Raw genomic sequence first — 114,185 nt, forward strand, 5'->3', positions numbered from 1 at the left:
CCCACTCTTTCAAATTCTGGTTTGTCGTAGACTCAATTTTACGGGCCACTGCAGGAATACTGGCCGGTCTGACTGTGTGTGTATTGCTAACCAATTATCCAAAATGATCCCCACTTCTGTTTTCTCAATATATTCTGACATACTTGGTTCTTTTTGTCAGCTTCTAAGCTTGATATATCACTCCTCCATGGTGATGCTCTGTATTGTAGACCCTATAGAAGCAAGCCACTGCAGCAACACCACAAAAACAAAAAAGTTGTACTTTGAATATACATTATTGCTTTATTGTATATATAAACGTTAAATGGACATGGTATTTCTTTACAAAAATAGTTGCACTATGAATGGTGATACATATATGACATGGACTTAACATTCTGTGGACACATTTTTCTGTATACACGATGCTCCCTAGACATTTTTCTCTGTATGCACGATGTTCCCTGGACACATGTCTATGCATACATGATGTTCCCTGAACATTTTTCTATGTATACACGAGGTTCTCAGGACATTTTTCTCTGTATGCACGATGTTCCCTGGACACATGTCTATGCATACATGATGTTCCCTGGACATTTTTCTATGTATACACGATGTTCTCAGGACATTTTTCTCTGTATGCACGATGTACCCTGGACACATTTCTATGCACACACGATGTTCCCTGGACATTTTTCTATGTATACACTATGTTCTCAGAAAATTTTTCTCTATGCATACACGATGTTCCCTGGACATTTTTGTATGTATACACGATGTTCTCAGGACATTTTTCTCTGTATGCACAATGTTCCCTGGACAAATTTCTATGCATACTTTATGTTTTCTAGACACATTTTTCTGTATACACGATGTTCCCTAGACATTTTTCTTTGTATGCACGATGTTCCCTGGACACATTTCTATGCATACATGATGTTCCCAGGACATTTTTCTATGTATACACGATGTTCTCTGGACATTTTTCTCAGTATGCAGGATGTTCCGAGAGAACATTTTTATGTATACGTGAAGTTCCCTGGACATTTTTCTATGTATACACGATTTTCCCTGGACATATTTCTTTAAATGATTATCCCTGGACACAAAATATATCGGAAAGATGTGGATGTGAAAATAGCTACAAACAATACACCATGCTTTTTGTAACTGAGAACATCTTTCATGTGTAATATCATAAGAACAAAACAAAAAGAAGTCATTAATATAAGAATTTGCATCTCCCAAAGACAGGACAAAGGTCTATTTTTCTTATAACTGTTAAAGCATGTGTTTGTTTAGGATATAAGCTCATGTTTAAAACTGTTTGTGCTGAATAATAAGGTGTTTCCTAATAAGGGTATATGATCATGTTTAAAAGGGCTTTAAATCTCTTTACAAGCCTTGATCAGTGCTTGAATTTCAAGAAAAGTGGTTGAATATTTCTATTTCCATTATTCTAAAGATTGTGAAGATTGGGCTTCACAAATGTTACTATAAGGCCTAAATTCTGGAGTATGTCAAGCATTCAACTTACAGGTACATATTGTTCGAAACTAGGTACCTGTGAAGAGAATGTCACGCATAGCAGAGTTACCTCCCTTGTCCGCCTCTTCCATTTGAAAGAAAATAATGGATTGCATCAAATTTTAAAAGGGCAATTATACTAAGTTGAGATACTTAATTTAAATAATATTTCTCATTTACAAGTTGTGGGAAAAAAATGACACTTTACACAAGAAAGTGGAAGACAAATATACTGATGGAAAGAATAAAGGGATCACATACAAGAGCAGATTTTCAGTGACATGACAGAGTAAGTGAGTGAGTATGGTTTTACGCCACTTTTAGCAATATTCCTGCAATATGGTGGGGAACACCAGAATGGGCTTCATACAATGTACCCATGTGGGGAATCGAACCCAGGTCTTCAGCGTGATGAGCAAAACGCTTTAACCACTAGGCTACCCGACCGCCCCTCATGACTGAGATGTACTGGACGATAACTGGCTGTCTTGGCAATGTGACCAACCACTAACATGTCATTGTGCGTGTTTTGCTTTAACAAGATGGATATATTCTGAGTTCAGCAGTGAATGTCTACAGCCATATTGCCAGCTGTTGAGTTATCTGTAGCCATGCTGGTATGTATGTCACCCGTCAGCCCCTGGCAAGGCTTCACCTAGGCTCGTGACACATAGCGATCTTAGTGCTAAGATGAACAGAACTCACACAAACTTACAATAGCTGTAGCGCTGAGATCACTTTGTGCATGGGCATGCACGTTTTCTTATTAAGCGATGTTAATGCTGAGATAAACAAACTCCCATACTTTAACGTAGCGCTAAGATCATTTTGTGCAGTGGCACCAGGACATCGTTCCACAAAGCGATCTTCCCACTATGACTATCATAGCCAGTGTTAAAGTATGGGAGTTACGGTCACCTTAGCGCTAAGATGGCTTTGTGGAACAGGGCCCAGGGCCTCATACACCACAAGGGGATCTTAGTGAGTCAAGTATTATAAGTATGAATTACAATGATAGAGGCACTAAGATCAGCACAAACATCAAGGACTAAGCTGCACAGTTGATCATTAAATACCGTAGTAATCCTAATATGTTATCTATCTGTTTGGGAAAGTTAGAGTCAGTGTATTCATAGTTTTACACATTACCATAAAAAACTCATTGATTTCCATGTCAGACATAATTTGCTGGGCATAAAACAGCTGCATATTATGAGGTATGGCTTACATCTAAGGTGCTGCGATTCACTTTGAGTTGCGTCCCTTGGACACGCCAGAAACCTATGATTGTGGATTCGAATCCCGGTTCACCCCGATTATGTTTCTAGGTTTGTCAGCACCATACCCGTGCTCGTGGGTTTCACCGAAGTGGTAAACATCTGAGACCTGCATCACAGGGTTTTCCTCCCACATTAAGCTGACACGCCGTGATATAACTGGAATACTGTTAAAAGCAGCGTTAAACCCAACTCATTCCCTTCACGTTAGGTCAATCTATGTCCATGTACAACAAAGGGTTGTTGTATATCTGTGCCGAAAATATTGAAGTTACAAACAAAATAGTCTCAAATACTTGTTCATATGTTTAGATTTGTTTTTCAAATCATGACATACAGAGGTGTAAGGCTGTAAACAGATTACGAAAACATACACATAAACAGAAAATGAGGTAAATGATACTTTCCATAAAACATATCACAACTCAATGAAGCATGAATGATGTGTCATTGGCTATAGGTATAACGGTGATACGTGACCATGATTATGATGAATACCTTACATATACTGGTATTATTACATGTGTATCATGTATATCATCTATTTCTACAGGGATATATCAGGCATCACTGTTTAAGTAGTTGTATGAAGTAGTATCTTGGACTAAAATATTATGTTTTGTATTCATAGCTTACCAGAAAAGGACCATAACATCTGGTAAAATAACATTAAAAAAACAAATCTGTTACAAACATCTAACATAATTTTCATATCAATGTTGATAATAAACTTTTAAAAGAAATATGAATACTCTAATGATTTGCTCTTATGATTGATATTCTTTTGAAGATTCATTTCTTTTTGTTGTATATTTGAAATTATTCAAAACAATACCAAAAGTTTGAGAAAAAAGCTATTGTCCATGATACTACATTCTTTCCGCATTTAATATCCATGTTGCCCTTGTTCTCATATTAACTGCTCTTATGTCTATGTACAGAATACAGTATATATCTTTGATAAAAATAATAACATATATATACATACATGATATATATGCATGTTTGGGAATATATTTTTCTGACAACTTGTGTCTATATAATTTGGTTATGCAACAACAGAAGCCAAAATATGTTGAAAATATGTACAAATTAAATATTTTTACAGTTGATGTTGATCCAAAACAAACAGATGCTTCTATAGAAAACTATACATCATGAACGATTTTGAAATTACAATTTCAGTAAATATTTCTCTAAAAATTCAGAAGCTTGTATAACTTTATAGCGCATACCAATTTAACATTGAAGTAGAAATTCTTCTAATATTGATGACTTCATGCATTGTGAACAACAAAACTATATTGTTTCTATAGTAACAAACATTGTAATTAACAAAATGCTGCCTTTTCCATATTAATTGAAAAACATCAACTGAGGTAAAAAGTCGTCATTCCCTCCAAAACACCTCCTAACTGTAAACACGACTGACGTGAACCTAACCCAATTGTAATAGAGTTAAAAATTTATTTCTTTTAAGGCAAGACTTTATTTTTAAATTGGTTTACGGATTTACTGTGTAAAAATAAAATTGGAAAAAAATATATCAGACAAACACTTTGTAAAAAATTACAAATGCAAACTTCCATGTTCATGATGAAAGATGTGCATATGATAGGTGGAACTTTAAAGGATAAAACAATAATCTCAATCATATTTAAATCAGATCTTAGTTTTCGCTACTACTAAACGAGCGTTAGTGAGCACTAAGATCTGATTTTCATGAGATTGCAATAATCTGAAAAGAAGTTTTAATTTTGTTCCCACCTACCAACAAGATTTTGTCAAATATAATCTGTAAACCAAATATAAAAAAGTCGAGCCTGAAAACTCCATTTACTGACTACGCTGCATATTTAGTATTTATCAGTTGCATATTAACTCGATTATTGCACACTTATATACTAGATCCAAAGGAAAATAAATGGATTATTTACAAATACATATTTGCATAATATTTATCAAAATTATTACATGAGACTTGTTTAATTATATGCATGTTTAAATTCAATACCTTTAAACCAGCTTTTAAATAAAACAAATGTGTTTCATACACATAATAAATTTAGCAAAATTATCCTGTACATCACTTTCTTATTCTCATGAATAAACCTCAGTCTGGATATAAATAGATAATATATCAAATATATAACAAACAAACTATTATATCAACAAAACATCCACACACCTCTCGTCAAATCAGTTCTTCAAAATGTGGTCTTCTCATTGAAGCGCACATAAAATATCCTTTCTTGACCACAGCCATGTCCACATAGGCAAACAGTGGTCACACAAAATCACATCTCATTTCGGACCAATACATGAAAATTAGCAGCTGAATTCCAGGATATCAAATCCATGAAAACATTTCATGATCTTTGTACATATAATAATAACTCAATCTGTTCCACCCAATAACAATCAACTAGCTGAGTATTGAATATAGATATGGAAGGTAATCTCATTGCCATATTGCTTTATAGTGCACCATACCCAGTGCTCAGGAACATGAGATACTACTGGCCATCTCTTCGTGGATTACAAATATAAATTATCATAGTACTAGGGCTGGTAGGGGTAACTCGGGTCCCCGGGTCGGGTTGGTACTGAGTAGGACCCGGGTACCCACAATACTACCCAGACCCGTTGTTAGTCACGTGATATATTGTTTAATGACAAAAATTATCTAGAACTCTATAGTTACACCACAAGTCACTAATGTTTGCATTTCTTTCTGACTATACACCCATTCTTTCCGACTTTTCATATGGTTGAATAAAGATATAACTTAAGTCAACTTCAGTGTATGCATGACCAGATTGTTTAATACATGTATCGAAAAACATTTTGCCAGGGCTATGGTAAAAAAATTCTCAATCAGACATTTTGTACCTATCTCTTGAGACCTACAGTGGGTACCCGGGTAGGGTCGGGTAATAGTGGGGTGGGTACCCGAGTAGTAAATTTGGACTCGTCCCAACCCTACATTGTACATTGTCCAGGTGTTACTGATAAAGATTACTGGTTATTGAATGAAGGCCCCTTAGACTGGACACACAGTGCATTGGAACTGCATAATGGAGACATCATGAGAATCTGTTGAGTATACTTCTTGAGTCAACCGAGTCAAGTGATTTCTGCAACTTCAAGGATGTTATGGTTGATCTATAATTTTGCATAATGACCTATAATTGCGTCAGTTTTACTTGTTAAGATGCACATTCAGAATGGCCAGTGAATTCCTGCTTCAAATCAACTGCAACAACGTGACGTCATTATGTTGGTTTAATTTGAAAGAATTACTAGATTCTTGTTGCCATGGTTACCTTGGAACATGTTCATGAAGATTCTCACAACATTCACACAGACAATCTCAAACCATTTTCACAGACAATCTGACACCATTCACACAGACAATCTGACACCATTCACACAGACAATCTCACAACATTCACCCAGATAATCAACAAATAATCACATATACAATCACGCAACAGTCAATCTCAAAGACATCTTCCTAATGATTCTCACAAACTACCCTGGTACATGAGAATCTTAACCAAAACAGTATATCAACGCGGGTGAAGTTAAACCTTACAATCTTACAGTGAATTGGATCCAATTATTATTGCCATGTGGAAAGACATCATCATGATCAGTTCTTTAGATCACCCACCATCTTCTTAGTGACACAGTTGGGGCCATCTGCCTCTATAAGCCATCTAGTGGGTCTAATGACCCAGCCTTGGTCGTCTCATTCCAAAATAAGCTTGGGCCATCTCCTGTAAATGAGCTAGCTTGGGTCATCTCATTCCAGAATAAACTTGGGCCATCTCCTGTAAATGAGCTAACTTGGGTCGTCTCATTCCAGAATAAGCTTGGGCCATCTCCTGTAAATGAGCTAACTTGGGTCGTCTCATTCCAGAATAAGCTTGGGCCATCTCCTGTAAATGAGCTAGCTTGGGTCATCTCATTCCAGAATAAACTTGGGCCATCTCCTGTAAATGAGCTAACTTGGGTCATCTCATTCTAGAATAAACTTGGGCCATCTCCTGTAAATGAGCTAACTTGGGTCGTCTCATTCCAGAATAAGCTTGGGCCATCTCCTGCTATTGGCCTAGGTGGGTCACTGCTTGTCACTACAGTATCACATAAGTCAGGCCTGTTTTTAAAGGGCCTTTATGCATGTTTATCCACTACACAGAGCCTTGCAACAATGTAATGACTCCACCTTAGCAGTGAAACCATCTGATTCCAACTAGCCAGCCATTCCCAGCCTATTCAACATCACATACTGCTAGAGGTCTTGAAGTTGTATATATTTCCACCCCTGGAATCCTGAAAGTGATGGAAGCCAAATCTGGCAATGAAGTCCTCCAATACCTGATTCCACCTCACTACACACCATAGGACTACACACTGCATGCACAGCCCTGGGTATCATTCTGTTGTTGATTCATCTCACCAACATATTCTATTGAATACCATACCCTGAGCACAACACTCCCTTTAATGGCCACTGGGTATCTTTGGCTTACTGAATCTGTCTACACGGAGGTCCACTCTCCTGGCTTCAACACTCGACATCCTCATCCTCGTTGGCCTCCATGGACAGTTTTATGCTGTAACTCCCCTTCTTGTCTGACGATATATTACTTCCGAAATTTTTCTCCAAAGATGGCAGACCATCAATATTGTTGTTCTTTAACACTGTTCGTTCTGTGGAACTAAACTGAAGACTCTGCCCATTGGCTGTTTCTGGTGGAGAAGCACTCCTGCTGGTCACAGGCGACAGGGCATCAGACATGTCCGACAAATTGGCCAGATTCTCCCGAGGTGAGTTAGATCCTATGACATCCGATTTGATACTAATGGATCCTTCACTGGGCACGTTCTGTCCCGTCCAGTCACTTGCAGAGGCATTGTGGGGAATATCGGTAAATGAGCCAGAGCGCACAAGTCTCTTACCCGACCAGTCCAATGATTCTATTCTTTCACTTGAGGTACTGTTTTGATTATCCCTGAGCAAGGATCCCTTATCGTCTTTCTTATCAGAAAGTCTTAGGTCATAAGACATAGTTCTGGCTATATTGCTTTTGTTAAGATCGACAGCTCTGGGCAAACCGGTCATAATATCATCTCTTATTTCATATGCTATTCCCTTTGGTGAGGTAGGGCGATGCTTTTCAGGAATTTCAAAAGGCTGAATGTCATTATCATTCCTCCAGTTGAGAGCTGATGTTCCGGGAGGCTGGGCATTCATGGAAATAATTTGCTCCAACATTTGCTCGTCTAGCTCTGGAGGTTTCTTTTGATTATCTTTATTCTTCTTATCCACAGACACATCCAATTTGGGAGCTGAAAAATTTGCTGATGACTCTGCAGCCACAATTTCTTCATGAATAATTCTTGGTGGGGGAGCTGATGAATCTCTTTTAGCTACAGAAGCCTCGATAAAGTCTTCAACCACTGGGTCTCCCTCTGGAGACTTAGGTCGAGCTGTTCTCATGCTCAGACCAAGTGTCCCAAAGTCATCTACAGGAGATGGAGGTCTTTGTGGACTAGAGTCCTCCATTTCCTTTGCAGTAAACTCAATATTGTCACTACCAATATGAATCTCCCTCTTTGCAGTTTCTGGTACGATTTCCTCTTCCGCGACCTCCTCTCTGTCGTCCCAGGTTCTCGGGGCGCTCTCAACACTCTTGACTGCTGAGGACACTATCATGTCCTCCAGGACGACATTCTCCATCTTCACAGGAGACTTGACATCAAAGGAGAACTCTGGTTGGATGAGGGAATCAGATGACATGGTACTGTTAGGGCTAGTGCTGCTGGACGGGCGCTTCCTGCGCTGAGGCTTTGTGGGAGTTTTCGGTGTGGTGTTCAGCTCTGTTGACACTTCGGCTGACACCTCGGGGATCTTCCCATTACCGACCGCCTCTGTTCCAGTTGCCTCGGGATCCTTCAGGTCAAGCATCTGATCCATGAGACTGGCAAATTCCAGAGCAGCAGAACTGTTGATGTTCCGCTCACCAACAGAACGTTGCACAGATGACTCTGATTTGGCTGACTGCTCAGCAAAAACAGGTTCTTCTTTTTCTTGTGTAAAATCTGAATTGGGAAAATCTTGATTAAAGTCTTCATTACTGCAAATACTAAACATTAAATGAACATCACAGCTAGGATCATAATCTTAAGATTCAAATAAAATATAGTTGTATTGTCCTAATAAGGCCAGACCGGTTCATTGACCTATTTCATAAACATAACCAAAGTTTCTTTAAAATAAAGCACACAAAAATCCTGTGCTTTAAAAAATTAGACTTTGTGTTTAGTTTAAATTTTTATATTTTTATTATTTTTACTCAAATCAACCAAGATCAATTCTTAAAACATTTTCTTCTTTCTGCTTATTGACATTATGAAACAGAAAATACATTCAACTAGAATTGGTGTCAGACCTTTTTGCTTTTACATATTTTGTCTGAACTTGATCCTAAAAAACTGTAACACTAGTTACTGAAACAAAATAACAATTACCATATTTTCTTGATATATAGTTTTTAAATACTGAATCACGTAGAGAGGTGTGAGCATTATACTGGGTGTGCACTATACTCAAGAAAATATCGTGATAATTAATTGTTTGAGCATGGTATGAACATCTTGAACAGCTTAACCATTAATGCCATTGTAACAGATGGGTTCCTCAAAGGAACAGAAGAGCAATGGACACCCTTACCAAAGTTTGGAATGCCAATATCCGGGAAGTCCAGCCCTGACCTCTTCTGACCTTCAGCCTCTGTGTGGACTGTAACATCTGACAGTGTTGTGTTCATCTGACCATTCGGCGTTGTGAAGTCCACTACCCTCTCCTGTCTGGGTTTGTTATCTGGCGACTGACCATTTGCCACCTCATTCAGAGCCTCACTCTGAAGTTCTTGAAGTTTCTTTGCTCTTGCAGAATCTTTTCTGGTTTCCGGTTTCATTTCACTCAATGTTCGTTTGGGTTTGAAAAGTGGTTCTTTGCCAATGCGTTGAAGAGCATCAAGAGATTGACTTCGATAGAGGGGGTGACTCAAGTTCTCGTTGGAATCGGACAGGCGGCGGTCATTGACCGTTGCCTTCTCCTTCTGAAGAGTGACCTTGACCGGGTATGGGGATGCATAGCTCAGGATAGTCAGAGCATCTTCATAGACCATGCTATCAAATGAGATCGTGACACTCTTGATACGGTCCCCTGTGGAAAGAGTTACAAAGAAATGAGTTGGATAGTATGATTGTACACCTTAACGTCAATATCTTCAGTTTGAGTAAATGCTTCACACCATCATTTGGCAAACTAGAATCTTAAAAATACTTGTGAGTAAACAGAACACCTACCAACTTTGACCTTGCCTGACTCTATCGCCGGCCCTCTGTTGTGGACATGGCTGACGAAGATGCCATCACGCATGTTACCGGAGATGTTGAAGCCAAGGCCGATGAAGTCCTGACTCTGAAGCCACACGCTGATCACCTCAGGGTCCTGCAGCATGAATTCAACTTTACAACATGGAACCAGATTCATAAATGATTCAACAAATACAGTATCTCTCTTTCTTTCCCAAATGTTTGTTTTTTAATGCAACACTCAGCAATATTCCAGCTATGTGATGATGGTCTGTAAATATTTGAGTCTGCACCAGACAATCTAGTGATTGACATCATGAGCATCGATCTACACACAATTGGGATATGATGACATGCATCGACCAAGTCAGCGAGCCCGACCACCTGATCCCGTTAGTCGCCTCTTACAACAAGCATAGTCGTTCGTTATGGCAAGCGTGGGTTGCTGAAGACCTATTCTACCCCGGATCTTCCCCAATTGAGATATGTAGGATGATGTTTTTTCAAGATATTTAAGATAAGAAAATGATTTGAGTTATTGAAAAGGTTTGGTGAGAAACCTCCTTGAACAATATTCCAGCTCCCTTACAGCATGTCAGGTTATGGCGGGAAGAAAGGCTGAAGTGAATGAGGTCATGGAGGCTCACCACTTTGTTCAAACCCTTATGCATGGGTATGGTGCTGACAAACCATGATCCATGATCAGAGCGAATCCTGGGATTCAAACCGTAACCAGGGGATTCTTGCACAGAAACTAGAGGCACTTGGACCACTGAACCACCGTTGCTCCACTGATTTGAGCTGATTTTTTCCTTCTGATACTTTGGAGAGAAATTATAGTGAGTGAGAATGGTTTTACGCCGCTTTAAGCAATATTCGTGCACTATCACGGCAGGGGACAGAAATGGGCTTCACACATTGTACCAATGTCGGGAATCGAACCCAGGTCTTCGGAGTGACGAGCGAACGTTTTAACCACTAGACTACCCGACCGCCCCGGAGAGAAATGATTATTCTGAAGAACAAATATGTAGTTGTTGTGATCTTATATAAGACTTTCTAACTGGATTTTGCCATTTTCTCTAAAAGTATGACCAAGTGTGTATTGATTTATATCCCTACCAAAGATTTGAGTTTGGATGATGATGTCATGAATGAAATGAAGTAAACTGGAACTTGTATAACGTCATGTTATATATTGCCAGCCTGCATATAATCTAGGTCAAACAAACCAGTGGTTGACAGCATGAACAACAATCCCTGTTGTCAGGGTACACTGACAGAGCATGGGTCACTGTGCACCAATGTTGTCTCAGAATATCAATACCAAAATAATATCTGAATTGAAACAGATCATATAAAAAAAATGTGTTGAGGTGAACATGAATACTTATAAAGAAGAACTAATAATTTTGAACTCTAAATGCACAAATGACTGATTTAAAAGCTTATCGCATGGTTACATAAATAGAATCAAAACTGTACAACCAATAGTATAATCTCTCAAAAATGTATTAGTTATTTATTATTGCCTAACATAAACTTGAGATTAACAAGTAATTAGAAGTTGTGACCATATCAGTATCTGACAGAAACAACATAAAATATGAAGCCATCTTTCACATTGCAATGATATACATACTTAACTTAAAACATTTTTTCAATGCGAAAAACAATGTTTGAAACTAAAATTAGATTCTTGGTAGGGTGCTTACTGTCCAAGTGAAACACTCAAATAATGCTTGTGATAGTTGTTGTGAGAATGCATTTGTGCTCAATAAACAATGTATTCTTGACAACTAACTATTTTCAGCATAATTAAATATGTCTTAAAAATAACCTAGAGTTCTGATAGTGGTGAGATAAAATTATTACAACTAGAACACTAAGAATACTATTAGTCTGAAAGCATTCTATAATGGAGCTCTCTAATACAAAAAACATCTATACCACGATCATTCCTTGGGAAAAATTGCATTCTGGGAAGATCAAAGGGCATAGAATTTTTGTTTTTTTATTTCCCCTCGGTTGAAGTAACCTTAAAGAAATGATAAAGCAGACTGTCAGCAAATTGTCTGAACAATTTGACTGACACATTTAAAGCAGTGTGAAAACCACTACAATTGAGAATCCATGCTTACAAGTGCACTGAAGCAGGCAAATGGCTTAAACAAGTTTAATCCTCTCAAGTATTTGCTCTGAAAATTGCCCCATCTTTGGCGATATTCTCCCTTAGAATGTATGCAAACTTGACACAAGTGTATTTTAACAATGAATGTTTTCTTTGTAACCCAAGACTCCATACTATCATTTGCATTCCCTAGCTGACTACCTGTCAAGCTCAGCCATTACAAGTGTACCCAGGTGTTAGGAGACTATCATATTTTACAGTAATGTGTTTGATAACATTATCTGGACAACAAATGACACTATTAGGTAATTTCTATGGCTGTTTGGCCCCACATTTCTCATACTTCTTTCATAGTATATGGTTCATTATTCATTCCATAAATGTGACATTTTCTCAATGGCATCAGCAACACTCTCTGTCCTCGTCAAGGGTGGTAGAGAATAAACTTGCTGTTGTGGAAAACACTGAATAAACTTGCTGTTGTGGAAAACACTGTCGTTGAGGTGAAATTGGGTTTACTGTCGCGTTTAAGATTATTGCACTCATATAATGACGTGGATTCATGTGTGTGTGTGTGGCTGCTGGTACTAGTCCAGACTTTTACCAGTTTTATAATGCTAGCCCACGGAGATGCCATGCCACAGTTTAACAAGAATACCCACTCACAGTATACTGAGCCGACCAGTCCTTGTTTTATTGCCTATTGCCAAGCAGCAGGCAGGGTTACAACAAGTACCATCTTTTAATATCTTTTGGAATGATGTGGCCAGGATCAACCAGCAATCTTGGGCAGACACTGTATCTACTAGACCAAAGAGGATGTCGTAAAACACTATCACACTACTAGAAGCACATTAGCAAATAAGCAAACTGTCATTTATTCTGATGTTCTTCTGTTAGTTTTTAGGGACTAAACTACAAGTAGCAGAGAAGAGAGCGGCAACATACCTGCGACCTACAATTGGCTCCCTGGACAAAGAACAGCGTTATGATTGGTACACGTCTGAGTGAGTGAGTGAGTATGGTTTTACGCTGCTTTTAGCAATATTCCAGCAATATCACGGCGGGGGACACCAGAAATGGGCTTCACACATTATACCATTGTCGGGAATCGAACCCGGGTCTTCGGCGTGACGAGCGAACGCTTTAACCACTAGGCTACCCGACCGTCCCCGTACACGTCTTGGGATTGTAAGTTTTGGTTTTGTTTCTTATTTTAAGCCACATTCAGCTACATCACAACAGTCTGGGGCAGACAAACCAGAGGTCGATATAATGAACATCTTCGGGGAATGACGACACGCAATCAACCAAGTCAGAGTCTGACCATCTGATCCATGATCTCCCCTCTGACAACGTGTAGTAGAGCACTGGGGACATATTCTGACCTGGTTACTTCCTTGGTTAACCACTGCTTTGAAGAGTACCGTATTCGACGTAATAAATGCCCAGGGCCATCTCAAAATTAGAAATAGGGGGCTTTTATTGGAATATTATTTAAGTGAAAAAAGATAAAGATAGTTGAAAGATAAATTTCGTGGTTTATGCTGACAGCCTAAAATGTTTATGTACGACAGATATAATTTTCCAGAATTAATTTTCCCATAATTAAGTGTGCATATAAGACACGAGTGCGTATTATACGCGAATAAATAAGTCTTGTGTACATTGATCAATCGGAAGGGGTGCTAATTGGGATAGTTCACTGGCCAATATATTAGCAAATATCGCAGTGGGCGCTTATTAGAGCGGGGCGCTTATTACGTCGAATACGGTACTCCTGTTTTTTTATAGCATTTCACCTTAATGTGGGTTTGAAAGCCTGAAGTGATGCTGGGATTACAAGGACTTTCTAATCAGACAATCATCACTGAACACCATAACTGATTTCTGTTTCTCAAAAGCAACTAAAACAACAAGTTCTGAATGTAGATAAATAGGTCTGCATCATTTTACTGTTGTGACATCAAGAAAGTACCATCGAAGGAATATTTGTGTTCTGTTCAAGTTTTCCTATGTACAGATTTTTCTAATCGTGGTGATAAAGAAATGAAGCCAAATCATTTTAGAAAGCTGACATCTGATTGGCTCAAGAACCATTGATCCTTCTTTTTGATTGGGTGATTTAAGTTTGCTCAGTGTATGCCTGAGGTGACCTCCTACGAAGATGTCCTCAGATCTTCATGCAGAGTGTTAATGTATAAGAGTAAAATATCCGATTTTAATGCGATTGGTATATCAGCTTAAAGATAGTTATCAAGTCATACTAAAAGCCTAGAAGCCCTGAAGCTGCACATGGCCTAGATATGTCACAGTGGAATGTTGATTAGAAGTACCTCACAAAACAAACAAGTAATTGAGCAAACTTTGGATAGTGTCCTGTATTCCTGTAACACCAACACCCTAATCGTTTGTGGTATAGGCATTTGATGGCTACTGTTAAACCAGTGTTTGTAGCGAGTGGTGTTTCTGACATTACAGTTAGCCGTGGTCTAACTTGAGCCAGAATTAAGGTTTGCAGTAAGCACTGGAAGCAGAAAAGATCCACTGATATGTGTGAGTGAGTGAGTGAGTTAGGTTTAACATCGCTTTGAACAGTATTACAGTAATATCACAGCATGAAATTGGAGGACAGTGATGCCGATCATTACATTCACCACTTTGGTGAAACACATGAGCACGATAAGGTGCAGAAAAACCAAGAACCATTGAAGGGCGAATGTGGGATTCAAACCCATGATTAGCAGACTCTGGAAGTACTAAGGGACATAACTCTGCAATTTCAGCAAATTTGATGATTGTGTCTCTTTGACATCTTTTGTCATATCTAACTTACACGATTTACCAAAATTAATGTATGGTGATACTTATCATATTGTGAAGAAAATATTGTGATCATTCCGGACAGTAACCATGGTGATGACATAAATGATTAGGACACATTTATAATGAGCAAATTTGGCACACAAAAAAGAGATTTATAGACAAAGGAATATACAGAAGTATCTGGCTGCTATTGAAATAAATTGAGTGTGAGTGAGTGAGGGAGTCAGGTTTGACGCCACTCTAGCAATTATTCCAACATCATCAAAATGAGGACAATAGAAATGGGCTTCACACATTGTACCCATGTTGAGAATCATCGGGACGAGACAATACTTCAACCACACAGCTTACCCACTTCCTTGAATAGGGGCAAAAAAAACCTGACTAATGCAAGTAGATGGTATTTATACATCTGGAGTAAGTGAGTGAGTATGTTTTACGCTGCTTTTAGCAATAATTCAGCAATATCAAGGCAAGGGACACCAGATATGGGTTTCATACATTTTACCCATGTGGGGAATCGAACCCGAGTCGGCGTGACGAGCGAACGCTTTAACCACTTGACTAACCCCCCCCCCTCCCCCCCCTTTACATCTGGAAATATCCATATTACCGAGGTGTTTTAAACATTAATGTGACAACAGTAATTGTGTGAGGTATATTAATGAAAGAAACAGATTTCAAGTGAAAGGCTGTGAAAAAATGTTAATGTATTTGAACAATGAAACCATCTTCATTCAACAAAACTGTATATAAATTAAAAGTGACTATTCTGTCATGCATTTACATCCATCCACTATAGACACTTACAAGATCTATTCCTTCATAAGCCATCTATAAGTAATAATATATTATTACTATTATCATTTTCATATTAAAATTAACTTTAAGTATGAAAAGTTAAGATGACAGTCCAGTGAAAGCGACCATTTGATATTCTGAGGGAGTGGGGGAGCCTGGAATATTTTATGGAGACTGGATATTTTATTAGCTACAGATACAAAACAAGATATTTTTTTAGTTAAAACTATGACCGAAAATATTTTTTAAAAAAACCCTGGCCCCCCAGAATATCAAATGGTCGTTTCTTTATAAAGTACTTACACAATATTTATGTTATTCTGATACTCAAATTCGTAAACAAACAAAACAGAAATGTTTAAAGAGGATTTAAAGCTGAAGCACTCAAGCAAACAAACAGCCTAATAAGAATTTTATAAATGCGTAAAATAAAAATGTCTCACGTTTCCTGAAACAGGGCTTTGTGTATTTTTTAACTGCTTACTCTGTAGAGTAATTTTGAAATAAATTAAAAAGCCATCAGTTTAAAAAGCAAAGTTATGTTTTTGACGCTTCATTTCAAAAGTTTATTCTTTTTTGATATGACAAGAGGCATTGATGTTATTATCTTTACAAACAATCTTAATAAAGCTTAACAAAAATATTTTAATAAAAGCATTTTGTCAATAAAACACATTAGATGGTTTTTCCCCATAATTATTTTTTATGTTGCAAAATGTAGTGTATTTAGGCTTGCCAAGACCTTTACTGTCTCATCCTAACTTGAAAAATGATCGTATGAATATGATAATATCAAGACAATGTGACGTGTATAGAATAAATTAGAAAGAGAATGACAATTTTGAAATCAGAAAAGGGAACTTGAAGATGACATGTACACACACTGGCAAGAGAAGTGGTATGCTACTAGGAACCAACGCTTACCATGCTATTGAGGTAATTGTCATCCAAGGAGCCACAGGACCCATGGCGCTGGAGAATCTCGGGGAGATCAGACTGGGGTAGGGACGTCCATGTTTTTCGTTTGTCATCTTTGGAGACTGGAGACTGGAATTAAAAACATGACGGGGTGATTTGCTGTTTCACTTGACTGGGGGGGACATGGTCCCAGTTAAAGCTCACAGACCATCAAATCAGATTAAATTATGCAATGTTGGAGAGGGTAGAAGGTGACCCATCTTCCTGGGGCAAGAGTTTTAACTGACTATAAAAGTCCAGTTTCCACCCTTGCCGAACTAGGCTGGTATTATGGAGTTACATTTTGGCTGGACTAACGAGTTTATGCATAGTCCAATCAAAATCGCGCAACGAAATCGAAATCCGGTTCGTAAACAGTCACGCAGATTTCGATCAATTGCAGGATTTGCAAAGCATGTGCACCGCCAATTCGTTGTCAGCAGATATTTTCCAAATCTTTTCCTGTTTTTAATCAAGGTGCTTACGTGATTTGATGCATTTCGCGATGTAAGGCCCGTTTTATCACAATATAGATCTTGATTATTGATCAGATCGTCTTGACAGGGCGCAACCATTTTGGGTGAAGCACAGGAGAGGCTTGAAAGGGACATAACTGGTAATAGCCACTGGTGGTGCTACGATCGAACCCAGTAATTCCAGCCTAGTTCGGCAAGGGTGGAAACTGGACTTATAAAGTCAGTTAACTCTCTTGCCTTGGGAAGATGATGGTGACCATGTTTGGAAATCTTGATTCCTGAGAGTTTCAAGGGTTTTGGTCCTGCCCTACTGTGAAATACATGTTACATGTGGAGTCTCCTTCGGCACTGTACGAAATGTGCCTCTGTTCACCCAGCAGTGAATGGGTACCCGGTAGGATGAGCTGGTGGCTGTTAAAATTCTAGAGCCTCATAAGGTAGCTTGGGTTGCATACTGCCCAGTAAGCTGAGAATGAAATTCCAGTGTACACTGACCAATTGACCAAGCATTGAGCATTATTTATGGTGTGGATTTCACACATAATAAATATGCTAGTTGCTTTAACATTATTAAGGTTGTATCAAGGTAAATTATCGTTGTCCATCACATTTTTCAAATGTGTCAGTTGGTTGAATAATAATTCTACTTTATTTTTTATTTGCCACATCCTCCAATCCAAAGTCATAACCCAAAGAGCCCTCTTGGCTGGCCCATAGAATGGAATGCATAAAAACGTAACTATCCAAATACAATAATATAATTTGACCCAGAAACAATGGTAAAAATATTAATCAAATGAGCTCTCCAAGAATATATTACATGAATCATCACACATGGTAAGAGAAAAATTGAAATATACTACTCAAAAGAAGATGAAGAACACCCAATTCTTTCAGATTAACTATAATAATATGAAAGAATCGGGTGTTCTTTAACTTATTTTGAGTAGTATATACCTATTTACCAGGGTTACCAACAGAGTTAACACTGGTTGCCAAATTCAAGGAATGTTATACAAGTTAAAAGCCTTTTCAAAACAGATTGAAATAAATGGCCTTTCCAATGCTGGAGTGCCAAATTGAAGGCCTTTTCAAGCCTGTGCGATCTTTGTTAACCAAAGCCCCTAGACACAGACAAGGTGTTGAATTGTATATTCCCTCCCCAGGTTTCGAATCAGCGTGTATGTTCGGGGGAATGACCACATTCTTCCCATCAGGTAGTAAACCCTGGTCCTCCCCTGTGATTGTGTTGTGTCGTACCTCGTGTTTACAGTTTACCAACTATGTCAGAAATTTAAGTGAGATCTCATCCCATCATGACCTAGGAGATGTTTACATCCCAACACCATATATCTTGAGCCTTATTAGCTCCATTGTGTTTTAAATGTCTCCTGAAGTCTTGCATTTGTTTAATGTTTTGCCATGAATATATTAACCACAGGAATGGGGACATTTTTTTCTGGGTCAACTCTTGTCGCCCAGCATATCAAATAAAAATACTGGAATATAGGTAAATGTTCCATTTCTGTATTCACTGAACAAGGCTTTAAAATACCTAGATTATCAACTATTTTCTCCAATCACTATTATCAAGTTAACATTTTTCTATTATATCAGATACTATTTATAGACTGGAGTTTTGCTGGGATTGAAATGCTGTGACAGGTGATTGATGATCTGTTAAGAAACTGAGTTTTTTCTGAGTAACCTAGATATGTGCAACATCTGACGCTGGATTTAGTGGGTCACATTTTTCTCAACACGGAATATGTCAAGGAGACGAAATAATTGAGAACACTTTATTGTATCAATATGTCTATGTGTGTGTGTGTGTGTGTGTGTGTGTGTGTGTGTGTGTGTGTGTGTGTGTGTGTGTGTGTTAAGAGGGTATGTGTCACCAACATGTCCTACTGTAACATGATCCTTCCCAAATAACCCTTAACTGCCCTCACACCCCAATAGATTCATCTCATGACAACAACGTCTCTTTGAACAATTCTTTTTTCACGGTGCTCCACACACTCTACTTCTATAATGACCCATCCTGAGGCTGTCAGATCTTCTGTTGACCCCCCTCTGCCACCAACTCTCAAGCCCATCCCTATAATAAATGACGGGCCATGACCAATGTTTCATCTACAATTACAGCTCCAGAAACCTGTTTGACCAGGCTTGTCTGAGACTCCACTGTTCAAAGGCAAATTCAATTTCGGCTGCAGCATTTTATGAAGTGATCTTTTGAACAAGCCCAGCACTCTTCACAGCAAAATACTCATATCAAAGTATGAGATTACACAGTTAAACTTTAAACAGTGAAAACCCCCAGCAAATGCCCTTAATTACAAATGACATTTCTGGGAATAAAATACTCAATAACACCTATACCTTTGTTTACCTCCTAAATACCCAATGCTAGACATACATATCCAACACTGAAGCCATTGGTTGAAAGCCTCACTGCATTAACAATATTTCATATTTACAACAGTATTGTTGTATTTGTTGGATCATCGATTTTTACAGCCAATGTTTGAAATATGAGAAGGGAAAATAGAGACGTCAACCCCTCAATCTTGGCACCTTTTCAAACTCTAGAAGTGCACAAATGTTTTTGGGCTTTACTTGGAACTCAGGGAGAATTTTTTAACAAAGTCTGCATATCAAGGACCAGGGAGAGTTAATGCATTAGCTACGACTGATTTATTTGGCAAATACAAATGTCAAATTGATCATCATTCATTTGTTGTTCTTCAAACATTGATGTATCGCTTATCGCTATGTGATGTCACATTGAAAAAGTAGTGCATTTTAAAATATTTTTTTGTCCATTTTGCATGAAAATAGGGTTTGCAAATCTGTGATCCAATAAGCAAGAAATAATGGCCTACAAAAACTGTGGATACCATTTTCACGCTGGATAATGTCGTAACTAGCCCATCATGTGTCCCAGCTATACCAACCTCCACTGGTACACACAGGGATACAACACCTATACACTTACCAATGTTGACACCTGATAATTTGCGTGGCCTCAGTAGTTGTATATTGTCAGATACATTAATACTAGAAGACCCTGATGGGGTGATCATTAGTAAGTTAATAAAAATGTTTATTAAAATCTATTCAAATGGGTTTTGAAATCGTATTTAGTTAGTTATGTACAATATTCTTTATTGTGATTTTGTATTTTTTTTCATGGAATTTGTGTTCCACCAACTAACTTTGACCAATTAATATTTCCCAATTAATCAATATTAATTAGTTGATGGTGTATTGCAACCACAAGTCTATTTTTGGTCCCTTGTTGTTTGTTCAACTTTTACGATAAACAGTAAATTTTTATTATTATCCAAGCATTTTTTCCATGTAAAGTTTCTTTAAGCTTTAATGATAAAAGTCAGACTGATCTTACGCTCCCAACAGTGTTTCTGAGCAACATTACGCCAGTCAGTACCACCCATGTGGACCCTCCCAGGACAATGATGCCATTATCCTCTGACCACACAAGTTGATTGCAATAGCTTAGCGTTGATGTTTGTCTACTCAGCATAGATTTGGGGGATTTAGTCAGATTATATTAATCCTTAATCTAAACTTTTATGTGACTTGGGATTAGGTACTTACTGATATGATTCCATATGATCTATTGATAGAGATGGAAGAAACTGATCACTGAGGCTTACGATACAATCTCATCCTTAAATCCCTTAATGTAAACATGGGAGTACTGGCATCCCATTCTGTGGCTGAGTGTGGCTTTATAACAACTAGGCTATAACCCATCCTTCATAGAGAGGCTTTAAAACCACTAGGCTATATCCCATCCTTCAGAGAGAGGCTTTATAACCACTAGGCTATATCCCATTCTTCAGAGAGAGGCTTTATAACCACTAGGCTATATCCTATCCTTCAGAAAGAGGCTTTATAACCACTAGGCTATATCCCATTCTTCAGAGAGAGGCTTTATAACCACTAGGCTATATCCTATCCTTCAGAAAGAGGCTTTATAACCACTAGGCTATATTCCATCCTTCAGAGAGGCTTTATAACCACTAGGCTATATTCTATCCTTCAGAGAGAGGCTTTATAACCACTAGGCTATATCCCATTCTTCAGAGAGAGGCTTTATAACCACTAGGCTATATCCTATCCTTCAGAAAGAGGCTTTATAACCACTAGGCTATATTCCATCCTTCAGAGAGGCTTTATAACCACTAGGCTATAACCCATACTTCACAGAAAGGCTTTAAAACCACTAGGCTATATCCCATCCTTCATAGAGAGGCTTTAAAACCACTAGGCTATATCCTATCCTTCAGAAAGAGGCTTTATAACCACTAGGCTATATTCCATCCTTCAGAGAGGCTTTATAACCACTAGGCTATAACCCATACTTCACAGAAAGGCTTTAAAACCACTAGGCTATATCCCATCCTTCAGAGAGAGGCTTTAAAACCACTAGGCTATATCCTATTCTTCAGAGAAAGGCTTTATAACCACTAGGCTATATTCTATCCTTCAGAGAGGCTTTATAACCACTAGGCTATATCCCATCCTTCAGAGAGAGGCTTTAAAACCACTAGGCTATATCCCATCCTTCGGAGAGAGGCTTTATAACCACCAGGCTATATCCCATCCTTCAGAGAGAGGCTTCATAACCACTAGGCTATATCCCATCCTTCAGAGAGAGGCTTTATAACCACTAGGCTATATCCCATCCTTCAGAGAGAGGCTTCATAACCACTAGGCTATATCCCATCCTTCAGAGAGAGAGAGAGGCTTTATACCCCCTAGACTATATCCCTCCCTTTTCCTGAATGTGGATAGATAATGACAAGGCTAGATCCAAACCTTCTCCTGGTTGAGGCTTTATAACCACCAGGCTAGATCCCCTCCTACTCCTGGTTGAGGCTTTATAACCACCGGGCTAGATCCCCTCCTACTCCTGGTTGAGGCTTTATAACCACCAGGCTAGATCCCCTCCTACTCCTGGTTGAGGCTTTATAACCACCGGGCTAGATACCTTCCTACTCCTGGTTGAGGCTTTATAACCACCAGGCTAGATCCCCTCCTACTCCTGGTTGAGGCTTTATAACCACCAGGCTAGATCCCCTCCTACTCCTGGTTGAGGCTTTATAACCACCAGGCTAGATCCCCTCCTACTCCTGGTTGAGGCTTTATAACCACCGGGCTAGATCCCCTCCTACTCCTGGTTGAAGCTTTATAACCACCAGGCTAGATCCCCTCCTACTCCTGGTTGAGGCTTTATAACCACCAGGCTAGATCCCCTCCTACTCCTGGTTGAGGCTTTATAACCACCAGGCTAGATCCCCTCCTACTCCTGAATTCCCCAAGAGGCACACATTTACTGGGGATATTGTTTCTTATCCTGAATTTCCAAATTCTCTCTATCCTTTTCCTGACTTCTAGGAGTACACATATGGTAGTTGTGCGTCATCATCAGCTGCCCTTTTGACCTGGCAATTCTCACCCAAATCCCCATAACAAGACAACATATTCTTCTCCTGAATCTCTACAAGCACACAACAGTAAATAACAGCACTTACCTTCTTTCTATCGGTGTTTGGGACATACTCCCCGCACTGGACATAGCCGGCGAATCCTGGAAAAAGTTATCACCAGGTTTATTCATGGATGAACTCCACAATACATTAAAACAGTTTGCACATAAACAGTGGTAATTTGAAACAATGGAAAATTTGAAGGACAGACCACAAAGAAATATAGAATATACAAGAAAGTACTAATAATATTAACAAAAAATCAACAAATAATTGACAAAAATAGTTTCTAAATATTGTTTAAGAAAACCTTGCTATATATGACCACATTAATGTTTTATTTCACATTAGGTTCCAATGTCTTTTGGTACTACTTGACATACCACTACTTTCTGCAAGAATATATGTCAAATGTGTCTCATTCTTTTATTTATCTAACTTAACCTACATAGGCCATCTGTACTGTAACAAAGGCAAAAACAAATAACAGGCTACAAACACTAAACGCAATTAATATGTTTTCCTATTCAGAAATACCTCTTAACTAGTTGCCCACCAGCATTACAAACTATTGATACTAATGGATGGCTGTTTGCACAACTACTTCTGGGTTGTCAATGAGATTAGAAAATAAACAGAACACAAGTACTTGAATTTTCTCTTACCAAGATTAACACGAGTCGATCTCAATTGATCAATGCGGCCTCTTACAGTTAAATATGACTAACACTCAATCTCGGTTCAGCTTTCAGCAGCCTTGAGAAATGAAGAAGAGGGTTCTTTTCAAAGAGGACTCTTCAAATTAAATAAAATTAGCTTTCACTTTTAATAACTATATTTGAATTTTTGTTTGTCTTTTGTATGTTTTCACTCTAAAGAATAAATGATATTTTGCCATAATTAGCAACTTCTGTTAAACATGTCTAATCTCGCTGTTGAGTTATCCTTGTGGTTACAGTATTGGCTCGTCACACTGATGTCCTGGGTTCGATTCTCATGGATGGGGACAGTGTGAAAAGTCTATTTCTAATGTCACTTGAACAGTATTCCAGTTATATCACAGCCTGTCAGCTTAATGTGGGAAGAGAGCCTGAAGTCATGCAGGTCTCAGATGTTTGGTCAAATGACTGAGTGAATGAGTACGGTTTTTGGCCATTTTCCAGCAATATCTCGGTGGGACACCAGAAATAGGCTTCACACATTTGGGAATCAAATATGGGTCTACGGCATGACAGGCAAACGCTTTAACCACTGGGCTAGTTCACCGCCTCTGGTCAAATGAATACCCCCTAGCTATGAGTCTGTGCAATGAGCATTTGTGAGTGAGGGAGTATGGTTTTCACTGCTTTTAGCTATATTCCAGAAATATCACGGCGGGGGACACCAGAAATGAGCTTCACACATTATACCCATGTCGGAAATCGAACCCGGCTCTTCAGCGTGACGAGTGAATGCTTTAACCACTTGGCTACCCGACCGACCCAATAACCATTAAGACTTCAACTTTGAGTTAGTGGGTAAGCATGAAGACATCCTTAGAGAATACCTATAGGTAAGGTTATCAGAAATTATTTATTACACTTTCATCCAAAAATGTCTTTCTTAAACAAACTGTTCGAGGTATCTGTGTACACTAACTGTCAACAGATGCGTACACTAACTGTCAACAGATGTGTACACTGTCAACAGATGCCTACACTAATTGTCTACAGATGCGTACACTGTCAACAGACTTGTACACTAACTGTCAACAGATGCGTACACTAACCGTCAACACGAAGCCTGAATGTTTAGTAGACACTATGTATGGTGTATTTCATCAAGTAAAGAGAGAAGAGATCACACAAAGATGCTTCCTTCATCTGTTGGTACTGGAGGACAATAAAACCATGTGAAGCAGGTGTTTTGTAGCGAGGCAGGTGGGATGACAATCCAATAATTACCTTATTTTGACCTGTTATGTGGTCTACCATTCAAACCATTGAGTATACAACTCATTCAATATGCCCCTGATTATATATGCTGGAACTGAGGATGTACTAGTGTCATGAGAAATATAACATGTGTTGGATAGGGTTCAAATCAGATTTCCTTTTATGGCTCAATTATGTCTACCCATAGTCTGAACAACAGTGGTGAATGCCTCCTGTAGGGTAGAGACTAGTCATTAGGATGAACCAGTAGCCTTAAACAACATTCATGAATACTCTTCTCTATGATATCCCATGTGAAGACAAGATGCTGTTGCTCCTGAGAAACTCAGGCTGACTGTTGGTATTGTCAAGTGACTTAGTTCGGGAGCAGGATGGGACCCTTGTGTTGGTATTGTCAAGTGACTTAGTACAGGAGCAGGATGGGACCCTTGTGTTGGTATTGTCAAGTGACTTAGTACAGGAGCAGGATGGGACCCACTGGTGTTGGTATTGTCAAGTGACTTAGTACAGGAGCAGGATGGGACCCTTGTGTTGGTATTGTCAAGTGACTGAGTTCAGGAGCAGGATGAGACGGACCCTTGTGTTGGTATTGTCAAGTCACTGAGTTCAGGAGCAGGATGGGACCCTTGTGTTGGTATTGTCAAGTGACTTAGTTCAGGAGCAGGATGGGACCCTTGTGTTGGTATTGTCAAGTGACTTAGTACAGGAGCAGGATGGGACCCTTGTGTTGGTATTGTCAAGTGACTTAGTACAGGAGCAGGATGGGACCCTTGTGTTGGTATTGTCAAGTGACTTAGTACAGGAGCAGGATGGGACCCACTGGTGTTGGTATTGTCAAGTGACTTAGTACAGGAGCAGGATGGGACCCTTGTGTTAGTATTGTCAAGTGACTTAGTTCGGGAGCAGGATGGTACCCTGGTGTTGGTATTGTCAAGTGACTTAGTACAGGAGCAGGATGGTACCCTGGTGTTGGTATTGTCAAGTGACTTAGTACAGGAGCAGGATGGGACCCTTGTGCTGGTATTGTCAAGTCACTTAGTACAGGAGCAAGATGGTACACTGGTGTTGGTATTGTCAAGTGACTTAGTTCGGGAGCAGGATGGTACCCTGGTGTTGGTATTGTCAAGTCACTTAGTTCAGGAGCAGGATGGGACCCACTGGTGTGGGTTAGGGTGTCCATGAGGGTGTTGGTGTGGGTTTGGGTTAGGGTGTGCATGAGGGTGTTGGTGTGGGTTAGGGTGTGCATGAGGGTGTTGGTGTGGGTGTGGATGAGGGTGTTGGTGTGGGTGTGGGTGTGGGTTAGGGTGTGCATGAGGGTGTTGGTGTGGGTGTGCGTTAGGGTGTGCATGAGGGTGTTGGTGTGGGTGTGGGTTAGGGTGTGCATGAGGGTGTTGGTGTGGGTGTGCATTAGGGTGTGCATTAGGGTGTTGGTGTGGGTGTGGGTTAGGGTGTGCATGAGGGTGTTGGTGTGGGTGTGGGTTAGGGTGTGCATGAGGGTGTTGGTGTGGGTGTGGGTTAGGGTGTGCATGAGAGTGTTGGTGTGGGTGTGGGTTAGGGTGTGCATGAGGGTGTTGGTGTGGGTGTGGGTGTGGGTGTGGGTTAGGGTGTGCATGAGGGTGTTGGTGTGGGTGTGCGTTAGGGTGTGCATGAGGGTGTTGGTGTGGGTGTGGGTTAGGGTGTGCATGAGGGTGTTGGTGTGGGTGTGGGTTAGGGTGTGCATGAGGGTGTTGGTGTGGGTGTGGGTTAGGGTGTGCATGAGGGTGTTGGTGTGGGTGTGCATTAGGGTGTGCATTAGGGTGTTGGTGTGGGTGTGGGTTAGGGTGTGCATGAGGGTGTTGGTGTGGGTGTGGGTTAGGGTGTGCATGAGGGTGTTGGTGTGGGTGTGGGTTAGGGTGTGCATGAGGGTGTTGGTGTGGGTGTGGGTTAGGGTGTGCATGAGGGTGTTGGTGTGGGTGTGGGTGTTGGTGTTGGTGTGGGTGTGGGTTAGGGTGTGCATTAGGGTGTTGGTGTGGGTGTGGGTTAGGGTGTGCATTAGGGTGTTGGTGTGGGTGTGGGTTAGGGTGTGCATGAGGGTGTTGGTGTGGGTGTGGGTTAGGGTGTGCATTAGGGTGTTGGTGTGGGTGTTGGTGTTGGTGTTGGTGTTGGTGTGGGTTAGGGTTGTGGGTTAGGGTTAGGGTATGGGGGTGGGTTATCCGTTGTTTAATGTATGTGCAAAAATGTCAAAGGAGGTCTAGTTTTCCCCCAGGCATGTTCTGACGCCTCACATACTCCATTAGATTCAATTAACAGACGTTCACTGAAGTAACACATTCATGTTTTCTGAAAGCAAGGACAACTGTTGCATGCCAGGTGTCTTGTAATTTTGCCAAAATGGCCAGCATTTTAAGTGGATTCCTGACATACCCGCCGACAATTGGAGCATGGAACATAGGTTCCTTCACTGACGGCAAGAATCGAGACAGATCTCATACACTAACATTCAGATAATCAAAAGGCTTTTGTCATGTTTTTCTCACCTAACCTGCCGTTTGTGTCTTTCCTATATTTATTCACTTTATAACCCATGATTTCAAAACCAAGGCTAGATTAGTTAGTGTTCTTGCTTTTACATGCCTACTTTCTGATTTTGAAAATAAAAGAAACATAAGATATTGTTAAATGCTTCATATAGCAGAAATATGTCTCTTGTACAACATACTGTTTTAGCCTACACTAATTTTGCAAAACAAAATAAACATAAAATTAAATAAATAATTAAATGCTGCATTTAACGGCAAAATGTCTCTCATAAAACATACCGTATATGGTAATCTATATCAAAATGTTATGTGCGGTAGATAAGCTGGAGCCCCAACCTAAAACTATGTCTCCTCATGATCTGTCATCGGAAATAAAAATATCAACAAATCCATATTGAATTACGCAAGTTTAACTTGTTGTTACACCATTGGTAATAAATAAGAAATACAATTGATATAATAAATCATCATCAGTGGTGTTTAATTGCAAAAGATTTCATTGACAAAGTTTGTTATAGCGTTGTTCATTCACCTGAAGCGATACGATGTAGTTTTTTTAACCAGAAAAAGAGTTTGATGAAAGTGTAACCAATACATAAGCCAACCCCTTTCAGCAGAATCTTTTTTCAAGTCCTCAAAATTCAGCTTATCTACGGTTAAATACGGTACTGTTTTTAGCCTACTCTTATTTTGTAAAATATATAATTAAACATATTTATATTTTTTCTTTCATCTCCTACCTCTTAGTTCACAAAAAAACTTTGAAAATCATGAACATAAATTTGTGTGATCAAAAAGTCAGTTGTACTTGTCCACCACTCCTGATTTAAATACCTTAATGTAAAGTGCACGAGACAAGCTTACGTAAGACTTTATCCTAAGCTACGGCTTGAGGCAGGGTTTACATTCAGAAAGAATATTGTTTACCTTGATCGGTCATGATTAAATTGGTTACTTAAGCACTCACTTCAACTCATGTGGTATAAACTGTTATCCAACAGTACAGGAACGGTTAGTCAACGACCATGTAGCCATGAGGTACCAGTGAAAGAGTTTTATCAGGGCTCATACACTATTACCCTGAACAAATTTACATGTGTTACTGGCATACAAATATTTTTTTACCACTTTTTTTTCTTCAAAACTGCACCAGGCCTGGGACACTCAAACTAAAATTCCATGGCTGTTCCAGGATTCCAGGACCCAATTAAGAGCTGTTTTATAGCAGAGATGCCAATCCGAAATTGAGGCAGTTAGAAATATTTGGGATAATTTAGGCCTAGAATAGTGCAGTTAATTCTCAAAAGATATTCGTAATCACCATTTGCATGATTGACAGCATAGGACATAACTGCACAAGAGAAGAACTGCTTTCATTGGAAAAGCATTGTTATCTAAAACTGTCTTTCTCAAAGACAGGTTTCCAAGCTTGTATTGCTATCTAACAACATTAAAAAAAATGGTAAGTTGGTTGAGGTGAGATGAGGTGAAATGGGGTTTAACGTCACGTCCAAGATTATTGCACTTATATAGCGACATGTGTGTGTGTGTGTGTGTGTGTGCGTGGCTGCTTGTACTAGTCCGGACAGATACCGATTGTTAGTACTCGCACACTGAGATACCATGCCGCAGTTTAACATGAATACCCCATTCAGACACAGTATACTGACTCCGAGCCGACCAGTCCTTGTTTTAGCCCCTTAATGCCTAGCGCCAGACAGGGTAACAACAAGTACCATCTTTTAACGTCTTTTGGTATGACGTGGCCGGGGATCGAACCCCAGACCTTCCGCTCTCCACGGATGCGGTGGGTAAGTTGGTGGAGGCAAGAGTTTGATGCAAAGAGCTTCAGGGAGTAACTACAGCACACAAAACTGATGTTACCTCAGTAACCATGGTAACCAGTATTACTGGCCATGTTTGTAATGTTTGACCAAAATTACAAGTATGTATTGGTGGAATTTGCAAAATATCATAATGATTCCACCATATCATAACGGTCCGCATCCGTGTGTCACCATTTTGAACAGCATTCCGGTTATATCACAGAGTGTCAGCTAAATGTGGGAGTTCAGCAGGTCATACCTGAATGTTTCAAAGTTTTGTGAAACCAACGACCACTGGTATGCATGGTATTGAGGGGCCAGTGACCCTAATCTGGGCTGATCTGGGATTTAAAGTCACATCTAGCGGACTAAGGGATGATTATCACGATGGTAGCAGCACATTTGTCATAACTCCTGTATATTTAGACGATTGTGGCACTGTAGCAAGTCTGTTTGTCAAACTGATCTACAGATTCTGCATATCCCATAAATGAGAAGTGGGAAAAAATAAAACCTGACAATAAGTTATTAATTTATATATTCAACTAAAACAAAATTACACCACAAAGCTATCTCAGTGCTACAACTATTATAAACCTATGTTAAAGTATGGAAGTTACAATCATCTTAGTGCAACAACTATTATAGACCTATGTTAAAGTATGGAGGTTACGATCATCTTAGTGCTACAACTATTATAGACCTATGTTAAAGTATGGAAGTTACGATCATCTTAGTGCTACAACTATTATAGACCTATGTTAAAGTATGGAAGTTACGATCATCTTAGTGCTACAACTATTATAGACCTATGTTAAAGTATGGCAGTTACGATCATCTTAGTGCTACAACTATTATAGACCTATGTTAAAGTATGGAAGTTACGATCATCTTAGTGCTACAACTATTGTAAACCTATGTTAAAGTATGGAGGTGACGATCATCTTAGTGCTACAACTATTATAAACCTATGTTAAAGTATGGAGGTTACGATCATCTTAGTGCTACAACTATACAAACCTATGTTAAAGTATGGGAGTTACAATTATCTTAGTGCTACAACTATTATAAACCTATGGTAAAGTATGGAAGTTACAATCATCTTAGTGCTACATCTGCTTTGTGAAACGTGGCCCAGGGTTGTACATGACGTGTAATTCTGCATATTTGACTCACAAATTTTAAACTGAAATTTTCAAGAAAATGATTGTAAACCAAAAATACAATATTACCATATTCGACGTAAGCGCCAATGGCGATATTTGCTAATATATTGGCATGTGAACAATCCTAATTAGCACCCTTTTCGATTGATCAATGTACACAAGACTTATGTATTCGCGTATAATACACTTATGTGTTATATGCACACTGAATTATGGGCAATTTAATTCTGGACAAATATATCTCTCGTACATAAACATTTCAGGCTTTCAGCATAATACACGAAATTTATCTTTTAACACTTCTTTCACTAAAATAACATTCTAATAAGAGCCCCCCTAATTCTAATTTTGAGAGCGCCCTGGGCGCTTATTACGTCGAATACGGTATGTCTGTCCTTAGATTGTTTTGCGAAACAGAACTCTTCAAGTCGTGATGTCCGATGCATCTAATTGATGGAACCCCCATCATGCCCCAGATGAAACTTATCACACTTACTCATTAAACATTGATCAATGATTAATTAAATTAGCGTTTGTGATTAATAATCAATACAACCATGTTACACTCTTGATAAATATCATGACTCCCTTGTAAAGGCTGTTATTAAGTAGCGATCTTGGATAGAGTTGGCCATTTGTAAGATTAGGAATGTAACATGTCCACATGATGTTGATAGGAAAGTCATCATTTGTACTCTCTACTCTGTAGGCTACCATTATCTGTAGTCAACCACTTTCTGTAGGCAACCACACTCTGTGGGCAACCATACTCAGTAGGCAACCACACTCTGTAGGCAACCACACTCTGTAGGCAACCATACTCTGTAGGCAACCACATTCAGTAGGCAACCATACTCTGTAGGCTACCATTATCTGTAGTCAACCACTTTCTGTAGGCAACCACACTCTGTAGGCAACCACACTCTGTAGGCAACCACACTCTGTAGGCAACCACACTCTGTAGGCAACCATACTCTGTAGGCAACCACACTCAGGATAGTGTGTATACACATTACATAAATTGAGATAAATGACCAACTAATTGTGGACTAATTGCGGTTCAGATTAATTCCAAGTTAATTTGACTTGTGTTTATACCTTCCAAACACTGCTACGTCTTTAGACAAACATATCAATACTTAACTTTCATTATGAAATGAAAAGATCAGAAAGAGATATTTTGCATGATACATGTAGATATGTTATGAATATCTAATTTTCCAATAACAAGAAAATCTGATCATTGAGAAAATCAGATAGCGTTCGTGAAATTATTAATTAATATTGATAAATCAATATAGCTTATGTATAAAACCATGTATACTTTGCCAGTATATACCAGTATATACCACATGATCCTTACACAGCGGGTCTGGGTTCATTGCCCACACATGAGAGACTATAATGATGACATTGTCATTTACAATCAAACATGGCCGCCATCCCTACTGTCCACACCACTGATTCTGATAAGGTCAGACCTTACTTGACAAACAGCGTGTTGAAATTCGGCAAGTCTTTACCCATGAATCACTATGAGGATATCTGTTCAAGGTCAATACACAGTTTCTCGTCATGGTGTGGCGACAGTGAAAAATAAGAAAAGAAAATGAGATATGGAAAACAACAATAAGAGCATTTGAGAGCATTTGAGGGCATTTGAGACCTGGTTGGCTACAGCTGCATTTGGGAGCTAATCCCTTTGGTGTTTTGGTTGAACGAAGCATCCATCATGCAGTTCTTTGCTTGTTTTATACATTCCTTGTTTAAAACAGACAACAATGTCTTTACATTCTATTACTCATATGTGAAGAATGTGGCGGAACAATAATGCCATCTCGCTTGCTATATTTATGTTCAGGATATGGTTGTGTTTAAGTACTATAAATCATTTCATATTGTCTGCTTGAAAATCTTTCAGCTCACATGTTGGTATATCCTTTTAAGAATATCTTAATGCAAAGGGAAGACAAATAAATTGTTTTTGTATAAGTGTTATTGCATGAAGACTGAGTTCGGGAACTAAAATGTTCAGTTGACAGATCAAGGGACGTCAATTAAGGCATTAGACATTAGAAAGGATGAGTTTAGCATGGATGGTGCGGGAGAGAGATGTTGATACATAGTAGAAGTATAGGGTAGTGTGTGTAGCAGAGAGAGTGGTGCGGAGTGTGTGTGTGTTGTATGTGTGTGTGTATGTGTGTGTGTGTGTGTATGTGTGTGTGTGTGTGTGTTGTATGTGTGCGTGTATGTGTGTGTGTGTTGGGAGGGGGTGTGTGTGAGTCTAGGTGGCAGTAGAAGTATAGGGTAGTGTGTGTAGCGGAGAGAGAGGTACGGAGTGTGTGTGTGTTGTATGTGTGCGCATATGTGTGCGTGTGTGTGTGTGTGTGTGTTGGGATGGGGGGGTGTGAGTCTAGGTGGCAGTGGCAGTATAGGGTAGTGTGTGAGGCAGAGAGAGAGGTACGGAGTGTGTGTGTGTTGTATGTGTGCGCATATGTGTGCGTGTGTGTGTGTGTTGGGAGGGGGGGGGGTGTGAGTCTAGGTGGCAGTGGCAGTATAGGGTAGTGTGTGTAGCAGAGAGAGTGGTACGGAGTGTGTGTGTGTGTTGTATGTGTGCGTGTGTGGGGGGTGGGGGGATGCGTCTAGTTGGTAGTGGCAGTATAGGGTAGTGTGTGAGGCAGAGAGAGTGGTACGGAGTGTGTGTGTGTGTTGTATGTGTGCGTGTGTGGGGGGTGGGGGGATGAGTCTAGTTGGTAGTGGCAGTATAGGGTAGTGTGTGAGGCAGAGAGAGAGGTACGGAGTGTGTGTGTGTTGTATGTGTGCGCATATGTGTGCGTGTGTGTGTGTGTGTGCGTGTGTTGGGGGGGGGTGGGGGGTGGGGTTGGGGTTAGTGGAAGTATAAGGTAGTGTGTGTATCAGAGAGGAAGGGTAGGGTTGAGGCTAGGTGGCAGTGGAAGTATCTAGATCTAGGGAAGATAAAGGGTAGATGGTGTGTGTAGCAGAAAGAGTGGCTCAGTGGGTGGGTGGGGGAGGGTGGCATGGTGTGTGTGTGGGTGGGGGAGGGTGGCATGGTGTGCGTGTGGGTGGGGGAGGGTGGCATGGTGTGTGTGTGGGTGGGTGGGGGTGCAGTTTGGGGTAGATGTGTGTATAGGAGAGGGTGGCATGGTGTATAACGGGTATGTGAGTGTGAGTACGCAGCAGTGAAAGTTGAGGGTAGATGATGTTTGTAGTAGAGTAGGAGTAGGGGGCGTTGTAGTCAAAGCCGCAGTAGTTGATAGGGCGTGAGATGGGTTGGGGTACGAGGGTGTGCAGGGGAGGGCTTTGACACAAGGGGGTAGCAGAAGGACAGAATTTAATCAGGGTACAGTGAAACTGTTTTGGCGTGGGATTGCAGTAAGGAGGGATATTGTATCAGGCTTAGACTATGCACAATTCAAGGTTCACCTCTAATTTCAACACACACATCATACATGCTAAACAATTCTGACAACCAAGAGTAGCATAAAATTAAGACAAGCCAAGCATGACAACAAGAGTCTTCTCAAATGCTTCACCACACTTGATCATGTCTGTTCACAGTCTATTAAACAGCGATTGTGTTTCCCAGATAAGTCAGTAACCTTAAGGGCTGAATTCCAATAATTTATCGATGGCTGGTTCTCCGCCATGCATCAGGCATCAGGCACAAGTGCAAGCCCCGACACACTGGCCCAGCCCATCTCTGTAACATTTGCTGTTCCAGCTTCACCTTAATGGGCCAGCGAGTCCATAAAATACTGGAATATGGGTCAGGTCGTGTCTGTGTCCATATGTTGGTTCTAGTGATGGAATGTATAGATTTACACTGTGACACGGTGGAAGGGATCGAATCCACACTGTTGCACTTGTATGCCGTTGTCACATTCTTAATATCGGAGGTCGAATCGGGTCATTGATTTTGTTGTTCAGGTTTTAGAATTTCAATTTCATGGCCGCTGTGCCATGAAGATAAGATTAAAAAATACACGTAATTGTTGATTTCATGACAGGATGATATTTTCAAATTATCTGGTAAATTTAAGTCTGTTGGTTTGATTTTCCTAAAACGAATAAAAGCCAATCCAAATGAAGTATTTTGTATTTTGTTTCGTTTTCAAAAACATTAGTGTAAGCAATCTACAAAGCAAGAACAAACATGACCTCGTTTCCATTACTTGTTAATGAGTGGGTGAGATGGGTTTAATGCCGCTTTTAACATTATTCCACTCATATCGCGGGGTGTCAGCTTAATGTGGGAGTAAAGGCTGAAGTGATGCAGGTCTCAGACGTTTACCACTTCGATGAAACCTACGAGCACAGGTATAGTGCTGACAAACCTAGAAACATAATCGGGGCGAATCATGATTCGAACCAACAATCATAGATTTCTGGCGTACCCAACTCTGCATCGCGAATCGCAGCGCCTAGACGTCTGGGCCACCTGTGCCCCCTACTTGTTAATGAGGATATAAGATATATTTCATAAATATAATATACAAGGATGTACACTGTATTTTGTTTCCATTAGCAGATGATGTTTAACGGAACATTGTTCAGTGTATTCTAGCAAAGACGTATACGTTTTTGATTTTAGCAATATGCTCCCTAAAATAGGTCCCCAGTATCCCAACTCCTCGTAAGTTTCGACAAAGATGGAGAATGGGTGATTTCAAAGTGTAGTGAATTTGGTTCAAACAGTATTTCAGTTATAGCACTCACTGCATGTCAACATGATGTGGGAGGAGCTTGTGTCTGCGCGAACATCTGACAACCTGCACGAAAATCTGACAACCGCTCTTTAGGAGGTCACACTGAAGTCCAGTGAAGTGTTTAATTAGCCAATCAAGGCAAAGCATTCAGACCAGGATATCAGATTTCTGTATTTTGAAAATTGAACTTAAATGACCAGTTCCAAATGCAAATAATAAAGTGTGTGATCATATCGTTGTGGATATTTTATCCACCCTGTTATTTCTGAGCACCATTGCGTCTACAACCAAAGGGAATACCATGTAGAAGTCATTGGCCTAAAGACTGCTTTACCAAATGAACATAAAGGGTGATATTTCAGCCTTGTTGCGGAGACTGATACACTGAAGGTAGACAAGAAAACTATTTACTTCTCAAAGTTTCAAGATAATACCAATCAATAGTCACATTCATGTATTACTAAAAGGGTGCGTACTGTTTCTTTAACATTCAGCTTGTTCTAAGAATCAATTCTTGATAAAAAATGTCATTGATTTTAAGAATGACTATGGGTGATCAATAAAACGTGTTATAACCTGTATAATATTTTCCCTCCAAAGACGTAGGTGCTTGGCCAGCTTACATCATGTACACATACAGTGGATTGGACTCAAGGAAACAAAGGGTGTCTAAATATTTATACCAGGGACTAATTCAAACTTTATGTTCTGTTATATGGTGAAGTGAAATGGGGTTTAGCATTGCGTCCAAGATTATTGCACTTATGTAGTGACGTGCATGTACGTGTTTGTGTGTGTGGCTGCTTGCACTAGTCCGGACTAATGGTGATCTTTTAGTGCTAGCCCACTGAGATACCATGCTGCAGTTAAACATAAATACCCCACTCAGACACGGTATACTGACTCCGAGCCGACTAGTCCTTGTTTTAACCCTTAATCCCGAGCGCCAGACAGGGTAATAACAAGTACCATCTCTTAACGTTGGTATGACACGACCAAGGATCGAACCCAGACCTTCCACTCTCCGGGCACGTGCTGTAACACGAGACCACAGAGCCAGTCCTCTGTTACATGGAAATACAGACATTTCTTTTGTTCTAGGAAAGACCACTTGTTCTACAGATCTGTCTGGCAGTTTTTAGTCTCTTTCTCTCACAAGGGTGTTCTACAGATCTGTCTGGCAGTTTTTAGTCTCTTTCTCTCACAAGGGTGTTCTACAGATCTGTCTGGCAGTTTTTAGTCTCTTTCTCTCACAAGGGTGTTCTACAGATCTGTCTGGCAGTTTTTAGTCTCTTTCTCTCATAAGGGTGTTCTACAGATCTGTCTGGCAGTTTTTAGTCTCTTTCTCTCATAAGGGTTTTCTACAGATCTGTCTGGCAGTTTTTAGTCTCTTTCTCTCATAAGGGTGTTCTACAGATCTGTCTGGCAGTTTTTAGTCTCTTTCTCTCATAAGGGTGTTCTACAGATCTGTCTGGCAGTTTTTAGTCTCTTTCTCTCATAAGGGTGTTCTACAGATCTGTCTGGCAGTTTTTAGTCTCTTTCTCTCACAAGGGTGTTCTACAGATCTGTCTGGCAGTTTTTAGTCTCTTTCTCTCATAAGGGTGTTCTACAGATCTGTCTGGCAGTTTTTAGTCTCTTTCTCTCATAAGGGTGTTCTACAGATCTGTCTGGCAGTTTTTAGTCTCTTTCTCTCATAAGGGTGTTCTACAGATCTGTCTGGCAGTTTTTAGTCTCTTTCTCTCACAAGGGTGTTCTACAGATCCGTCTGACAGTTTTTAGTCTCTTTCTCTCATAAGGGTGTTCTACAGATCTGTCTGGCAGTTTTTAGTCTCTTTCTCTCATAAGGGTGTTCTACAGATCTGTCTGGCAGTTTTTAGTCTCTTTCTCTCACCAGGGTGTTCTACAGATCTGTCTGACAGTTTTTAGTCTCTTTCTCTCATAAGGGTGTTCTACAGATCTGTCTGGCAGTTTTTAGTCTCTTTCTCTCATAAGGGTGTTCTACAGATCTGTCTGACAGTTTTTAGTCTCTTTCTCTCAGAAGGGTGTTCTACAGATCCGTCTGACAGTTTTTAGTCTCTTTCTCTCATAAGGGTGTTCTACAGATCTGTCTGACAGTTTTTAGTCTCTTTCTCTCATAAGGGTGTTCTACAGATCTGTCTGACAGTTTTTAGTCTCTTTCTCTCATAAGGGTGTTCTACAGATCTGTCTGGCAGTTTTTAGTCTCTGTCTCTCACAAGGGTGTTCTACAGATCCATCTTGCAGTTTATCAGAAGGATACGATTTCGGTATGGACTTGACACATGTTGAGCTTCATTTCAAGTAATGATAAACAAAAGTAAACATGGGAGTCTGTGAGCATGCAAAGTGTTAGAAGATTTCCCCAATATCACAAAAGGTGTTGCATAGTTTAAACAGCGAGTGTTTGTGTTGAGACACTGAATGGGAAGAAGTTAATCTTGTTGCACACAGGCCTCACATCTCTCCCAAAACGACAACAAAATGAGTCCTAAGATCACTTAAATACAAGCGTCTAAACAAGACTAGTCAAGTCCTGATAGGAACACTGTGCTAACTCACACTCTTAAGAAAGTCGGAGACAACAGAATATAATGTTTACTCTTGTTATAATGAAATGAAGATTAGCATGAGTCAGTTCCATGCTCAAATCTGATGCTATTTGTATGACAACATCCCCCAACAGCCAGTCACATTTATTCCCGACCTGCACACTCAGAATACCCTTATCAAATGTTGACTTGCATATAGTGTCCAGTAACCTTTTATATAAATTTTACAGTTACAATGACAATTTTGCTATGTTTGTGTACTTTTATTTATTTACATATTCATTTTGACAGGGGAAGTATGTCAGAGGTAGAAAATTAAACTAAAGGATTTGAAAAATGATATTTCACTATTTAAGTCTAAGACCCAGTAAATCAACTCATCAGTAGCATAATGAAGCTGGGCTGCTTTGTATAAATGTCGCTGAAATCAGGGGTCCGGAAAATTGAAAATCCCAATCGGACATTTGCATTTAGGCCACGCCCCCTTCAAATAGTGTATTTTCATATAACTTTTCACACACATTAAAAGTTGTTACGTATAGTGTTCCCTCGTTATTGCGCGCTTCAGTTATAGCGTGCGGTAAAGCATGGCTCCCAAAATTTACTTCTTAAAATGCTGATCATCTAAATATCTGAATATGTTTCTTATTCTTATTTCGGAGGAAAAGATTTTGCTTTTAGAAGCCACATTTTGTCCTACCGTGAATTCAACTTGCAGTATAAATATTTTAGTTTTATGTATCATTAACTTATCACTTAATGTTGACTATACATATAATATCAGAGGTTATCCATTCAAAACAGATTGACTGAAATTTATTTTAAGTGAAAAATACTAACTGTATATATAAACAGTAAACTTATTAAAAACGCAGTAAAAACAGTAAAAATACATATTAAGTTTCATAAATGTAACATCATTTTTTAAAGCAAAATGCTTTCTGCTGAGTTTGAACAAACAAATGCCACTAATTGCTTCCCATGGTTACAGCTTGCGTGCACAATGACACAAGGAATTGATTATTGTTTACATACATTTCATCGATTACTTACCCGCCTCAGCAGCTGATATATCGGGTTGGTTGTCGTTGAACGCTGGGTTAACGTGACCGTCATGCTCGGGGGAAGTTCGGTCCTCTGATAATCCACTAGAATTTACTTTCCGCGTTTTCTTTGGTCCGGATTTAAAAACTGGAAGAGAAAGGAAAACATTAATATTTGTGTTTTTTTCTTTAAAAAAATACCCTGTTTGCACTTTGATTCAGAATATGCATACAGCAGACAGTTACTCAAGGCTCTTTATTCATTCAAGAACAAACAATTTGATATCGCAAATTGGGGAGGATGGGAGTGGGGGTGGTGTGTGTCATTTATTGATGAATACATTGTACTCTATCAGTGAGGTCTCCGCGGCACATATTCTCCTCCCACCCAGACCTAGGTTGGATCGAGTAACAAAGGACAACAGTATACATAGTTCAATCCTTGATGGTATCTTAATATCCCATAAACCATTCAATACTTGCTTAAAAGTGTAACACAATATATACCGTATTTGACGTAATAAGCACCCAGGGCACTCTCAAAATTAGAAATAAGGGGCTCTTATTAGATATTACTTTAGTGGAAAAATCAGAGTTAAAAGGGAGAATTTTGTAGTTTGTGCTGACGGCCTGAACTGTTTATATATGATAGATATATTTTTCACGAATTTAATTGCCCATCATTAAGGGTGCATGTAACACACGAGTGCATATTATACACGAATAAATAAGTCTTGTATACATTGATCAATCGGAAGGGGTGCTAATTGGGATTATTCACTTGCCAATATATTAGCAAATATCGCCGTGGGCGCTTATTAGAGCAGGGCGCTTATTACATTGAATACGGTATTGCAACATGCCTTCATTATGATGGACCGAGCCCAGTGTCAACATCATATAACCCATCCCAGACATCTGTAGTTTTAAATGACATAAAAAGAACCATATATTTAAAATGATGGCACACAAAACAACCACTCTTAAATATTATTTATCTCTTGTTAATGTTTTTTGTAAAGATTCAAACATTATGTTTCAAAAATGTTTCTTCATGGCATACAACACTTTCAGCGAAACAAGATCCGTACATCGCATAAGATAAAAGTTTATTTAGGATATATGTTTGTCTAATGAGAGAGCAAAGGGTGGAACTCAACTTTCAATAGTATTAAATAATATTGCACTATGTCAAATAAATGCAGTGTACTTAGCACATAAAAACGTTAAAATAAATTCTATTATCATCAGTACATGTGTTGCATGATAAATATTCAATATAACAGTACTGTACACTGTTACTGCATTAGCTTTATCGGTTAGGACATTTCTGTCAGAGAATTGGAATACATTGAATGCATCACTCGTTGAAAGATTGTATGTAATATATATCTTTCAGCACCAGTATTCGGAGTAAAAACCGAAATGAATCTGGGGTTATTAACCTGTCTGAATACAAATACTTTCATTCTCAGTATTAAGATAAACAATGTTGGTTTCATATTTCACACATGTGTTCATATATGCATCTGTTGTTTCAGCAACTGCCTCTGTAGTTTTACTGTTGTTGGCTCACAGATGGGGCAGGATACGATCACCTTTTCGCGAACACCTGGTATCATCACTAATTGATAGTGATTCATAAACACATGTCTATGACAATAAGCTGGAATCGTACAATGGACCTTTTTTATCCAATTTTTTTCTGATCGTAAAAATGCTTTTGACACTTTTATTTAGCAACGTTGAGTGGTCTTGCCAATCATGGATATATCTTACATAACATACAGATTGGGTCACTCAAAGTGATGAAAGTAAGATCTTAACATCCCCCATGTGATGGAGCTAATAGACAAAAGCCAGCTGTTTAAAGACACTACACAAGTTCTTTATCTCTGTATCTGGTATGGAAATAAAGTACTAAGGCCAAACCAGTTCGTTCCTGTTTCTACAAATACTTATTCCCCAAATACCTAGAGGAGAGATATTTTAAGGACTAGATTCATTTTTACAATTGTCCCCATTACCAAACATTCTGGTTTATGAAAAAATACCAACCTCTTCGGGTTTCATTTTTTAGGGGTAAAATGTAATCGCTTGCAAGCTGTAGAGAAAACATTGTCTGAATGTCAATTTTAAGGGTTACTGAACATGACTATTCCCATTACAGAGTCTTGTTTTTCAAACTGGCATAAAAGTGACAAACAGGCCAAATTTCTCTGGCCATGTAATGACCATCCTTAAATACTATACACGGCACAAAGTCATGGACAATACACAATTTTAACTTAAAATGTTTATCTTTTCGTCCATTCAGTCTTCTCAGAAACAGACCTGGCTGTCTGATAGAGGCTTAACAAAGTACATTTTTGTCAAGACATTTTTGGGGTTAGGTTTAACATCGACAATCCAAACATACAATCATGTCACTCTTACTTGACCTTGAAACTTTCCTTAAAAGACAAAAACAGTCAAGGATGAACCAACAAGGTGTTACGTCATGCTTCGTGGTGATTCCAACATTTTAGACGAAATCACTGCAGGCATGTTACCACGGCGACATGAGTGTCTGACACCAGGCGGATGACTAGATGCATGCAGGGGGAGATTATCCCCTTTGTAAATACACAGAATCCCCATGACCTCACATGACCTCTGCATTGAAGTCGGGGTCAGTTATGTACCAGTGACCTGGGGCAGTGATGACTTTAAAGCAAGATGGTGGACGATGAGATCAACAGAGGTATGTGATGTGATGTAGTTGTCAGGGATAATATGATGTTGCCACAGATATTTAATTCCTGGTGGCAATTACTGAAAGAAAAAATTCAAACACTATTCTTTTTTCATATAGGATCTTTACTTCAAAATTCCATATTAGTCTTGTAGCTCATGTAAGCTTGTGTTATTTCCTACTGGGTGTAATATGTCATTAGGAAAATAGTTTAAATATGACACAGACATTTCTTTTTGAAACAATATTAAATGGATTAGTAACTATATTCTCCCAACTGCCTGTTGCTGATGATAGCAAGAGAACAATATTCTTCCCCAAGCTGCATCCATCACACTATTTATTCACCGAGCACCATCAATAAAACTATTCATTTTCTCTATTAACACATAAAAACTGATGTTTCAATTATTCAATTTTTTCCTCCACTGCCAACAAACTATTCATTCTGGGCATATTGCTGAACAAACTATTAATTTAAAATATCTCTTTCAAAGCGTCAAAAAACAAAACTCAAAACTCAAAATAGAAATAGGTAATTGTTTCTATAAAAACATTTATCTAAAGTGAACTAAAAGTTATACTTACACTTAGGGTCATCATATAGGCAGAGATATCTGGTGTAAGTAATATTATACAATACATAAGTAAAACTGAAACAGAATTGCCAACTAATAGATAGTGAGTGAGTGAGTTGTGTTTAACGCCGCTTTTAACAGTATTCCAGTTATATCACGGCGTGTCAGCTTAATGTGAGAGGAAAGCCTGAAGTGATGCAGGTCTCAGACGTTTACCACTTTGTTGAAACCCACGAGCACGGGTATGGTGCTGACAAACCTAGAAACATAATCGGGGCGAACTGGGATTTGAACCCATAATCATAGGTTTCTGGCGTGCCCAAGGGACGCAACTCTGCACAGCGAATCGCGGCGCCTTGGACGACTGGGCCACCCGTGCCCCCACTAATAGATAGACTGTCATACGTTGGATTCACATTCTGACATCCTCATCTGTATCTTTTATAAATACCTGGACAGCTTGTTTTACAATTCCATGTCAGTACATACTAGATCATCCCTTCAGGCAGAAGGGATTACTATTTGCTTGATTTATAACATGGCACCTAGTATAATATGTTGTAGGTGCAATAGTATCTTCAGGCCACATGCTCGTCTCCTGACAACAGATTAACAGTGATATATAGCCTTATAAAACTAAATTATGACCTTAAAGGTTAGCTTAGGTAAGACTTGTGGACAGAATGTAAGATAAGATGGGGAATAATGTTAAATGTTCTAAAAGTGGCGGAATGGTGTTAGGGTGCTAGTACAGTCCTGCTTGATCTATGCTGAAACGTCACCTTTACAGTATTAAAGAAGTTATCCATAAATTGTGTCTACTTTGTCATCTGTCAACTTGTAAGTAATGCCTATCAAACAATTTGTGCTTGTACCAGTATCACTGATGGGGATAAACAATGACTTCTGATGACTTCCTAATAATTAACTAAAGTATCAGTTTATTACAAAAATTCTGACATAAATATCATGACACAAATCATGAGTTGGTTCATATATAGACATGTAGACCTACAATTATATACCAAATATAAAGTAAATGATATTATTTCTGTTATTTTACGGCATGTCAGTTAAGTATAGGAGGAAAGCTTGAGGCTGGTCTTACAGGGCTACCACTGTGGGGAAGGTGTGGTTAAAGTGCTGAAAAAACAGGATCATTATTGGAGTGAATCTGGGTTTTTTATAATTCAATTAATTATTTTGTTCTGACAGACTGCTCCCTCTCAAGATGAGCATGGAGATAAGAAATACATAAAGTAATATAATAAAATTTTAAATGAATAGTTTGTTCAGAAATATGCCCAGAATGAATAGTTTGATCAGAAATATGCCCAGAATGAATAGTTTGTTCAGAAATATGCCCAGAATGAATAGTTTGTTGGCTGTGGTGAAAAAATTGAATAGTTTGAAACATCGATTTTTTTGTGTTAATAGTAAGTGAGTGAGTATGGTTTTACGCCGCTTTTAGCAATATTCCAGCAATATCACGGCGGGGGACACCAGAAATGGGCTTCACACATTGTACCCATGTCGGGAATCGAACCCGGGTCTTCAGCGTGACGAGCGACTGCTTTAACCACTTGGCTACCAGACCGCCCCGTGTTAATAGTGAAAATGAATAGTTTGTTTGATGGTGCTCGGTGAACAAATAGTGTGATGGATGCAGCTTGGGGAAGAAATTTCTGTTCTTATAGTTCTATTTTCATATAGTTGCTACATTATCTTGTAAAACCTGTCTACCTGTGCCTTATTCATCACACCAAATGGAACAGCAATTAATTGGTTTCATATGAAGATGCAAGGACGGCTTATATCAATTATTGACAAAATCTTGCTAGCCTTGAGAGACTTTGAACCATGCATGCAACGATTCACATCCCTCTCCATCAATTATACATTCTGGCTGCAAGTGTAATCAACTAGAGGATGCACACAGTCATACCGGTACCTGCCCATCTTGGGTGGTACGCTGTTTATACTTTCTTATCGATCTTTCACTTTCATCACACGTCTTGTGTTTTCATGTAAGGTAATCTTGTGTTTTACAGCAAAATGTCCGGAAATCTTCTTGGAAAGGCTTCTGTTTTGAGACTTGATATGATCAGCACTGTCTAGGACATAATTAATGCTCAGTGCATATACTGATGTTTTGGACAATGTCTGGGAGAGAAGTGCTTGATTATCAGGTATCGGGTATAGGGGCTACTGATTACTGTCAGTATAGGGATAATTGATTACTATCAGTATAGGGGCTACTGATTACTGTCAGTATAGGGATAATTGATTACTATCAGTATAGGGGTAATTGATTACTATCAGTAAAGGAATAATTGATTACTATCAGTATAGGGGTAATTGATTACTATCAGTATAGGGGTAATTGATTACTATCAGTATAGGGGTAACTAATTATCATCAGTATAGGGTAACTGATAATCATCAATATAGAGATAATCGATTTTTATCAATATAGGGGTAATTGATTACTATCCGTATAGGGATAATTGATTACTATCAGTATAGGGATAATTGATCATCATCAGTATAGGAGTAACTGATTATCTTCCGTATATGGGTAACTGATTATCATCGATTTCGGGGTAATTGAGTATCTTTAAGTTAAGGAGTGTCACAATACAAGATTTTGAGAGATTTGCATTTGTGGTGTATATAGTGAGGTAGGTTTGATAGTCAAATAGGGTTTGATAGTCAAATAGGGTTTGAATCAGAAATTCGATTTGTATGATAACATGTGAGTTTCACACAAATCATAATTACGTCAAAACCAAGATTTAAAATGTGCCCCAAAGATGGAGTAAAGTCTATCTGTAGTCTGAAGTTTGTAAGTCTGACATGAATGTTTTGAAAGTGACAGCTTTGATAAAGTATTTTAGTTTCTAATCAATACATGTAGAACCTTGGCAGGCTCGCTGACTTGGTTGAAGCATGTCATCGTATCCCAATTGCGTTGATCGAGGCACATAATGTCAATCACTGGATTGTCTGATCCAGACTCGATTATTTAAAGACCACCGTCATATAGCTGGAATATTGCTGAGTGCGGTGTAAAACAACAAACCAACAACCAACCAATCCTGTCCCCATCTTAAACTTAAAGCATGCATCTTCTGTAATCTGTTACATAATTTACAACCTCTGAAATAGACAACATGGCCATTCCATCGGTTGATTGTCTGTCTATTAAGTCATCACTCTGTATCAGACCCTTGCAGGATCAATTAATTTCTTTCCAACCACACTGAGTTGACTATCCAGTTGTCAGTCAATCACTTTCTACCATTGTCAATTTACACCAGCAACATTCACAATGTGTCGGATGTTTGCACCGTTACTCAATATGACATCTACACATGCTTGTTACACCATCAATTAGGCTGAACAGTCAATAACCACATGGGATATACTGTATATTACACACCATGACATAACAGCAAAAGCACAATGCGCACAACTGACATGACATCCATCGCATGACATAACAGCGCAACTAACCTACATTTCATGTCAAATGAGAAGGAAATACATTGCGTGGCGATGCCATGTGGTGTACCGTGATACAGAGGTCTGCGTGTCTCTGAGTATCACAAGCAAGGACATATTTCATGTATTTAATCTGTTCATAGATTGTCATCTCTCTATTGTGCACTAGATTATTTATTACCTGTGTTTAGTCAGATTCTCTTCTGAAGGGAAAAAAACATTTGGCCAGAACTGGTAAATTCATTTCAGTTTGATTGTTGTTTAAAAAATTAACACCATTTAAAAAGCAATCAATCAATATACGATCAATCATGAATGAGAATAGCAAATTTGTTAATTCAGCGCAAGCTTTCTTGGTATCCTGCATGTTATTGATAATAAATCGCAAACATACTAAGATGATATTTCACCATACTCTGCCACACAAGGAAACATTGCAATAACAACGTCACTTGGAAACATTGCAACAACATCACTTGAAACATTGCAACAAGAACATCACTTGCAAACATTGCAACAATGTCCCTTGAAACATTGCAACAACAACGTCACTTGCAAACATTGCAAAATCAATGTCACTTGGAAACATTGCAACATCAATGTCACTTGGAAACATTGCAACAACAATGTCACTTGGAAAAATTGCAACATCAATGTCACTTGGAAAAATTGCAACAACAATGTCACTTTGAAACATTGCAACAACAACATCACTTGCAAACATTGCAACATCAATGTCACTTTGAAACATTGCAACAACAATGTCACTTAGAAACATTGCAACAACGTCACTTGCAAACATTGCAACATCAATGTCACTTGGAAGCATTGCAACATCAATGTCACTTGGAAAAATTGCAACAACAATGTCACTTGGAAAAATTGCAACATCAATGTCACTTTGAAACATTGCAACAAGAACATCACTTGCAAACATTGCAACATCACTTGGAAACATTGCAACATCAATGTCACTTGGAAACATTGCAACAACAATGTCACTTAGAAACATTGCAACAACATCACTTGGAAGCATTGCAACATCAATGTCACTTGGAAACATTGCAACAACAACATAATGTAAAGCCATGTCTGTTATCATGTATTTGTGCTTGTATTCATGTCACACAATTTCAATATCCCCAAAATTCAGTTTAAGAAGGGACAAATATATTTGGAAATAATCTATCATTGATTTTGCAGTTTATTTCTTGGTCAGAAACTGAAACCAATTGATTATCTGTACAAAGGCATACCCGAATGTTGTGTAATATATTCAAATAATTCTTCTTAAAATCAGATACAAAACACAATCTGTGAAAGATAACTGTAAACATTCTCCTCTCAACGCAAGTAACAGTTCCTCTCTTGTTGTACGCTTTTGTACATCTACAGCTGATCTGTTGGTTTGTACTGTGCGGCAAGCGACGACGTTTCGTTGAATGCTTCCTCTGTGTGGACTTGCTAGGCTTCAACAAGTACGTGGAATGCATACATAATCCCTGACGAAACGAGCATAAAGCGAACAAGATTCCCTGATCACAGTCTGTAAGCCACAACAGACATACAGCCTCACACCGTTCATAGAGGCACAGATTGGTATCACGGCCACCCTCATGCCTAAGACATGCTGCATACTGTAATGGGAGTTTGGGCTCTGTTGATCCAGTGTTAAAAGTGCAAAGTGTTTTAAACCAAATGTTAACTACTTATATGTGAAACATATGTTATTTTTATAAGCACAACAGTAGCACATCCTGATACAGAAACTTTTAGCCAAGATGCTAAATATGGGGACAAAAATTATTAATATGTTGAATTCCATCTATTTTTAAAAAATATTAAACTTAAGGGTGATTGATATGAGTGTTTAGCCACTTATAGACTTTTATGGCATGACCACATGCAGATATTTGATTCTTGATGTTTAATTTTAGGGAAATAAACAGTGAATATATTGTCTCATCTAATATGAACTTTGCAAAAATGATAAAGATAATACAACAGATTTCTATAGCATAATCTCAAAGAGGTGTTTTTGTAGCCTTGATGTTTTTATATGGAAGATGGGATGAGGTGATGTGTTATCAAAAAATTAAAAAATATATTATTTCATGAAAATGCTTGTTAAATGTTTAACATTTATGATTTGGCTATAGCATAAACTCATACATGTTTTTTGTCCTCGATTATTGTTTCACATAATATTTAGGAATATTAACTATGAAAAGGATAATTAAAATGAGTGTTTTTGCACTTCTAACAGACTTCTTGAACATAATATCAGGTAATATTTGTATGTGATGTTTATTATGGAGGAGTAAAGAACTGACATATGTCGTGTTGTCTACCATTAGTGAGTGAGTGAGTTGGGTTTTAACGCCGCTTTTAACAGTATTCCAGTTATATCATGGCGCGTCAGCTTAATGTGGGAGGAAAGCCTCAAGTGATGCAGGTCTCAGACGTTTACCGCTATGGTGAAACCCGGGTATGGCACGGGTATGGTGCTGACAAACCTAGAAACATAATCGGGGCGAACCCGGATTCGAACCCACAATCATAGGTTTCTGGCGTGCACAAGGGACGCAACTCTGCACAGCGAATCGCGGAGCCTTAGATGACTGGGCCACCCGTGCCCCCTTGTCTACCTTTAAGTTTAAGGAAAATTGAACACGGATGGATGATTAAAGTAACTTATTGTACATGTCGTCCGTTTGGACATAAACTCTGGATGTCCTAGAGGAGTGGCCAAACAGAGACAGGGGGATCTGTGAAAAAGTATTAGCCTTGGTTTTGCCTTGTATTTCATGTCCTTTGCTAAAAAACATATAAAAAGTTTGAAATAAGAAAATCAGCATTGTTCTACTGGCAATAATAGCATAGGGTCATTAAACAAGAAATGTAATAAAACAAGGGAAAAAGTGAGTGTGGCTCACTAATACTCCAGACCCGCCTAGTTTGTCAGTAGTTTCAAATTAAATAGCTAGGATAGGGTTAGGGTTTGAAAAATTCATAAAAAAATGGAAAATTAATAAAAACATTTTCTTTCTTTTGACTGAACCCTCCATATGACACAGATCATATGTACTAAGTTTGAGATGAATTCACTGAATATTTTAAGAGAAATCGCGCGGAAAAAGTTTTCAGACGGACGTTAGGGTTTGAAAAATTCATAAAAAAATGGAAAATTGATAAAAACATTTTTTTCTTTTGACTGCACCCCTCCATATGAAACAGATTATATGTACCAAGTTTGAGATGAATCCACTGAATAGTTTAAGAGAAATCGCGGGGACAAAGTTTTCAGACGGACAGACGGAGGGACAGACGGATGGACGGACGGACAAACGGACGGAACCTTGGTATAACTATAGGTTGGGGGTATAAAAATAGCCAGGTGTAGAATGATCTTCACCCATTCATGAAAAACATGGTAAGAAACTTAATCATTTTTAAAACCAAATATTTAATCACAAATTGTAAATACTTAACCAACAATGACATGTCCACCTTACATGGTGAACAAAAACGATGTTATCTTTAAGCAAATTGATATCACAATCCAACTGCATGTGCGAACATATCAAACCACACACATTTGAAAAGTTAACCCTTAAACTTGTCAAGCTGGATTTGCTCTGTGAAGGAGATTCCATGTTTGCTTGGTATATGAATGGCAGGACTCTACATTCCGCAACAATAAATAGTCTGTCTCTCTATCATACACTGAACTGAAAAGACTGAAGCACCCCTCCCTCCCCCATATTACCGTATTTACCCTCATTTCTACCCTCCATAGATCACTAGCTAGTACCATATTTACCCTTATTTGTACCCTCCATAGATCACTAGCTGTTACCATATTTACCCTCATTTGTACCCTCCATAGATCACTAGCTGGTACCATATTTACCCTCATATGTACCCTCCATAGATCACTAGCTGGTACCATATTTACCCTTATTTCTACCCTCCATAGATCACTAGCTGGTACCATATTTACCCTTATTTGTACCCTCCATAGATCACTAGCTGGTACCATATTTACCCTCATTTGTACCCTCCATAGATCACTAGCTGGTACCATATTTACCCTCATTTGTACCCTCCATAGATCACTAGCTGGTACCATATTTACCCTCATTTGTACCTCCATAGATCACCAGCTGGTACAATATTTACCCTCATTTGTACCCTCCATAGATCACAAGCTGGTACCATATTTACCCTCATTTGTACCCTCCATAGATCACTAGCTGGTACCATATTTACCCTCATTTGTACCCTCCATAGATCACTAGCTGTTACCATATTTACCCTCATTTGTACCCTCCATAGATCACTAGCTAGTACCATATTTACCCTCATTTGTACCCTCCATAGATCACTAGCTGGTACCATATTTACCCTTATTTGTATCTCCATAGATCACTAGCTAGTACCATATTTACCCTTATTTCTCTCCTCCATAGATCACTAGCTAGTACCATATTTACCCTTATTTCTCTCCTCCATAGATCACTAGCTAGTACCATATTTACCCTTATTTCTCTCCTCCATAGATCACTAGCTGGTACCATATTTACCCATCAGCAGTTGATATTGTATTAACTGTCAGTTACACGTTTACCATGAATTAGAGGACATACAGTCACCACTGCTATCTAAATCACCAGCATTCCTGTTTGTTCTACATATCTACCTACATCGGAGCTCACCACCTCAAGCATGCTTACTGCCTGTCACAAAGCCTCTTGCTGGGTGATAAGGCAAATGAATGGATCACCACTTCAGTTCCACAGGTGAACCAAATACCCTAAACACCAGGCCCACATTCTCCCACTCTGTTGAATTCAACTGTCCCATTGTCAGCGTTGTGTTTTCAGTGAGTGAGTGAGTGAGTGAGTGAGTGGGGTTTTACACTACTTTCAGCAAACAGGGGAGTTAACATCCTCACACTAACACAAATATAGACACGGAAGAGTGAGTGAGTTGCATTTAACACCACTTGTAACAGTATTACAGTTATATCACGGCGTGACAGCTTAATGTGGGAGGAAAACCCAAAGTGATGCACTTCGGTGAAACCCATGAGCACGGGTATGGTGCTGACAAACCTAGAAACATAATCGGGGCACACCGGGATTCGAACCCACAATCACACTGTGGGGAGGCATTGGTTTTTTTGTTTGAGACAGAATCTTTTCTCACTCAGCACTTTAAAACATATACGATGTACTCATTTGGTGAATCTAATATTTTTCAGAATCTCCAACATGTCGAGGAAACGATTTTTTCTCTCATAAAACCAATTATGCTTTTGCAACATTTGGGGGGTTTGGGTTTTCAAACATTCCCAGACACCCAAGCCCCAGAATATCAATGATCAGGGTGCCGTTTTACAAAGCGATCTTAGCGCTAATGTGATGGTAACTCCCATACCATAACATAGATTTACGACAGTCGTAGTGCTAAGGTTGTCTTGTGCAATGGCACCCAGCCCCATAAACATGTGACATAAGGTAGGTTCATCAGGAATGCCTGGGACCGGTTTACTTCTGTGACATGTCTGTGTCATCTACCAACATGGAGTGTGACTTGATGGCGTTGGTATGTCGACGTCCTTGGTCTGATCAAGTTGTGTAGGTTAAAACAGGTCGAAGGACACAAGTGCTGTTAAGGCACATATGCATATTCAACTTCCAGTAAACACTAGAGGAAAGTTCATGATTTTCTTGTTCTACAGTATAATAACATCAATATAACTTTTTGGAAGAGAAGATAATCCTCACTAAAAATAGTAAGAAAACCTAATGGCCTAATCAGTGATGCTGTGTAGAAACAAAAACATCCTTTGTAATGTGAAAATAAGACTGAGCAGCCATGTTGAAATGTGCAAAGACTAAGGGCCATGTTGAAATGTGCAAAGACTAAGGGCCAAGTTGAAGTGTGCAAAGACTAAGGGCCAAGTTGAAGTGTGCAAAGACTAAGGGCCAAGTTGAAGTGTGCAAAGACTAAGGGCCATGTTGAAGTGTGCAAAGACTAAGGGCCATGTTGAAGTGTGCAAAGACTAAGGGCCATGTTGAAGTGTGCAAAGACTAAGGGCCATGTTGAAGTGTGCAAAGACTAAGGGCCAAGTTGAAATGTGCAAAGACTAAGGGCCAAGTTGAAATGTGCAAAGACTAAGGGCCATGTTGAAATGTGCAAAGACTAAGGGCCAAGTTGAAATGTGCAAAGACTAAGGACCATGTTGAAATGTGAAAAGACTGAGGGCCATGTTGAAATGTGCAAAGACTAAGGGCCAAGTTGAAGTGTGCAAAGACTAAGGGCCAAGTTGAAGTGTGCAAAGACTAAGGGTCAAGTTGAAATGTGCAAAGACTAAGGGCAAAGTTGAAATGTGCAAAGACTAAGGGCCATGTTGAAGTGTGCAAAGACTAAGGGCCATGTTGAAATGTGCAAAGACTAAGGGCCATGTTGAAATGTGCAAAGACTAAGGGCCATGTTGAAGTGTGCAAAGACTAAGGGCCATGTTGAAATGTGCAAAGACTAAGGGCCATGTTGAAGTGTGCAAAGACTAAGGGCCAAGTTGAAATGTGCAAAGAATAAGGGCCATGTTGAAATGTCTGAAGAATGAGTAGTCATATTGAAATGTGCAAAAATTGAGCAGCAACATTGAAATGTCTGAAGACTGAATGGCCAAGTTGAAATGTCCGAAGACTGAATAGTCATGTTGAAATGTCTGAAGATTGAGCAGCCATGTTGAGATGTCTCAAGACTGAGCACCTATTTTGAAATGTCTGAAGATAAAGCAAAAATGTTGAAATGTCTTAAAACTGAGCAACCATGTTGAAATGTCCGAAGACTGAGCAGCCATGTTGAAATGTCCGAACTATTGATATAGATCGGACCAGGTAACACACCACAGGCAGGGTACAATCATTTTTAGGCCACCAGACCCGGGTATAGCTCCACTGTCAACAGTCCAGATTCCAAGCATACCTCCACGCTCATCTTTATAGGGCGAGTCAGCCCTCGCAGTGAGGAAGCCCAAACACAACACCTCTTGAACCAATAACATTAAACCTCTTGGTGGCCATGTGATAACCAGCAATAGTCACCCGACTGGGAGTGTCATAGCACATCACATGTATAGATTCCATGTTGATAGGCTGGAAAAAGGGTTAACTAGACATGAACCATTGCCTGACATCCGTATACACTCATAGTTTGGTTGGGCAGGTTACTTCATCTCTGTGACACAGTGATCTGTGTATGAAGTAAAAACATGCCAATATTTTTTTATGAAAATGAAAAGACATAATGTAATTATTGAGCCAATTGAGCATTTACCATTTCGGAAAGACAAACATGAATAGACTTGTTTTAGTTGACAAGAACGTAAGAACTTCTAACATGGTCTTCCAAATTACATAATATGTGACAACACAGAGTGAGTGAGTGAGTTGGGTTTAATGCTGCTTTTAACAGTATTCCAGTTATATCATGGTGTGTCAGCTTAATGTGGGAGGAGAGCCTGAAGTGATGTAGGTCTCAGACGGTTACCACTTCGGTGAAACCCCCGACCACGGGTATGGTGCTGACAAACCTAGAAACATAATTTGGGCAAATAGGGATTCGAACCCACAATCATAGGTTTCTGGCGTGCCCAAGGGACACAACTCTGCACAGCGAGACAACACAGAGACAAATCCAGGATGTTTACAGCAGAGTGTAGCGTGCTGGGGTGTGGAGGTTGTGTGTGATGATGAAGAAACTTCTCTCGCTACACCATATAAAGTCATGTCTCGTTAATCCGACACTCGTTAATCTGACAATCAGCTTTAGACCTGTTAATCCAACAGTCTTGCACTCCGCCTCCGACACACCTAATTTGCAACGAATTACCGAAATCACTTATTAATCAGTCGCGTTAATCCAACAGTGATGAGCATACTCCGTGGTCATCTGTCCGCGAGTACACAGCCCGTGTTTTGATGCGAGACGAGTCAGCTGGTAGCTGCATATTACAAAGGCTGCAGAGATAAACTTGCTTAACAATAAACAAGTAATAAACAATTAGTGTTTGTATCATTATCTATAATGTAGTTGTCAGATTTTCGATCACGAACGTTGATACGACTTAATTTTGTTTATCCAACATACTCGTTAATCCGACATAATCATATGCAACCAACCATGTTGGATGAACGAGACTTGACTGTACAATGTTCAATCAAACATTAATACTTCAAGATAGTTTAAAAAAATAAAAATAAATAGCCTCTCACTCCACATTTTTTTAATACATTTGAATGAAAATCTAATAATGACTTTATTGTCACCTTATCTTCTCATATCGAGTCCATGTGTAATGTACCAGCCTTTTTCCCATGGCCACCAATATAATTATTACACAGTGACTACATGACCGTGTTACACTATTATGCTGTGTACCATAAAGCGTAACCCTACACCTCTGCCTGTTTACACTTTGACTTAAGTGTGTAAATCACACCACCAATAAATCGCTGTTGGAATGTGTTGCTCCAATTCAGTACTCCATTCCCCTGCCGCCACCTTTGTCAAGTAACATGTCAAATTCTGATGGCGAAGCATAAACACCGTCCATTGACCTCTGATGCGGAGACAGAGGCAGAACATGCATTGCAAGAATTTGGATTTGCTTGGAAAACTGTGTCAAAAAAATATTACCGCACATTTTGATATTGTGTCACTGCCCAAATTAGGGACTGGTCGTTTATCCTTTTGGGGTGGCTGGTGTGATTGGTCTTAGGACTGTATGATATTCATCTGACACCTATAATAAATGACCAGTCCCTAAATAATTCAGCTGTATAACTTTTATGAAGAAAAAAGTGGAACTGTGTCATTTTTTATGGCTCCCCACCCCATTAGTGTGATTAATCTTGGCAACCCCTTTGTGTCATTATTTTTCATGACACCCAGACACTGTCAGGGAAGGCTTTCTTGTCTTAAATGCTGTGACCAGAGACCAATGTAGGCAATGCATCTGGACCAACTTGCACCCTTGAACTATGATGGTCATAAGTCTATGTTAAAGTATGGGAGCTGCATTCGTCTTGGCACTAAAATTACTTGATGCCAGTAGGTCCAGGACAATTACCGGTACAATCTAAAACTAATTACCAGTTACTTCGGTTAATTGTTGTTGTTGTTGTTGTTGTTGTTCCATTTATTTTTCAAGTCTGAGACAGTGCAGATGGGAAATTGAAACAAATTCTGACTATTTTCTTTTCTTATTGTAGCTTTCGTCTCTGCTAAATTTAATTCGTAAACTGAAGAATTTAAGAAAAGTGTCACCTAAACAGTCTCCTACTGAGTTACAAATATGCCATGGATGAACTAGAGATTGACATAAAATAAAACTATATCATCATAATCATCAATATCAAATCTAGTTTAAAACCATAAAATTAAAAGTTCAAAACATTAAGTCAAATAATGCTTACAACAAGCCACACGATTTCTATACATCCACTTTGAAAGACGCATTCTTTGAAACACAACACAAATAAATACTCAAGAACTTGTGTAACCTGTATTTAAGCCATTCATTGACATAAATAGCAAAAGGACACCCCTTCACTGTAGTGACTCAACAGCTGTCGGGAGCATTCCATGAACATAATTCTCTTGGAATCAGGGTGCATTTTGATTTGGTCATTTTCTCTATATGAGCAGCGCGTGTTTAAGTACGCGTTCATTTTCATGAGGAAAAGTTTAGACATGAGTAAAATTGGCAAATAAAATGTCCAATAAATCAAGTTGTTGACAGCAGCTTTTCAAGTTCATATTTTGTTGCACCTGTGAGGCTATTATGATACAACCAACGGTTATGCATCTCCCTGTAATCGCTTTCCGGTTATTTAATATACTACTAAAAGAAATTTGGGCTCATCCGATTCTTTCATATTACTATAGTTCATCTGTCATTTCATGTTGTTAACTTTTTTTGAATATTATAAAAATAGCAGCTGACAGATTTGTTTGGAAACAAGTGACAATGTCAGTTTATAAATGTCCTTGACAAAATGCTCACCCATCATTCTATGCAACAATGCATCCCTTGTGTGTGGCCACTTTCCTCCAGTACAAAGTAGGGCTTTGATTGCATAATATCTGTTGCTTTTTGTTGTATGAAATAGTTTTGGAAAATTCAAAATAGTCAGAGGTAAGTTGGGTTTAACACTGCTTTATACAGGGTGAGGTGAGCTGAAGTGAAATGTGGTTTAATGTCGCGTTAAATAGCTTATATAGTGACATGCTTGCACTTGTGTGTTAGTCCCCTTTTACTAGTCCAGACTTATGCCAGTTTAATAGTGCGAGCCCATTGTGATACCATGCCGCAGTTTAATATGAATACCACACGCGACACATTATACAACTTCGAGCCGACCACTCCTTGTTTTAACCCCTTAATGCTGAGTGCCAGGCAGGGTAACAACAAGTACCATCTTTAGTGTCTTTTTGCTATGCAGCAGCCAGGGATCGAACCACCAACCTTCTGCTCTCCAGGCAGACACTCTATCCACTAGACCAAGGAGGCGGTGATGCAGTGATTGAGTGGTATATTAAGGAAGTTTCATGTGAGATGAAAGTCCACAATGACAGAGGGTGCAGACATTTAACACTTTTTGTGAAACCAAAGAATGCAGGAATAATGCTGATACACCAAGGATCATAGTAGGGTAAATCTGGGATTTGAAACTGTGACCAACAGGGGCATCTTCGACCGCCAGTTCCCTCGTTGAGACAGAGTGAGTGAATGTTCCGCAATGTAACAGTCAGAAATATTACAGCTTTATCACAGAGGGGTGAAAATAATCAAGTCTGGGTAAACAAACCAGTGGTCGATATCATGAACAACCTTCCACAATGTTTGAGTATGACACACAACTAAGTCACATAGCCTCACCACCCAGTCCACTTTGGTTGCATCTTGTGAAAGCATAGCTTGTTGAGATCATTTGTAAACCCGAATCCCCACGACTGAAGTGTGGTTGGAGTGAGTTGTTTTACATTATTACAGCTGTAGATCAACTCTGGGACACATGGTGTGGATAGCAGCGGCAGTTCACACTGTCAGGAGACGATGTCACAGATGTGCAAGGTCACCATCGCCATTGTAGTTAGCTTTCAGGATAAGCATGGGATACTTTCAATCTGTTGTGCCCAGAATCCAGATAGGTTAGTGATAGAATGACTGAACCAGATATGAATAGAATGGAAATGAGTGACAAAAGAGTGAGATATGGAGTGAGTGAGTGAGTGAGTGAGTGAGTGAGTGAGTGAGTGAGTGAAAGAGAGTGCAGTGTTGTGTATGCATGTAAATTACAATCTCATTAAAATCAGATCTTGGTTTTCGCTGCCGCTAAACAAAGATCTGAGGAAATCCCATTATGGGTCACGTCAGAACGACCTTTCGCAAACTTTGACCAATGAAAAGACTGACAAGAAATCGACATCAGCCAATCACAAGGCAGCTTTCTCGAGCTTTATGACACTAGTTTCAAACTGCCAAATACGCTTCGAAACGTATTTTGAAATATTCTCGATTAAAAAATTTAAAACTGATAAAAAGAACATTCTAGAATGGCTTATAGATGGCCTAGATTATATGGATATAATCATAAAACCTGTAACTGCTAAATATTTCGAAGTTGTATGATTAGAAAACACATTTAGACTGTCACTTTCATGATCTGGTAAGTGACGCTCTGATTGGTTGGATGAAAGGTTGTTCTGACGTGACCATCAGATCTATGTTTAGCGATAGCGATAACTAAGATATGATTTTAATGAGATTGTGTAAATTATCAAACATAGGCACGTAAGAATCAATGCTTTCAGGGTTTGATACACTATTCAGCAGCTGTAAACAAAAGAAAATGGGTACAGTGGTCCTATTTTACCCTGGAGAATTTAAAGGGAGATAGTGAGAGAGACACAGAAAATAGGGGACATATCAAGACAGAGATCTCAAGTGTGTGACAGAGACATGGAGACAGAAGCAGGGTGATTGTCATAAGCACCTCTCATATCCACATTTGCTGTCCATTCACAAATAACACACTGACCATGACAAACAAAACAGTTACAATCTGCACTGGCAAGATCCTTTGACCTTCAGCGAATTCCAGGTCGATAGGGAGACATCGAGTTGTCATTGTCAAGAAAATCCCTGTATGTTTACGCGAAGCTCAATCAACTGACAAATGCTTCGACTGCCATAAATTGATCTGAATGGCAACAGAATATCCCCTGAAGCTACAGTTTAATGGATGGACCATGAAGCAGAAAGACACAGCAGACGGCTGCACGGAGTGTAGCAGAAGGCCACACTGAACAGCTATTTGGCAGTGTCACTGAACTCCATCACAAATGATGGATGAAAGCTGATTCTGACAAATCTGATCAATTGCCAAAAGAAAACAACAACATTAGCTCAAGGCTCAACACCTTATTTATAAAAGGCATTTCCTTAATGACAGTGATGTATACCATGTATACTGTGATAAGAAATTTGTGCAAATTTGAAAGAGTTAAACAAATTGATTTATTCAACTTTTCGTGTATAGAAGGAAATTCATTAAAACGTTAGCCTCGAAATTTTCTGACCTAACAAACGATTTTCTGTTTAAAAATCAGAATGTGATTATGTTGTCTTAATTATGCAATTGTTATTAATGTTATAAGTATTGTTATTGTATCAATGGTCAATGTGTGTTGACTATTTGATTGTCGACATCAGTGATGCTTTTTTCATCAATATTTATATTTGTATACCATTTTATCAAATTTTATATGCTATGCTATTTTACTGTATTGTTTTTCTCATAGGCCTCCATGCCAGGTATTGTATATGCAGTATATACATAAAGTTGCATAATAGCACAGGGTCCAGTCTTGCACTAGAGCAGGAGCAGTCCGGACTACCGTATTATGTTGAGTATATTGCACACTTTTTTTCCAAAAAAACACAGCTGTGTAGAAGGGGGTGCACATTATACACGAATTAATGCGTTTTGATGGTTTTTCCCCCATGGAAAGACATTATCTTGAGCACGTAACACCGGAAATACCATGTCAACAAATCCATACTGAAGTATGCAAATTAGTCATGTAATTACACTCTCTGGCTTTAAAAGGTGTTCTTTGTATATCTGGACTTATGTTTGTAACTTATTTATTTAATTTTATTCAAAATTCCTTTTAATATTGTTTTAATTATTCCTGATAAAAAAATAGTTTCAGATACAATTTTTGCCGATCCTTGCATTAAAATCCTGTAAAGTTATATCATTGGGTGTGTCTTGACCGAATCACCGGTAGATTCCAAGAAAACCTGTGTACAGCTGATTGCTGTGTACAGCTTAGTTTACGAGAAAATACACAAGGTAATCTTAATCCCTGGATATAAAACAATGCTTAGCAGAACAAAAAATACAATTTAAACGGTAAATCAACATGTCTGGTGATTTTTTATCTCAAATTTCGAATTTGTACTGACCAAGTTTCTCATCATCCGTTCGTTTGCCAGACTTCGCTAAAGGGGTACGGTGTAAAAAGAATTCTGCGTTTGGAATTCAATTTTTATTTTTTTTGAAATATTGAATCCGCTAGAGGGGGGTGCGCATTATACATGGGTGCGCACTATACTCAAGAAAATACGGTACTCTGCGTTCGAGTGCCCCTTCATCATTTCCTGCTCCATCTCTATTAGATACTACCGGTATTCATATAAAGATGATGGTGACCCACTTCTCACTTTGTGGGGGCCATAAAATATACATCTTAAATGTCATTTGTTAAAGTTTGTTGAAGAAAATACATGTAGTTACAATTTAAGTGTGTAATAAACATTCAATGAAGATATATGACACGCAATTACAGTTGTGGACAAAGATCTAGTACAATGGAATGGGGATGAGTTGGTTCCTGGATGAAGGGGCTAGTTGGGCATTTAGCACACAAGAGTGAGTGAGTGAGTGAGAGTGAGTGAGTGAGTGAGTGAGTGAGTGAGTGAGTGAGTGAGTGAGTGAGTGAGTGGGGTTTACGCAATTTTGAACTGTATTCCAGTTACATCACATCGTGTCAACATAAAGCGGGAGAAAAGGATGAAGTGATGCAGGTCACAGACCTTCACCACTTTGATCAAAACCACGAGCACGGGTTGGAAGCACACAACAGTTTTGTTTACAACCTCAACTGCAGTGTCTTCAGCTCATTCGGGATAGTTATGAAAATAATTACAACTTTCAAGAATTATTTTACATACCTACAATGACATTAAAATATCCAACACGATATAAGACCAATACTATCAATAATAAAACTTTTTTTCAGATAAGCTACCTTCTAAAGTTCAAGATATGATTTCATTCCTCATTTTCAATCTGTAAATAAAGTTCAGTTGAATATGTGTGCAGTTATGCCTCAAGGCTGAAGTCAGATTCCTCACCGACCTTCACAGACAGGAAGAGTTTCCGTTGTTGACTAAATCTCCTACCATCAGAATCAATGACTGTTTAATGAGGCCAGGATACTTCTGGATAACGTTCCCGAACCCAATTGATTCCTGATCGCCTTGTATCAAACATAAACTAGTAATTTGTCCCTCTCATGTCGTTGGACGTCTTTGAAGTTGGTAACAATTCAGTCGAAAGGACATTACGAAGATTTACTAAAAACCCGTTGGAGTTAATCCTTCTTTAAGCTGCCCGTCTCATTTGTCAGGCAGTTCAGTGGCCATGACAAGCAATAATACCTGCTTCTACTGCCGATAAAAGGCTGGTCAATTCTTTTATCTTCTCTTTTAAAGAGCAGTGATGTTTCGCCTGTTCTCGCAAGCACTGCGGAGGACGAATTCCTCCATGTCGAGGTGTTGACACCAGGTCACAGAGAAATGCCCCGGCTTTGATGATTGTCGGAGCTCTCGTACAGGTGAAGGAAGAAAAACACGAACTCGTTTCCAAGGAAATATTTTCCAACACCATGTTTGTTGTAATTGAAGGTTGTGGAATTTAGTCTTCATATAACATCACTCTTCCATCAAAAAACCTGTTGTTGTCAATAATTTCACAACAAGCGTACGTCTTCCGTGTTATTCAAAACATGAAGTTCGTCTTGTTTTGTCAGTATTACAATTGTTTCCCTTTTATGCATTTTAGGCATACAATTCTAATTTTTAGGAGTTCAAATAAAACACAAGGGTGAATATAGTAGTGTGTGTTTGTTACATTTTCATTAGGAGCTTGTTTATATGATATTTCAAAGCTCAAGGTTATGAACTTGATACTGTTAAACAACAGAGAAGTGTAAATTGAATATCAAACTGTCACATATGGAACCTTGAAATTGTTATTAATAATAATACAAACTTGATGATTCTGTTAATGAAAAAATATTCAAACAAGATAACAGTAAGTATTTTATCACACAGGAACACTCAGCAGTCGAGATGTTTGAAGTACAGATGTAACTCTAACTCATATTCAACTTTAAAATTACCTCCAATGAAAATATTAAGCCAAACTCTTTGAACTTAAGTGTCTATTCATGAGACATTCATTGTTAATTACCCCTGGACTAAATACGAAGTCAGTAAAACTGATTATCTTATTGATTTTATGTCAACAACTGAAGATAATCGCAAAATGCTAAATATATATTATTTTTTTCAAAAATACAAACAAAAGCATATAGAAAGGAATATTTTGAAATTTCATTAACTTTTGGTTTTTAATTTCACAAAATATAAAGCAGTCCTTTATGTAAAATAAGAATTAATTGGCCTGGTCTCAAAAAATATAAATGTATAATTTTTACACCATTTCGAAAAGGAAATACTCAATTTGATGTGGTCAAAATGCTCTTTATGACTTAAAACTAGAAACAATTCTATGATATTTTCCAGGCCTGTGTGCTACTTTAGGAAATCTGACATAAGACATTATAGCACAATTTACTTAAGGCTTTCTGTAGGAATGATATACGACATCCTGAAGACCTAGTTATCACTACTGCATAACTGCTCTTGTTAGCTATGCTGTCAGTGATTTCAATGCTCTGATGCGGCAGGTGAGTTAAACATCGGACCTTGTTAACCTCTCTTTGATGTGAGGTCGTCAACTCACCTGAGAATGCAGGTATGGTAATGAGACAGGTTTGAGAAGTGGTAGGGGGCAAAGTTGCAAGCTTCTACACACACTCTTCACAAAGGCTGTAATGATAATGTTAAAGCTATACTTTATAATTAGTTTGTATATCTGCCGACCCAGAGAATGTATTGAACATAAAAAATAACCATTTTTCATTGTCCTTTTCCCACCTACCAACTAGGATTTTTCAAACACACAAATCTGTAAATGAAGAAATACAAAATTATTGTAACCGAACTGATGTCTCCCATAACTAGTATAAAACTGTGTGAAGTTTTCAGGTTAGAATAGGTCCCCAGCAATTGATGCTGGTTGTAAGAGGCAATCGGTGGTCTGACTCAGTGACCCCAACATAGAGGATTGTTGATCACAATATCAGTCACTGGATTGTCTGATCCAGACTTGATTATTTATCGGCCAATGTCATATAGCTGTAATTATGCTGAAGGCAGTGTTAAAGAACAAACACACACATAGTTCATTATTTGTCATCATTCAAAGAGAACAGTTTGACTTGAAATTCTTAAAAACCTGCTAGGACAATTTGATCATTCAACTATAAACATTGTTGAATAAGCATTCCATGGGGCATGACAATTCACTTGCTGTAGCTGCTAACAGATCATCAAAACACAACGTACAGCATGCATTATTCATGAATAAATTGTTGAACATGTTCAGAGCATATGCAAGTATTTCATGGCTGTGTAAGTGTGTGAGCATATGTCATGTTGATTGGGAAGAAACCTCTCCATAGGGAGATTTAGATTTGGTCTCGTCTATACTGGCCGTAGAAGCGGCATAATGGATTGAGTGGTCAGACTCGCTGACTTGGTTGATGCATGTCATCCTATCCCAATTGCGTGGATCGATGCTCATGATATCAATCACTGAACTCTCTGGTCCAGATTTGATTATTTACAGACCGCCGTCATAAAGCTGGAATATTGCTGAGTGTGGCGTTAGATAAACAAACAAACTAATACGAAAGTACTTTCGTCACTGGCTTCATAATATCAACATCATCGACAAAAATTATTTCTAAGTGTTCCCTTAAGGCACAAGGCGACTTATTTTAACCATGCTATTATGATTCTTACCAAGTCGTTGAAACACTAACACAAGTCACATGTATATCAAACCCTTCGAACAAACCTCAAAAATAGCAACCCAATAAATGTGTCACTTATAAATAATTTTTATTAGAAATAAATTCAAAATAAACATGATTCATATGTACAAAATTCTCTTCCTATTTCAATATTTGTTCTAGGGCTTAAGTCAATATATTGACTTACACAAACTGTCTGACCATTCTATTCTGTCTCCACGGTAGTCACCTTAATCAAGATCCACTGATCCACTGAACCACTGATCCCATATACCCTCACACACACAAGAATCTCTCGCTGATCTAAAGAGCTTGTTTGTGGAGGCTTTGGTTGTCTAATGAATATACAAAAATGTCCGGCAGCATTTTCAACACCTGATAAGCTAGGGTTCTCACCTGAGCTAAAGATCAGCAACAAGGTGTAGAGCAACACCTTCAAGGTAGATAGAACACTAATTAACACTTGGCCTCCAGGTAGCAATGAACTACCTGCTGGGCCAATCAGTCACACCTGTGTGGTCAAGGTAATGACACACTTGGTCTTGCAATCAACATACCTGTAATAGGTTTTGCAATCCTCACACCTGTAAGGTGGTAAAGGCAATGAATGTTATTTTATGCCTCAGTCAGCAATGTTACAGTGGTTACATCATGTCAGGCTGTTTCAAACCAGAGGGTGATAGAATGAACATCAAGTTTTCATTCAAATTGTAATAGGTTTGCAATCATCACACCTGTAATAGGTTTGCAACCATCACACCTGAAATAGGTTTACAACCATCACACCTGTAATAGGTTTACAATCATCACACCTGTAATAGGTTTACAACCATCACACCTGTAATAGGTTTGCAATCATCACACCTGTAATAGGTTTACAACCATCACACCTGTAATAGGTTTGCAATCATCACACCTGTAATAGGTTTGCAATCATCACACCTGTAATAGGTTTACAACCATCACACCTGTAACAGGTTTACAATCATCACACCTGTAATAGGTTTGCAATCATCACACCTGTAATAGGTTTACAACCATCACACCTGTAATAGGTTTGCAATCATCACACCTGTAATAGGTTTACAACCATCACACCTGTAATAGGTTTGCAATCATCACACCTGTAACAGGTTTACAATCATCACACCTGTAATAGGTTTGCAATCATCACACCTGTAATAGGTTTACAACCATCACACCTGAAATAGGTTTGCTTTCATTTAAACTGTAATAGGTTTTTTCCTTGTGAAAGTTAACTTGAATAAGAAATGTATAATCTCATTTGCCCCCCTCCCCCACCCCCCCTTTGTCAAAAAAAAGTTAACTACAGCCTTGTTATTAATATCTGTGACTGTTGTATTATGCTTGAGACAGCTTTGTTTCAATTATATCACAGCCAGGTAAGGAAAAGATTTCCCTAATTGTATGAGCAGCCATATGGACCATCAGGTGAGGCGATGTGAGGTGGTAGCATTGATACAGCTTGAGAGCATAGGTGACCAGATGATGTAATTTTATGTGGTATAATGGCATCAACAGTGTTAAACCCAACAGTCACTCACTACATACAGCTGAAATATTGTTAAAAGCAACAGAAATCCTTCACACTCAAACCCAGGCCAAATATCCAGAAACCGATAAGAGCACTACGACTATTGTAAGTCTATGTTAAAGCATGACACTTATGATAGTTTTAGTGCTGAGATCACTGTTTGGTACAGGTCTGTCGCTATTCACTGGGCACTTACACACAAAATGTTGCTCCCTTGGATATGACCCTTCTAGGTCAGGAGGAGACAAATAGGTCAGGGTTCAGGGGTAGCCACCGACTGGAACAGACCGCTAGCGAGGTACACTTGATTAACCAGGTGGAATTCACCCTCTGGGGGACGTATGATCATTACAAGATTAAAAGTGAGATTTTGTAGCTGTTTCTTCAGTATAGCTTAGAGGATCAGACCAGGGCCCACTTGCACAAAGTGATCTTAGCGTTATGACTATCATATGTTAAAGTATGGAGTTACGGTCATCATTTTAGCGCTGAGATCACTTTGTGCAAGTGGACCCTGGTATCTAATAGTTGAAATGGTTGGCAAAGAGTCCAGTTCAGACACCAGGGTTCTGAGGCTCTAATTATTATTATCATTATTTATTATTGAAGTGCTACCTAGTCAAACCCACCCAGAACTTTTTGGAGAATGTGAAGACTCCCCAACACTGCAGCCTTCTGCATTACCCAGATTGTCAGAAGGGCTGTATTCCTGGTAGCAAACCCGGGTACTCTCCCAATGTCAGTCAACAGATTGGGAGGCACCAAACCTAAGGCACCAACAACAATGGGGAGTCAAACAACTTGGTACTTGGGATGCAAGCGTGACATTTCGAAAGCAAGGTCTGCATATTTGCCATGTTTTTCCTCAATCTTGTCAATCACATTGGTGTCAAAGGGGACAGAAAATTCAATAATATAATTGATTTCATTGGATTTATCAAAAAGGGCAAGATCAGGTTTGTTGGCCTGGATACGTCTGGGGCTGTATACAGGCCTATTTCAAAGAATTTTGTATTTATCATTTTCCACGACACCCTATTATTATTATTATTATTAGTATTATTACACAGGTATCTGCTCAAATGCGGATGTAATCCCTGAACCTTCAAACATGCAATTTTCATATCCCAGGGCATGAATACATTTCATCAAGGACCAACTCGAGCATGTTTATCAATCACCTGTGTAGTGCCCGATGCCTGCAGATACAAATACAGCCCTGATGACCAAGAAAACATTATTTTTTCTAGATTTTTGAAATACTACATATTTAACCAGTACAGCTTTTGGGATTTTACAAACATAATCATTTAACGTTTTCAATTATTTAGAACTTATTGAGAAGTTGACGTCTGTAATTCTTGATATTTACTCAACAACAATTGTGATATCAAAACATGTAAATATGACTGTAATTTTTCGTAGCTGGACTGGAATGCAATATATCAAAAATCAAACAGTAATGTCTTCTGTTTTCACGACGACCAAAACACCTGTTTGGCAGAACGCAGAGGAAAATGAAAGCAAAGCTTGTACCCAAATAGCATGTCCACTTTAAACCATATCCCCCATCTAGGGCTGGGATGGGTAACTCGGGTACTTGGGTCGGGTGGGTCCTGAGTAGGACCCGGGTACCCACATGACTACCCGGACCATGGGTTAGTGGATATACTGTAATCATGGTAATGACATTAACAATAAAACTCAATGGTTACACTACAAGTATAGCTGATGTTCACATTTCTTTCTCACTATGCAAGCATTCATTCTGACTTTTATATGTTCGAGTAAAGATAAAGTGTCTATCAACTGCAGTGTATGCATGATCAGATCGTTTTATACATGTTTCTAAATAGTTTTTGCCGGGGCTGCGGTAAAACAATTCCCATTCGGACATTTTGTACTCTTGAGACCTGTAGCAGATATCTGGGTAGGGCTGGGTAATAGTGTGTTGAGTACCCGGGTAGTAGATTTGGACTCCTCCCAGTCCCACCCCCAACCATCCCCCATCCATTCCCCAGTCCATCCCCCATCCATTCCCCATCCATATCTGGTCCATAAGCCTCGCCCCTGCACCTGCCTTCATGTGAACAGTGGTCAATACACCAGGATTGAAATTACCCTCAATAAAGAAAGTAGCCCCTAAAATAAGCCCTTGTCTGATTGCTCACTGACCCCCATGGTCAGTTCTGACCTGGTGTTGAAAGGTAGGGGTCACCTGGAACCGAGCAGGTGACAAGACAATGACCATTATGCCTGATTTACCTGTCCAGCTCAATAACTGACCTGTCGTCAGTTTTCATGAGTGTGAAGGCAGTGACTGACCGTCCTGGATTATTTTGGTCGTTAACTTGGTCTTTCTGTTTTTCTTTCCTCATATCACCAATCATTACTGCCAACACGGTTTCCGTAGGTTTTGTTAAAGATGAATGAATACCGGTACACAAAAAAACCTTTCAATCAAATCTGGTTCTTCTGCTAAACTTCATGTCATGTGAATGTCAAATATCGCCATTCACATCAAGGTATTTTGAAGAAATTATTTTTAAACTTGTCATGTACGACGGTATCTCCAACATAAAACACTTTAAATAATTTAATTAATAATTCAGAAGATGCTAAAAAAAGGAAAAGACATCATAAATTGAATACATTTTTTTTTAAGACAACTACTAAATTTTTGTTTTACCTTGGACCGGTAGACTGACAGTGGGAGAGTAGTTTTAATATGAGGTAAGTTAGTTTATTATCCAAATATATCACAGATTTACACTAAATAAAATATTCACTATGTGTGTGCAATTGTACGTATGGAGTGCGCACCTCGTCTATTCTTAAAATTCTCCATCCAGCTTTGTTTCCATAACAAATTTTGAAAAATGAGATTAGAGATAACTTAAAACAACAAAATGATCTACTAGGATGAAAATTGTCTTCTGAGCAAGACGGGAGCACACAGCTTCACCACATTTTCCCAACACGTCCTCACTTGACAGGTAGCAGACGGCCAACAGTCAAACATGGCCTTATGGTTACCAGCACTGCCGCCAATGATCTTGTGGATGCCTGGTCTAGTGACGTGTGCTGATTGGCTGTTTGTAAATACACACAAGACGAGTTGCAAATCATTCCAGCATTTAGTATTTGGTGTTGAAAATAATCTGTCATCTGAGATCAGGGAGGTGGGAATATATAAATTGTTAAATAGATTCAATCGAGGGAAAATGCATTGCCATGTTAGTTTGGCATATTATCATGTTACTTGGCTAGATGGGGAAATACATTATCATGTAACTTTGGTAGATAGGGAAATAAATTGTCATGTAACTTTGGTAGATGGGGAAATATATTGTCATGTAACTTTGGTAGATGGGGAAATAAATTGTCATGCAACTTTAGTAGATGGGGAAATATATTGTCATGCAACTTTGGTAGATGGGAAAATATATTGTCATGCAACTTTGGTAGATGGGAAAATATATTGTCATGTAACTTTGGTAGATGGGGAAATATATTGTCATGTAACTTTGGTAGATGGGAAAATATAGTCATGTAACTTTGGTAGATGGGGAAATATATTGTCCTTTAACTTTGGTAGATGGGGAAATAAATTGTCACGTAACTTTGGTAGATGAGGAAATATATTGTAATGTAACTTTGGTAGATGGGGAAATATATTGTCATGTAACGTTAATGAGAGTTTGAGTTTTGAACACAAAATCGTATAACAGATATCTTATGGGTTGGCGAGCAAGTGAGAGCTGCTTTTAACAATATTCCAGCAATATCACGGCAGGCAACACCAGAAATGGGCTTAACACATTTTACCCATCTGGGGAATCGAACCCAGCTTTTTGGTGTGATGAGCAAACGCTTTAACCACAAGCCTAACCCACCCCAACTAAATCCTTAAAATGTTTAATCTGATAAATGAAGTGATTTAACTTAATGTGATAAAAAAGAACAATTTTTTAAGCCTTACTCAATCAAGACAGTGGTGTTGTTAGCTTTTTCAGCCTGTCAAAGCCAGGACTTTTTGTGTTCACATGCAAAGTCCACATAATGTTCTGGGTTGGTGATTAGGTGGCAAATGTACAAGTTGCCCAACATCCGTGAGAGACAAACACCGAGTGTATTGTACATGGTTAGAGGTGCAATCAGCTCCATGATACTATGACAGCATCAGGGGCCGAGACAGGTCTTGTTGTTGGAATGGGTTGTGCAGACACCCATCACATGTCTCACCTGAATGAATGTCGTGTCTCACCTGCCTGGTGTTGTGTGGAGGGTACGATCTCACACACAGCTGAAGTCATGGCAACGTGTTACTGGTGAAAAAATGTTTGCTTGGAATTCAGATACAAATGGGAGAAATTTGTGCTGCTGAACAGGTAATGTATTGGAAAAGTTCGGATTGGGTTTAACTGGGTGAGTGAGTGAGTGGGTGGGTGGGTGAGAGAGTGAGTGAGTGAGTGAGTGAGTAAGTGAGTGAGTGAGTTTATCGCCGCTTTTAACAGTATTCCAGGTATATCACGGCGTGTCAGCTTAATGTGGGAAGAAAGCCCCAATTGATGCAGGTGTCAGACATTTACCACTTCAGTGAAACCCACGAGCACGGGTAAGGTGCTGACAAACCTAGAAACATAATTGGGGCGAACTGGGATTCGAACCCACAATCATAGGTTTCTGGCGTGCCCAAGGGACGCAACTCTGCACAGCGAATCGCTGCGCCTTAGATGACTGGGCCACCCGTGCCCCCTCAACTTGTAGGGTATTGTTATACCAATATATTATGAGACATATCAACACAGGCTGATTAGAAGGGAGTCCAAATCCTCAGATTTTCAATGAATTTTCAATCCAAAATAATCTAAAAGTTTGACACCCTGTTTTGAAAATTTCATTTGAAACTTTCTTGTACATACAGACCTGACATTTCATCTTTATTTTTCAATTCAATGTGAAATATCTCCATGCAGTAAGATCATACAGCGTAAAAGAAATTTTAAATCAATTTTCAGAATTCAATTTACAGTACAATATTTGAGGACAATGTTCTTCATTTATTATTTTTTTTAAAAGCAATATTTTAGGTATCGAGTTAACGATACATGACAATTATTGTAAGTTTTCGTCTGTGAGTAATAGCACAAAGACCATATAGTGGAACAAAATCTTCAGGCTGTTGGTTTACAAGAACTCAGCTAAATGTAAATGGGCCTGAGAGTGTACTAAACACTCATGAGGAGAATTTTCAAGATGGCTACCATGGCAGACGGTCAAGTCTGACTAGACACTAGTCATCCAGCTGGAGAATGTGGTCAACACAGCCTTCTGACTTCTGTTGTCCAAAACAAGCAGCAGTTAACACTCCGAACCACACACAAACACAACGGGGCCCCGGTCCACAAAGCGAGCGTAGCGCTAAGGTGATCGTAACTCCCATACTTAAACATAGATGTAAGACTGTCGTAGTGCTACAAGCCCTTTGTGAAACTGGGCACTGGGCTGTGGGCATTTCCACTGTCTGAATGATGGCTGCAAGAAAGTCTTCTTAAATATATATCATGTTTATGTTTTGGAAGAGTAAAACACAAGTTTTGTATGCATGCAAGAATACATCCTGCAAATGCGACAAAATCGTGAGTGAGTGGTGGAGTTTTATGCTGGTATCAGCATATATTTCAGCAATATCACAGCACAGGGTGCCAAATATGAGCCTCACACATTGTACCCTAACTCGGACCTTTTGCATGTCAAGCGAATATTGTTTAACCACGAGGCTAGCCCATCATGCTGCAATTAACTGATGCTAATCTGGACTTGTTCCTGCTTGATTTGCTGCATAACCTTAATGGTATGTAGAGATGGATTCCTGTCGCAATATATGTTATAAATCTATTTTTGGCCAACAACCATGAAGGGAGTTTCCTGTTGACCATGCAAGGTAATGCATGTCATATTTGGTGTTTTGAAATAAAAAAATCAAACAGAACTAAAATAAAAATGAAACTTACAGAGTGAACAAATTTAATACCTTCCCAGTTTTCCCATCCAAACAATAAGCTTGGATCATGTGGATAGTGTGGAACAGAAATAAGCAAACAGTTATGTCTCTGAAAATTGTTTATTTTATTTGGTATAATGTTGGATCAGTCAGTTAAGAAAGGGGAAATAAAAACTAAATCTGTTAAAGTTTCTCTTCACTATCTACCGGTATATCTTTAAGATTTCATTTCAGTTATTACCTTAAAACATTAAGTACATGTATTTCTTTGTTGCATTTTGTCGACAAACCTTTATATTTTTTTAACCATGAATAACAAAGAATATAACATTAATTCAATTTTTTTTTGAGTTTATGCCATTTATTAGCCATTTGGCCAGTCAGTTAATTACCTTAATACCTCAAAGAGTCATCCTGTACTTAACTTGAACAATTCATGAAAATATTCTTCCAACATCAATCCTCGCACACCCACAGATACTTAATTACATAGCTAAACAAGTCAGGTACTCTACTAGGACCAACATGTCAATACAAATCCCATTCAGGTTTACAAACATCAAAAGCAAACAAGCGGAAAAAATTATATCAGACCTCAAGAGTCAACCAAGCCTTTTAAGAATGTCTAAATTGTTTGAAACTAGATGCTGTTATGTAGAATATAATTGTCAAGAGGGACGTGCTGTTCTTGCCTCAGAAGGGATAACAGAGCTCGTCCAAGGGTTGTATTTCATAGCAAGACATATTTTCATGTTTTAGTTATTGAAATCTCTGAAAGCAGCCTTTTGAGTACGAAAGTGTGTCACAGGAGAATGGGTCGAGAGCGTTAAGCGAGAATGAGGCTATTCCAGCGCCCGGTATCCCTCACTTGTTCCGCAAGACAAATACATTGCTATGCAACTCTCAGGCTCACATCAAAGGAATACCTGTGCAGTTATATACCATACTAACTCACATAAAATCCTTGGTCAAATGGACGATGATGATTTTCACGATACTACAACTTAAAGTCTTCAAAGGGAATTATTGGAGCAGATGCACATCGGTAGTTTGTTATCAAATATTGAATAGCAAGCAGTGAATGAGTTTGTTGAGTTGACATAGGCACGTGTAGCATGCTCTTTGATTTGTTGAAGTATAACATTCCTTTGAGGAAAATACAAACAACGAAGACACTGTATTAATATATACAGATATGCTCCATCAACAAAAAATATAAAAATTGCAGGAAAGATATAAAATTAATGTTTCAAAATGGTTCTTTTTCTTCAGCAATTAAGGCAATTATGAAAGTAACTGTTTTTAGGGTCTTTTGATATGAAAGGAAACTGATGTTACTTCGTAAAATTTATAAAAATATTGGAAGGAATTATACTTAATTCTTTGAAAAGCATCAATGACTTGATATTTATAATTCTTGCAGAAAAGGTTTGAAAGTCATTTCATCTTGTTAATGGTTAACATGGTTAAGGATTAATGTTTTGGTATAGATGATTTGGAGTCAATACGTGGCATTATTTAGTTGTCACATGACAGGCTTTATGTTTTGCAGAATTTCTGTGTACAAATAAATCATTACCAAAATTCACATATCACATATCATATTTACTATGAAAAGTTAGTGTGCACACTTCCTGTTTTGTGAAACAGCAAAACAAAATAAGCTGATCCTGGAACAATAAAGGAAAGCAACTCTGCATAGAAAGTTTGTTTGTAAGTAGTTTAACATCGCACTCATCAATATACCAGATAATTGATGACAGTCTGCAAAAAATCAAATCTGGACCAGTCATCCAGTGATTGACATCATGAGCATCAATCCACACAATTGGGATATGCTGAAACCAAGTCAGCCAGCCTGACCACCTGATCGAGTTAGTCGCCTCTTACGACAAGCATAGTCGCCTTTTATGGCAAGCATGGGTTGCTGAAGCAACAGTGGTACCTTATACTATGGGACATTTGGATCAAGCATGCTTGCTTTAATCAAATGACAAAAGCCAAACATTTGACAATCTGCTAATCTGTTATTTAACTACTCAAATGTCTCAATAAATATATATATGTAATTCAGGTTTTCTGAAACAGCAAAATGCAGCACCAAAATATAAGTTACAGAAATGAAAACTTCTTTATGACATAAATACTTATCCAGAGCTCCAGATAAACTTTTGGTGTTGTGGGTATTTTACCCATGCATTTTAAAATCATTGGGTGTCAGTAATTCTATTTGGATATTCAAATTTCTGTTACCCACTAGTTTTTACACATGTGGGTATTTAAGTTAAATATCTAAAAACACTATTCATCTAGTCCCTACAAAGTGGTGTCGTGTGGGTTCGAGAGCTTTATAGGACGATACCACGATACTTCCACAAGAAAGTGTGATGGCAAATGATCGTGATGTAACTGTCATTGTGGAGTTTGGCAAGGTTGACGGAATGCCCGTTTATAATTTCAAAATAAGTTGCTGATTTGCTAATTGAATACGCAGGGTTACTTCACAATATTTTGATGATATGCACAAGTTTTATTTTTGTAGCGTATCTGTAATGTTCATTGCGTATTTGATCCGCTTGGATTTTATTTTACTGCGTATTTCTGCATTTCTGATGCGTATTTTATGCAGATACGCAGCTTATCTGGAGCTCTGTTATCTCTACAGTGAGTGAATTAAGTTTAAACCACTTTTAGCACATTCCAGCTATATCATAGCAGCGAACACTAGAAATGGGCTTCACACATTCTTCCTAATAGGAGAATCAAACTGGGCCTTCAGCGTGATGAACAAATGCTTGAGCTACTGGGCTACCCTACCTCCTACAGAGGGGGGTTGGGGTATGGGGGTGGGGCATGAGTGGCCTAGTCGTCTTAGGGACCGCGATTCGCTGTTCAGAGTTGCGTCCCTTGGGTGAGCCAGAAACCTATTACTGTATTGTTTGGCCCAATTATGTTTCTAGGTTTGTCAGCACCATACCCATGCTTGTGGGTTTCACCGAAGTGGTAAACGTCTCAGACATGCATCACTTCGGGCTTTCCTCCCACATTAAGCTGACATGCTGCAACATAACTGGAATACTGTTAAAAGTGATGTTAAACCCAACTCACTCACCCCTACAGAGCTATGCCCCTGTGAAAATCCTGGTTAGAACTGGTCTTCAGCAACCCATGGCTGTTGGAAGAGGTGACTAACAGAATTGGGTGATCAGGCTCACTGTCTTGGTTGATGCCATCATCGTATCGTTGATGTCAATCAGGGGACTGTCTGGTCCAGATTTGATTATTTATTGATTGTCGTCATAGAATACAAGGCTACTTTATAACATACACTTATATTCTATGGTGCACAGATGTTTTCTAACATATATATTGTATTGTATATTATATTATCATATATATTATATTTTGTGTAAGAAAAACATAACATATAATTGACAAACTTCATCTGTTAGGGGTGAGATAAAGCAATGTCATGATACCTTACGTATCATGATACATAGGTCACGACTCGATACATATTGATATGAACTCGATACGTATAGGATGTATCACCCCTAGGTTCTCTGTATGTTCTCCAAACAGGATTCAGGTACGACTTTCGCTACATATTAAATGTCCAGAGACATAAAATATATTAAAGAGTGAGTGAGTGAGTTGGGTTTAAAGCCGCTTTTAACAGTATTCCAGTTATATCGCGGCGTGTCAGCTTAATGTGGGAGGAAAGCCCGAAGTGATGCAGGTCTGAGATGTTTACCACTTCGTTGAAACCCACGAGCACAGGTATGGTGCTGACAAACCTAGAAACATAATTGGGGCGAACCGGGATTTAAACCCACAATCATAGGTTTATGGCTCGTCCAAGGGACGCAACTCTGCACAGCAAATCGTTGCGCCTTAGACGACTGGGCCACTCATGCCCACATACCGGTATATTAAAGATGGATGCTTATTAAAGACAAAGTTTCCACTTTGGTAAACTAAATTAATCCTTCTCAATACTTCATTTCAATATAAATATAATAAACTCAACATGGACATAATGGAGGAAGAGATATCTAGAATTAACCTCTGAAATTTGTTCAGAAATCACTTGTGGATGGGTATTGGGGCAGGGAGCTTGATACGTTCAAATATACTGCTCTTCTTTTAATAGGGATAATTTATTCTTACGCTACATCAAGTGTACACTTAGCACGAATAACATAACTGATTATTCCTGACAAAAGTTGAGTAGTATAGTATCAACATGATCAACTCATCTTCTCTAGTAGATGTAAACAGAGGCCCACCATCACAAGATGTGTGATAGTTTAATGGCTAGGCAAGTGTACGTTAAATATTTGATCTTTCCTGGGTGAAAGTTCCATATCCAATCTGGCACTGCTTGGAGGCATAACACATGGTTCATTAACTTGTAAGCCATGGTGTAACATAGGAACATAAATATTTACAAATATTTTGTTGTCATGGTAACTTAAAAAAGTCAAATTAACAAAAACCATGGAAAGAAACTGTAAAAACTATAATATTTTTGTATGTATCTTACACATATTAACATATAGAATATCATTATGAAGGAGCCAGTTTTATGAATCAATGACAACAATTTTGTTTTAATTCTACTCCAACACAGAATGCTCAGTATCACAGGAAAAACGTCCATCTTTGTTTTCATATCTATTTCATACTACCATATTGAAAAACAAATGCATAAAATAAATATTCCTAATTGGCATGATTGATTAACTGAAGTAATGTGAAAGAATCTGGGATCCTTAACTTATTTTGAGTAGTATATGTTTGAGTTTATGCTGAGATGCTCTGATGTCAGTTTGCTTTTTCTACTGTCACAAATGGCTTAATGAAGTCTTGTCTTCTGATGATGAAAGGTACAACACACATGTCAATATACTACATAAATAACCCGGGAAGATCCGGGATAGAATAGGTCTCCAGCAACCCATGCTTGTCGTAAAAGGTGACTGTGCTTGTCGTAAGAGGCGACTAACGGGATCGGGTGGTCAGACTCGCTGTCTTGGTTGATGCATGTCTACAATCCCAATCGCGTGGATCGATGCTCATGATATCAATCACTGGATTGTCTGGTCCAGATTCGATTATTTACAGACTGCCGTCATATAGCTGAAATATTGCTGAGTGCGGTGTTAAACAAGAAACAAACTACATAAATATTGTTGATGATGTTACAGATTCATTGGAATGCAAGTTCATATGTCAGACTAGAAAACAGGAAAACAACCATCCAACAATGACTGCATTGAGCATTATCTTCATCTCTCAATATCTACCATATCAATTTAGAGAGAAATTAAAAAATGATCAAATATATTTGATGATTAAATACCTTGTAGTCAATATCAACATTAACAATCAATTTACTACCTTATGCCAATAAATGTTGCCCTTAACAATACTGGTATGTATTTTCACCTGTTAAGATCCATTCATACCTTTGTAGCTTACCCAGATCAATACACCTGTTTGTGTACCTGATAAAATATGTCAATCTATGCTTCACCGGTGTCACTTTCTTGTGTAGATTTCAATTGTCAATTTCAATACACCACTGAGCATACCTCTGATGGCAACATTCTTACATGACACTGGCTTGAATAAAGAGACTCTAAAAGAAATATGCTCATGTAGGATTGTAATAGATAGGGGTGTGTCCACAAGTAAAGAAAATCATGAAGATGATAAGGGGAAACAATTTGCTAATGAGGATGTTATTGATAAAATTCATTTTTAATCTACCTGCATATGTGATATTTTTAGTGTGAAAAATGTTTGTTTAGTATATATTGGAATATCATTTACCATGTCTACATATTCACTAACAGTTAAATACATGATAAAAGATATTTGGTTAATGTAATATTTGTTCAAATATGTGTATATTGTTTTTGAGATTGTTCGTGTGATGGGTGAGCTGAAATTAAGAGTGGAGCAAGTAAACTTGTAACTGTCTAATTGACAGTTATCAAACACCTGGCTGATGTGACAATTAATCATATGACAGGCGAGAAAACAAGGTAGCATCAGTATCTATATATATGAGTGTTTCTTACCTTTATTTCGTCTCCACAGCAAGAACGCTACAACTCCAAGAATGAGGGCTACAACTGCCAAAGTCCCAAAAACACTTCCCACAACGATTCCTGCAACATTCGGCTGCTCGCATGCATTCTGACACGAACAATACTCAAACCATAGCACAATAATACACAATTTCCACCACGACACCATCTTGAGATGAAGCATAATTGTCAATTTAAGCGGGCCTGTCCACTGTCTAGTTGACAGGCAAAGTTAAACCGAGCATCTGTGTGTGCCCGAGAGAGCGACGGACGCTATCAGTGTATCCTCGCGTCACAGGTAAGATCCAGGTAAATCGCGTTGTAGCTGTTTACCTGTCCAAACTATGAATGTACGTATGCCGACACTACCGCGTTTCAATTTCTCCTGTCACAAATCATGTATCCTCAGGTCTTCTCGTCCCTGTTTCTGCGAAGTGTCCAGGCACAAGCCCTATCGTGCTTCACTGCACTGCAAACGAGCACGGCCGACAATTTACGCTAAGGTGGACTTGTCTCAGGTATGCGGTCGTTTGTCATAGCCCACTACACAAGCATATAGGTGAAGTTTGCCCTAAATATAGACGGTTGACCACTCTGGCCCTTAACCAGTCTCCCGACTAGGGTTGGGGAAAGCAACGCCTGAGTGAAATATGTCTGCATTGTAGCACATACCGCGGCCATTTAGTTTTCGTGTTTCGTTCGTTTTATTGATTATTTTTTTGTTAGTAAGGTAGGTCACATTCCACCGACTAGGCTATGTAGTACAAACGTTATTGAGTATAAAAGACAGGTATGAGGGTTGGTTTTCGTAGCACACGCGCCGCTTACGGGGACAGGTGGGCGTGGTCGAAGGATGAACTCGTAGGGGTTGGGGTTGAGGAGGAGGTGGGAATTAGTACAAGGGAGAAATAAGGTAAAACTCGTCCGACAGGTGGATCGTATAATTTATAAGTGTATATTCAACAGCAGCTGACGTCTGTGCTACACTTTGAACACATTCACCTGTGTTGTAGAAGGATTATATATCAATATATGTAGGTTTAATGTAGATTTCACACGGATACTTGTTGAACGTAATTGTTCCAAAAAATCGATACTAGTTATCAAAACACATTTGTCATAGAAGCAGTCGCATCGTGACTCTTCGTACTATTCTGAAAAAAAACATCCTGAACAAAAAACCCAACACATAGCATATACTGAACAAAATAAGTTAGGGGTCATGCATATTTTTTAGGATTGTTTTTTGTAGTGAAGACAGAGCACACAACATATTCATGATCCCTATCTTATTTTGTTCAGTATATGCACAACTAGAAAGAAGTTAAAGAACATTTGATTGTTTCATTTTACTAGAGTTAATATGTCATGGCAAAGAATCGGATGTTCTTTAATTTTTTTGACTCGGGTGTTCTTTAACTTTTTTTCAGTAGTACCGCATTCGACGTAATAAGCGCCCCGCCGTAACTTGAAGCGCTCACGGCGATATTTGCTAATATATTGGCTAGTGAATAATCCCAATTAGCACCCCTTCCGATTGATCAATGTACACTTATTTATTGGTTTATAATACACACTCGTGTGTTTTAAGCACCCTTAATTATGGGCAATTAAATTTAGGAAAATATATCTGTCGTGTAAAATAAGCACAGACTTTTTTTTTAAATCATTTCAGGCTGTTGGCATAAACCATGAAATTTACGACCTTCCAACTCTGTCTTCCTCACCAAAATTATATTTTGATAAGAGACCCCTATTTCTAATAGTGAGAGCACCCTGAGCGCTTATTACGTCGAATACGGTACATTTAATAAACGTTTCTACCTTTTCTGCACCCGTTAGGACTCCGAGAGGCGACTAAATCGGACAGGTGGACAGGTTCGGTGACTTGGTTGATTGTTTATCATCATACCCCGACGGGGGCCGTTGCTTATGATATCAATCACTCGATTGTCAGATCCAGACTCGAATATTTACAGGATTCCGTCATATAGCTTGAATATTACTGAGTGCGGCGTTAACACAACAAACAAACACGGTCGGAGAGATTCACAAAATAAATGTTATCCATGTGGAGAAACAAACCTGAAATAAGATTGTGTTGGTTGTGATGGGCAAATCAGATTGCTTTGTACAATATTTCAGTTATATCACGGCGTCATTATTTTTTATGTACTGACGTTAATCGTCCCTGGACGGATATGGTATTTGTTATACCACGTTTGGTTTGTGAAAATCACAAGTATGGCGCGGCAGCGTTTAGGGGCATAACCGTGATCTGGGATTCGAACCCATTAGTTTCTAATCCTGTAAGCGTCGATAATCCCTTGGCCCATACTGGCGTTTGAAACAATGGTTTTCTTGCGCCAATTCGAGACCATAAATCACAATATGACTAGACAGCTCTTCGTGGTTACGCACGAGCAACGATGTCTGCCGAGTTACAACTGCCCCAATTCATAGTAAAGTATGAGTTACGACTACCGTCCGTCTATAGTAAAGTATGAGTTACGACTACCGTCCGTCTATAGTAAAGTATGAGTTACGACTACCGCCCGTCTATAGTAAAGCATGAGTTACGACTACCGTCCGTCTATAGTGAAGTATGAGTTACGACTACCGCCCGTCTATAGTAAAGCATGAGTTACGACTACCGCCCGTCTATAGTAAAGCATGAGTTACGACTACCGTCCGTCTATAGTGAAGTATGAGTTACGACTGCCGTCAGTCCTAAATAAAATGAGTTACGACTACCGTCCGTCTGTAGTAAAGTATGAGTTACGACGACCGTCCATCAATAGTAAAGTATGAGTTACGACTTCCGACGGTCTATAGTAAAGTATTAGTTACAACTGCTCGCAATCTACAGTTAAGTATGACTTAATGCCGACGTATCTCCACATTGTAAAGTCGCGCTCTCTCTTTCTATCTCTCTTTCTCTCGATATACAGATAGAGAGATATACTGTCTACGCATTAGACCAACCAACTCCAACTTTACCACGAAAATATCCGTGATACATCATTGGTTAATGGTTAATAGGTCACGGTTTGTCCCTCTGTACTGACCACACGTCCTTCACCCACAGAGGTCCAGCCACGCTCACCTATGCCGGTTCAAATCCACTAGCAAACGTTCTGATTGGATGGCTAACCATGGCCTCATGCGGGTTTGTGTCAATATTTAGCCGCCTATGGGCGGGGACGTGCCGCAACTGGGGATGAGTCCTTCCCCATCCTCATCAGGCAACTACCTTTCATTACCAGGGTACAGGCATGTGGGGGAATGTGTGACGGATTGTTTTAAATAGGGACTAACATAGACGAGCTTTCCTTATTGACATTTGCCCTCTACCGATCTGATCTGTTTTCTCCTTAATCTGTCATTGTTATACACGTTTGCAGCTTAGAATTCAAGGTTCACACTGCCTTTTTTTGCATCACACGGTAACAATGTCAACTGGGGCTGGACGGGTCATTTACGTCGGACATTCCGAGCACCACTTTGCACGAGGCTGGACAAAGCATGGACACTTTGTGAACAAAATGTCAGATACGAGATGTTAAGAGTCAGCAATTTAAAAAAATTGAAAATCTCTGGGTATCTTTTTTGTTAAGATAAGAACACCGTTTTTCTCCTGATTCGGTAAGGATACAATCAAAAACGATGGTTTTCGTTGTTTCTGTTAACAAAAAGATATAGTCGGATGTTCAGTTGTGATAAAAAATTAAAAATGACGAGGTGTGACAAGGACCCCTATTTTACCCAGAGGTAATAGCAGATTTTAATGTCACAATATATGACTCTGAAAATTACCGGACACATTTTATATGTCTAATAATTAAAAAAATAATTCTTTTCTATCACTTGTAAATTTTGACGTTATAAGTACAGAAGTATGGTTATAGAGTGCAGAAACGTAACTCGAGATGTATCGTTAACCATATGTGTGTTTAGCTGACGTCCAGTAAATCAACTAAGGTCAAAGATGTGCTCACGTTCACATATTTGAAACACGATTCACGAAAACCTCTAAAATTAGTTTTGATGCATTTCGCCTTGCCTCGCCATGTTGTGTTGGTACAAGGACAATACATGCAAGTATTGAAAAGAACAAAGTCTGCTTATCATCCATATGGTCACATCTGATAAAATAAATCAGATCTCGTGGGACCCGTGAAGATCCGGGTTAGACTAAGTTTTCAGCAACCCGTCGTAAAAGGCGACTACTACCTCTGTATATTACTGCCATGACAAGAATCATCACTTTTTGGGGAAGACTGCTATCTGGAAAAGCCACCAAACTTTCATTAATTGTGTATAAAAATTTGTATTATAACTACACTGTAAATAATCAACACCAAAATTGGCTAAAGTTTGTTAAACATATTCTTGTTACGACAGGTTATAAGAATGTTTGGATAAATCAGTCATTTTCATCAGTTGATTAGCTTACATGTGTGATTAGAACTTGTTTGGAAGATCAGTTTATACAACGGTGCAATTCTGAATTCAAGTAAAGGAAAATTTTATAAAGTCATTAAAGATAATATCTCACTGGAAACATATCTGTGTAATTTACCAAAACGAGTGTACATACCACTACTACTTTTCAGAACTATTTACCGATTGAATGTGGAAGATGGAATCACACCCCTTTATTAGATAGAAAGTGTACTGTTTGTAAAAGCCAAGACATTGCGGATGAATATCATTATATTTTTAAATGTGAATATTGTAAAGAAGTAAGACAATTATACATACCAAAGACTCTTATTATACATCCATCTATGTTTAAACTTCAACAGATGTTTCATTGTAAAAATAATATCTTCTTGAAAAAAATATCGAAATATTGTAAAATAATAATGGCTACATTTAAATAACTATTAAAGCTGCCATCAGTATTATACCTCACATCTCCTGTTAAACCTCAACTTGCTACTTTTTGTAGCCTTGGGCGTTATAAAGTTCTGTTCTGTTCTGTCGTAAGAGGTGACTAATGGGATCGGCTGGCTAGGCACGCTAAATTGGTTGATTTATGTCATCGTATCAAAATTGCATGGATCGTTGCTCATGATATCTATCACTGGATTGTTGCCTGATCATATATGGTCTATCAATCGACAAATGCCAGAAACGCAACTGGAATATCAGCAATGATGTGACATCCGATTACTCTTTTTGTTTATCCGGAAGTTTCATATGGCCGTCTGAAAGACCTCTGTTCGCTGTTTTTGTCAATTCGAAAGTTTCATATGGTCATGAGTGACCTCTGTTAGTTCTTTTCGTCAATTCGAATTCCTTAACAATATCAAAACCTGGGTCACTAAGAATCGACCTCAGTCATGTTGGGAATCGAACCCGGTCATCGATGTGACAAGTCAACGCATTAACTACTCGACTACCCTATCAACCCTTAATGATCAGAAGCGGCCTATGGAAAACGCAAAGTTTATGGAAGCCGTTTGCTCTTAGCCAAAAATCTGGTCTATGCTTGCAATGCTAATTTTCCTTTACGCGGGTGTTTGAACTAAATTAGTCAAGCACAAAGTATTCCGAACATGTTGCAAAACATTACGTGAAGAGCTTATAATGACCATTTTCAATTTATTTACCGGTTCATGGGCCAACAGTTTCACAAACGACCCAAAATATAAACAAAGCTGACGAAATTCCATCTGAAACGCTATCGGAATTTAACATAAACTCTCCCCATTAAACGCCAGGATTAACCAACTAAATTCTCGTGATATTTGAGTTTTGAAGCGTTGCCGTAACAGAAATAGTTCGCCCATTACGTCGCAAACGGCCCTGTGTTCCGATTGTTGTTTCCGAATGATGGGGGCCGATTCAAGGTCTACAATAATTCAACATGAAAAACCAAAGTAATTTGTCTCTCTGTCTTCTGACTTCAAACACACTTGAGCGTCACTCCGCAGTTTATTTAACACATTTTGTGCATCATCAGTTTCTCATCTTTGGGATGAACTATACAATTGTGCTTTGATAAACTCTTAAATGACGAAAATAAATACAAACTTATGAGAACGACCCTCAAAGCCGGCTCAAGCAGAGCAAACATGGCGACCACTCGTAACAGCAGGGGCCTTCCACGCCGGCTTCATGGGCTACGGTTTGTCTCATCACGACTTCTTCTACAAATTCATTCACATTCCAATTTCGTGAGAGAACTGATTATACGCACGTAAGAACAAATATGCCTTGTTACGTTTCAATGTCCTTACTGTAGAGAACGTCGAGTTTTCTCCATTCACGATGCAATGACCTTCCTTTGGTTGAGGCGTGTCCTCGTAATGTTCACCCAACTCCAATCTGAAGAACACGAATATTCTTTCCATGATCTACTGTGTTGAACAGAGGCACACGGGTATTCAATAACAAGAAAGCTTTTGTACACTACATGCCAAACTAAAGGAAAAAATTCATCCCTTAATTCATTGAGCCTTTGTTACAAAACGTGGTGCCGAAAGATACATTTGCACATCTATCTTCAGGTCAATTGTCAAAAATGAAATCAAATACCACCTAAAGTTTACTGAAAAAACAATATGTGAAATGCTAGACTCATTGATAACATCCACGTAACAAGTTTTTGTATTGTTTGGTTTGTTGTTTAATGCCGCTTTCAGCAACATTCCAGCTATATGACGGCAGTCTGTAAAGAATTGAATCCGTTCCATCCCCGACCGTCTTATACCAAATGACGTTAAGAGTGAGTGAGTGAGTGAGTGAGTTGGGTTTAACGCCGCTTTTAACAGTATTCCAGTTATATCACGGCGTGTCAGCTTAATGTGGGAGGAAAGCCCGAAGTGATGCAGGTCTCAGACCTTTACCACCACGAGCACGGGTATGGTGCTGACAAACGTAGAAACATAATTGGGGCGAACCGGGATTCGAACCCACAATCATAGGTTTCTGGCGTGCCTAAGGGACGCCACTCTACACAGCGAATCGCAGCGCCTTATACGACTGGGCCACCCGTGCCCCCTTGACGTTAAGAGATGGCACTTGCATGGACATGGACTGGTCAGCATACTGTGTCCGAGTGGAGTGTCCATGCTAGACTGTGTCATGGCATCACAGCGGTGTAGCACTATATAACCGGCGTTAATCTGGACTACACACACACGCGCGCATGCACGTCGCTGTATCATTGTAATAATCTTGAACGCGACATTAAACCCCATTTCACCTCACCTTATATTTCTGTAATGAAGCGAATTGATGTCTTTGAATATTAGTGCCCCGTTGGGCGCCAGGTTACAATGAATCTTCAGCAGATTTGTCGTAAAAAGCAACTTCATTGGATCCGTTGATCAGGCTCTGTTGAGTCGGTTGATCGAGTGCCATCTTACCAGTGACGTTGCTCAACCCATATCGTGTTACCAAGCAATGTGTCATATTTAGTAAATTTCTCTGAATGTCTATCATCATATTTCTGGAATGACTTTGATGGTGAAACCTTGATTGAAAAGCTTCAAGCAGCATTTATATGGCCAACACCCATAACAATACGATGAGAAATATCAAGAGTTTTTCATAGCTTAAGCATATACTGTGACCATGTGTGTTTGTTTGTTGTTTAACGCCGCACTCAGCAATATTCCACCTTTGTGACGTCCGTCTGCAAAGAAAGGGGTCTGGACCAGACAATCCAGTGATTGACATCATGAGCATCGATCTACGCTATTGGGATACGATTACATGTATCAACCAAGTCAGCGAGTCTGACCACCCGATCCCGTAAGTCGCCTCTTAAGACAAGCATAGATTGCTGAGGACCAATTCTACCCCGTATCTTCTCGGGTAATGTGACCATGACCTTCATAGGGGTACTAAAGATTGAATCATTTTTGCCATTGAGTCATGAATACAAAGTTATATTTAAAAACAAAGAAGTCAAACATATTTGGGCATAACAATATTATTTATACAGTTTAAAACACGGGCTAATAGGCCATCTCACTGGGGATCATGAGTACTTATAATTATGGTGCCTCGGCTTCATGTGCGATACTCAAGCAGGATGAACCTAAACATAGGAAGGTAGATGGACGCAACTTTTCACGCGTCCCTCTGGAATATATTTAAAGAAACTGGAGTTTCCACCTTCAACACACATTGTTGGTTGGTTGGTTTGTTTGTTTGTTGTTTAACGCGTAACTCAGCAATATTCCAGCTATATGACGGCGGTCTGTAAAATAATCGAGTCTGGACCAGACAATCCAGTGATTGATATCATGAGCATCGATCCACGCAATTGGTATCGATGACCTTCATCAACCAAGTCAGCGAGCCTGACCACCCGATCGCGTTAGTCGCCTTTTACGACAAGCATAGTCGCCTTTTACGGCAAGCATGGGTTGCTGAAGACCTATTCTACCCCGGAATCTTAACGGGTCTCAACACACAGTGAGGCCTGTAACGACATGCAATATGGTTTTGGGTGGGACCTTGACGAGCCCGTGCTCCCAAGGGATCCTACGATATGAACATTGGTTGACACCATCGGGGGAAATACAAAATTAGGGTTTTATTTGTTTGTTTGTTGTTTAACGCCGCACTCAGCAATATTCAAGCTATTTGACGGCGGTCTGTAAAGAATTGAGTCTGGACGATACAATCCAGTGATTGGCACAATGAGCATCGATTAACGCAATTGGAATACGATGACGTGCATCATCCAAGTCAGTGATCCTGACCACCGAGTGTCAAATACATCCGAGAACTGAATCTACCCGACTCGCAAAGTAATCGCGGGAACTGTTCTAACATGCCCCCTCTTCCTTGTGTTAATGAAAAAATGAAACCATATGCATATCTATTAAGCTTTAATGGAATAGGGACTTGGCTTTTCATATTACAAGAAATTATTTTGTTCACATATTGTCAGAAAACGAGAGGCTGTAGGTGAATGTCCATTGTGTAAACTCCACATGCTCCTTCTTTATTTCACATGGCATCAACATAATGGTCTGACGGTGACCTGTCGCGGGGTCAGGGTCGCTGACGTGCATCATGCAACTTTTCCCATCATGCCACACAAGCTGCTGATTGGCTGTATAGGTCCACTGTTGACCAAGGTCATCGATGCTGCACGGCTTCAGCACAATATACCTGTTCTCAGACCCCATGCATTTGCCCCTCAACTTCAGAAATCCGTTTTTCGTAAGAGCTACGCTAGAAGATCCGGACCCCCAGCATTGAATCAAATGAAAAGCATTTGGTGACGTATTATCTATTCCGATACACAGAGAACTTGCCGAATTTTTAACATTGCCGAATTTTACAGATGAAAGGGGTGGAACGTCAAGTTCTGGAAAGACGTTTTCAAGGTACCAGGTGAAACGATTACAGTTTAGATTGCGTTGAGTGTCCCTGATTGTGGACAGGTCACCGAAGTCGGTGGAGTGAGTTACTCTTCCCCCATGAACTGCATAGAAAATCTTCTTATAATCCCCTAGCCAGAGTTCCGCAATACGTTGTTCGTTGTGGAGAAGATCATCATACGACACGGCAAATGGATGTCCTGACTTAAAAATGTGACCAACACGGGAACACTCCAGGATCTTCATATTGCCACCACACAACCACACCCGTAGGGAGAACTCCACATCCTCTCCTCCCCAAGTCGTCATCCCTTCATCAAGACCCCCCAAATCCAAGTAGTACCTTCTATCCACGGCAAAACAACAACCAACGATAGCAGGAGTAAGTATGGGGTCAGTGCTGGTTCTCCCTAGTAAAGCTCTTGGTGGAATCGGTGCAAACGTGAAACCGAGGCTCCACTGGATCTCTCCGCGCATGTTCTCCATGTACTTCCGGTACTCGAGGGTCATGGCATCAATGGTATCAATTGCTGGTTGAATGACGGTCCGTCTGTTTTTGTATATTTCCCAAACTATCGGCTCCAGCCAGCCGACGTTCGCTTCTGTGTGAGAATCTAAAAAAACTAGAACCTCCCCTTGAGCCATTTTGGCCCCCATATTCCGTGATTTCATAGTTCCTAAGCGTTGTGCTGATCGTATCAGCGATACTTTAGGGAATCGACGCAGATAGTGCTTCATAGGTTTTATAAGGAAGGGGAGATCACTCATGTCGTCAATGACGATGACTTCATACAGAAGATGGGATGGACTGTTGTTGATGACGCTGTGAAGAGTTCTCAATAAAGTCGACCATGGTTCGTTATGCATGGGGATTATAACAGACACAGAAGGGAGGGCTGCACCGGATATATTGACCTTTCTGCACTCGTAAGGGCGTGTATCAGGAATGGGTCTGTCCACTGAGAGTTTGTTAGATTTTGTGACATTGATGAAAAATCGTGACACGTCAGTGAACGAATTCCTAGGAAAAATATCTTCACGAATTTTGTCAAAATCTATGATGTATGATGTGTTTCGTTCGAGTACGATCGGGCCACGTCCTCTTATCTTCGCAACACGGGTAAGCAGTCCAAGTTGGTAAATGACAACAACGTTGATTACATGTACAACGATCGCAAAGCCCAACAGACATTTTACCTTGAATCTGCCCTTGCACGCCATGTTGATGACTGGACGCAGAGGATACACAACTTCAAGACGAGGCTCAAGAAATCTGTGTCACCAGTTCTTGCACGTGGGAGAACGTGTGTAGCGACCAGAACTGGGATAAACACCGTAGAGAATTATATCTCTGGCATGCAACTATGTGTTTAATTGACAAACATTTAATAAGAGCAAAATCATCTGCACTTCTTGTGTTTTGTATTTTTACTCCGTTCTGCAAAGTGCCGCTAAATGTAGCAGCGTGTAAAAGTGGTAATGCGGAACTAAAGCGGAATACAATTTCTTCTTTTTATGCCTATAAAAATGGTCGTGTTGCTTATTATCTGTAATTACTGCCCATTGCCATGCTTAATTTCTAACCATGATATCACTCCCAAATGTATTATTTAATTGTCTATCATATCATAACCTTTGTGAGGTGGTGACATGTTTAATAACAGAGTAAATTTTCTGTTAAATAGCTATCTTGGCCACTTCTGAACACCACCCGCATTTCGTGCAGCGTTGGTTCAGTTGTTGTTTTGGTCTAAATGTTGATGTTGTTAAATGTTTTCCTTTTTTATCTGTAAAACAAAGGTATCCTCTCGTTTTTAACACTATCAAGACAGCGCGACTATTTATAATCACAAAAATGTTTTTAACAAAAACCTAGCCTAAAGAACGATTGCAGTTTGAGCTGGGCGCGCTGCAGCGCTGGTATTAGAGGTGAAGTGAGGTGAAATGTTTTGTGTGTTTGTTGTTTTACGCCGCAGTCAGCAATATTCCAGCTATATGACGCCGGTCTGTAAACAATCGAGACTGGGCCAGACAATCCAGTGATTGATATCATGAGCATCGATCCACGAAATTGGGATTCGATGACATGCATCAACCAAGTCAGCGAGCCTGACCACCCGATCCCGTTAGTCGTCTCTTACGACAAGCATAGTCGCTTTTTACAGCAAGCATGGGTTGTTGAAGACCTATTCTACCCCGGATCTTCACGGGTCGAGGTGAAATGAGTTTTAACGAGGTTTAACGTCACGTCCAAGATTATTGCGCCTATAAAGTGACGTGCATGCACGTGTGTATGTGTGTGTGTGTGGCTGCTTGTACTAGTCCGGACTGATGCCGATTTATAGTGCCAGCTCACTGAGATACCATGCCGCAGTTTAACATGAATACCCAACTCAGATACAGTATACTGACTGCGAGCCGACCAGTCCTTGTTTTAGCCCCTTAATGCCGAGCGCCAGACAGGGTAACGACAAGTACCATCTTTTAATGTCTCTTGGTATGACGCGGCTGAGGATCGAACCCCGGACCTTCGCTCTCCGGGCGGACGCTCTACCATTTGACCATGGAGGCGGTCTCGCTGCTATGAGAGGTACCGCCAAGCAAGTACGGTGGCGCCTTCCCATTTTCAGCTTCGGTTCAGAAAATGTCCCGTCACCAAGACTCGCTACAGATTGTTCCAGGCACAGGCAGGTGAGCTTACATTCTGATGAGACAGAAATATTTCAAGACATTTAAACAACATATTCACAATTCATCTGTATTGACTTCTTTAATTTTTACCAACACGTTTTGCCGTGTGATTCCTAAAACAAACGTAAACCTTTTCACTGCATAATAATAAAATGAATGTAAAATTCATAGCAGTCAAAGTGGGCACGAGTGGTCCTATCGTTTGAGGTGTGCAGGAAACCTATGATCGTGGGTTCGAACTCCAGTTTGCCCTCATTATGTTTCTAAGTTTGTCTACCCGTGAAGATCCGGGTTAGAATTAAGTTAGATCCACGCAATTTGGATACGATGACATGCATCAACCGAGTCAGCGAACCTGACCACCCGACCCCATTAGTTACCTCTTTTGACAAGTAGAGGTTGATGAAGATCAATACTTCAATACGGGTCAGAAATGCCGAGGATGTCATCATGGTCAACTATCTTCCAAAAGGCCAGACAATAAACGGAGCATATTATGCTGCACATTAGAGGCAATTACGGGCAGAAATTAAGACTACGAGATGTGGGAACCTGAGAAAAGGTATGCCCTGACATGACAATTCGTCAGTGCACAAATCAGTAACGACTGTGGCTATGTACTCCTCCTTAGTCTCCTGATCTAGCTCCGCCAAACGTCCATCTGTTCCCAAACATGAAGAACGCTCTAGGTGGAACCCATTTGGACTCGAACTATGGCGTCATAGCAGCTTATTTGGACAGCCAAAATTTGGACTTCTACGAAATATCGTTGGCAAAGTGTATCAATGTGAAATGGGATTATGTTATTTTTATAATGTCTTCAGGTCAAGCCTTTCTGTGTGAGGCTCAGAACTAATCGATCACCCCTCACACTATGTATAATAAGGCGCTAGTGTTTCTGGAAACGCGTATCACCGGTAAATCTGATTGCTTACTGAAACATGAGATAAGAGAGTTGCCTGTTTGAATTGTTTGCTCTTCATGGGAATGATATTGATCGTGGGTTCGCTTGCCTTGATTATGATCCCTGGTGAATATTGCTTTTATTGGCCTTAAGCACAACGCACCCACATTAACGGCTCATTGAAAATGATCACCACAACAAACCAGACACCAAGCAACCTTTCTCCGACCATTTGATGCGGGTATGTTGTTTCACATCTTTCTAATGGAATCGTCAATGCATGATGACTATGAAGCCCCACACGACACGGGTCTTCGTCGTGGTGGACAGTGTATAGGATCCACACTAGGGGTCATGGATCTACCCTGACATTCGATTGGGGCTGGTTACACTCAGGAACAATCCAAGTGCATTCTGAGATTATCGGAAAAAGACGGTTGAACAAATTAGTGGTTGTCACGGGGGAGAATAGTGAGTGAGTATGGTTTTACGCCGCTTTTAGCAATATTCCAGCAATATCACGGCGGGGGACACCAGAAATGGGCTTCACACATTGTACCCATGTCGGGAATCGAACCCGGGTCTTCTGCGTGACGAGCGAACGCTTTAACCACTAGGCTAACCGACAACATTTGTTTTGGGACTTTTATATAGATGGATTCGGAATTCTTTTCTTGCATTGATGATTCATGAGGTTGTCGCCCCTGCTGTAATATTGCTATGGATGTCATATGTTGGCGTCATCAAGAGGGTGTCATCTGTATCTGGGGTGTCATGGTATAACAGGAAGGTTTCAGGGGGTGTCAGGAAGTTGTTATAGGGTGTCAGGGATGTGTCATGCGATATCTGCTATTTTAGGAAGGTGCCCGGAAGGTGTCAGTCCTGGAAGGTCCTGTCACGATGGTGTTAGAGATGTGTGATTGGTGTCGTGGGGTGTCATGAATTGCCATCGTGTGTCAGGAAGGTGTCGTGGGGTGTTTGCAAGGTGTCAGTGTTGTGAGGGTGTCATGGGGTTTTCGGATGGTGTCGTAGGGTGTCCGGAAAGTATCATAGTGTCATGAAGGTGCCATGAGGTGTCCGGAAGGTATCATAACGTCGTGCAGGTGCCATGAGGTGTCCGGAAGGTATCACAGCGTTATGAAGGTGCCATGAGGTGTCCGGAAAGTATCATAGCGTCATGAAGTTGCCATGAGGTGTCCGGAAGGTATCACAGCGTTATGAAGGTGCCATGAGGTGTCCTGAAGGTATCATAGCGTCGTGAAGGTGCCATGAGGTGTCCGGAAGGTATCATAGCGTCATGAAGGTGCCATGGGGTGTCCGGAAAGTATCATAGCGTCATGAAGTTGCCATGAGGTGTCCGGAAGGTATCACAGCGTTATGAAGGTGCCATGAGGTGTCCGGAAGGTATCATAGCGTCGTGAAGGTGCCATGAGGTGTCCGGAAGGTATCACAGCGTTATGAAGGTGCCATGAGTGGTCCGGAAAGTATCATAGCGTCATGAAGGTGCCATGAGGTGTCCGGAAGGTATCACAGCGTTATGAAGGTGCCATGAGGTGTCCGGAAAGTATCATAGCGTCATGAAGGTGCCATGAGGTGTCCGGAAGGTATCACAGCGTTATGAAGGTGCCATGAGTGGTCCGGAAAGTATCATAGCGTCATGAAGGTGCCATGAGGTGTCCGGAAGGTATCACAGCGTTATGAAGGTGCCATGAGGTGTCCGGAAAGTATCATAGTGTCATGAAGGTGCCATGAGGTGTCCGGAAGGTATCACAGCGTTATGAAGGTGCCATGAGGTGTCCGGAAAGTATCATAGTGTCATGAAGGTGCCATGAGGTGTCCGGAAGGTATCATAGCGTCGTGAAGGTGCCATGAGGTGTCCGGAAGGTATCATAGCGTTATGAAGGTGCCATGAGGTGTCCGGAAGGTATCATAGTGTCATGAAGGTGCCATGAGGTGTCCGGAAGGTATCATAGTGTCATGAAGGTGCCATGAGGTGTCCGGAAAGTATCATAGCGTCGTGAAGGTGCCATGAGGTGTTCGGAAGGTATCATAGCGTTATGAAGGTGCCATGAGGTGTCCGGAAGGTATCATAGCGTTATGAAGGTGCCATGAGGTGTCCGGAAAGTATCATAGTGTCATGAAGGTGCCATGAGGTGTCCGGAAAGTATCATAGCGTCGTGAAGGTGCCATGAGGTGTCCGGAAGGTATCACAGCGTCGTGAAGGTGCCATGAGGTGTCCGGAAGGTATCATAGCGTTATGAAGGTGCCATGAGGTGTCCGGAAGGTATCATAGCGTCATGAAGGTGCCATGAGGTGTCCGGAAGGTATCACAGCGTTATGAAGGTGCCATGAGGTGTCCGGAAGGTATCACAGCGTTATGAAGGTGCCATGAGGTGTCCGGAAAGTATCATAGCGTCATGAAGGTACCATGAGGTGCCCGGAAGGTATCATAGCGTCATGAAGGTGCCATGAGGTGTCCTGAAAGTATCATAGCGTCATGAAGGTGCCATGAGGTGTCCGGAAGGTATCACAGCGTCGTGAAGGTGCCATGAGGTGTCCGGAAAGTATCATAGTGTCATGAAGGTACCATGAGGTGTCCGGAAGGTATCACAGTGTTATGAAGGTGCCATGAGGTGTCCGGAAGGTATCACAGCGTTATGAAGGTGCCATGAGGTGTCCGGAAGGTATCATAGTGTCATGAAGGTGCCATGAGGTGTCCGGAAGGTATCATAGCGTCGTGAAGGTGCCATGAGGTGTCCGGAAGGTATCATAGCGTCGTGAAGGTGCCATGAGGTGTCCGGAAAGTATCACAGCGTCATGAAGGTGCCATGAGGTGTCCGGAAAGTATCATAGTGTCATGAAGGTACCATGAGGTGTCCGGAAGGTATCATAGCGTTATGAAGGTGCCATGAGGTGTCCGGAAGGTATCATAGCGTCATGAAGGTGCCATGAGGTGTCCTGAAGGTATCATAGCGTCGTGAAGGTGCCATGAGGTGTCCGGAAGGTATCATAGCGTCGTGAAGGTGCCATGAGGTGTCCGGAAGTCATCATAGCGTCATGAAGGTGCCATGAGGTGTCCGGAAGGTATCATAGCGTCGTGAAGGTGCCATGAGGTGTCCGGAAGGTATCATAGCGTCATGAAGGTGCCATGGGGTGTTCGGAAGATGTGTGAATGTTTGATCAACTTGGGATACATCGGAATACAGATGGTACTCAACGTTATTCTCAATGTGAATTGCGAACATCGGATATAATGAGTTCATTATGTCTAGAGATGACTATCTGACCGCCTTTTTCATGACAAGCCAAAGATGCCGGAAAACCCAATGGCTGTCGTCACTCCGATTTTGACACATAGACTTGGTAGCTCAAAAAACTGCTCTTTTACGAAGGACAGATACGTCTATTGTCCTGTTAACCTGGATGTCATCGTTGAAGTTGTGAGACATCGGTCGATGGAAGTGTTGACACTGTCGAACATTCGAGAGGGATGTAAGTGATCTATAAAATAATTTATACAGTTACACTTAGTTTAATGAGGGCACACACACATAGCTTTATGATCAATATCCATCATATGCGTAGTACTCACTCAATGGGATTTATAATCACCTTCGAGGTCTAGTGATAGAGCGTCTGCCACGAGAGCGGCAGGTCGGTGGTTCGAGCCCCTATCCGCGTAAAACCAAAATACGTTAAATGATGGCTCTTTTCTTCTTATCATGCTGGCGCTCGGGATTAAGGGGATAAAAGTGAGTGAGCGAGTATGGTTTTACGTCGCTTTTAGCAATATTCCAGCATTATCACGGCGGGGGACACCAGAAATGGGCTTCACACATTGTACCCATGTCGGGAATCGAAACCGGGTCTTCAGCGTGACGAGCGAACGCTTTAACCACTAGGCAACCCGACCGCCCCAAGGGGATAAAAGAATGACTGGCAGGCTCGGAGTCAGTATACTGTGTCTGAGTTGGTTAATCATGTTATACTGCATCTTCCCTAGGGAAGAGAGTTAAAAGTCCAGTTTCCACCCTTGCCGAACTAGGCTTGTATTATGGAGATATATTTTGGCTGGACTAACGAGTCTTTGCATAGTCCAATCAAAATCGCGCAATGAAATCCGGTTCGTAAACTGTCGTGCAGATTTCAGTCGATTGCAGGATTTGCAAAGCATGTGCACCGCCAACTCGTTGTCAAGAGATAATTTCCAGGTCTTTTCATGTTTTTAATCAAGGTGCTAACATGATTTGATGCATTTCGTGATGTAAGACCCGTTGTATCCCAATATAGATCTTGATTATCGATCAGATCGTCCTGACCGGGCGCCGCCATTTTGTTTGAAGCAAACGTGATACGATAGGTGGAATCTGATTGGTCTATAGGAGAGGCTTAGCGTGATCGAGTGACTGAGTGAGTATGGTTTTACGCCGCTTTTGGCAACATTCCAGCAATATCACGGCAGGGGACACCAAAAATGGGCTTCACACATTGTACCCATGTCTGGAATCGAACTCGGGTCTTCGGCGAGACGAGCGAACGCTTTAACCACTAGGCTACCCGACCGCCCCGGAGAGGCTTAGAAAGGACATAACTGGTAATAGCCACTGACGTCGCTACGATCGAGCCCAGGAATTCCAGCCTAGTTCGGCAAGGGTGGAAACTGGACTTTCATAGTCAGTTAACTCTCTTGCCTCGGGAAGATGGGTTATACTGGTGCATGGTATATCAGTGGGCTAGCACTATGAATACCGGATGCTCACTCTCTGTGACTGAGTTGACCGGATGGCATCGTATCCGATGGATCGTTGCTCATTCATTTCAGTCACTGGTTTGCCTGGTCCAGACTCGGCTATTAAAGGTTTCCCTGATACAGCAGGTTGTGGTGTAAAACAACATTCATTCATTCACTCTAATTTGAGATTGGAGAACGCGGACAATTTGTGTTTTCAACCAAGATTCCAGACATGGAAGGTGCAGATATTGACCACAGTTGCGTCCCTGACTTGCTAAGATCCACCCTGTCGCGGGTTTGAATCACAGATTCATCACGATTATGAACATTAGGTTGTCAAAACCCCTACTCGTGGTAAGCGTGGTAGTTTTAGGACATCTCCTTTATAATTATCCCACCGCAGACATTGAAGTAATTGTAGGATAACATCTTCTTTACAATGAACCCACCGCAGACATTGAGATAGTTGTAGGATAACATCTTCTATACAGCGAACCCACCGCAGACATTGGCATATTGTTGTAGGATAACATCTTCTATACAATGAACCCACCGCAGACATTGAAATAGTTGTAGGATAACATCTTCTATACAATGAACCCACCGCAGACATTGAAATAGTTGTAGGAAAACATCTTCTATACAATGAACCATCCGCAGACATTGAAATAGTTGTAGGATAACATCTTCTATACAATGAACCCACCGCAGACATTGGCATATAGTTGTAGGATAACATCTTCTATACAATGAACCCACCGCAGACATTGAAATATTTATAGGAAAACATCTTCTATACAATGAACCCACCGCAGACATTGAAATGGTTGTAGGAAAACATCTTCTATACAATGAACCCACCGCAGACATTGAAATAGTTGTAGGATAACATCTTTTATACAATGAAGCCACCGCAGACATTGAAATAGTTGTAGGAAAACATCTTCTATACAATGAACCCAACGCAGACATTGAAATAGTTGTAGGAAAACATCTTCTATACAATGAACCCAACGCACACATTCAAACAGATCTAAGAAAAATCTTCTATGTAATGAAACCAACACATCTGCTATGTATCTAGTTTGAGTGTCATGAAGTTCGTGCAGTATGGATGTACACCTCGACGCTACCCTATAATACCCACCGGGCGTTGTATTCGTGTTAACGGGACACAGAAAGTTAAAGCTACTGTTTATACGGATATTGTATTGCCAGAAGTGGAACACGTGATATTCAATGACTCGGATGTCGTGATGTGTCAATACTGTAATACTACGTGCAAGGCATTGATGACACACAGAGCACAAGCACAGCAATATTCCGACAATAAGACGGCGGGCTGAAACTAATCTGGACCAGAAAATCCAAGGATTGACATCATGAATATATATTCGCACAAACAAACAAACCGTGGCCTGTCATGGCAGACATATTTAAAATAACACTTGTGGCCTTTACTTTGGTACACGTGCAGTCTGTAAAGCACCCTTACATCTGAGATCTTTTTTCAATTTTAAGATTTCAAATTTTGTGCATGACTTGACCTTTGGACTTTGATCATATTTTTAATTCTACCACAAAGTATTCTTGGCTTTGTAAACATAATCTTTTCAGAAACCACTCGCTCAAAGAAGCTGAAACTGATGTTCCCATCAATAATGACACCTGAATTTGTACCAAGAGGTTCGAATCTGTTTTTCAAAATGGCCACCACGGCATATTATTTTCATTCTTTTCAGGAAACATAATGCCCAGAGTTGGAAACAGTGTGTGAATATGGCGGTGTCCCACTTCGTGATATGACAAGAATATTGCTACAAGTGAGTGGGTATGGTTTTACGCCGCTTTTAGCAATATTCCAGCAATATCACGACGGGGGACACCAGAAATGGGCTTCACACATTGTACCCATGTCGGGAATCGAAACCGGGTCTTCAGCGTGTCGAGCGAACGCTTTACCACTCTATAGGCTACCTGACCGCCCCAATATTGCTACGAGGGTCGTAAACAAATGGCACCCTGAATGGGGCATGTTTTAATACTGGGTTAGTTCATGGTGGCCTAGAGGTATCGCGATAGTAATGTCATTATACGGAGATATTTGGTTCGTTTCCCCGATTCTCCCCAATTACCATTGTTATGTCGTCAGCGGCAAACATGAATACAGGCTGAATCAATCTGTTCTTTTTTTCTCACATTTAGCTGGCATTTCAAAATGATAGTATCATCTGCCATTAAACTTGACTCATTTACTGAACAGGCTGATGCATGTAAATTAGCTCACGGCTAAAATACTGATTAAGAGTACTGTCCCGCGTTTGAAATATTAAAGAATATACACCTGTCTCCTAATTGTGAGATTGCTACATTAGCTGCCACAACTCATAATCAGTTCAGTTATAAACATGACATTTGCGCTTGTGATCGTCTGGCTAATATTGCGATAACTTTCGGCGTGGCATGAAGGCAACTGGTGAAAGATAAGATACCTAAACCAATGACTTCCGAGTTGCGCTCACATGATAGTATGACTAGGCGGAATATTATCACCTCATGCCTAAAAGTGTGAATTGAGTGGCCACAAATCAACTGATTCTGTGTAAACGCCAACTCTGTTGTGAGCTGGTTGACCTGGTGTATCATCGTACCCCGGTGACGTGGATGAATACTCGCACTATAGTTTACTCTTCTGTCTTCTATTAGCCTAGAACAACATGTACAAGTATGGCACATGTGTGGCTCGGTCTTTGCAATTTTCTTTGCAGATTTGCGTCCCTTACTTGTGAAAGGATGAGGAGGGTGCGGTTCAATTGATCTTTGATTACGATCTTTGTTCTGTTAGCATCAGAATCGTGTATAACAGTAAAGTGAAGGCACGCACTCACTCACGCAAGCACGCGTAAACAGGAGGGTTTGTTTTGTTGAGAACGTAGACAGCAGGGTGTGTGTTATGGGGGACGTAGACAGCAGGATGTGTGTTGTGGGGAACGTAGACAGCAGGATGTGTGTTGTGCGGAACGTAGACAGCAGGATGTGTGTTGTGGGGAACGTAGACAGCAGGATGTGTGTTGTGGGGAACGTAGACAGCAGGATGTGTGTTGTGGGGAACGTAGACAGCAGGATGTGTGTTGTGGGGAACGTAGACAGCAGGATGTGTGTTGTGGGGAACGTAGACAGCAGGATGTGTGTTGTGGGGAACGTGGACAGCAGGATGTGTGTTGTGGGGGACGTAGACAGCAGGATGTGTGTTGTGGGGAACGTAAACTGCAGGATGTGTGTTGTAGGGGAACGTAGACAGCAGGATGTGTGTTGTGGGGAACGTAGACACCAGGATGTGTGTTGTGGGGAACGTAGACACCAGGATGTGTGTTGTGGGGGACGTAGACAGCAGGATGTGTGTTGTGGGGAACGTAGACACCAGGATGTGTGTTGTGGGGAACGTAGACAGGAGGATGTGTGTTGTGGGGAACATAGACAGCAGGATGTGTGTTGTGGGGAACGTAGACAGGAGGATGTGTGTTGTGGGGAACGTAGACAGCTGGATGTGTGTTGTGGGGAACATAGACAGCAGGATGTGTGTTGTGGGGAACGTAGACAGGAGGATGTGTGTTGTGGGGAACGTGGACAGCAGGATGTGTGTTGTGGGGAACGTAGACAGCTGGATGTGTGTTGTGGGGAACGTAGACAGCTGGATGTGTGTTGTGGGGAACATAGACAGCAGGATGTGTGTTGTGGGGAACGTACACAGCAGGATGTGTGTTGTGGGGAACGTAGACACCAGGATGTGTGTTGTGGGGAACGTAGACAGCAGGATGTGTGTTGTGGGGAACGTAGACAGGAGGATGTGTGTTGTGGGGAACGTGGACAGCTGAATGTGTGTTGTGGGGAACGTAGACAGCTGGATGTGTGTTGTGGGGAACGTAGACAGCAGGATGTGTGTTGTGGGGGACGTAGACAGCTGGATGTGTGTTGTGGGGAACGTAGGCAGCTGGATGTGTGTTGTGGGGAACATAGACAGCAGGATGTGTGTTGTGGGGAACGTAGACACCAGGATGTGTGTTGTGGGGGACATAGACAGCAGAATGTGTGATGTAGGGGACGTAAACAGCAGGATGTGTGTTGTAGGGGAACGTAGACACCAGGATGTGTGTTGTGGGGGACGTAGACAGCAGGATGTGTGATGTAGGGGACGTAAACAGCAGGATGTGTGTTGTAGGGGAACGTACACAGCTGAATGTGTGTTGTGGGGAACGTACACAGCAGGATGTGTGTTGTGGGGAACGTAGACAGCAGGATGTGTGTTGTGGGGAACGTACACAGCAGGATGTGTGTTGTAGGGGAACGTACACAGCTGAATGTGTGTTGTGGGGAACGTACACAGCAGGATGTGTGTTGTGGGGAACGTACACAGCAGGATGTGTGTTGTGGGGAACGTACACAGCTGGATGTGTGTTGTGGGGAACAGCAGTATGTGTGTTTTATCAGCTGATGTTCGTAGACACTATTGAATACTATATATAACACTGAACGGGACATGACTGTGTAGTGACTCAAACCACTTGTGACAAGATCGATTGAATTTGTTAAGTGACAACTTAAAGAGCTATCAACGTATTTTAAACCCTAAAGAAACTTGTTTGAGTGGACACAGTACTACATATGACATCCTGGTATTCCCCTAGATATTAGTTCTGACGTGATATATCGCCCTTCGTATCCGCCTCGTCATACCCTAAGACGCTTCCGGGTACAAAGGCGTGTTTTTAACACAAGAGAATGTGATCTTTTGAAAAAAGGGGATGGTCTAAAATCCTGGTTTACGTTCAAACGAGTGATAGCTTCAATACTTAGAATCTGAATGTATATGCAACTTGGTATACTAAAATGTCTTTCAAAAATGATATATCCATTATTAGGCAACGTCGTTTGCATTTAAGGAGAAAAGTTAGGAACACAACAAATGACAAAAGTTTGCGAAAACATTTTTAAGAATACAATAAAACACATAATTATGTAGACAGTTGCCAAGACAGAATTGATCGAATTAGAGGACGAAACGTTTTCAATAGAAGCATTCTTATTTTAACCAAAACACGGATTTCTCTACGATGAAATCTGAAACAAAGGACAACTGATAGCTATGTGAACAAGAGCATAGAGGCGACTGATAAAACAGTCCATGGAGGATCCATAACAATAAAACTGTCCGCCGTCAACATGGGTGACATGGATTGCTTCGGGCTGGCCCCAACCAGGAGTCCCACTTCGAATGAAGGGCGTCCTATGGGGCGATGGAACCACGTCATTCGGATAAACTGTCGGAACGTTTGAGAGTGAGTTCAACCCACAGCGTTCGGCGAGGGGTAACACAGGGATCTGAAGCAGCGCAATTCGCCGTGAAGAATTGTACACTTGTCCCATATAACTGATTTGCTTTTGTTGTTTTTATTTAACGCCGCACCCAGCAATATTCCAGCTATGTTACCGCGGTTTGTAAGTAATTGCGACTGGACCAGAAAGTCCAGTGATTGAAATCATTACCATTGATCTACGCCATTGGGATCGATGACATGCATCAACCAAGTAAGCGAGCCTGACTACCCGATCCCGTTAGTCGCCACTTACGACAAGCATAGTCGCCTTTTACGGCAAGCATGGGTTGCTGAATGCTTATTCTAACGGGTCCCCATATTACTGCAGTGTCATTTGGTTGTTGAGCTAATCCAGGATTCCCCGTTAATGATTGTTGGCTAATTGATTGGGTTAGGTCTGAAGATCTGTTTTTCGCTCTGCAGGGTTACGTCCCTTTGTTGGGTCAGGATTATGGTAGTAGGGTACTGTTCAAATCTTGACTGAATCAACCTGAACATTAGTTCGTTACCATGACATCTTAACATAAAACCCAGTGAAGACACGTAGTAGAATCGGTCCCCAGCAACTATGCTTTGTCGTAAGAGGCTCGTTGATTTGATTGATTGCGTGTCATCGTACCCCGACGGCGTGGGTGTTGATCATTGCTTCAACCACCGTTTAGTCAAACACAGATTCACGTACATGTAGGCCACCATGATACAGCTGAAATAACGCTACATGCGGCGTATCAAACAAATTATCAAACCAATAACATGATAAATCTGTTAAGAGTTAATGAGCCAAAAAATGGAAAATCGTCTTTTCGTTTTTATGCAATCAGAACACACCAAATCTGTTACACGTGCTTTGCATTCTTCTCATTTAACAGACATGTCACAGCCTAACCTACAAATCCTAAGTCATCAAACGTCCCATTCAACCTTATTTCTTATTCGTCGCTCAGATCGCGCGACTTTGTGTACTTTGCGTAGGTTGTTGTAGTCCGTATGACACGTGGCGACACATATCACGGCTTTCTGTCTTCGGAAAGGTACTTGAAAGTAATGAAAGTAAATGTACATCTCGCTACTCCCACGTGTCAGTCCTGAATGAGGGTATTGTGAGCCGGAGACCTACTTCTGGAATCTCTCAAATCCCCCACGTCGTCTTGTACACAGGGCGCACACTGAATATTGTCAGTTAACCGATGTCTTGACGTAACCTTGTAGCAGCTCATGTTCAGCCTGTATCACCTCCATCGTACGCTCCAGTTTTACCTGTATCAGCTGGGAGTGGTCAGGTAGCCTAGTGGTTAAAGCGTTCGCTCGTCACGCCGAAGACCCGGGTTCGATTGCCACCATGGGTACAATGTGTGAAGCCCATTTCTGGTGTCCCCTGCCTGATATCAGCGCCGTGATCATTAGACGTTTTAACTATATTAGTTCCATGATCCAGCTAATCTTTCACCTAAATCAGCTCCGGTACACTGCTCATGTTATACCTATAACAGCTCCGGTATACAGCTTATGTAGTACCTATATCAGCTCCGGTATACAGCTTATGTAGTACCTATATCAGCTCCGGTATACAGCTCATGTAGTACCTATAACAGCTCCGGTATACAGCTCATGTAGTACCTATATCAGCTCCGGTATACAGCTCATGTAGTACCTATAACAGCTCCGGGATACAGCTTATGTAGTACCTATATCAGCTCCGGGATACAGCTTATGTAGTACCTATATCAACTCCGGGATACGGCTCATGTAGTACCTATATCAGCTCCGGCATACAGCTCATGTAGTACCTATATCAGCTCCGGGATACAGCTCATGTAGTACCTATATCAGCTCCGGGATACAGCTCATGTAGTACCTATATCAGCTCCGGTATACAGCTCATGTAGTACCTATATCAGCTCCGGGATACAGCTCATGTAGTACCTATATCAGCTCCGGTATACAGCTCATGTAGTACCTATATCAGCTCCGGGATACGGGTCATGTAGTACCTATATCAGCTCCGGGATACGGGTCATGTAGTACCTATATCAGCTCCGGGATACAGCTCATGTAGTACCTATATCAGCTCCGGCATACAGCTCATGTAGTACCTATATCAGCTCCGGGATACAGCTTATGTAGTACCTATATCAGCTCCGGGATACGGCTCATGTAGTACCTATATCAGCTCTGGGATACAGCTCATCTAGAACTTATATCAGCTCATGCAGTACCTATATTCTCTTGCATTGACAATTTATAGTCGCCCTGATGTACGAGTTGCTGATATATTGCTGACCATGGTGATCAACGAAGCATAATTTCACTCTTGCACAAGCTGTCGTGGTTATGGTGGATGCAACGTAGTACGTACTGACGGTCATGACGGTCAGTACTAAGTCCTTGCAGCTCTGGATTAACGGTGTAAGTACCGGTGTCACTGGTGTGTACATTGGTGGACACGGCTGGTTGTGAAAACTAACGCATAACACATTGTACACCTGCGACTGTTATCTAGAATATTTGTTATCTTAATGGGTTTTTAAAAATAATTGTTTACTTTTCATATATTCTAGCTATACGTAACTATATGTAACCATGTAATGCTTAAGCTTTCTTAATGTCGTAAGATTCGACTTTGCTTGTAGTAAGAGGCGACTAACGGGATCGGGTGGTCAAGCTCGCTGACTTGGTTGATGCATGTCATTCTATCCTAATTGCGTAGATCGATGCCAATGATGTCAATCACTGGATTGTCTGGTCGATTATTTACAAACAGTCGTTATATAGCTGGAATGTTGCGAAGTGTGGCGTTAGACAACAAACAAACAAACCTTTTTTTGATTTTACATAATAATTATATATTTTATATCACAACGAGGTTATGGTAGCGGATGAGTCCAGGGTATTTAGTATAACGGAATGGAGACGTAACGCCCAAGATAATCGAGGATGGATCATTTGTTTTAAGGGGAACGACATACAGAGACTAAAATTCCGGCTATAGTTATAGGACAATGAAACGAATTGCAAACATATTTGCAAATTAACACAGACGAAATAAAAATTGAAACGACACTATTATAACAATACTTATTTTCGGCACATTGGAATGTGTTCTGTAGCTCTCCTGGCGTTAACACCTAAAATCTGATGTAAAATGCCAGTGATAATACGTGTATGTTACACGTTATCGACTTGAATCTCTTTCCTCTTGTTGAACGATTTTGAACAGAACATTTTGGATTTATGAAAATGACATTAATCTGCTCATATCACGAAAGAACATGTAATTGTATTTGGAGGGAATTTCCGAAGTAGAAAATAATAATGTATGGTGTTCTTCGTGGTGCTCAGGTGAGACATGTGTGGTGTATGGTCATGACGTGCTTCTTCCATGCAACTCGACTCAGTCTGGAAACGAGGTCACACACCTTCAGACAATGTATCAGTCGACGTCGGCCTTCGGGGCATCTCTCGCTCAGCAGCATTAGAGCGTGGCTGCTAATCCCCTCACGAGGGCAGAGTGCTTGTTTTGGGGGGACGGGGGCGACGATCAGAGTCGCCGACACGGACATGATAGGAATGTGGGAGGGAAGCAGATCCAGTTTTACCTATACAGCTCCATGCTGTAGCTCCTTTTTACCCAGAATTGTAGCCCCGTGTTGCAGCTCTTGTTTTACTTACAGCCTCATATTGCAGCTTCATTATTACCTATAACAGACTCCTGTTGTAGCTCTAGTTTTACCTATACTTACAGCCTCATACAGCAGCTTATGTTTACCTATAACATCCTAACATCCTCGTGTTACAGCTCATGTTTTACCGATCACTACCTCCTTTTGCAGCTCCAGCTTTACCTATAATTACAGTCTCGTGTTTTACCTATTCAGCTCCATGCTGTAGCTGCGTTTTACCTAGAATTACAGCCTCGTGTTGCAGCTCTTGTTTTACTAACAGCCTCATATTGCAGCTCCATTATTACCTGTAACAGACTCTTGTTGTAGCTCGAGTTTTAGCTATGATTACAGTCTCGTTTTACCACTTACAACAGTCTCGAGTTATAGTTCATGTTTTACTGATCACAGCCTCATGCTGTGGCTCCAGGTTTTACCTGAACCAGCCTCCTGTTTGCACATGTTGTACCTATGACAACCTCTTGTTGTAGCTCCGGCTTTACATATAACAGTCTCGTGCCATAACATCCCCGTGTTGCACCTCTTCTTCTTGTTTTCGATTACCACCTGTATCAGCTCCGGTTTTCCCGATCACTCTCCCTGTTTCAGGTCCCGTTTCCCCTATCACTCCTCCTGTTTCAGGTCCGGTTTTCCCGATCACTCCTCCTGTTTCAGGTCTGGTTTTCCCGATCACTCCTCCTGTTTCAGGTCTGGTTTCCCCTATCACTCCTCCTGTTTCAGGTCCGGTTTTCCCGATCACTCCTCCTGTTTCAGGTCTGGTTTCCCCGATCACTCCTCCTGTTTCAGGTCCGGTTTTCCCGATCACTCCTCCTGTTTCAGGTCTGGTTTCCCCGATCACTCCTCCTGTTTCAGGTCTGGTTTTCCCGATCACTCCTCCTGTTTCAGGTCCCGTTTCCCCTATCACTCCTCCTGTTTCAGGTCTGGTTTTCCCGATCACTCCTCCTGTTTCAGGTCCCGTTTCCCCGATCACTCCTCCTGTTTCAGGTCCGGTTTTCCCGATCACTCCTCCTGTTTCAGGTCTGGTTTTCCCGATCACTCCTCCTGTTTCAGGTCTGGTTTCCCCTATCACTCCTCCTGTTTCAGGTCTGGTTTCCCCGATCACTCCTCCTGTTTCAGGTCCCGTTTACCCTATCACTCCTCCTGTTTCAGGTCCCGTTTCCCCTATCACTCCTCCTGTTTCAGGTCTGGTTTTCCCGATCACACCTCCTGTTTCAGGTGTGGTTTTCCCGATCACTCCTCCTGTTTCAGGTCTGGTTTTCCCGATCACTGACTCCTATTTCAGGTCCGGTTTTCCCGATCACTGGCACCTATTTCAGGTCCGGTTTCCCCTATCACTCCTCCTGTTTCAGGTCTGGTTTCCCCTATCACTCCTCCTGTTTCAGGTCCGGTTTTCCTGATCACTCCTCCTGTTTCAGGTCTGGTTTTCCCGATCACTCCTCCTGTTTCAGGTCCCGTTTCCCCTATCACTCCTCCTGTTTCAGGTCCGGTTTTCCCGATCACTCCTCCTGTTTCAGGTCTGGTTTCCCCTATCACTCCTCCTGTTTCAGGTCCGGTTTTCCCGATCACTCCTCCTGTTTCAGGTCTGGTTTTCCCGATCACTGACTCCTATTTCAGGTCCGGTTTTCCCGATCACTGGCACCTATTTCAGGTCCGGTTTCCCCTATCACTCCTCCTGTTTCAGGTCTGGTTTCCCCTATCACTCCTCCTGTTTCAGGTCCGGTTTTCCTGATCACTCCTCCTGTTTCAGGTCTGGTTTTCCCGATCACTCCTCCTGTTTCAGGTCCCGTTTCCCCTATCACTCCTCCTGTTTCAGGTCCGGTTTTCCCGATCACTCCTCCTGTTTCAGGTCTGGTTTCCCCTATCACTCCTCCTGTTTCAGGTCCGGTTTTCCCGATCACTCCTCCTGTTTCAGGTCTGGTTTTCCCGATCACTCCTCCTGTTTCAGGTCCCGTTTACCCTATCACTCCTCCTGTTTCATGTCCGGTTTTCCCGATCACTCCTCCTGTTTCAGGTCCCGTTTCCCCTATCACTCCTCCTGTTTCAGGTCCGGTTTCCCCTATCACTCCTCCTGTTTCAGGTCCGGTTTTCCCGATCACTCCTCCTGTTTCAGGTCCGGTTTTCCCGATCACTCCTCCTGTTTCAGGTCTGGTTTCCCCGATCACTCCTCCTGTTTCAGGTCCGGTTTTCCCGATCACTCCTCCTGTTTCAGGTCCGGTTTTCCCGATCACTCCTCCTGTTTCAGGTCTGGTTTCCCCGATCACTCCTCCTGTTTCAGGTCTGGTTTTCCCGATCACTCCTCCTGTTTCAGGTCCGGTTTTCCCGATCACTCCTCCTGTTTCAGGTCCCGTTTCCCCTATCACTCCTCCTGTTTCAGGTCCCGTTTCCCCTATCACTCCTCCTGTTTCAGGTCTGGTTTTCCCGATCACACCTCCTGTTTCAGGTCTGGTTTTCCCGATCACTCCTCCTGTTTCAGGTCTGGTTTTCCCGATCACTGACTCCTATTTCAGGTCCGGTTTTCCCGATCACTGGCACCTATTTCAGGTCCCGTTTCCCCTATCACTCCTCCTGTTTCAGGTCCCGTTGTCATAGCTCATGTTTTACTGATCACATCCTCCTGTGGGAGCTGCAGTTCATGTTTTACATATAACAGCTCCATGCTGCAGTTCCGGCTTTACGTGTAAGGCAGATCATGTTTTATATAAATAAGACCATTGCTACAGCTCCACTGTTGCCTCTATCAGTTGTTTAATTCTACTTTACCTATAAACACCATGTATGGCAGGTAATGTTTTACCTATATCTGATCCGTGGCGCAGCTGTTCTACCTATATCAGCTGTTGCAACTCCACTTTTACTTATATTTGATCCGTGATTCATACCTATATTGGCTCTATGTTTTTACCTATTACAACCATGTTTCACAGCCCCGTTCTCCCTATGATCTTATCAAAAAAAAAATTGTCTCAGGAAATGCTTGAAAAAGATTATTATGATTAAGAAGGAAAGAAATTGCCACACCAAAATACATTGTTGCAAGATGTTTTGCAAACGATATTTAGACTCATAGTTTTGATTAAACAAATACATCTGATGATGGGGGTATGGGGGGTGAGGGGTAGGGGGTGGGGGGGTATGTGTGTGTGGGGGTGGGGGGGGGGGGGGGGGGGGGGTCTGACACGGATGGCCCAGTCGTCTAAGGCGCCGCGATTTGCTGTGCAGAGTTGCGTCCCTTGGGCACGCCAGAAACCTATGATTGTGGGTTCGAATCCCGGTTCGCCCCGATTATGTTTTTAGGTTTGTCAGCACCATACCCGTGCTCTTGGGTTTCACCGAAATGGTAAACGTCTGAGACCTGAATCACTTCGGGCTTCTTCATAATACAGTAGTTGACATCCATAAATTCTCTTCCTTATGTGTAACACTTCTAAGTGCCTTTGACCGCCTCCGTGGCCTAGTGGTAGAGCGTCCGCCCGGAGAGCGGAAGGTCCGGGGTTCGATTCCCGGCCGCGTCATACCAAAAGACGTTAAAAGATGGTACTTGTTGTTACCCTGTCTAGCACTCGGCATTAAGGGTCTAAAACAAGGACTGGTTGGCTCGGAGTCAGTATATTGTGTCTGAGTGGGATATTCATGTTGAACTGCGGCATGGTATCTCAGTGAGCTAGCACTATAAATCGGCATCAGTCCGGACTAGTACAAGCAGCCACACAAAAACACACACGTACATGCACGTCGCTATATAAGTGCAATAATCTTGGACGTGACGTTAAACCCCATTTCACCTCACCTCACCTCACCAAAATGTCTTTCAAAGACTTTATATCTGGTTTTGTAGCTGTAGCTGAACAAATTTACAGCCTCCATACAAAATTCCAGTAACCCACCCCCTCTCCAAACCCCCATCCCTTCAAATGGTCGGCCCAGAGACCATATGCCGATGGTCTCTGATCGGCCCCTTAACAGCCCTTCACTTTTACCCATTACAGACGAAAGATGAAGTTTATGATGTACCGAGTGCAGACACGAATTCCAGCTCCAGTCTTATTAGAACCCGTTTTCAACACAACCTTTATTTTCATAACAAAACACTGTACATTGTACAAGTTATTCATTTTTTAATTTTATCAAATCATGTCACCTGTACGCTATAATATTTACCTGTAAACACGCGTGTATATATCAAGGTTACAAGAACAACAACAGCTTAATAAACATGATCGGAGAGAGGCTAAACGAGAACAATATGCACGTTGCCTGGTTGTGTGGGCCATTCGCTGCCGTGACCCCCGGACTGGTGATTGGGGGGTGGGGGTCAGAGTGTGTATGAACAAGGGAGACCTCTCCCCTGATTAAACATGGCTCTGCCTGTTCGGACGGTCCCAGGTACTGCGCTGAAGGCCCACACCTGAAGATATGTTTTCATAAGACCTTAGTATGCGTGTATCAACATTTTAGGACCCCTTCAGGAACAGGGAATTTGTGTAAACGATTACAGTTTAGTGAGTGAGAGGGTTGTGTTTAACGCTGCAATATTTCAGCTATGACACGACATGTCAGCCAACATCCTCTATTATGTAGGGTAACGTGTCTCCATTCGCTACCAGAGTTTTGTTTTAAGCCCGATTCGCATGGTACAATGCAACGTTAAAGGAGCCATTCGGAAATATTCTGTGATAAGCCAGTGATAGGAGAGACATATTGGGCGCCACCCCCGACACGAATCCATGGAGGCGAATGTGGTGGTGTTACTTAGTTAACGCTACATCATCGACCCTTACAGATCCCCCTTCCCAATCCCATGGAGTGGTCTCTCTCTCTCCATCTCATCCATCATCATCATCCACATCATCCATATCCACATCCATCATCATCATCCACATCCTCATCCATCATCATCATCCACATCCACATCATCATCATCATCATCATCATCATCATCATCATCCACATCATCAACCACATCCACATCCACATCCACATCCACATCCATCATCATCAACCACATCCACATCATCATCATCATCATCATCATCATCCCTCATCATCATCCACATCGTCATCCATCATCATCATCATCATCATCCCTCATCATCATCATCCCTCATCATCATCCACATCCTCATCCATCATCATCATCCACATCCTCATCCATCATCATCATCCCTCATCATCATCCACATCCACATTCACATCCACATCCTCCTCCTCCTCCTCCTCCTCATCATCATCATCCACATCCTCATCCATCATCCACATCCTCCTCCTCCTCATCTCTCTCTCTCTCTCTCTCTTAGGTAGGTACATCCCTATGGGAATTCTGGGCTAGAAATGAACTCCAGTACCTATGCTTGTGGACTAAAATAAAGAAGCGGTCAGGTCATCTGATTAAGTGCCTGTCAATATACCCCAATGGCATGGATAGTTGCTCATGTTTTCAGCACTGGTCACGTGTCTGGCATTAACTGGATTATTTACCGGCAACCCTAATATATATCTAACTTTAACTGACTGCGTCATAGGTTTGTCAAAATAGTAAACAGGAGCTTTCCACCATACATAGCCGTTTAATTACAGACACACTGGGACGTCAAACCTCACTCACTCATTCTATACCGTTGGCCATCCTAACCCTGCCTACTCTGAAACTGTTTATCAACATCGTCTCCGAATGTCACTTTTCAACAGAGGATGCATATCTAAAACCTACCCTGACGTCAAGGTGAAATCGTCTTACAATACCAAGGTGTGTACGTGCTTCAATGGACGGATCCTCAAGTAGCACAAAGCCGATTGTCGTCCGATCCGTCTTTCCTGGCAGCCCTAATCAGGGGGAGACAATCCAGCTTATGTCTGCTAGAGTGATGGGTGGCTGTGAAACTGGGAAGACAAGTGGTTGAGCTATAGTGCTCGCCCTCCATTACTGGATCGGGTCAAGTGTCGATAAACCTAAGCCTCTGTTTGTTTCTTTTTCCGTGGGTACTTTGGTACAGTGCAAAACAGTTCCACACATTGCTCTCACCCCAGTTGTATATGACACCGTGGATCCAGGTTGCATTGTACCTGAACATGCGACATTGTTTCTATGTGAGCTGAGGTGAGGTGAAATGGGGTTTAATGTCGCCTCCAAGATTATTGCACTCATATAACGACGTGCATGTACGTGTGTGTTTGTGTGGCTGCTTGTACTAGTTAGGATTAATGCCGATTTTATAGTGCTAGCCAACTGAGATACCATGCTGCAGTTTGACATGAATACCCCATACAGACACAGTATACAGACTCCGAACCGACCTTTCTTTGTTTTAGCCCCTTAGTGCGGAGCGCCAGGCAGGGTAACAACAAGTACCATCTTTTACCGTCTTTTGGTATGACGCGGCCGGGGGTCGAACCCCAAACCGCTCTCCGGGCGGACGCTTTACCACTAGAACACGGAGGCGGTCATACTCTGTGTGAGGCCTGAGGCGCTGGAGTGGTCTAATATAGGGTGATACTGAAGACCCCTCGTGGGTATATATCCGGAATTGTTCTAAAAGCGGCGTAAAACCCCACTCACTCACTAAATGTTATAAAAGGTATTAGCTTTTTTGAGGTAATACTTATATTTCAAATTTAAATTAAACAAATAAACCATCACTCATTCCTGGTTACATTTATTGGCAAATATATTATATTCTCGTTGTAAGGCACATATGTTCGGACACGAAGGTTCTTATATAACATGCGTTGATTGAGTCGGCAGAAAGTGTGGTACCGTAACACTTGCAAAAGACACTGGTTGTAATGTATGGCAGTTGTAATGTATGGCAGTTGTAATAATTTCAGTACCTAAATATGATATTTAAATGAATTGTAACCAATCACTCAAATTTGCAACTACATGTCACATTTCATATATAGCATTGGAGATCCGTGAAGATCCGGGCTATAATAGGTCTTCAGCAACCCATGCTTGCTGTAAAAGGCGATTATGCTTGTCGTAAGAGGTGATCGGGTGCATGGTCACTTTATATAGGGCTGTGACAGTCTATTGGAACGCAGTAGTGTACTGGCGGGTCAGTCTCCTATAATTCCACTAGGTTTGTTTGTTGTGTAAGGCCGGCTCAGCACTGTCCCCTGTATATGACGGCGGCCTTTAAATATCCAGTGATTGATATTATGAGCAACATCTCACGCCGTCGGGGTATGATGACACGTGATCGATCCATTCATCGAGACTGACCACCTGATCCAGCGGTTGCTGTATTGGTTTTGGGTGCTTAAAAGACGGAAAAAAGACTTCACTGTACTTCCGATAAAATACAGTGATCATTTTATGTGAGTGAGTCAGTTGGGTTTAATGCCGAATTGAACAGTATTTCAGTTATATCATGGCGTATCAGCTTGATGTGGGAAGAACGCTAGAAGTGATGCAGGTCTCAGACGTTAACCACTTTGGTGAAACACATGAGCATGGTTATGGTGTTGACAAACCTAGAAACATGATCATGGCGAAAAGGGATTCGAACCCATGATCCTAAGTCGACTGAGCCACCCTTCAACCATTCGGGACCAGTTCAAAAGTTCGATGTCGGATAAAATACTTTATTCCTTAAGTTTTGAAACATACCCCCTATCCCCCCATTAGACATAATTCTGAAATTCTCGTGTTTTGCCCTGTTTTGTTTCGGAACGTTTATCGAATGAAGTTTATTTAGTAGGTGTTGACAATCATTTGTAGGGTTTTTATAGATCAGATCAGATCATATATTACGCACTGCACTAGGTGGACTATTGCCGGCGATGATAAAACTCTACTTTGTGGAAAGACTGGGTGTATTTAATGACAACTCCTAACAACAAATAAATGTTAGGAGTCATCGGCCTTTAGAACTGGTCCTTGGGCCAGGTTCACACAGTGCCGATTTTGGCTCCCGTTTGAGATCAGACAGTGCTACGTCACGAAAAGTGAAAAAGTCGGATTACTATCCTCGATGATCTGGAATGTCCTATCGCTGTCTGAACGCAGTCATATACGTTCGTAACAGAGTCCTACGGATCGGGAAAGGTCCCGAGAGGTCGGCCATGCACTCACGACAGTATGGTGCGTCCCGTAACATTCGGGAAACGCAGCCGATTTTGTCTAGTCGGATTACAATCGTGACTATGTCGTGACAGGGTCTGCTGTATTGGATCAAAATCGTCACAATGTCCTGTGGATCGGGACGCTGTCGTGATGAACGGGCATGAATTGTTCATTGCCGTTTCTTGTCGATTGAGTCCAGATTGCTTCCAGCTCTTGCCGAATGCGAACCGTCTTTGTCGGTTCACTGTCCGGTCACTGTCTGATCTCTGTCGGATCGCATTTGGGAGAATCGGGACGCCGTTGGGACAGATTCGGTCGTTTTTTACCATGCGGAGGATACAACTCGGATCAGATTCGGACTGAGAATGGGGGAGTGGGGACAAATTCGACTGGAAACGGCTGAATTGGGACCTTCCTGAACAATATCAGATTGTTTGTGAATTTCCCGCCACGAATCACAGGATTGTGATCAGACTTTTGACAAATTTTAATGGGGAATGGTCCTAACAGGGACGGCAGTAAAAATCCTGAATGTGTGACTGAGCCCTTATGAAACAGGAAGTTCGTTATAATTTAGGAGAGTCTGGATATGAGAACACAAACAATACAGACAGCCTAATATACGATAAATTAAACAAAAGTGGATTTATCTTCACTACAAATATATGAACACACACAAAAAAATATTCAGGTTTTATATGCACCATCATTGTTCATGATCTAAAACATGGCCAATACTTGGTGAAACACTGTTCAATCGTACCAGATCACCATGTAATAGTACGAACAAGTGGCATTCGAAAAGAGCATTAGCTGGTATCAGTTCCTCGTCAAATCAAGCATGGTTGTGCTACGGGGCGGTGGTGTAGCCTTGTGGTTAATGCATTCGCTCTTCATACCGAAGACCGGGTTCGATTTCCCATATGGGTAGAATGTGTAAAGCCTATTGCTGGAGTACCCCCGACGTGATATTGCTGGAATAGTGCTAAAAGGGGCGTTAAACCACACTCACTTGTTGTGCAGAGGAAGCGTTGTATGTGGTACTCACATAATCAGACACATATACAACGGATTCCCCGGCTGGACATCCATACTTATCGGGTGTGGACACGCTACGCTACCGCCCAGGCCCAACCTTTGGCTAAGAGTACATGTAAATGTCCGTTGGCCCTGGAGCTTCAAGTAGCTCTATGGTGTGTTGTGAACTGAGGCGCACAAGGCATATTTTACTGCCGCTTCTATCAATCTTCTCCCCCAAAACAAGCTGTGTGGTAAAAATGTCGAAATTGTTGTCTTATTTCGTTTGTGCAAAATCTTTGTGTCTTTAGATGTTATTCAATGTTAAATACAGTATACATCAATATATACCTGACTTGCAAGATGTTTGCATCAGTGCACCAACCTAGTCTCATCTCATGGCTGCTTTATCATATTTCAATAGTTTTTGTCATCTAATAAAAACCAAATCAAACACAAAAGATGTTTGTCCAGTCCCGTAGCAGCAGACATATTCTATGTCCATTGGTTCCATTGTGGCCAGTCTGTTCTATATCATAACAAAGACATAAGCAAATATCAGATCTGTTTATTGTGAAAATAAATCACGAATAATCATAACAAAACCGAGTGATTACAAACTTCCTGTACACAAAGTTGTCAGAAAAGACTTTGTTGAAAACTCTGGACATTCTCACTTAAAGATTAAAAACATGATCTCAGATTTGCATAGTTTGAGAAATGTGAACACAGTGTACAATATCCATATCGAATGTCATGAAATGGTGTTTAAATAAATACAGAGAAAATGTAAATACTTTTTGTAGATCGTAGTGAGAGTACAGGAATGTGTGTGAGCATATCAAACAGCGGTGGGATTAAAACTGTTGAGCATACACAGATAAAGCTTTTTAACATGTTACGGAAGCCTTTTAGCGCCACTTAGTTTTTTCTTTTTTTCTTGAAATTTCAAGATAGAAAGTTGAAATTTCAAGACAAAATCATTTATTATCTTGAAATTTCAACTTTGTATTTATCTTGAAATTTCAACTTATTATCTTGAAATTATAACAAACCATCTTGATATTTCAGGATAAAAAGTTGAAATTTCAACTTAACATCTTTTTTCTGGTCCTTAGTATGTATCTTGAAATTTCAAACATAGCATCTTGAAATTTCAAAATCATTATCTTGAAATTTTGAACTTTGTATAAATCTTGAAATTTAAACTTAATATCTTGAAATTCAAGAAAAAAAACCAAAAAACCAAATGGTCTCCGTTACATGTAGCTTGAAACCATTAATGTTGATTTCTCTTTGCAATGTAACAGTACCAACATAATATTTTTAATAACAATTATTTGAATCATTATATGAAAAGATAGTATGAGACAAATAATGTAATGTTTATGACTAAATATTTCAAACGATCTGTTGTCTAGATAGTAAAACCCTCACTTTATTTATCCTGAATAAAAAAAAATGACTACTCTTCACTGCAAATCCTACATCTTGAGCATGTTGAGCATGCCGAGGCTACCAAAAGTAGTTGTAAAAAAACCTGTCATAAATCACTACTGTTACGACAAACAGGTACTGGTGACCTAATCTGACCTGGAATCTCTACATTATACCAGGGTAGGGGTTTGATACCTCAGGTTTGAGGCAAAATGTAAATTAGGTACCTTGGGATACAATGTTCCCAATGTCATAAAATTATCCCGAGATTCTAGAAACTGAGTGCTAATCATGCCATTTGCTGTACTAACAATATCACAGCTTAGCTTGATCTCATAAGGCCTTGTAAATATGAAAAAATGTTTGTGCAATAAAAATACACCTGACCACTCTAGTGAAAACACTTCATTAAAAAACTGATTTGTACAGAGCATATTTAGGCTAAACTTTATTCATCCTTGGTTATTTTAGA

At 40.4% G+C, this 114,185-nt stretch overlaps 4 protein-coding genes across 5 annotated transcripts; all 4 read right to left on the minus strand.

Moving 5' to 3' along the window:
* Window positions 1-6,780: 6,780 nt before the first annotated feature.
* Window positions 6,781-77,128, minus strand: LOC139442493 (uncharacterized). Of its 2 annotated transcripts, XM_071223302.1 has the most exons (8): window positions 76,454-77,128; window positions 38,684-38,821; window positions 22,937-22,992; window positions 16,861-16,983; window positions 16,380-16,421; window positions 10,170-10,314; window positions 9,529-10,026; window positions 6,781-8,897 (listed from the first exon to the last, which is right to left on the minus strand). In XM_071223302.1, exons 1-8 carry the CDS (start codon window positions 76,644-76,646, stop codon window positions 7,360-7,362), a joined length of 2,733 nt encoding a protein of 910 aa, XP_071079403.1. In that variant the 5' UTR covers window positions 76,647-77,128; the 3' UTR covers window positions 6,781-7,359. The 2 variants fall into 2 exon arrangements, with proteins under 2 accessions (XP_071079403.1, XP_071079404.1); XM_071223303.1 differs by lacking the exon at window positions 16,380-16,421.
* An 8,237-nt stretch (window positions 77,129-85,365) lies between these two features.
* On the minus strand, window positions 85,366-86,460 carry LOC139443538 (polypeptide N-acetylgalactosaminyltransferase 5-like). Its single transcript, XM_071224521.1, has one exon. The coding sequence runs from the start codon at window positions 86,458-86,460 to the stop codon at window positions 85,366-85,368; it is 1,095 nt and encodes a 364-aa protein (XP_071080622.1).
* A 10,566-nt stretch (window positions 86,461-97,026) lies between these two features.
* Window positions 97,027-98,217, minus strand: LOC139443540 (adhesive plaque matrix protein-like). Its single transcript, XM_071224522.1, has one exon. The coding sequence runs from the start codon at window positions 98,215-98,217 to the stop codon at window positions 97,027-97,029; it is 1,191 nt and encodes a 396-aa protein (XP_071080623.1).
* A 6,932-nt stretch (window positions 98,218-105,149) lies between these two features.
* Window positions 105,150-108,501, minus strand: LOC139443541 (fibrinogen alpha-1 chain-like). Its single transcript, XM_071224523.1, has 2 exons — window positions 108,388-108,501; window positions 105,150-105,695 (listed from the first exon to the last, which is right to left on the minus strand). Exons 1-2 carry the CDS (start codon window positions 108,499-108,501, stop codon window positions 105,150-105,152), a joined length of 660 nt encoding a protein of 219 aa, XP_071080624.1.
* Window positions 108,502-114,185: the final 5,684 nt, after the last annotated feature.

This window comes from Haliotis cracherodii, unplaced genomic scaffold (genome assembly GCF_022045235.1).
Source record: "Haliotis cracherodii isolate W230 unplaced genomic scaffold, xgHalCrac1.p SCAF_5, whole genome shotgun sequence".
Taxonomy (NCBI): domain Eukaryota; kingdom Metazoa; phylum Mollusca; class Gastropoda; order Lepetellida; family Haliotidae; genus Haliotis; species Haliotis cracherodii.

Bases quoted from the DNA above. Each gene is read 5' to 3' on its own strand.
- LOC139442493 (XM_071223302.1), bottom strand. From the start codon at position 76,646: ATGCTTCATCTCAAGATGGTGTCGTGGTGGAAATTGTGTATTATTGTG. The intron at 10,027-10,169 runs GTAGGTGTTCTG...CTCTTTCCACAG, and splicing joins GTCAGGCAAGGTCAAAGTTG to GGGACCGTATCAAGAGTGTC. The intron at 8,898-9,528 runs GTAAGGGTGTCC...TTCCCAATTCAG, and splicing joins TATTGGCATTCCAAACTTTG to ATTTTACACAAGAAAAAGAA.
- LOC139443538 (XM_071224521.1), bottom strand. From the start codon at position 86,460: ATGGCTCAAGGGGAGGTTCTAGTTTTTTTAGATTCTCACACAGAAGCG.
- LOC139443540 (XM_071224522.1), bottom strand. From the start codon at position 98,217: ATGTCCCCCACAACACACATCCTGGTGTCTACGTTCCCCACAACACAC.
- LOC139443541 (XM_071224523.1), bottom strand. From the start codon at position 108,501: ATGTACCTACCTAAGAGAGAGAGAGAGAGAGAGATGAGGAGGAGGAGG. The intron at 105,696-108,387 runs GTGAATGTGGAT...GACCTGAAATAG, and splicing joins AGGAGGAGGAGGATGTGGAT to GAGTCAGTGATCGGGAAAAC.